At 35.9% G+C, this 144,179-nt stretch overlaps 6 protein-coding genes across 8 annotated transcripts; 2 read left to right on the plus strand and 4 right to left on the minus strand.

Moving 5' to 3' along the window:
• Positions 1-2,699: 2,699 nt before the first annotated feature.
• LOC128219468 (neuronal acetylcholine receptor subunit alpha-6-like) lies at positions 2,700-4,532 on the minus strand. The gene is made up of 3 exons (XM_052927279.1): positions 4,510-4,532; positions 2,950-3,580; positions 2,700-2,753 (listed from the first exon to the last, which is right to left on the minus strand). The coding sequence occupies exons 1-3, from the start codon at positions 4,530-4,532 to the stop codon at positions 2,700-2,702; spliced, it is 708 nt and encodes a 235-aa protein (XP_052783239.1).
• A 13,565-nt stretch (positions 4,533-18,097) lies between these two features.
• On the plus strand, positions 18,098-62,785 carry LOC128219836 (tyrosine-protein kinase HTK16-like). Of its 3 annotated transcripts, XM_052927929.1 has the most exons (19): positions 18,098-18,390; positions 20,429-20,596; positions 21,161-21,304; positions 22,166-22,237; positions 26,356-26,471; positions 32,937-33,077; positions 36,869-36,974; positions 37,689-37,756; positions 38,868-39,005; positions 42,299-42,428; positions 46,343-46,417; positions 46,887-47,053; positions 48,554-48,632; positions 50,150-50,250; positions 50,793-50,924; positions 52,274-52,459; positions 54,038-54,129; positions 57,742-57,868; positions 58,833-62,785. In XM_052927929.1, the coding sequence occupies exons 1-19, from the start codon at positions 18,177-18,179 to the stop codon at positions 59,022-59,024; spliced, it is 2,448 nt and encodes an 815-aa protein (XP_052783889.1). In that variant the 5' UTR covers positions 18,098-18,176; the 3' UTR covers positions 59,025-62,785. The 3 variants fall into 3 exon arrangements, with proteins under 3 accessions (XP_052783889.1, XP_052783890.1, XP_052783891.1); XM_052927930.1 differs by lacking the exons at positions 54,038-54,129; positions 57,742-57,868; positions 58,833-62,785 and adding an exon at positions 53,470-54,005; XM_052927931.1 differs by lacking the exons at positions 54,038-54,129; positions 57,742-57,868; positions 58,833-62,785 and adding an exon at positions 53,387-53,506.
• An 8,853-nt stretch (positions 62,786-71,638) lies between these two features.
• On the minus strand, positions 71,639-82,179 carry LOC128220606 (uncharacterized). Its single transcript, XM_052929073.1, has 5 exons — positions 82,044-82,179; positions 77,064-77,990; positions 75,668-75,861; positions 72,720-74,373; positions 71,639-72,103 (listed from the first exon to the last, which is right to left on the minus strand). Exons 1-5 carry the CDS (start codon positions 82,164-82,166, stop codon positions 72,020-72,022), a joined length of 2,982 nt encoding a protein of 993 aa, XP_052785033.1. The 5' UTR covers positions 82,167-82,179; the 3' UTR covers positions 71,639-72,019.
• A 5,643-nt stretch (positions 82,180-87,822) lies between these two features.
• On the plus strand, positions 87,823-93,772 carry LOC128219469 (uncharacterized protein DDB_G0290301-like). The gene is made up of 4 exons (XM_052927280.1): positions 87,823-87,933; positions 90,668-90,856; positions 92,124-92,620; positions 93,742-93,772. Exons 1-4 carry the CDS (start codon positions 87,823-87,825, stop codon positions 93,770-93,772), a joined length of 828 nt encoding a protein of 275 aa, XP_052783240.1.
• A 15,782-nt stretch (positions 93,773-109,554) lies between these two features.
• On the minus strand, positions 109,555-111,139 carry LOC128219470 (tenascin-X-like). Its single transcript, XM_052927281.1, has 2 exons — positions 110,765-111,139; positions 109,555-110,010 (listed from the first exon to the last, which is right to left on the minus strand). The coding sequence occupies exons 1-2, from the start codon at positions 111,137-111,139 to the stop codon at positions 109,555-109,557; spliced, it is 831 nt and encodes a 276-aa protein (XP_052783241.1).
• A 9,501-nt stretch (positions 111,140-120,640) lies between these two features.
• On the minus strand, positions 120,641-132,991 carry LOC128220023 (uncharacterized). Its single transcript, XM_052928254.1, has 18 exons — positions 132,923-132,991; positions 132,274-132,343; positions 131,109-131,257; positions 130,079-130,209; positions 129,070-129,199; positions 128,786-128,854; positions 127,976-128,094; positions 127,339-127,420; positions 126,923-127,090; positions 126,174-126,260; positions 125,816-125,910; positions 125,377-125,478; positions 124,862-124,922; positions 124,260-124,364; positions 123,263-123,327; positions 122,967-123,038; positions 122,503-122,672; positions 120,641-122,351 (listed from the first exon to the last, which is right to left on the minus strand). Exons 2-18 carry the CDS (start codon positions 132,326-132,328, stop codon positions 122,158-122,160), a joined length of 1,854 nt encoding a protein of 617 aa, XP_052784214.1. The 5' UTR covers positions 132,329-132,343; positions 132,923-132,991; the 3' UTR covers positions 120,641-122,157.
• Between the last annotated feature and the right edge of the window lie 11,188 nt (positions 132,992-144,179).

The following is a 144,179-nucleotide window of genomic DNA, read 5'->3' on the forward strand; positions in this document are numbered from 1 at the left end:
CTTTAAAATGACACTGTCTTATTTTTATCAATATCACTTCTTTGGTGGAGCTGTGTCGAGACGTTGAAATACTTTACTTTTAACCAGGGGACGTAGTATCGTGGAGTCGTAATATTCTGAAACCCCACGACGAATTACGACAATACCATTAAAAAGGTGAAAAGATTTACTGTGGGACTATAAACAGTCCCCAAAACAGACATAGTTACCCTCTCTGTGTCACGTATTACATTTACAAATATAGGTAGCCAAGAAACGTCGGGCGGTCGTTTTGCCTAATATATAAGTCAATATATGAAATGGATGCAGTTTGTATTGATTTATAAAGTCAAGACTTTAATATTATTTTTCATGATTATCGCTAAACCGTTAACTCTCGTCGGTCATCAGCGGGATGCAGAGCTTTACGTTGTCTAGTACAAGGCATGGTCCTCTACTTCTAAAACTTTCTTGTTCCCAACAGCTAGCTCGTGTGATTATAAGAAAACTCCCAAAGGTTGTAGTATTACAATACAGCTCATCAAATAAAGCACGACCTGGTTGTTGTATTGCAAACCGTCCACCGTCCGATTTCAAGCGCCACACAATGACACAATATCTGGTTGTGGTATCCGCATGCCATCTATTGTCACATTGCAAGCATCACACCATAACATGATACCTGTTTGTGATTCACTCCACCCAACTGTTAAGGATCGCATCATGACCGAATACCAAAATGTATTGACCGCTGTCTACTCTCCTTATTCAAGCATCACCATGGGCCAATATAAAAATGTGTCGCACACCATCAATTGTCCTATTTCGAGCATCATACCATAACCTCATACAAAAAGTATCGCACGCCGCCCACTGTCCTGTTTCAAGCATCGCATCATGACCCTATACCAAAATGTAACGCACGCCGCCCACTGTCCCATTTCAAGCATCGCATCATGACCCTATACCAAAATGTATCGCACGCCGCCCACTGTCCTATTTTAAGCATCGCATCATGACCCTATACCGAAATGTATCGCACGCCGCCCACTGTCCCATTTCAAGCATCGCATCATGACCCTATACCAAAATGTATCGCACGCCGCCCATTTGTCCTATCCATGCATCACACCATGGTGCATTACCAAGTGTGGGGTTTACCATCAAAATGTCCCATTTAAAGTATCACACAATGGAAAAATACTTAGTTGGGGTATTTTCACACCAGCCAACTGTCCATTTCAGATAGTCATGTTTACGGATATATCATCTTTAAGTTTGATATTCGATTTGTATATAACTCATTACAGGTCACTGATGATATTATTACAGTTGTATGTCGATTTGCCTCGCGACGTTCTAAATTACTTCATTTCACCGCCCGTCTCTGTCTGTCCTTGGGGCAGCGTTCTGTGGTGAATTCAGATGTGGCAACAAAGAAATTCTAATTTCATAAACTTTCAGATTGTTATGTGAAATGTGAATTGAAGAATAAATAAATATTGTTAAACCCCGCAAGTATCCGGATTTGTAATAAATTGAATAGAGTTGAAACGTTTGCTCGGATGCGTCACAAAAATGTAGAACTTGATACCTGTTCGACAAATTGCAACCATAATTGTAATCCAAATTGTATACTAGAGTATCACAAGAACATGCTCAAATGAACAGCTTTCCGCTGCTATATCGGAGTGCCATAGCTTTAGGTGGTTATTCCAAAATTGAAGACTAGCGATATTATGATATTTGTGAAATGTTCGTTTTGTGTTGTGACGTTGTATGTCTCGCATTTGGTGTGTGTTTGATACTGACTCGTTTGCGTGTAAGGTTTAAATGTAAGGGTACTGTGCCTATTATTGTTTATACATCGTTTTTTGATAAAAAGTTACAGTAACAGGTCCAGTAGCAAGACATTTATTTTTCTATAAATCTAATGTCAGTGTTACACCGTAACATGGTTAGATAAGACTATTGTTTCTTTTTAGCTGTAATGGAACATTAAATGAATGATTAAATCGAAAGTACAGGGCAAGCACAATAGCAAAAACAGAAATATAACGATTGTCATGTTAAGAGGAAACGAAGGAAACAGGATGTCACATTCAAACAAAAAAAGACTGAATAAACCTTAAAACATTTTCATCAGTACTAACACATTTTGGGGTAACGGCCTGACAACGGTCAGCAAAACGTAAGTTAACTTAGGGTAAAACCGATTAAAGCGAAGTCACCGTCACACACCGCCAATAGTAATATCTTTGGAGTATAATGAATGCAGAAATGAGCAAGTAATGTCAAATATCAACTTACTTGGAAAACATTTGATACCGTAAGCCTCCAATGGCCAAGGTCAACATTATAGTATTTTGGCAGTAAAAACCCCGAACAAAAACAACTTTTTTCATATTGCTCTTGATTGAGTGGCAATATAGATAGCAAATGACAACGAAAAACATTTAAAGTTGATTGTCACATAACTGTTAACAACTAAATGTTACATGTTTAGAAGGGTTCACTTAGCAATCCAAAATTAAAATACATCTGCATAAATGTCACAAATGAAAACCCTAAGAATGTACAAGACATTATCACCGAACAGAAAATGTCATATGTATCACCGACTGTCTTCCATGTTATTTCTTTTCTTTTGTATTCCTCTTTTGTATTCATTTCACCGTCTGGTATTGTTTCCCCGGCAATTACCTCGAGGTCAAACTCCACTAATGCGCTGCCATGTTTCGTTTCATCTGTTTGCTGGACGCGCCTTTTTCTCGCTAACGATTTGCAACGACATCTTAGTACAGATACAAGTATTTTCAACGCTTTCGGTACTTCATCAGTATGACTGTGTATGCGTAAAGATATGATACAAAGAAACAGCACGAGCACACTGTAGATCATCTGAAATAAGATGTAATAGAATATATACGGCACGGGAGCGGAGCTCTGTGGAACTTGGTTGTGAATTACTTGCATATAGACAATAAAAGATAAAAACACAGTTATTGCCACTGAAGTCCTTTCACCGCTACTTGCTGGCATGAGGAACACAAAGCCGTTTATACATCCAAGAAATACCAACGGGATTATGATGTAGACAAGAAGAAATCCGGTTTTCCGTTTAATATGCAGGTCAATGTTAAAGGTAAATGCATATTCACTATACACATGTCCTTTTGTGAATTCCCATTGACTGTTGATGCTGAAGAATGATTGATTGACTTTCTCAGACTTTGCATACAGTGTCATTTCCTTTGCGGAATACGACAGGCTTGAAAAACTCATCTGGCAGGTTTGGTTATCAAATGGATAATAGGTTGCATCAACTGAACAAATAAATCTAATAACGTCTCCGGCACTCCAAATAACATCGCCATTATGAACTACTTTCAGGTTGTTATTCATTTCTCCAACTTGCTCAACATTGAACGCAGACTGACGAAGATACAACTTAGGTTTCCATAAATCTTCACTTTCCATCACCAATGAGGACATATTGTCATAATCTGCGGGGTCCCAAGTCATTCGCTCTTCTTTCCATGTCATCGTCAGCAATAATGTTACCACCATTTCACCCGAAATTTCGTCCAAGCTGTGTATGCTTGATAGAAAGGGTTCAATTGTCACATGAACTGTGTCACTATGATTCAAAACAGGACGAACCTTTCTGTTGTATCCAGTTGTTAAATTATAGTGTAAATCACTCTCAATTGTACATAAAGAAGAAAAAACATTAACATTTAACCACAATACATAAACATTAAAAGAAAGTATCCTCGTCATATTGTCGAACTGAAATTTCAATGATCTATCATCATAGCAATCATAAATCCGTACTAACACTGCTTCTTTCAAGAATCGTTCTGAACTATTTTTTTATTGAATGTTTTTTCCGGTACTCACTGCTTAACAGGTTATTTAATACTCCATAATCACGACGTTTTTACATGAAAACACATTCAGAATTCCCATTTGACGCTTTACCTAATTGCAATTTATTGCAGACCAAAGCAGATTCAATGAAACAAATTAACAAAATATCTGATAGCACTGATTGACAAATGCTTTTTTCTAATCAGAACATCCATGTAATTGGGAGTTGGTCAATACTTGACTAAGTAGGCAGGTAACGTGAGTCTGCATATGTTTAAGCTGGAATTTTGAGTCTGCAACCAAATGTGGCGGCAAATCTGTAAAAAATACATTTCACCCAGTCAGTAGTATTAATAAAGTATTTCAGTAAATGATTGCGTCCTCTCTGCTATACTGTTTTATTCATATTCGTAGGTTGTTGAACAAAACAGATATTTTAATAACCACCTGAGAAAAAAATCGTATTTATCAAATTTGGTAGTAAGTGCCGTTTTTCCTCAAAGTAATAGTAATGATAAACGCTATCATTTCTAAAGGGGGGCTTTCATGGCCAAAACCTTTGGTTCATCAGCCTCTTTTGTAATAGTTTTTGCCGTGTATGTCGGAGCATGATTTAACGAAACATTAACATATTTTCCAGTGCCTTCTCTTTCTTACCATTTCTTAGAGCCAACATCCATTTTTCCATCTGTGTATTTGATTGCCAAAAAACCCAAAAGCAAACTTCAATTTATCATGTTTTACGTTTTTCGTTATCTCTACAATTCTTTCATTTCCTTCTCTCATTTCAGTTTCCATATCTATAAATATGTGGTTCTCTAATCTTCTTCTTTGAACCCATGCATGTATTCATTCTTTAAGTATATTTTTTTCAATGTATGGCCGTCTTTCATGAATTATTTTATCTACTTGTTTCAGATCTCTGTTATCTCAGCTCTGTTCTATGTTCCTAGACGTTTCCATAAGTAATGTGCTCAAGGAACTCGTCCAAAAGTTGCTTGATTTTTACGACGAGATGTTGGAGACGAGACGAGAAAAATTAATTTGTTCTGTAATTGTCTGGAATATCTGTGTCAAATACTTTTACTACATGCATTAACATCTTAAACACGTGTCATCAATGATGATTGAAAATGTTGGGGTACATGATGTGACTAGTTAACTGAACAGATCTGCTGGTTGACGTAAAGAGATCGAGTTGAATATCAAACCTACGGTGTATGTCTTCTATTTCCCTCTGTTCAAACCTTTGGCAACAAGCGAAGTGTCTGACTTTCATGAAATCTCTGTAATTTTGTGTCAATGTTGTTTTATCAGATCCAATATCTGTACTTTTATAGAGGTTTTTGGAACTTTAACACTGCATTTTAACCATCATCAGCCTTTCCAACCAGCAAGTTAAGGCTACGAATGGTGCTGTTAATGTGATCACGAAGCCGTTTCTGACCATCATATCTATGCTAATTGTAATTGTTAAACACATGTGGTAGGCACGTTTGTCTGTGAACATTTAACATTTTTTTTAAAAACTCGTGGTAGTACCATATGATATTGTGTGTTTACATACTTGTCTTCATATCATGTCCTTCTCGCAGTGATTGATTTCCTTGCAGTGAAAATTAATGTCTGATATTTTTTACCTTGTAGTATTTTACCCATTGACTTCTTTGTTTCATGTAACCGATGTTTCAGATCCCATTTACATGTTTTCGCTTCGTTTTTTCCCCAACCGATTTCTCAGTCGACAATGCCACCACAATGAAATGCTTTATCATTATATATATATATATATATATATATATATATATATATATATATATATATATATATATATATATATATATATATATATATATATATATATATATATATATATATATATTTACTAATAAATCTCAATTTTCCATATTTAAGAATCATTACTCTGGAGTGAGTTACAAATAATCATTAAAAGTTGCATATTGAGCGCTTCTTAACAAATGCGATGAAGGTTGCCTGCTCCGAAAAACAAGTATTGTTACAATATTGTAGCGACCTAGTCTTATCGCTTGTTGATTCACTAAATTCAAAGGTTTCTTGTATGTAATACAATATAGCCCCAACTAGTTTGCCACTGTCGACAGCTTTGACGTGCAATAAAATAGGTCTAACCATAACGTCAAACAAAAGTATTTTTTGGTAAACACATACAGCAAAAAGGTCCGTACATGCAATACAAATCACTATTTTACACTTGAAGCACTGACACTACATATCACGAACTAGGCGCTAACTGAGAAACATAAAAGATGTGAATTCCCAAGTGTGAATCACTCAGTACTCCGCTTGGATGCTTTCTAACCAAAACAAAAACAAAACTCGCTTCGTCGAAATCACCTGGATCTCGGATATACTCGGAGAAAATAACGAACACTCGATATTACCGAATTACAAAAATATGTATTACTTAAAGTGTCTAGACTCAAGAAGATACATTTGAAAGAAAAGAAGAAAATAGTACTTGAATAAAATTGATATCGTTGTGTACTGTAACGCATCTTACTAACTGATGCACTTATCACGTGTTTTACACGTGCTAAATAAACACCTTATAAGCTGGGAATAAGACAGTGACCTTTTTAAGAGTTTTCAGAGTTAAGAAATAAAATTAAAAAGCTTTCGCATTATTTGAATTTGGCATTTGCCCATTCAGATTTTAAGGTTAAATAATATCAACCCTGGTTCTGTAGGTTTGCGAGCACCGATTTGATGTCTTGAATGTTGCCGGACAACAGCATCACCAGTGTATTATTGTAAGCATCATAACAGGGAAAGTAAACAGAACAATTTACTCTGAAATCTATAGTGCAAACCCTGAAGTCGTGAATGTTTAAGCAATTATTTAATGAATTTGTCTGGCAATATTAATGGCAACTTTAAGCATTAGTTTTAATGAGTTTGCTTTGGTTCTGAAAATATATTTCAATTACCTTTGCGCCTCGCGGGAGTTCTGAATATGCTTGTTATATAACGTTAATAGTCGCTTAGATCTCGACACAATGTGATTTTAGAGTGCTTTAAATAAATCTTGGACTATTAAACTAAATGAATGAAAGCAAGTTCAACACATGGAAATCAGAGATCGATAAAAGGATGAAGGTATTGACTTTATACCTTTATTGCCTGATGTTCGATTGTAACATTTCAGCATCCGTTCCGTTAAAGTGACCTATACACAAAATTAAACCACGACATGCAATGAAAAGGTTCGTCCGGTTATGAATCATAGTGACACCGTACATGTGACGATGGAGCCCTTCCAATCAATTATAAACAGCTTGGACGACATTCCGTGGAAAACGGTTTTAACTCCCATGCTGAAGATTACATGGAAAGAAGAGTGTAGTGTGGGTGTACCAAGACAAAACCACTCAACTTCGGAGTTCGAATATATTTATTTATACGTTGTCGAATGAAACCTAAAACATATAATAAAACATAAAAGTAAATGCTAATCATATTATTAATCACACACAATACAAAGACAATGGACAGTGATCGGTAAATATATCAAGGGAGACTTCGCGGTTAAATATATAAAACATTCTAAGAACTACGAGTAATAAACTTACCAGGCACGTCTAAATAATAATTATATATGAAAGAATATTTCAGTGCAAAGATAAGAGCGAATATCAAATAAGTTAAATATTTCAGCTCAAAGATAAGAGCGAATATTAAATAAATAGTAACAACTGTTACAATTGCAATCTTAACTTGCGTCGATGATGATTCAGAACGGAATGATTTATGTGTATATATAAATAAGGGCGTGTGCAATGAAGCGGGGGAAAGGGGAAAAGGCATTATGAACCAATCAATCACTCTATAAATTTAGACAAACTCGCATAACCAGTAATCACGCTCTGACGCACTCGGACAAAGACGGACATAGACGGACATTGACGAACATAGACGGACAGTAACGCAAAGAGGACAATAACCACGTAGCACAACACTAAACACGACGATACACAAACAATACAAAACAATATACGATATAGAACCATACCAAACACACAAATTGATAAAATACTGAAATATGCACCTTGCTACAAGAGCGAATTACTTGGGACCTTGCTGAGTATGAAAATATGTTCTCATTAGTGATGGGTAGCGAAGATTTATGGAAACCCAAGTTGTATCTACGTCAGTCTGCGTTCAATGTTGAAAAATAGGGCAAATAAATAACAACCTCAATAGTTCTTCATAATGGCGATGTTATTTGGAGTACCGGAGACGATTTATCTGTCTAGTTGATGCAAACTATTTTCCTTTTGATAACCAAACCTGCCAGTTCAGTTTTCCAAGCCTGCCATATGCTGCAAAGGAAATGACACTGTAAGCAAAGGCTTATGACATCAATACATCATTCTTCAGCAGAAACAGTCAATGATAATAATAATACCATAAGAGGACCAGTGTATTCTGCAAATGTATTTACCTTTAATATCGACCTGCAAATTAAACGGTAACACGGGTTTCTTCTGGTCTACATTATAATCCCATTTGTATGTCTTGGATGTATAAACGGCTTTGTGTTTCTTATGCCAGCAAGCAGCGGAGAAAGAACTTCCATAGCAATAACTGTGTTCTTATCGTTTGTTATCTATATGCAAGTAATTCAGAACCAAGTACCACAGAGCTCTGCTCCCGTGCCGTATATATTATACTACATCCTATTTCAGATGGTCTATAGTGTATTTGTGCTGTTTCTTTGTATCCTTTCTTTTCGCATACATAGCCAAACTGACGCAGTACCGTTTGATAAGTGAACCTTTATGATTAGGTAATATTATGTTGTTTACAATTATGTAGCAATCCGTATCAACGCTTTCCTTGTTGTCAACGGTTATCTTCACTGTCAGTCAATCAAAGGAAGTATATGAGAATAACTGTGTGTTTGTTTTGTTGATGTTTTCGTGTTGTTACTGCTAAAGTACTCAAAAAATGCTGTCGTTGGCCATTTAAGGCTCGCTACTGCATTCAATGTATTACAATGGTATTTAGAGCTCGTTATTACATCCAATGTACTGAAATGGTGTTGATTGAAGCTATTTATGGGTTGTTCCTAGCAAACACATAATGTTAGTTTAACGTTATGTGGCGGTTATGTCATAATAAGGTTATTGTTTACCGTGTTCATATCGTTGTGACAACGTTAGTGCCTAAATTCATTTGTAACTATTTGCCACTAATAATTGATCAAAGTTTCAACAATGGTATAAGTAATTGAAGGCAAGCATTATAAGATGTTGTGGTTATTTTTGCGATTTCCTTAGACTAAATCAGCGTTGTCCTAACGTTGTGTGACAACGTTGTCCTGGTCATTTTGATAGACGCAGAATATTGTATAACATTGTTTGATTAATGCACGTTGTGCAAGCTTCTGTTACATTTAAGCTACCAGGATGATTTATGATTATTCTACTTAATGTCTCACACATGTCAAATCGACCAACATAAAGTGCATGATTCAGAACGAACATTAAAAAAAAACATTCTACGTTATTTAACACTCGGCAGTTACCTAGTTGCCTTTTACAGCGCTCTAACAACGTTGCCACAACGGTAGGTGTTTGTTTGGCAACTGCATCCAATGTGCTCCAATGATTTTGACCATTATATGTACTAAGGTGTGATGTTCAATACTTTTCAATCGGTTTTACTCGAAGTGAACTCCCTCATTACCGAGCGTATAATAAGGCGCATTTATATTCCAGATAGGCTAGTTTGGTGTTTGCTCGTTTATTAATCTGTTTTTGCTTCAGACATCGTGTGACTCGCGTTGAGTGTCTGTGTTGAACTTCGTGTGTCTAAACAAGATCTTTCTATTATTTTTGGCTACTATACTGGTCTTATAGTTTCCATTTGTAACAAGCATCTGAAGGCGTTACGGTGTATATCTGACATTTGAATTATAGAGAAACGCATGTGTGGCTACTAAGACTACTACTGTAACTTTAAATAAATAAAAATGGAAACTACATGATCACGCTCAGTACCATCCATCGTAACCATTTAAGTACAATGGGATAACTTAAAGAGAGACATACATACAACGTCACAAGACAAAGAAAAAAATACGCAAACACCATTATTATAATGTAAGTTATGAATGTTGGGGTAAGCGCCAATCCGAAATGACTGGGAGTAAAAGAATTCCAGCGTAATAGTTTATTTTAAATATTCATCTGCATCACAACATGACGGTTGGTTTAGCAATATGTGTGATTCCCTAGTGCACAATTTGCGTCAGGATGTAATTTGTCAGACAGGTATCAAGGGAACAACTATTTCTATGTGTTCTATGATTTGATTGAACGCTTCATTCACTTGATCTAAAATCCAGATATTTGCGGTTATTAATAGATAGTTGTTTATTATTCAAAACATATTTTATAGATTTCTAAAAGTTCATACAATATGTATATTAATTGCTTTCAATAACTGCTACAATTTTAATGAATTCACCATTTACAGAAGCCCAAAGTACTGAGTCAACAGTGTACCAGACGTATAATACAGCTAAGGGTGGAATTAAGAGCACCGTCAATTGGATCAATATACGCCCGTCGAAATACCATCAGTGTACAGGGATCAGTTTCGAACAACTCAAATAAACGGGAATTAAACTAAAAGACGCTATTTCCGTAAACCTATTCCTGATTCAAATGATCCCTTTTGCATCCACTGATAGTGACGTTGGTCAATTCAGTCTCGTTTCTGCATCCAATGTTCCCCAATAATGTTGATATTTGTCAATTAAGGCTCGTTTCAGCATCCAATGATGGTGACGTTGATCAATTAAGGCTTGTTTCTGCATCAGATGTTTCCCAATGATGTTGATATTGGTCAATTAAGGCTCGTTTCTGCATCCAATGATGGTGATGTTAGTCAGTTAAGTCTTGATTCTGCATCAAATGATCCCAAATGATGGTGATGTTGTTCAATTCAGGCTCGTTTCTGCATCCAATGATGGTGGCCTTGGTCAATTTATGCTTGTTTCTGTTTTGAAGGTGCTGGTCATTAAAGTCTCGTTTCTGCATCTTATGTTCACCAATGATGGTGACGTTTGTCAATTCATCCTTGTTTCTGCATCTTATGTTCACCAGTGATGGTGACGTTTGTCAATTCATCCTTGTTTCTGCATCTTAGGTTCACCAATGATGGTGATGTTGGTCAATTCATCCTTGTTTCTGCATCTTATGTTCACCAATGATGGTGTCGTTTGTCAATTAATCCTTGTTTCTGCAACTTATGTTCACCAATGATGGTGACGTTTGTCAATTCATCCTTGTTTCTGCATCTTATGTTCACCAATGATGGTGATGTTGGTCAATTCATCCTTGCTTCTGCATCTTATGTTCACCAATGATGGTGACGTTAGTCAGTTAAGTCTTGTTTCTGCATCAAATGATCCCAAATGATGGTGATGTTGGTCAATTAAGGCTCGTTTCTGCATCCAATGATTCACAATGATGGTGGTGTTGGTCAGTTAAGTCTCGTTTCTGCATCTAATGATCCCCAATGCTGGTGACGTTAGTCAATTTAGTTTCGTTTCTGCATCCTATGTTCCCCATTGATGTTGATGTATGTCAATTCAGACTCGTTTTTGCATCCAATGTTCCCCCAATGATGGCGACGTTAGTCCATTAAGTCTCGTTTCTGCAACTAATGGTCCCCAATGATGATGACGCTGGTCCATAAGTCTCGTTTCTACATCTAATGTTCCCAATGATATTGACGTTGGTCAATTATGTCTCATTTGTGCATCCAATATTCCCCAGTGATGATGACGTTGGTCCATTAAGGCTCGTTTCTGCATCAATTGTACCCCAATGATTGTGACGTTGGTCAATTAAGGCTTGTTTCTGCATCAGCTGTACCCCAATGATTATGACGTTGGTCAATAAAGTCTCGTTTCTGCATCAATTGTACCCAAATGTTGATGACGTTGGTCAATTAAGGCTCGTTTCTGCATCAATTGTACCCCCAATGATTGTGACGTTGGTCCATTAAGGTTTGTTTCTGCATCAAATGTTCCCCAATGTTGATGACGTTGGTCAATTTAGTCTTTTCTGCATCCAATATTCCCCAATGATGATGACGTTGGTCAATTAAGGCTTGTTTCTGCATCAAATGTTCCCCAATGATGATGACGTTGGTCAATTAAGTCTCGTTTTGCACCAGATGTTCTCCAATGGTGTTGACGTCTGCCATTTAAAAATGGCTGCTGTCTCCATTTTGCTCCAATATTGATGGTGTAGGCAATCATATGTACTTAGTGTGATGTTGGACCTTCTTAAACGGTTTAAACCCTGTGTCCCTGAAAAGGGGTTCGTTGCAGTTGCCTTTATATTCGATTAGGAGCTAAAGAATCTAACAGTTAATCTGACTGCGTTACGGTTTAAAAACTGACGTTTGAATTTTAGACAAACAAATATTGTGCTACTGCGCTTGCTATAAACTTCAAATCAATGCACATTGGAAACAACGAGGACATGCCCGTTTCCATATGATACCACGTAATTGATCATGGCCAAACACGCACTAAAGGAGAAACATAATATGTAACAATACAGCAAACACATTACATAAATATCATAGCATTCATAGCGTTAGTTCTATGAGTTAAGGTCACCGCTTTGGAAAACTGAAATGTCATTGGGAGTACAAAAATATCCAGCGTATACTAAATTACTGTTCAACATATTTCAAGATGCACTCTTACACCCATATAAGATTTACCACCATTAATAATATGTGTTAAATATTCCAAAAAGGATGATTCAAGGTCGAAAACAGTGGTTCTTATGAAGGATACCGAGTTTAATTTGAAAGAAATGAGCATAAAACACAGTATTTCTATCTTATGAGACTATAGTTGAACACAATTAATCTTATAGCACTCACCAATCGTTTAATATTTTTGCGCTTTCTGCTATTAAATACACGGTTACAATCATCTTATCAGTAATTAATATTTTCCAAAAATGCATTATTAAGTAAGTTACTTAAAGGTTTATCATTCGAAATTAATGTTTGTGTAACGTGCCGGGGCTAACTTTCAAATGGTTATATATAAGATTTTCCTCTTTGGCTACTTTGCCAAATAATTTGCACTAATGATTATTTAAAATGATTGGATAGTGAAAATAATTATCGTTCAATCGATGATAAATCAACAAAGATTGGACTATTTACAGTTTTCATAGACGCACATATTAAATTATCGTACTTTTCCTATATTCCTAGCTTTTCACTTAAAAACTGTACTAATAGTATTATTTCAATGTATGGTAATGTCTTTTCAGTTTACTTTCAAGACTTCTATGTTTAAGGAGGCGCTTTTCTATTTAATACTCTCTGGTTCACAGTTTATACCATACTTATATCTATATTAAATTTAGATACTAGTAGTTCGGTATAAACCCCTAGGGAATTAACATGTATATTTGCCGCTAGGACAAATAGTGTTTAACCCCTATTAGACATAATAATTATATAACACATTGTCTTATCAAGTTGTTGCTCTCGCAGAAGCCAGCACAAGAGTGAATAAAATCCGCTGGTTTGCTGTATTTATACCCACGATATCACGTGACCACATTGGACGGTCCTGACCAGTTGGAATAGTCCATTTCCAACGTTAAGTCTTTTTCCATAGGGGTTTCGCCTTATATTTTCATATTTTCAGAAAACAACATCATTGTTATAAATCGCTGTTCGCGTCATGATTATTATTATTCAACCATCTTATTTCAATTAACAATCATGTTGTATCATTAACTGTTATTTTTATTGCAAAATTCACTCTCTACACTAATTTCATACCCCATATTAAAAGTTAAGCATTAAGCGCATATGAAAGATATCCAAATAGTAATCCAAATACTATTTGTTTATGATTACTGTTTCCTTTAGCCTCCTATTCTTTCGAAACGTATTTACCATTGAAATAATAACTTCTAAGATAATTGAAAAATAGCGGGTTTCCAACTATTCAAAACGGAAGTGAAACTGTATAATAGCAAAATCATCATTCAGAGCTCCTCGGCCATTTAATCGAAAACAATCTCGGATGTATTTGGACAGTTTACATACTCAAAAAGTGGCACGTTTAAGTCCGCTGCAAGTCGATCGCGTAGTAATTTTATTAAGCGGTTAAACTTTATGACTTTACTCGTGGGAATCTTAATTTTGTTTACAATAATTCACTTCACTGGCAATCATTTTAAACTTAGACCAATAAATACAACTCTAAAACAATACATTTAATTAATGATATAATTCAAAAATTTACGAACTACTTCAACTGATGTACCGGCATACATCCGAGGTTGTTTTCGATAAAATGGCCGAGGAGTTCCGAATGCAAAATCATTTGCCGTACTGTAAAGGCAGCAGACAACAGTTTAACAACGAATCGCTCGGCCCAAATTCGTTACATTTGTTATACATGTGTATGTATTGATTTTGAATAAAATTAATTGCTTCTATGATAAATATCCACCCAGATATGATTATATTTTCGGAAAACTTCAAAAATACCCTTTTTATACATAAGAACAGTTACGGCGTTTTAAATAAATGCCCGTTTTTCATTCAACCTGTGTCTGTTTTCCTTAACTCCAAATAAGTTAGACTATGCCTGTACAAATGTTACCTTGACCTTGGACAATATATAAATAAAAGTATCAGAAACACATTATTTACTCGTTGAAACTTTCAAAGAGGGATCCACGTTTATTTTGTACTACTATATCAACAATATTTGAAAAAAGAACATATCTTATATCATTATATAACCGTATGAAATGAAATCCAGATGATTGAGATGTAATCACGCCTTGCATAAAAATTTATGACATGTATGCCAATGCACATCAATACAATTCATTTCTAAAATTGATTGACTATCTGTCGGCGAGTGCACTGTAGTAAATTGAACAGAACAGAACAGAACAGTACAGAATTCCTTTGTCGCTGTAGAATTTGGCCAGTATCCCTTTTCGTCCTTGTTCTGTTTTCTGACACCAGACATCAACGGACATTTTGTGGTGCTCGTATGGCTGAGTTAGTTTATAGTTACCCATACTGACGATTGATTTTTCTACGTCTATGTACATTGACTGTACAATACGATAGATTATATCAATAAGATCTGTCATATCTTCGATTTTATGGTTTGTTCCTATCTTCAGAAGGTTGTTCATTGACTCCGCATTGTTGTTTGTCCAATTTGAATCTATATTCCGGACACGCTTTGGAATATAAACGTGGTTTTTGATAAGCGGGGCGATCCTGCCGTTTAGATATGGAAGAAAACCAGCTGCTTGTCCACTAACAAGGTTATGGACTGTTTCAAGTCGGTGATCGAATATAACAGCTGAATATCTGAGTCAGCCAATCCATCTTCCCCGAATAGAGATTGTTTGATTTTTTTTTCGTTTTAATCCTTTACATTGTTCTTCAGATGGCGTGTACATAGTATATGTGTTGCTCCGGGAAATGACCTCTGGATACTTTTCCTAAGGGCTTGTTCATCATCGCTTCCAACCACAAGCCTTTTTAATTCTGAATCGCTTAAATGGCTGGCTATGTGAGAAAAGAACGCATCAAAGGTTGTAAAATCCGACTTCCCGTGCAAAAATGATGGGCCAAGAAAGATTGGGGGTTCTGCCGTATCTGTACGGACCACTGACAGGTTCTTAAAGACAGTTGTTGTCAGGTGCAGTTGGCCGAAGTTGTATGTTTTATCAACTCCTAGTATGGTTCCTTCATTTTCCTGGCAGCAAAACAGTCCGATATCTTGTAGTTGTTCGTCCGTGTATAAAATGACTGATGGTCCTGAGTGCAAATGAACTACTGAGCGGATAAACGGATGACCTTGGTATACTTTACTTTCAATATTTATCAGGTGATCTGCCAGGTTCTTTAGATAAACGTCTTCTCCAGCTGTTTTATGTTTTCTGCTTTGGTTGTACTTCAAGTTTTGTATTTGTTTTAGGTTTCTTGGCATTTCATGAACATTTGTTCCTTGGTTCAACTCGTCGTGAACGTTTTTTGCAGATTGATGTTTGACCATTTCTCTAGCTCTTTCCTTTAATGCCGGTTTTGATCGGATGTATGGCTGCTTATTTGCAACTGTTTTCATCTTCCCATGGTATCCTCTTCCTGGAAATTTGCCCACATATTCTACAATTATTAAATCTTCTGATAAATATTTAAAGTCATCAGGCGTGTTTGTTAACCATGAAATCCGACGTTTATATAATTGGTCCGCCTTGAGGTTGCTGTAGCTTCTGTTAATTACTACCAAATCCTGCAATGCTGGCTGTGGTTCTAGAATCTCAAACTTGCGACCAGATTTCTCTATACAGAACAGGCCGTGTCTTTTTGTCAAGTTGATCAGCTTTCTATCAGCAGGAAGAAGGTATGTTGCCGGTGATGAACTTTTCTCCCAAGCTCCACAGTCGTCCCAGTATTCTCGCTTTAATCCTGCTTTCCCTTTTCGTTGATTTTCTTCATTTCCTTTACCCCTGTTGGGACCTCTGGCAAGGCACCATCACTTCCTTCTAAAATTCCAAGAAGGACGTGTGTAGGCATGAACTTCCCATGCATGAGAGAACCTCGATGAGGACCCCCTACAGACACTCTACCAGTTTCATTGTCATAGTATGAACTTGTACTCAGAGACGTAGACAATCGGTGGCTGTCTTCTTCTAATGAAGATCTTTCGACGCCAATGATGTGTCCATATTTGCTGAATTTCGTAATGGAGATACGTCTATACATATGGCGTTACTGTCTTCTCTTAGTATATCGTCATAGTCCATTCCGCTTTGAACTTCATCTTCGAGACAAGAAAATAAGTCTGACTTCACTTGATCTACGTTGTCGTTTTGGATTTTGCCGCTCTTCATCATTCATTTCGTTTGGCGTTGAGGTTAAAACTTCTGGTATTGGTTCCAATTGCCGCTTATGTACTGAGGTAGTCGATGTGTTATTTTCAGGCGTGGGTTGAATACCGGTACTTGTGTCAGTTTCATTCACATCTCCATTCGGTAAAACCTTTCAAAACAACGGCAGCAAAATGATTTGGTATCCACATTTGCTTATGGTTGATCATAGCAAGCGTTGGTTTTGACATACTCGTCCACATGATGGTAATGTGATTTTCATCTGCCTCTTCGTTAAATGTTGTATTCATTGTTCGATAAACCAATGATTTCTCACCGTTAACTGTGGGGTATATTGAACGTATTGGCCGCTTGATGACCTTCGCTAACGCCATTACCGCCCAGGCCGATGAAAAAGCATGCAGTCGAGTACATTCTGCTACTATTCAAACAATTAATAGTCACTGATGCTACTAAAACCTTGAAATAATACAAAATGCACTGCTAAATCCAGATATTTTGATATGCAAATATTTAATATTGCGCAAGAAAATAATCACAAATCGAGAGATCTCAGCGATAAACCGTGTTTTTCGATTGTATTCAGACGAGAATGAAAAAAAAAACAATTAAAATAACTGAAATATATACTCTGTCACTCCCTCCCCATCCCCTTATTGTTGACAATTCGGGAATATATCGGTATTCATTTGACAGATTCCAGACTAAGAATTTGTATATTATGCCCCATTTCCTCGTTTACGATAAACACATAAAATGATGTGACACTTGGATTATTACAATTAATTACCCGTAGTGCGACAAGTGTTTCTACGTTAGTAGAGATTAGGTTGATAGATCAACAGCTTATTGACATGTTGATTGAATCGGCCATATGTTATAGAGAATTTGTTCGTCCAATATGTCGTTGCAGTGTTTTGTTTGTAGTGTTTATTATTTCTTTTTTAAACTCTCATTAAACATATTATGATTTTTTTTTAATTATGTAAACCCTTAAAACATGTCGCGGGTGGCAAACATACATGACCAAATGAAAGCTTGGGAAAAATCGTCGAATTTATTTCACCTTTTGTTTATACACTTAGTTAACACTATATATGCATTATTGACATACTTCAAGTGTTTATATATTTTATTTAAGTTAAATTTATTTCCCTTTACGTCACTTTGAGCATCTTTACGCCTCTTTACGTATCTTTACGCGTCTTTACACGTCTTTACGCATCTTTACGTATTTAAAGTATACCGGTGCAAATTCTACAACCACAAATTATGTCAAAACAATGATGGCGACATGAGAACCAGGAAGTAAATGCATTTCACAATTTCACTTCCTAAATTTTATTGTTTAGCCAAATCATGATGGAAAATGATACAGATGACGACCAGTTCGACTCAATTTATGCAAACGAAGAAACAACAGAGTTGATCAATGTAAAGGAAAGGTTGCAGAGCTATAGTTTGGAAGAATTACTGAAAGAAGATCGTGAAAAAGTTAAAGAGAAGGAAAAGGAAAAACAGTACTATCATGGGCGGATCACCAGGGATGTTGCGGAAGATATTCTGAAGAAAGGTTTATATTTCATTTCTTTATCAATTAATAACTATCTTCAATTGTTGACACCTTGATTTAAATTTAGTGATGAGTTGGTGTTAGTCCAAATGCTAGTCCAAATAATTGTACGTTGACAGATTTTTTTTAGATTTTTGATATGGCAAATCCTTCACGTACAAATTGTTTAGTATCAAAAGTGGGTAGTTGTTCCTATCAGGATTCCGGGTTAAAGCATATAGCGTGTATAAAATATCATAAAAACAAGAAATATTACCAGATAATGTTATTTTATATTAGTTCCGTACACAAAAAAATAAATATCCAACTTATAATTATGAGTTTGACAGCTTTTTTTCATTTCATTCTGTCAAAACATAACGATATACATGAAGGGCACCTGCAAGGCTTTAGGGCACAGTTTTAAATCGCTCGGAACATTTCGGCCATGGCCAAGTTGTTACGATTGTATAACAAGGTCTATCTCGAAGCTTTGTTGGAGGATGCCGAGCTATAACAATTGTATCGAGTTGTTCCCCTTCGCATAATTGTTGTCTGTGTCAGTCAACTTTCGTTTTATAGGAAAGGTAAACAACTTGTTTTAATGCACTAAATGCTTGTTTAGTGCAAAATAACATTTCACTTACATGGTAAAATATGAATATAACTCTTTATGATCAATTTCAACCATAAAATTCTTCACTTAAAATAATTTCAATATTTTTAAAACACCCCCGTTTTTTGCACATTCCCGTTTAGACGTTAGGGATTGGAAGAATCCCGTATAACACGTCTATTATTTTAGACTAGTCCAAATGCGTGTAAATGTGCATCTGAATTTAACAACCTTTCTTTACTGATATGATATGGCAACTCCTTTCAAGAAACAGATAAGTTGAATTGTGTTCAATTGTTTAATGGCTGTCTTCCATCTGATTTTTTCAAATTTGTGATCCCATTTCCTATTCAAAAAAGAAATCCCCAATTTTGTGCCAAGTTTCCTCCAGATGGCTACGTTAAAGAAGATCAAGACAGGGTAAGATCCCCGTCCTGCGTGGACAAACTGCTGGTAATATCCCTGCCAAATGCCCCCGAACCCCAGGGACTCTATGTAAGGCCCATTTTTGGCGCACAGACAAAACCACAGCATTAACCCGGCACTGCGGGGCCACTAGAAAGGTAAAAACAAGGCCCATTTCCCCCGACTATCCACGGTATACCCCTGGACCTTGGGGGGGGGGGGGGGGCGTGGTTACAATTGACTGGTGCATAAAGATATCTAAGACATAAAGATTTTTCTTTCTGAATATGCTGTCACTAGAATCCTGATAACAGATAAATAGGATTTGCTCTATCAATTATGACAACTGCAACAATACATATTTTTTTATAATAATTGATAAAATCTTACATTATGTATTATTCATGTTAGTTTTCTGGCCAAAATCCATTTGGCATGTCTCTAATCCTATTTACACATAGCTGAGAGACAGCCCCGTCTTTTGGCTAGACCTAAAGTCTGACTCCTAAATTTTGTGGGTCTGATTGACTCTTGAACTGCAAGGGATTTTGTGCTTGAATATTTATAAAATATAGTGTCTCATTGGTCGCATTTGGCACAAGCCCAGTACCCTGGACTGGTAAAATGCTTTCTGAGCTTGATACTGTATTTTATGTTGTGTTTACAACAAGAAATAACAACAGTTTTACGGTTTATTACTAGTACTTGAGAACAGTCATTGAGAACTGAACTACTGTGATAGCATGCAGCATGTAGTAGTATAGAGGCGTGGCTTATCAGCAAGAGGTGTCGCTATTGGCTGAAGTTAAATACACAACAGTTTATATAACAAGGCTTGTTAAAAAATGCAATGCCAAGCATAAGTATAGTATATAAGTAGAGTCCAGGCTTGTTCATACAAAAGACTAATTTCAATGGGCCAACACCCATTTTCAATTTTTCTTTATTTTTAGACAAAAAACACCAAGTATGTCATTGTCACCAAATGGATTTTATAATCAATTCTAATTAACTCAGTTTAACTGTATTTGATTTCAGAATTGGGGAAAGTTGGTAACAAGGATGGCCTGTTCCTTGTGCGAGAGAGCTCTTTCTCTTGTTCCAGTTTTGTACTGTCCCTCTACAGCAAAGGAGTGTTCTACCACTTCCAGATTAACATGGTGAAACCCTGCCACTTCAGTATAGATGAAGGGCCAACGATACATGGTATACATATGGGGCTATTTAGGTTCAATTAGGCCAAATAAATGTAATACTGTGGTTACAGTAACCCAACCGACTCAAGGGTTTTAGCTAATGAGTTATAGAAGGGTGCTGCACCATAAACCTTTTTAGTAGCACCCCTCTGCCCTCATGGTGACAAGCATGTGTACGCTAAATTTGCTGCCTTATAATTGAATGCTTTTGCTGACAAGTATTTGATAAGGTTTTTTTTATAAGCTTATAACATGATAACAAATACGAAAAGACTTAATATTTCTGGCAGTTAAAACCTTAAGCAACTGAATTTTGTTTTTTACAATGTGTCCTTTCAAACCTTAGTACCCAGTCCCTTTTTTGCAGCACCCTGTCCTTTTTATAACCTGGCTATAACCCTAAAATAATAATTTGGGCTCAGACATAAATCTATGTATTTTTACAAATCTTTTTATGGAGTTCTTTCAAATAAAGAGACAATGGAATTTTCTTCTTTAAATGTCACTTGAATATTAATTTAGATTATTTTATTTGTTATTTTAAATGAACTATTATAAAAAAATATGATTTAAGGCCTGGATCGCTTGATACAAAACTATCATGAGCATGCTCAAGGTCTGCCTACACATCTGACAGTATTTTCAAAGTGTAAAACTCCACCAGACGACCAGCGACACAGCGGTGCTACAAACCTTCTTCATAGGGCTGTCTTGGAAAGTAAGTCTCAATCTACATTATGAATCGTCCATCTTCTTAATGCAAGAACTCAATATCTGCTTCTTTTTCTATATGCAGTTATTTTTTAGCTAATGCACTAGGGCGATGTTTTGTAATATCAACAACTTACCGGTAAATTTGGAAGTGATAAAATTCAGGGTTTATCCTGAAATCTGGATTGAGAGCTTTCAATTTCAGACTAACATCGGAGTCTTTTTTGTTAACTTTTGCACAAGAAATAGGCAGAAATACTTGAAATATTTTTTTTATAAATGTCAGATACTTATAACCATTGCTATATTCTTGGCTATCCTGTGCAAGATATACAAGTCTTAATCTTAAATTGGTTTCCATTTTAACTTTTGTTTGCAATTTGTGAAAATGTATGTTTTAATGATTAACAGTCAAAAATGATATTTAAATCCTTTTCATGTTCAACTTTAAATTTGTCAAATATTAATTCTGGTACCATGCTTGGGAGTGTTTCCTTTGCTTTTTCTATGCATAAAATGGTATCAGAATATTTACAAGTGGGCTGAGCTTAACCATTCAATAACTCGTCTACAGATAAATTCCATTGCTACTCACTTATGCTGCATGCTAGTTATTGAATTTTCTCCATGACAACATGGTACAAAACAGTCACACCATCTTCTTCCCTTTTTAAAGTTATGTAACAGTTATGCTTCTGTGTATACTTTTAACCAACAGATTGTGGGTGCAGTTGATATTGCATACAGCGTTTATATTTACTAATTTTGATTTCAGTATGAATTGCAATTAGTTGATGACCTGATGAACATGTAGAATCCTAAGTGCCTCTATTTATTTTAATAACTATCTCCATGTATTCTGTTCCAGATATTCCAGACATAGTGGAAAAAATTGTAAAAAGCAAGTTCTGCCCACCAGTGAATGCAAAATCAGACTGGGGTATGTTTTCCTACAAATTAAGCTTTTAAATTATTTGCTTGCTTTTTATTCATGTATTTCGAATTGGCTTATCATGCTTGTGTTAGTTTTTGCCATGGCAATATTACAAAGAGAAATAAATCCTAAATTGATAATATGTGGTAAAATCTTTATATTAAAGCTGCACTCTCACAGATTAACTGTTTTGACAACTTTTTTATTCTTTGTCTTCAATGAATCCAATTTTGGTGTAAATACTTTGAAACGAGTGATGTAAGATTGGTGACAAAAAATCAGATTGCAGTTTTTAATATATGCGTTTGAATATTGAAGTTTTGTATTTAAAAGTGTTATTAACGCTGTAAGAAAAGTGTGTTTTTCAGCATTAAGCATCAATTTTTGAATGTTAATATGAAAAACTGTGATCTGATCCTTTGTAAGCATTCTGTATATCACTTGTTCTCAGACAATTACGCAAACATTGGCTCATTCTAAGACAAAAATAAAAAATGGTCCATCTGTTAGAGTGCAGGTTTAAAGTTTTTGTACATTTATAGGTTTACAAGACTTTATACATCATTACATGTATGGGTTTGACATTGCGGATACTGGTACATAGTATTTTTCTGGTGACTGGTGGTACTTAACAGTTTGATTAAACAATCATTGGGAAGATAAAAAAACTTGAACATCCTGTTGAATTTATTGCCATAATTGAGCTGTTCATTTCATTTCAACAGCAGAATGAAAACATTCCTTGTGGTAGCCATTGTTAACTTCCATTCAGCTACTGTGTTGAGGTTTAACATCACTTAGGCCACACCAAATTAATGTTTAGTTCCTCGGATTTTTGACCAAAAAAATTGGAGCAAGCAAGCGAAAAAAATTATAAAATTTTTTGTCGGTTTTCATAAAAACCGAAGCGAGCGAAGAGCAAATAATATACTTTTCCTTATATTCAATATAAATAAACAAGATTGTTCAAAATAATTGCCCTTAAGCCCATTTTAATGCCATCTTGAACTGAACCGCTAATGGACATTGGGAAAATGTCGGAATACATACTATTTATTTATCTGTGTTTAGTACAAACATTATATGGATAAATCTAATTTCTTATATAACTAAAACATACTTTAATATGACGATCATTCATAATAATAAATAACCCTGCTTTAAGTAAAAAGTTTGAAACGACTTATATAAATCTACCTGAATCAGTTTAACATCATATGCAACTGTATTTAGACATAACTTAGGATTGATTTTGGATTTGTAAAAAATGATCACTTACACAGGCATCATCAAACATCGGACTCCATATATCATAGACTAAATTTTGTTTTTATTATCACAGGAAATGCAATGACATGTGCTTATTAAAACAAAAAGAACAAGGTTTTTTTTCAGAGTACTTTTTTTGGTTATTTAGATGTTTTTATGCACCAGCCAATTGTATATGCCCCCGCCCCCCCTAAGTCCGGAATAGCGGGGACTTTGACTTCCGGTTTCTCAATACCCGGGTAAAATACCCGACCTGCACGGACACACTGCTGGTAAAATCCCTGCCAAATGGCTACACAACCCCGAATACCTATGTGAGGCCCATTCCCGACTATTTTCAATATGAAGACAAAACCACATTCACTAGGCACTGTGGGGCCACCTGAAAGGTAAAAACACAGCCCATTGCCTCTGCTGTCCCCGGTATACCCCTGGAACAAGGGCGAGGGGTGGGCGGGGCAGTGGTTACAATTGACAAGTGCATTACAATCCTGGATTATGCTGCAAATAAAAACAAAATATAAGGTGATAAACTTGGGCTTACTTATGTTGAGGTATATCCAGATCAGTGTTTATATCGCTATTTGTGAAAAGATATTTGTTCAAAACTGTTGTTTTGTCAGAATTTGATCAAAAATGAGCTTGATACATCAATTTGGACCAAACAATGACTCATGTCAGGGCTTTTTCTATAGTACCCACGGGTCTGACTATCGGACCCATTCCCAAAGCAAAATATAAGATATTTTTCCCAATCTTCAGAAAAAAATCCCAATCAAAAGTAAAAAAAATATTTATTTATTTTTTTTTTTTTTTGAAAATCATTTTTCATGTACTGGTTCATTAACAACATCCTAATAAATTGTGTGATGTAGTTTTTTTGATAATTGAACTCGGAAATCATTGATTTTCATCACATTCAGATATCTGTATGAAATATTATCTGATTTCAGCCATTTTGGTTCTATTAAAGGGAAATATAAAATCTTTTCCTAATTCGCAGGAGACGAGACAGTTTTTTCTTTTAACTGTAAAATTTCCCAATTTCGGCATTTTCACGACGCAAAATTTCCCAAAATGTCTAGGGTCTTTTTCCCAAATTGGGCAGAAAAAGCCCTGCATGTTCCAGTTAAGTTGACCTGTCCGATTTCCATTCAAAACGAGTCACTAATTACGCAATATAATCGCTACTAGTCTCAGATACACATGCTTTATTGCATAATGATTGCTTTAAATAATGATCCTTTAGTGCATGAGACGATCAACAATGACTTCAAGCATGCTCAAAACATATTTATTGTCAAAAATAAGATTTAATTTCCAATCTTCGAGTCACATTGTTTATACCGGAAGCCGCTATTTTGATTGAATTTATTGAAACCCATGCTAAACCAATCGTTATACAATATAAAAACACTACGCATCGGTAACTTCCCTTTACAAAAACACGAAAACGATCGTAGAAAAATTATACTTGATTATTTTTAGCCTTTTAATAAATTATTACCTAAAAAAAATCTGCTTGGTGATCAAAATGGAGGTGCGGGCGCACAAAAAAAATAAAAATATTTTTTTTACATTTTCAAAAAAATAGGCGCGGTAAATCCGCGGAACGAAATATCAATTTGTTGTGGCCTTATTGTCTTCAGGTTAGAAATTATATCCAATGTTGGGAGTGAATAAGTTCAAATGTTAAAAAAAAATGATTAAAATAACAGCTGATCAAAATATAGACTGTCCCAGTGTTCAAAACTGAATGTCTTTTTGGGGGGCAATATTGCATCCACAGGGCTGCCCTCAAAAAAAACAGTATCATTACTGTATTAAGTTTTTAATAAACAGCCCTGGCACAAGATGGCTTTGATGAGATCTGGGCCCGTATTCATAAACATCATTTTTAAGTCACTTAAGTCAATTTCCTTATATTTTCATAATCAAACTAAAAGGAAAGTGTTTTTGACATTAAAGAATGTATTTTAGTTTAAACATATTTTATTCAGTTCATATATACAAAAAAAACAGTACAGCAATAGTATGATGAAATGGATTGGAAAACAAGCAATGTAATTGCTTATACTAATTCCTTTCCATAATGTATTTTGAATCAAATCAATGATAATAAAATATTTCAGATATTATGAAGTTATTATTTCATATGATTAGTGTGATACATAACATAAGAAAATGACTTAAGATAGGAAATGACTTGAGATGTTTTATGAATATTGCCCAAGTTTTGCTTTTTCAGTGCAGGGTTTACACAGTGGCTTGATAGGCCCTTTTGAGATTCCCTCTATCTGAGAATGTTATGAGAAAAACAAATATTAGTGGAGCCTAACTTAAGACCATCACGCAGGAGTATTCTTAACAACTTAACAAGGCCTTGTAAAATATTTATGGGGTGTAACTAGGAAGTGATATTGAAATTTCCACCGGTATCAAACATATTACCGAAACTATCTTAAAAGATGCACTCTAACTCCCAAATACGATGTAACACAATCAAAACAATTGTTTAAATTAACAGAAAAGGATGAATAAATATCGAAAACAATGGTTCTTATGAAGGATACCCAGTTTATTTTGAAAGAAATGTACAGAAAACACAGTTACAATTTCCACCTTGGATGATAATTGATCACTGTAAATCTTTTAGGACTCACCAGTCATTTAATATTTGTGATTTTTCAGCTATTAAATACACAGTTACAATCTTGTTATCTGTAATTAATATTTCCTTTAAATGCATTATTTTGTATGTATATTTATGTTGTTAAACATGTGTATGTATGGTATTGATTTTAAATATGAGTGTCACTTTAAATTAATCCAGGCAATATATACATATATTATAGGAACGACTGCTCTTCATGATGCTTGTTACTATGGTTTTGAGGACTGCGCAGATATTGTTGTGAGGAACGGTGCGGACGTCAATGCCCTGGACAAAGATGGACAGACGGCCTTGCATGTACGTTGAACATTAATAGTTGAAAATTCTTGTTAAAGCTGCACTCTCACAGATTGACAGTTTTTAAAACTTTTGTCTCAGAATCAGCTGATTTTTGTATCAATGCCTTCAATTAAATCATATAATATTACTCACAATACAAAAGTTCTCTACTTTTTGAAACAAGGCTTAAATTTCAGTTTTCGTAAAGCGTTAGTAATGCTTTTAGACATAATAAATCATTATACGCCCGAAGGGTCGTATTATGTTATGGCCTCCATCGTCTGTCCGTCTGTCTGTCCGTCTGTCCTTCCGTTAGCAATTCCGTGTCCGGGCCATAACTTGGTAACTAATAAAGCGATTTTCAAATAACTTTATACAAATCATCGCTACATTAAAAGGATGTGTCGCGCGCAATTTCCAGGTCCATACCTCAAAGACTAGAATCACCATTGGGGGGCATTAGCAATTCTGTGTCCGGGCCACATCTTTGTTACTCGTCCGTTAGCAATTCCGTGTCCGGGCCATAACTTGGTTACTAATAAAGCGATTTTCAAATAACTTTATACAAATCATCACTACATTAAAAGGACTGTGATCTAATCATTAGTCAGCCTATTTGCATCCCTGGTTTCTGGAGTTTTATACAAAAAAAATGGCTTACCCGGTATTCCAAGACAAAAAAAGTTGTCAAAATGGTCAATCTGTGAAAGTGCAGTTTTAAAGGCACATTAGCTGGACCATGTCCATTACACCAGACTACACAGTTGCTCTATAAGATATTAACATAAAATAAAAATTGTCAACAATTAAACGGAAGTCGTCAGTTTTTGAACTTTTATTGTTTTGAAAACTGTTGTGGGTTGTTGGAAGTCCTTAAATGACGTTATAATTTTTGTCGGCACTGTTTGCTTTTAGGTTGTTCAAAAGGCCTAATTCAAGTGGTTATTTATTTTTTATCCCTAAAAATGATCGAATGAACTCTCCAAAGCCAAGACAAGCCCTTTTATGAGTCAACAGTAAAGAAAAGTAGGAACTTTGCCAGGAATAATATATAGTTCCCACGGGTCCAGCTTTCAGACCCATTCCCCTAGCAATATAAATGCTACTTTTGCCAGTCTGTAGAAAAAATAACAATAAAAAGTAAAACAAAAAATGAAAGTCTTTTAGTCTGTAAAGTTTATGGGATTATTGTTTTTCATCACATTCACAGATCAGTATGCATATTAAATGTCAATGATTTATTGCATTGCAGCAATAGTTATTTTCACTTACACGTATTGATATTTCAGCCATTTCAAATCTTTTGAACAGGAAAATAAACACTACTCATAAATAATAATAAAATGGTTAAATTTCCGAGTTTTATGGTAAGCATTTTTTTCTCACAATGGAATATTTCGTAAAGCAAATTTTCCCAAGCTGTCTAGAGTCTTTTTTCCAAATTGGGCAGAAAAGGCATGTTTGTATTTTGGGAATTGAAATTGGGAATACATTGTGTGTTTTTGTTTCCTCAACTTTGTGTTCCGATTTCAACGTTGGCTTAAGTTTGATTCACACAAATATGTACATGTTTTAGCAAAATAACAAAACTATGGCACTTAAGTATTTTCTATTTACGACTAAAATATTTTTAGAAACAGCCCCCATGGGTCTCTTCTCACTGTTTAAGTGTAGTAGACATTAGAGTGGAAATTGTGACTTTCCTGACATAAGTAAATATTTCAAAGTACAAGTACCTTAAAAAAGTTATATTGTTCTTATATGAGAACCTTTTATGATTTGAACAGATTTGGCTATATGCCACAGGCCATTAAATAGTGTTTACATTGGGTAAAATGAATATAAAAGATGAATGTATGATAACAGTGGTGTTGTACAGGCACCATTAGAGGTTGAATGTTATGATAACAGTGGTGTTGTACAGGCAACATTAGAGGTTGAATGTTATGATAACGGTGGTGTTGTACAGGCACCATTAGAGGTTGAATGTTATGATAACAGTGGTGTTGTACAGGCAACATTAGAGGTTGAATGTTATGATAACAGTGGTGTTGTACAGGCAACATTAGAGGTTGAATGTATGATAACGGTGGTGTTGTACAGGCACCATTAGAGGTTGAATGTTATGATAACAGTGGTGTTGTACAGGCAACATTAGAGGTTGAATGTTATGATAACAGTGGTGTTGTACAGGCAACATTAGAGGTTGAATGTATGATAACAGTGGTGTTGTACAGGCAACATTAGAGGTTGAATGTTATGATAACAGTGGTGTTGTACAGGCAACATTAGAGGTTGAATGTTATGATAACAGTGGTGTTGTACAGGCAACATTAGAGGTTGAATGTATGATAACAGTGGTGTTGTACAGGCAACATTAGAGGTTGAATGTTATGATAACAGTGGTGTTGTACAGGCAACATTAGAGGTTGAATGTTATGATAACAGTGGTGTTGTACAGGCAACATTAGAGGTTGAATGTTATGATAACAGTGGTGTTGTACAGGCAACATTAGAGGTTGAATGTATGATAACAGTGGTGTTGTACAGGCAACATTAGAGGTTGAATGTTATGATAACAGTGGTGTTGTACAGGCAACATTAGAGGTTGAATGTATGATTTCAGGGGTGTTGTATAGGCACCTTTAGAGGTTGAATGTATGATTTCAGGGGTATTGTACAGGCACCATTAGAGGTTGAATGTATGATTGCAGCAGTGTTGTACAGGCACCATTAGAGGTTGAATGTATGATTTCAGGGGTGTTGTACAGGCAACATTAGAGGTTGAATGTATGATTGCAGCAGTGTTGTACAGGCAACACTACAGTTTGAATGTATGATTTCAGGGGTGTTGTACAGGCAACATTAGAGGTTGAATGTATGATTGCAGCGGTGTTGTACAGGCAACATAAGAGGTTGAATGTATAATTACAGCCAAGTTGTACTGGCAACATTAGAGGTTGAATGTATAATTACAGCGGTGTTATACAGGCACCATTACAGGTTGAATGTATGATTACAGCAGTGTTGTACAGGCAACATTGGAGGTTTAATGTTTGATTGCAGCAGTGTTGTACAGGCAACATTAGAGGATGATTGAATGTATGATTGCAGCGGTGTTGTACAGGCAACATTAAAGGTTGAATGTATGATTACAGCGGTGTTGTATAGGCACCTTTAGAGGTTGAATGTATGATTGTAGCGGTGTTGTACAGGCAACATAAGAGGTTGAATGTATGATTACAGCGGTGTTGTATAGGCACCTTTAGAGGTTGAATGTATGATTGTAGCGGTGTTGTACAGGCAACATTAGAGGTTGAATGTATGATTTCAGGGGTGTTGTACAGGCAACATTAGAGGTTGAATGTATGATTTCAGGGGTGTTGTACAGGCAACATTAGAGGTTGAATGTATGATTTCAGGGGTGTTGTACAGGCAACATTAGAGGTTGAATGTATGATTTCAGGGGTGTTGTACAGGCAACATTAGAGGTTGAATGTATGATTTCAGGGGTGTTGTACAGGCAACATTAGAGGTTGAATGTATGATTGCAGCAGTGTTGTACAGGCAACATAAGAGGTTGAATGTATGATTTCAGGGGTGTTGTACAGGCAACATTAGAGGTTGAATGTATGATTGCAGCGGTGTTGTACAGGCAACATAAGAGGTTGAATGTATGATTTCAGGGGTGTTGTACAGGCAACATTAGAGGTTGAATGTATGATTGCAGCAGTGTTGTACAGGCAACATAAGAGGTTGAATGTATAATTGCAGCGGTGTTGTACAGGCAACATTAGAGGTTGAATGTATGATTGCAGCGGTGTTGTACAGGCAACATAAGAGGTTGAATGTATGATTACAGCGGTGTTGTACAGTCAACATTAAAGGTTGAATGTATGATTACAGTGGTGTTGTACAGGCACCATTAAAGGTTGAATGTATGATAACAGGGGTATTGTACAGGCACCATTAGAGGTTGAATGTATGATAACAGTGGTGTTGTACAGGCAACATTAGAGGTTGAATGTATGATTTCAGGGGTGTTGTATAGGCACCTTTAGAGGTTGAATGTATGATTTCAGGGGTGTTGTATAGGCACCTTTAGAGGTTGAATGTATGATTTCAGGGGTGTTGTATAGGCACCTTTAGAGGTTGAATGTATGATTTCAGGGGTATTGTACAGGCACAATTAGAGGTTGAATGTATGATAACAGGGGTGTTGTACAGGCAACATTAGAGGTTGAATGTATGATAACAGTGGTGTTGTACAGGCAACATTAGAGGTTGAATGTATGATTTCAGGGGTGTTGTACAGGCAACATTAGAGGTTGAATGTATGATTTCAGGGGTGTTGTATAGGCAACATTAGATGTTGAATGTATGATTGCAGCGGTGTTGTACAGGCAACATAAGAGGTTGAATGTATAATTACAGCCAAGTTGTACCGGCAACATAAGAGGTTGAATGTATAATTACAGCGGTGTTGTACAGGCACCATTAAAGGTTGAATGTATGATTACAGCAGTGTTGTACAGGCAACATTGGAGGTTTAATGTTTGATTGCAGCAGTGTTGTACAGGCAACATTAGCGGATGATTGAATGTATGATTGCAGCGGTGTTGTATGTAGGCAACATTAAAGGTTGAATGTATGATTGCAGCGGTGTTGTACAGGCAACATTAGAGGTTGAATGTATGATTGCAGCGGTGTTGTACAAGCAACATTAGAGGTTGAATGTATGATTACAGCGGTGTTGTACAGTCAACATTAAAGGTTGAATGTATGATTACAGCGGTGTTGTACAGGCAACATTAGAGGTTGAATGTATGATTACAGTGGTGTTGTACAGGCAACATAAGAGGTTGAATGTATGATTTCAGGGGTGTTGTACAGGCAACATAAGAGGTTGAATGTATGATTTCAGCGGTGTTGTACAGGCAACATTAGAGGTTGAATGTTATGATAACAGTGGTGTTGTACAGGCAACATAAGAGGTTGAATGTATGATTACAGCGGTGTTGTACAGTCAACATTAAAGGTTGAATGTATGATTACAGTGGTGTTGTACAGGCAACATAAGAGGTTGAATGTATGATTTCAGGGGTGTTGTACAGGCAACATTAGAGGTTGAATGTATGATTACAGCAGTGTTGTACAGGCAACATAAGAGGTTGAATGTATGATTACAGTGGTGTTGTACAGGCAACATTAAAGGTTGAATGTTATGATTACAGTGGTGTTGTACAGGCAACATTAAAGATAGCTGTGTTGTGTAGGCAACACTACAGTTTGAATGTATGATTACAGCGGTGTTGTTTAGGCAACATGAAAGATGGAGTGTATGATTACAGCGGTGGTTAACAGGCACCATTAAAGGTTGAGTGTATGATTACAGCAGTTGTGAACAGGCATCATTAAAGGTTAGGTGTATGAGTGCAGTGGTGTTGTAAAGGCAACATTAAAGATTGAATGTATGATTGCAGCATTGTTTTACAGGCATCATTGAAGGTTGAATGTATGATTGCAGCATGTATGATTGCAGCATGTATGATTGCAGCAGTGTTGTACAGGCAACATTAGAAGTTGAATGTATAATGACAGCATGTTTGATTGCAGCAGTGTTGTACAGGCATCATTAAAGGTTGAATGTATGATTGCAGCATGTATGATTGCAGCAGTGTTGTACAGGCAACATTAGAAGTTGAATGTATAATGACAGCATGTATGATTGCAGCAGTGTTGTACAGGCAACATTAGAGGTTGAATGTATGATTCAGCGATGTTGTAAATGCAACATTAAAGATTGAATGTATGATTGCAGCATTGTTTTACAGGCATCATTAAAGGTTGAATGCATGATTGCAGTGGTGTTGTGTAGGCAACATTAAAGATTGAATGTATGATTGCAGCATTTTTTTACAGGCACCATTAAAGGTTGAATTATGATTGCAGTGGTGTTGTGTAGGCAACATTAAAGGTTGAGTGTATGATTACAGCGTTGTTGTACAGGCATCATTAAAGGTTGAATGTATGATTGCAGTGGTGTTGTATAGGCATTATTAAATTTTGAACGTATGATTACAGTGGTGTTGTGTAGGCAACATTAAAGGTTGAATGTATGATTGCAGCGCTGTTGTGTAGGCAACATTAAAGATTGAGTGTATGATTACAGCTGTGTTGTGTAGGCAACATGAAATATTGAATGTATGACTGCAGCATTGTTTTACAGGCACCATTAAAGATAATTGAGTGTATGATTACAGCTGTGATGTGTAGGCAACATTAAAGATTGAGTGTATGATTACAGCGGTGGTGTGAAGGCAACATCAAAGATTGAGTGTATGATTACAGCTGTGTTGTGTAGGCAATGTTAAAAATTGAATGTATGATTGCAGCGGTGTTGTACAGGCAACATTTAAGGTTGAATGTATAATTACACTGGTGTTGTGCAGGCAACATCATAGGTGGAATGTATGTTTACAGAAATGTTGTAAAGGCAACAAGGCTGGTATCATATCCATACTGATCAATGAGGGGCAGGCAGATGTAAACATGAGGAACCCAAAGAGCGGATGGACCCCCATGCATCAAGCAGCTTACAAGGGTCATCTCGAGTGTATAAAGGTAAGTTGACTCTCACAAATGGGAACAAGTGGTTTTGTACTTGATTTTCTTGGGTGTTTTGTGAAAATATTGAAGATGTGTAATGTCTTAAGCCCAGTATTATGACTATCAGTGTCGTCAACAGTGTGCAAAAGTTTCGATGTTGGCTATATAGGAATATAAGTATCTATCATGTGTTTCCGGTACGGATAGAAAAATCCGACCGAGGGCACACGTGTAAGCCGGTAACGAGGCTTGCGGAGTTACCGGTCACGCAGCGTGCCCGAGGGTCTTTTTTTTTTATCCGGACCGGAAAAACATGATTGATATTTTTTCTTGCATACCTATAATTATGAATTTGTGGAAATTTTGAAGTAGAAAACGCACTTTTGTACATTTCGCCAAAAAGCGCGTGCGACGTTGTGTACTGACGTCATCAAGCGCAGTAATTTTAAATCACTATCGACGTCAAATAGTTCCTTAAAATATCGCGCTTTTACGATAATTTATATTCAATTTTAACTAAAAGTAATGTATACTTATATCTTTGATTGCGCTTTATTGAAATTGCATAATATACTTTTCACAAACCATACAATAAAAGAAATAAGAAGTGGCGCGTTGTTGCGCGTGACTCATCTTACATGGGGGGTGTAATATTTTCCAGCACCAGCACAGACCGGAAACACACGTCCAGTATGCAAGAACATAAAATAATATTTATTGTCAATTTAAAGGGGATATCCACCAGATGGTTTAAAAAATGGCAAATAGAGTCACTATATTTCTGAAAAAGCCTTTAATTGCAATGCTAGCTAGTAGAAGGCCAAAAATAAATCACTTAATATGGTTAAAATTATAAACCCAATAATCAAGCTGCTGTCTCATCTGTGTTTACCCATTTAAAGAAGTGAATAATGGTTTCCATGGTTAAATCATATCTGTTTATGAATACAGATAAATATACTGACACTATTTTCAAACTTACTGGGATTTTCATGGAAGACAACGCTAGTAAATTTTGAATTGGTAATATGTGCAAAAACTGTGAAAGATGCATGTGTCGTAAATGATGGGATACATGAGTAAGTAAGATTCAATGCATTGTGCACAACAATGTCAATTTAATGTAATTTTTTGACAATTTTCTTTTTTCTTGCAATTAATTCATCTGGTATCTAGCACTTGATGTACATAATGTATCGGTACATATATTTTGAAGCCCCCCCTGCAAAGAAGAGGGGTATTATTAGTTACACTGTTAGTAGCTGTGGGGGTATGTGATATTCACCCCCAGTGGTTTCATACCACGCGAGAGCATAGCATGGTATGAATGAAACCACTGGGGGTGTATATCACATACCCCCCCAGCTACTAACTGTGTAAAGAATATATCTCACCGAGAACTTTTAATAATAAGATTATATTAAAATATAATGTATTTGTTATGAAAATATTCAGTGAAGCTTAAATATTGCCTCAAAATTATATTATAAGAAATACAAAAAAGTTATGTAATAAAGTTTATTTGGAACAAATACAATAACAATGTATATATCAGGGATGTGAGTTGTCCGCGGATTCGCAGAATTCCGCGGATCTAATGGCCCCAGGGACCCCCCCCCCCCAAAAAAAAATTTTTTTTAGCTGATTAAAAAAGATACTAGTGTGCTTTTGGTTATTAGAGTTGATATCTCAGTTTGCTTCCAATTTAAAGTCAGAGGAACCCTCAAAAGAGCTTCTAAAAAGGCAGTTTTTCTTCTACGGCAGACACTGTGCTTTTGACCCTAAAATTGCTCCAAGAATCCATGGCCGAAATGATTTCAGCCCTCCAGCTGCCAGGTCAATCACATCCCTGAAATATAGTAATAAAATTGTTTAACAGCAGATATATTTTCTCAGTATGGTTACATTAAATTAAAACTGTACAAGAAGCTGTATCACAGTCAATAAATGTATTTATAAGAAAAACAACAACAGTTTAACAATTTACTGTTCATAACACTTAATTTTTAACAATTTCTTGAAGGTAACTCCTCAGCACATTTGCAGATTTCTTGTTGCATCGAATCGTCTCTTCTGAATTTAGTTTAACCTTTTTTCGACAGATTTGTCACTTGTTGTGCTTGTAAACCGTTTTTTAGTCGCCATTTTGTAACCAATGACTCATGTAAACAGTCGGTTACACTCAACAGATTGATTGAATAAAATGGATATTCAGTAACGTACATGAGTTATCTCCCCTACAGTGAAAAGATAAGCCGAGAGAGAAGTTAAAAAAAAATTGGCCGCCATTTTGTTACGTCTTCTGCAGAGTATGAAAGTTAAAGGGTTGGTATGAAACATACTTGAAATTACAGGGAGGGTATGGATTATACACGTTGTGCACGTGACTGCTCCAGGCCATTCGGATAGTGTCATTCATGAAGGAGGGGAGATATATTGCTTTGCACATGTAGGCCGGAAGGTCAGTTGGTCGGTCTGTCGGTAGACCAAAGCTTGTCCGAGTGATAACTTAACAATCCCTGGACGTATGGTCACCAAATTTGACATGAAGGTCGGGCATGACCAGTAGATGACCCCTAAAGATTATAGAGGTCATCGGGTCAAAGGTCAAGGTCACAGTGACCTTTAATGGTAAAAGGATTTTAAAGCTTGTCCGAGTGATAACTCAACAATGCCTAGACCAAGGATCATCAAACTTAACATGGAAGCTGGGCCTGACCAGTAGATGACCCATTTTAGGGTCAAAGGTCAAGGTCATAGTGACCTTGAATGATAAAGGGTTGTCCGAGTGATAACTCATCAATGCCTGCACCAAAGTCTTCAAACTTGACATGGAGGTTGGGCCTGACAAGTAGATGACCCCTATTAATTTTGGGGGTGAGTGGGCCAAGGGTTAAGGTCCAACGTTGACCTTAAATGCAAAGAGTTAAGAAAACTTCTCCCAGTGATAAGAAATCTCCTCCCACTTAATGATATTTCAATAATGCCTGAACCTATGAAACCTCATCAAACTTGACTTGGAGGCTGGGCCTGGGCAGTAAATGACCCCTATTGATTTTAGGGGTCATTAGGTCAAAGGTCAAGGTCACAGAGACCTTGAATGCGGAAATATATTTTGAGTGATAACTCAACAATGCCTACACCCATAGGCCTCAAACTTAACTTGGGGGTTGGGCCTGACCGGTAGATGACCCCTTTTGATTTTAGGGCTCATTGAGTCAAAGGTCACAGTGACCTTGAACACAAAAAGCAAATCTGTGTGATAACTTGAAAATACCTGCACCCATGACCCTCAAACTTGATATTTAGGTTTTGGGTTACTAGTTGATGACTCCCATGGATTTTGAGGTCAAAGGTCATGGCCATAACTCATATTCATCATAAATTTTTTGTCATAATTACTTATTCCCTGCTGTGAACAGGATGCATTTTTATCTGCAAATATCAGTCATCATCCGAACATGATTAAAAACTGTACATAATATCCTACACTTTGAATGGTCATAATTTTAAAACTGCCTCAAAGGCATCCAATGTCAATGACATATCAGCTGTCATTTCAGTCCATGCATATTTCATTTAATTGTCCAAATAATCCTGACAACATGGCCATCAGGGGGGCATAATGTTTGACAAACATCTCTTGTTACTTTTGATTCTAAAATTGAAAATGTTTCTACATACATGAAAATATTTTATTATCAATCTATCATTGATCTGTTTAATTGCTGGCGTCTGATTCTTAATACTAGTCATACTTTGAAAGAAAAACTTTTAAGGATTTTTAAAAAATGTTTATGTTGCAGATATTACTGGACTTTCATTCACCATACTTCGCAAGGGCTGACGATGGGGTCACACCTCTCGATTTGACGGAAAACTACGAACACAAACATTGTTTCGACGAATTAGGTACTTTTATAAGTACCTTTATATATTTATTTAAAAAGATTGATAAAAATGTCTCTTGTTTTTTCAAGTTTGGTGTTGTTAACAATATATTACATTAAAGCTTTTTTAGGTGTCATGAATACAATGAAACCAGGTCCGAATATTTGTCAACATGATATTTAAGACCAATGTGAATATGAGTTATTAGCTCAAATATTAGGACAGTTAAATACTGCCATCTAAATCTGTGTTAAAGCTCCACTCTCACAGATTGAAAGTTTAGATAACTTTTTGTCTTGGAATGTGCCAATTTTTGCGAAAAAGCATGAACACCAGTTAAATAAGACTGCTGACAGAAATTAGATCGCAGATTTTTACATTAAAAAATTGTTCGTTTTTAAGTTCAAAAATTGATGTTTAATGCATCTTTCTTAAACCGTTAGTAACGTTTTATTAGCAATGAAACATAATTTTTCGAACAGAAATATGAAAATCTGCAATCTGATCTTTTGTCAGTAATTTTTTATCGTTGGTTTGCTGGTATTTACACAATAATTTGCTCTCTCTTAGATAAAATAAAAGAAGTTGTCAAAAGGGTATATCTGTAAGAGTGCAGCTTTAACCTTGATAAAGCTTACAAGTGCCTTTTAGAGAATTCACCATTGTTGTATGCAAACTGTAATCTTATACCTCAAATATTACGAGTAAGTAAAGAGCCAAATGTTTAACTTTCAGACAAATTTGAACCCTCAAATATAGTCACACACAAGAAAGATTGGTTCCATCCAGAGATTGACAGAGTGGTAAGCCTTGTATTTTGTCAATATGGACCCTGAGCATATCCTTTTATACTCTGTTTTAGAAAAAGGGGACATTTTATGGTTTTACTTGCGGGGTATGGGCGGGGAGCAGCGTCCAGTATTTTCTCTGCTCATTAACTTCAGAATCCTTTTTCCAATCATCACAATATTTGGTCAGAATTTGCATAATATCTTTGCAATTCTTTAACTATCCATATTGCTTAAGTCTCATGAGAGATATCACAATTTAATTATAGAAATTACTAAAATTGGTCTTGTGTACTCAATAAGTTAAGAAGTCATTTCGCAATCACCCAGTGGGTTTGGTGGCAGTGTCCCCATACAAAAATTCAACGTCGTCCATCACTTGGCTGCAGATAAAGATAATTACATGAGATATGGTAATGACAACACAAAAGTGAGCCACAAGTTCTCTAACTCTGGCCTAATAAAGGTCAGGTATGCAGCTCCTTTTACTGTAGACAATATATGGTTATTCACCACAGAGCATGATCAAAACCATTTCCTGTACCATTAAATATAGATTGTAGTAGCTTTTTTTTTATATCTTTCCGCTCGTCTATTTTAGGTTGATTGGTCTTGAAATTTATGGTTTAAAAATGAAATCAGATTTGACCTGATTAGTTTCTTAAAACACTTCGACATCCCTTTTCACAAATCCACTGCCTGATGGAGCAATGTAAAAACATTATTTTGGAAACAAGTTTGTTGAAGTCTTCGAGGAAACTAATCACCAAATCAAACGAAGGCGGGGGTCTTTGAGTGGCATGGACTGCCATTTGTTTCATTTAAAATGGTGAAGAAAAAGAAAAGTTATCTTTGTTTTAAGTTATCATGTGAAGCAAAATATTGCCTTCCACGTAGCATTTATCACATATCACTTCGTATACACACACACTTTTATTATTCAATCCGTTATAAATGTGGGTGTGTTTTCATCCACTAAGTGGTGCTGTTGCTAGATTTTCATGAAAATAAACCACCACTCACATTGGACATTTACTGTAATGGTGGAATTGCAGTTACATGTGTATGTTTAGAAAGGAGATTGAGATTGAAAGTGAGTCTAATGTTGCTGTATATTTCAACCCAGGGTGCACAGAAGATTTTGGAACTGAAGGGTTTGCGAGAGGGCCTGTTTCTCGTGCGGAGCAGCAAAAAGAACCCAGACTGGCAGGTGCTAACACTTTGTCATGAGCAGAAAGTCTTCAACTACCAAATCAAAACAAAGGTATAATCATGCTTGTTTAATATCATTGTAGTTATATCCATTACGCAGAAATAGAAATCACCAAAAAAGGGTTTTGTTGCTCTTTTTCACAATATTGTCATTCATAACAAGAAAAAAGTAACAATATTGTACTATTTTATCAGACCTGATCAATGGGAATTAAACAGAATAGCTACAGAATTAGATCGGGAGTATACATAATAGATAAAACATGTTGTAACTCAGCAAAGTTAATTTTAAAGGGACTTGTTGTCTGAAGGCTTTTTTTAGTGTTGAAACATCTTCAAAAGTTCAAATTAGAGGTTCTTGTTAATTATTATTTAAACATTTGACAGACAATTCTTTTTTGTTGCTGAAATGCCTTAGTAAAGCTATTTAAATTGTGTCAGTTTAGGCCTGATTTAACCAAATTTTGTTTAAACTAAAAGATGGCAGTTGCTGTTTACTGAATTTTTTTTTTAAATAAGTTATTTTCAACAAAGTTTAAAAAAAGTCATTGCCAATAAATAATATGCAAGTGAGTTCCTTTAAGACTTGTGCGATAAATTGAGGGAGTTCCTTAAAGACTTGTGCAATAAAGTGAGTGAGTCACTTTAAGACTTGTGCAAGAATGTGAGAGAGTTCCTTTAAGACTTATGCAAAAGTGCAAATAAGTTCATTTAAGACTTGTGCACTAAAGCGAGTGAGTCACTTTAAAGACTTGTACACTAAAGCGAGTGAGTCACTTTAAAGACTTGTGCACTAAAGCTAGTGAGTCACTTTAAGACTTGTGCACTAAAGCGAGTGAGTCACTTTAAAGACTTGTGCACTAAAGCTAGTGAGTCACTTTAAGACTTGTGCACTTAAGCGAGTGAGTCACTTTAAGACTTGTGCACTAAAGCGAGTGAGTCACTTTAAAGACTTGTGCACTAAGGCAAGTGAGTCACTTTAAGACTTGTGCACTTAAGCGAGTGAGTCACTTTAAGACTTGTGCACTTAAGCGAGTGAGTCACTTTAAAGACTTGTGCACTAAAGCGAGTGAGTCACTTTAAGATTTGTGCACTAAAACAAGTGAGTCACTTTAAGACTTGTGCACTTAAGCGAGTGAGTCACTTTAAGACTTGTGCACTAAAGTGAGTGAGTCACTTTAAGATTTGTGCACTAAAGCGAGTGAGTCACTTTAAGATTTGTGCACTAAAGCAAGTGAGTCACTTTAAAGACTTGTGCACTAAAGCGAGTGAGTCACTTTAAGATTTGTGCACTAGAGCGAGTGAGTCACTTTAAGATTTGTGCACTAAAGCGAGTGAGTCACTTTAAGATTTGTGCACTAAAGCGAGTGAGTCACTTTGAGACTTGTGCACTAAAGGGAGGGAGTCCCTTTAAGACTTGTGCACTAAAGGGAGGAAGTCCCTTTACGAATTGTGCACTTAAGTGAGGGAGTCCCTTAAAGACTTGTGCACTAAAGGGAGGTGGTCCCTCTAAGTTTTGTGCAAAAATGTGAGTAAGTCCCTTAAAGACTTGTGCACTAAAGGGAGGTGGTCTCTCTAAGCTTTGTGCAAAAATGCGAGTAAGTTCCTTTAAGACTTGTGCACTAAAGGGAGGTGGTCCCTCTAAGCTTTGTGCAAAAATGCGATTAAGTTCCTTTAAGACTTGTGCACTAAAGGGAGGTGGTCCCTCTAAGCTTTGTGCAAAATGCGAGTAAGTTCCTTTAAGACTTGTGCACTAAAGGGAGGTGGTCCCTCTAAGCTTTGTGCAAAATGCGAGTAAGTTCCTTTAAGACTTGTGCACTAAAGGGAGTTGGACCCTCTAAGCTTTGCGCAAAAATGCGAGTAAGCCCCTTTAAGACTTGTGCACTAAAGGGAGGTGGTCCCTCTAAGCTTTGTGTAAAAATGCGAGTAAGCCCCTTTAAGACTTGTGCACTAAAGGGAGGTGGTCCCTCTAAGCTTTGTGCAAAAATGCGAGTAAGTCACTTTAAGACTTGTGCACTAAAGGGAGGTGGTCCCTCTAAGCTTTGTGCAAAAATGCGAGTAAGTCACTTTAAGATTTGTGCACTAAAGGGAGGGAGTCCCTCTAAGCTTTGTGCAAAAATGCGAGTAAGTTCCTTTAAGACTTGTGCACTAAAGGGAGATGGTCCCTCTAAGCTTTGTGCAAAAATGCGAGTAAGTCACTTTAAGACTTGTGCACTAAAGGGAGGGAGTCCCTCTAAGCTTTGTGCAAAAATGCGAGTAAGTCACTTTAAGATTTGTGCACTTAAGTGAGGGAGTCACTTTAAGACTTGTGCACTGAAGTGAGGGAGTCACTCTAAGCTTTGTGCAAAGGGTGTGTAAGTCACTTTAAGACTTGTACACTAAAGCCAGGGAGTCCATTTAAGACTTTTGCACTAAAGCCAGGGAGTCCATTTAAGACTTTTGCACTAAAGCCAGGGAGTCACTCTAAGCTTTGTGCAAAAATGTGTGTAAGTCACTTTAAGACTTGTACACTAAAGCCAGGGAGTCCATTTAAGACTTTTGCACTAAAGCCAGGGAGTCCATTAAAGACTTTTGCACTAAAGCCAGGGAGTCCATTTAAGACTTTTGCACTAAAGCCAGGGAGTCCATTTAAGACTTTTGCACTAAAGCCAGGGAGTCCATTTAAGACTTTTGCACTAAAGCCAGGGAGTCCATTTAAGACTTTTGCACTAAAGCCAGGGAGTCCATTTAAGACTTGTGCAAGAACCCAAGAGGAAGCAGCTACAGAAGTGCATGTGTTATAAATAACTGGTGATCAAGCTAGATTTCAAAAAGCAGGAAACGTTTAATGCAATCAACAAGGAAGTGTCTTACAATTCATGTTTTCTTACTTGGTTTATACCAAAAGAATAATTCAATGCTCAAGAGACTGAGACTTTTCATAGATAAGTAAAGTGTAGCATATAAAGTGGTTATCCGGTTTCAGAACCTACCTTACTTTTTTGAACCCGACCCAATTAACTTTTTATGCCAATTTTTTTTCACCCACTATATTTTTTTCTTATTGAGAGATAAAATTTTCAATAATTCCAAATGTTTTGAGAAGAATATTAAGATGCAATTTTATTGTGTTTTTTGTTTGTTTTAATATCCCAACCTCTTTACCCTATTTGTGAAATCTGCAGTATGTGTTAATCTACAGTGAAATCAGAATCAATCAATTACTGTTTATTAGCTTTACTGAAATTTCTCACCTATCTGACCCTTACTGTTTCACTATTCTATCATGATTGTTTGAAATATGTATGCTATTGTGTTTGTGTATGGGCCAGAGGCCTTATGTACAATAAACTTTTAACTTTACAGCACTACAGGGACAGGTTGGTGTACTACATCGACGACGGACCATACTATAAGCAATTAGATCATGTGATCCAGTATTACAGTTACCATGCCAACGGCCTGCCATGTGTCTTGCGTCTCTCAGTAAATCCTGGTAGGTTCTCCGTTCACAGTAGTCTAAAATAATAGACGTGTTATATGGGATTCTTCCAATCCCTAACATCTAAACGGGTTTGTGCAAAAACCGGGGGTGTTTGAAAAATAATGAAATTGTATCAAGTGAAATATTTTTATGCTGGAATGGATAATAAAGGTTTGCATTCATATTTTACCATGGAAGTGCAAAGCTTTTTTGCACAAAACAAGCATTTAATGCATTAAAACACACTATTTACCTTTCAAAAACAACGAAAGTAGACTGACACAGACAACAATTATACCAGGCGGAACAACTCGACCCAATCGTAATTAAAACTCGGCCACCTCTGACAAGCTTCGAGATAGACCTTGTAAATACAACGTAACAACTTGGCCATGGCCAAAATGTTCCGATTGTTGTAAAATTGTAAACTGCAGCCTTGCAGGTGCCCTTCATGTATATATCGTTATGTATTGACAGAATGCAATGAAGAAAACCCCGTCAAACTCATAATTATTGGTTGGATATTTATTTTATGTGTACGGAACTAATATAAAATAACATTATCTGGTAATATTTCTTGTTTTTATGATATTCTATAGACGCAATATGCTTTAACCCGGAATCCTGATTGGAACAACTATCCACTTTTCGTACAAAACAATTTGTACATGAAGGATTTGCCATATCAAAAATCATAAAAAAAATCCAACAACATACAATTATTTGGACGACGTTCGCAGTTAACAGAAGATTCTTAAGTACCTACTTCACTAAGTACATTATTAAAGTCCTCAATGACATGTTAAAAATGAATAGGAAATTAATTCTGGTTATCTCAGTTTCTGATGACTTCATATCTTTGAAAGAAAAGTCATCTGTAATAATAAGGTCGTAGAATATGTTTAAAACACTTCAGAAAAGCTCTCAAAGCAGCGCTCTTACAGATTGATAGTATTGACAGGTTTTTTTTTAGTTTTTGTCTCAGAATCAGCTAATTTTGGCACCAATGTCTTCATTTCAATTATACAAGATAACTCACAATATAACATATATAAATTGTTTGGGAACATACCGAAAATGGTTAGCCATACCAATGAAATTTGGAACGTAAATATGAAAAACTGCTGTCTGATTTTTTTATCAGTAGTCTTGTGTCACTGGTTTCTTCACATTTACGCAAAAATTGGCCCATTCCAAGACAAAAAATATATAAAATTGTTAAAACGGTAAATCTGTGACAGTGCAGTTTTAAGAAAAGTATTACTGAAGTTCATTTCTTGCTATAAAACATTTTTCAATTTGAATATTAAACAAAATCTTATTAAAACACAAAAGTGAGAATAAGATTCTTACAAAGTAAGAATATATATTTTCCACCTTGCTTAAGGCTGTAAAGGGGTAAAAAAAGTACCGGTAATGATTTAGTTTCTGAATTATTACTAGTATTTTGTGAATCTCGGGCCAAGTACATGGATGAGAAAACCGTTAGTCATAAAACATTAATTTTTGAATGGAAATATGAACTTCTGCAATCTGATCATTTATCAGCAGTCTTATATCACTGGTTTGCAGATATTTACCCTGAAATTGCTCCTTCCAAGACAAAAAGTAAACAAAGTTGTCAAAACGGTAAATCTGTGAGAGTGCAGCTTTAAAAATCAGTATTGACCAATCAGTAAGCATTATGACTAATTTTGATCAAACCAAAGAATTTACCAGTTTAAAAATCTTAGGTTTTTTAACTCGGCAACTATTTGTATAAAACATCATAAATTGTCCACATGTTTTCATTAGGTTTGTTTGCACATCTAAAACATTTGGTCAATGGTTATTCACAGCTGTATCAGTATTGACCAATCAGTAAACATTTGGGCTAACTTTGAACAAACCAAAGAATTAATCAGTTTAAAATCTTCGGCATTTTTAACTCAGCAGCCATTTGTATAAAACATCAGAAATTGTCCACATGTTATCCTTAGGATTGTTTGCACATCTAAAAAATTATCAGAATCCTGATTTTTAACTTCATTGAAAAAGTCTAAAATTTAGTAATTTTAAAACAATCTGCAGTTTTAATGTAAGAAACCTTTTAAAGGGACTTAAGACACAAGATCATGATTTCATTTCAAAATAAGAAAAATAATCTTAAACTTGATATTGTTGTGAACAACACATATTGAAACTTACTTATGTATCACATCGCTTACAACACAATTGTATCTTTGCAATTTTTACCTATTTTTCAAATTTGAAATTTACTGTGTCTGTCTACCATATAAATCCCAGTAAAATTTGAAGTTGCGTCAGTATATTTATCTGATCTATTATTCTTGCATTTCACATGCTTAATAAACACACTATAAACTGGGAAATCATTATGGGTTATTTTAAAACGGGTAAACTCAGCTGCAACAGCCACAAAATGTTCTTAATCAGTGACATCAACTGTTGTATTATCGCCCTCATACCAGATCATATTGACAGTTCTAAATCACATCAACTGTTGTATTATCGCCCTCATACCAGATCATATTGACAGTTCTAAATCACATCAACTGTTGTATTATCGCCCTCATACCAGATCATATTGACAGTTCTAAATCACATCAACTGTTGTTTTATCGCCCTCATGCTAGATCATATTGACAGTTCTAAATCACATCAACTGTTGTATTATCGCCCTCATACCAGATCATATTGACAGTTCTAAATCACATCAACTGTTGTATTATCGCCCTCATGCTAGATCATATTGACAGTTCTAAATCACATCAACTGTTGTATTATCGCCCTCATACCAGATCATATTGACAGTTCTAAATCACATCAAATGTTGTATTATCGCCCTCATACCAGATCATATTGACAGTTCTAGGCTTGCTTTGGATACTGTATTTTGGTGTCTAGTCCCTTTAAATATCATGTTCTAACCGTGGATTACATATTGCTGGCTATCCTGTGAGAAATATTGAAATCATAATATTATTTTTGTTTCCATTTTATCTTAACTTGGCTTGACTTCTTCTGTGAGTTTTTACACATTTTCTGATATCCTTAATGAACATTAATTTTGCATATAATTGTTTCATATGTTTTTGTTTCAATTCATAAAGTCTTAATCAATATTGGTGATATAAAACTATGTGACTGGGCCAGTGATTATAAAACATCTTAAAGGGGCGGTACTCCTTATGATAAAATAGCGGAAAAAAAAGAAAATTGTCGAAAACTGACATAAACTTGGCATCGATGTGTACAACGCATTGAAACTTACTAACTGAAGTACCACATAGTTTACAATTTTTAAGTTTAGCAGTTATTTCGTATTTTTCCATTAAAAAAGAATACTGGGTATGTCTACCAGGTAGAATTCATTCCTTATACAAGATTGGCTAGTCAGTGTTATCACATGATATTACCGAGGTAGGTGTATAGCTTAATTATATCACCCAATTAGAGTAAGCCATCGTAGCTCAGTGGATACGACGCTGGACTGCAATTTTGGTGACACGGGTTCGAACCTGGTCTCCGACACAATTTTTTTTTTTTACATTTTGGTCCTTTTTTTACAATTATGATATCAAAGCGTAACACATTCTATTAGATCATTGTCCTGAGATTCGTTACAGAAAAAAATCTTTTTTGGTGCCAATCTGGTGTACAATCCCTTTAAGTCATTTCTTAACTTTAGTCAATTTTCTCAAATTATCATGATCAAATTAAAAGAAAAGTATATGTGAATTTAATATAAAGTAACAATCATCAAATGTATGAAAATAAAATATTTCAGATATTATTAAGTTATTATGTAGTAAGTGATACTTACCAAAGGAAACTGACTGAAGTTAGTAAATGACGTATACCAGCCCTGATATATTGCATGAATAAATGGAATTGAAATTACCATTCTTTATTTCTTATTCCAGCCATGGAGTTAATACAGATATCCAAAGATGACGAGTACTTCAACCTTCAGGAATCAAACCACCAACAGTTTCCTAGTAAAGTCTTGACCATTTTATTTTGTACCCTGTATAGATTCGAGCATTTCTTAAATTGTAACTGAAATATAAATACTATCAAATCTAACTTGGAAACATTCCTTGTTCATATTGAGACGAAACAATTTTAAATGCGTCTTCGTGTCAAGCCTTTTTGTATGATTCTGTTTCTCTTTATCCTTTTACCAAATCAAAATGACACTGGCAATTGTTGAATATAATTATTGAAAGGTTACTAGAGTGGTGAAGTAAATGTGTCTGCCTCTCACCAAAAGTTGGTTCAAGCCCAACCAGGGTCACTCTAACTTCGCCTCTTTAAAGGGATGCGTATTTGCCCATCAAAAGCTCAAGAGATTCATGTAAATTTAAAACTGTCTGCAAAATTAACTTAATTCTAAGACTAATAGATTAAGGTGCCATGTATAAGCACATAGGACTGAAATACCATTTTAAAGGATCTATCTTTCAGTGCTCAGTACCCCAGCCTTGCCACCGCGCCCTGATGACATGACGCCTCGCCCACCCAGTGCTGGTGATGCCGAGTACAGCCAATCAGTGAAGAGGACCTCACAGCAGCAGGCCAGAACCCCGCCAACTTCTCCAAAGTTGAAGACTCCTCCCCCACCACCTAACCATGTAGGTTGATTATGCATGTGTTTTACCTGTAAGGCTGCCTTTAAATATTATATATTTTGGTGCAGTTGTTGGATCTAACTAAGACTTTTAAAGATGTCAGTAATTATGCAACTAAGGGAGGTTCATATCGAAATCGCACGGTGTATCCATCTTTCCTTTTTTTTGTGTCAGGACTGTAGGGCAATACCCATTTCCCTACCCAAAGTTCAAGGTCACACTTAGAGGTTAGGGTCAATGTCATACAAAGAGGTTAGGGTCAAAGTCACACTTAGAGGTTATGGTCAAGGTCACACTTAAGAGGCACACTCAATGCATATTTGCATTGACGTGTGCAAGTCCCAGGTCCCTACCTCTTAGTTCATCGCTCCCCCACATGTCAACAATCAATGGGTTCTGTATGTGTGCTCTTCCAGAATGAAGACATATTTCATTAATCTGTCTGCCACCTCTGGGGCATCTGTCACTTCATGACAGTAATCTTCTTATCTTTTAAGACTGAATGATAACATAACAGTAAGACATAAGAGTAAAGGAGAACAGCATAATTATAATGAAATATTTTCTGTGCCTTCTCATGTGGTAAAGAGACTTAGCTAACAGCCATAACTAGATATCCGAACGAGATTGTTGGGAGAGACAATATTCAAACATGTATGTACAACAGGGCAATTTACTCTGTTTTTAATAACTGTTGAGTTATGCCCTTTTTTACTGAAAAAAAGCTTGAGTGTTTGTATTCTTGCATTGGTGTTTGTGTGATTATATGAAAGCAGAGTTGAGTTACATGCATGCATAAACATCCCGGTATTGGTTCTTTAATAACACCAGAAAACAACAGCTTTTTTAATGATTTGATTTTGTTTATGGCAAGGTTCCTCTCAGAACTACATTGATATTTAATACTTGAGATGTACCATTTGTTTTCAGCATTGAAGTAACTTATGATCGTTTTTGGATAAATATCTTTTTATGTACAGATACTTTTTTCCACTACTAGATTTCAGGTTACATAAATCTAGTGATAAAACAATTATCGAGGATAATAAAAAAAATTGACCGTTTATGGTTGAGGCCATCAATAATAAATTGCATAATTGTTATGTGGTGTGGTTGTGTTTTTGAAATAAAAAAAATATGGAAGAATAATATGATCTTATGATTTTAGCATGAATTATTTTTATATTTTGCAAAAAAAACAAGGCTATCATTGAAGTGTATTTTCAATTACTAGTAACAAAAATACAGCATAAAAATTTGCTTTTATGTTTATTGTTGACTACATTAAATTCATTTTGTTATTCTTTCACACTTTTGTTTAAACATTTGTATAAACTTATGATTTCAATAACATAATGAAAAAATGATCAAAATGGCTTAATTAATTATTTTCAATGATCGATTATGATTAAGAGTGATTTTCAATATCTTCATAAATCTTTATAATGTGATGGTTCCTGTATCTTGCCACTATACCCTGCCTTGTTCTGTCTTGTTTTGCAGCCCCCTCCCCAGCCTCCTGCTGCCAGTAGACTCTCAGTGGTAGAATTGAAACGCATTGATTTTAAAAGCCTAAAAAGAGGTACTGAATTAAAGTTTTAAAAACATGCCCCAGTTTCTCAAATATTCTTTAGTCCCAGATATTTAGTAACAGAATCAAGCTGTAGGAATACTATAATTTTGATTTAAGTATTTTCTTTTTGTTATATTCTCATTTTAAAGAGTTTATAGACACTTAAAAGAAGTTATATAAGAAAGATAAATCATGATTAACAATTTTTTATGTTGTCAGTGACAAATTTTACAAGTATCAGTAGTTTAAATTTGAGTATATATGAAATAAGATACTTAAAGGGGCTAGACACCAGATGATACAAATGTAAGAACCAAAGAAAATTGTCAAAAACTTGCATTAAATTGATATTGTTGTGTAAAACACATCAAACCTTACTTACCGATGCATCACATCACTTACAATGCATATGTATCTTTTACAGTTTTTGCATATCTTTTAAATTTGAAATTTACAGGGCTTATCTACTGCGTAAATCCCAGTTAATTTAGAAATAGCCATGTAAATTGATGTATTTATAATTGGCCTCATACTAGCTCGTATTGGCAATTCTTGGCTTATCCTGTGGAAATAATGTATTTGCCTATTTTGGGACCATCTGGTGTCTAGCCCCTTTAAGCCTGTTATGCTTACCCGGTAAGAATTTTCAAGGAATTGGGGCCATATGAACTGCAACAAGCTGAAAGGGATGTTACATGAATTGTTTGAATTGACTGATTTTAGCATTGTGTCAGATATATTAATATAAAAATTAAAAATTATAATGTTTTTTGACCTCGATTCATGTCACTCCATGGGTACCATCGTTAGGCTTGCAGGCACAGCTAACTATGACCTCATTTTCCCCCATTAACAAGTACTTATTATGAGTCCCTTTTCTGCTTGCCCCCGTTCATATTTATTAAACCGAGCCCCAATTTCTTGTCTAACAGAATCATGCTGAGCACACTTTTTTGTTTGGTATGATATATGTTAATATGCATTATTCTTATTTTAATGACCAAATAAATCAGGTTTTAAGGAAATTATGTCTCAGACAATTACTATAAATTTTCAAATATTTTTCTAGTATTATTATCATTATAATAATGATTTCTAATGTGATAATTAAACAATGTAAACACTCATTCATAACAAGATAGATACTGGTTTAGGGATATGTCTTTGAAATTCACTAAGGTGTTCATAACACATCTTAAGTAATTTCTTAACTTAACTTGAATTCCTAAAATGTCCATTGCCCAATAAAAAGAAAAGACATACAGACATGCATTTTCAATTATTTACAGTATTGCAGTAGTAATCAAGCAGATATATCATATGACAAGTAAGATAATGACTTAAGTTAGGAAATAACTTAAAGATGTCTTATAAATACAGCCCGACCTAGTGCCTGACTTTAAGAAATTGACCTCATCTATCCAATACCTAGATATGGCTTAAATATTTCCTGAATTATTTTCCATTACCTTATAAAGCCATTGTTTTGTCTTCAATGTCGCATTCACTTATGTTTTCGCCTTCAGGCAAAGAGATTGGTCAGGGAGAGTTTGGTTCTGTTGAGAAAGGTGTCTACACTTACAAGAATGACAAGGGGAAGAAGGAGAAAACTGAAGTAGCAATAAAGGTAATAATACCGGGATGTGATTCTTCCGCAAAGTTGAGGATTTCCGTATATCTAATTGCTCTAGGGACCAAAAAAAATTCTATTTTTTTGTTAACTAATTTAACAAAGTTAAAAGTTAACATATGATTTACGGAGGAATTTAGCCTCTCATTTTGAATAAATAACAACTGACAAATGATTAATGATTAAATTAATATGACTAAAATCAATCTCTCAATTTGAAATTTTGTACTTGTGCAAGGATCAGATGCAAACTACAGTCCAACCCCGTTGGCTTGAACTCCAAGGGACCGGCAAAAAACCTCGAAAACTTGGAGCCAAGCGGGAATACCTACGTTCAGTTGAAATCAGTCATTTACATTCAGTTCGAGCCAACAGTTGTCAGTCCTTTACATTCAGTTTGAGCCAACAAAGAAATCGAGCCAAGTGAGTTTGAGCCAATGGGGTTCGACTATATATGACATCACATGAGCACAGCTGACATGTGCATTGAACCTATTTTGCTCAAATGTGTCAATCTTGTCCTGTTTTTTTTTTTTCAGGTGTTTCACAAGACATCTATAAACAACCAGGAAGATTTCTTGAAGGAGGCTCGCACCATGCAGCAGTTGAAGCATGAATGTATCGTTAATTTTATCGGCATCTCTGAGACTGACAACCATGAACTTCTACTGGTATGTTTTTAACCAAAGCGTTTACATGGGGCAATGTGTGGGCGTTTACTTAGCCATACCATAAATAATGCATCCGTTTTAAATCATTACTAAACCTTTTGAAATAAATATTAGGAAATTGTTACCAAAATGAGCAAAACTTGGCATAATGGCACGGATAAAGGGAGTTCGACCCTTTTTTAATGGAAATGATACAGAGTGTCACACCCTTGAGATTGTACCTGGTGGACAAGATTATTAGTATCTTTCATGGCAGAGGGTGTAAGATTCATCCCAACCTGAGTAAGGGGTGTTTTGGGAAAATGACATTTACCCAGTTTTGGCAGAACACCCTGTGTGAGGGTTTGGATGAACCTATCTTACACGATCGTCATGGCTTTTTCTCAAACCTCAATTAAACAAAATATATTTTAATTTATTTTTTACATATGGGTACTTGTTTATTTTGCCCGTGGGCAAGATAAGGATTTCCAGCATGGCAAAATATTTGGAATTATTTATCTTGGATGGGAGAATATATTTGCCTATCTATAGGGTGCCAAACCACTACAAATTGATACCGCTTGTTACATCATGGTAGTAACCCTAAGCTCTTATAAACCAATGTGCATTTTGTAGTTATTATATTTTAATTCTGTAGGCTTACTCCTCGGCCAAATATTGTAGAATAAAAACGTTAGAATTGAGGGTATACAAACACATGTATAGGTGAACATGATGAATCTGTGTCTGCATTCAAAAAGCAAATTAGATTTAACTTTAATTTAAGATAGAATCTGAGTGTTTTGATTAGACTATTTAAATAAAAATTAGCTGATAGACCAAATGGAATCACTGAGGCATGTCTAAGGATAAGGATAAGAAATCTTTTTGATTATATTCAGGGCTTTTTCTATAGTACCCACGGGTCCGACCCATTCCCAAAGCAAAATATAAGATATTATTTTTTTTAGGAAGTCTTTTTACCTGTTCTGGTTCATTTTCAACATCCTAATAAAATATGTGATGTAAAGTTTCTTTGCTAATTGAACTCGGAAATCATTAATTTTCATCACATTCAGAGATCAGTATGAAATATTATCTGTTATGATTTATTGCAATAGATATTTGTGTTTTTTTAAAATGAACTAATATTAAATCATTCCCAAATTCGCAGGAGACTATACAGCTTTTACTTTTAACTGTAAACTTTCCCAATTTCGGCATTTTCACGACGCAAAATTTCCCAAAATGTCTTGGGTCTTTTTCCCAAAATGGGCAGAAAAAGCCCTGATATTTGATTATTATTGAATACTGAAAAATTTTGGTTTTAATACTAAGAGCTTGTTTGATTGTTTTTCATCTTAAAGGTTGAGGAGTTTATTGAGAAGGGTTCCATGTTGGACTATCTGCTGGACCACCATGACAAGATCAACAAGGACAACTTGTACCTATGGGCGGCCCAGATCGCACTTGGCATGACATACCTGGAACAACAGAAAATGGTGCACCGCGACCTGGCCGCCAGGAATATTCTACTGCAGAATGAGAAAAGGGTATACGAAGGATTACCACCAAATGATTTTGTTTGAATAATGATTGTAATAAGGTAGTTGATAGGGGTATGTATATAAAAAATAATATAATGTTATTCGAACAAAAGGTATTTTCAAGTTTACTTTTATTATCTTGAAAAAATACCAGCTATAGTAATAATATTAGATCTAATATTGAGATATAATTAGATTTGGTCAGTCCTGGTGTAATTCTGGCGATTTTTCCTTCTGGCTATTTTTAGCATTGTTCATATTTGTCGATACCTTGAATACCCTGTTTCAATTCATTAAACAATGAAAACTACAGGGTTAAGACTAGTAGCCTAACATTCAAAAATAAATTCTGTTTAAAGCATCTAGAGACACAAATGTATAAATACCACAAACACAAATACAAACACAACAAACAGACCAACTTAGATCGAAATAAAGTTAGGTTTTCCGGTTAGTGCAGTGGTTAGCGCACAGCTTCTCACTTAGGCACTATTGGTTCAAGTCCCGGCTTGGGCGCATGTGAGATTGCTTTGTGGTCACAAGGCAAGACAAGTCAACAAGAGTGAAAAATATAATGTGAACTTGTTTCACAATCATAAAACAAATAAGTTTAAACTATGGGTAAATAGAAATTAAAAGTAGAATCTGAGTGTTTTGAGTGGATCGTAAAAATATTTACTGGTGGAATGAATGAGGTAATGATAAGACTGATATTGAATACTTTTAAAGGTCTTTAGCTTTAGATTAAGTGACCACTAATGAAACCTTAAAATTGACTTGAGGTCTTTACAGTACATTGTCATATGCACATATCTAGCAATTGATTTAATTTCAGACGAAGATAAGTGACTTTGGGTTGTCGCGGACTGTTGGTTCAAACAGTGACTTTTACATTACCAGACACAAATGTCTAGCAATTTTATTTTATTTCAGGCAAAGATAAGTGACTTTGGGGTGTCGCGGGCTGTTGGTTCAAACATTGACTATTACAAGGCCATACACGTATGTAATTTCAGGCAAAGATAAGTGACTTTGGGCTGTCGCGGGCTGTTGGTTCAAACAGTGACTATTACAAGGCCATACATGTATGTCTAGCAGTTTATTTAATTTCAGGCAAAGATAAGTGACTTTGGGCTGTTGCGGGCTGTTGGTTCAAACATTGATTATTACAAGGCCATACATGTATGTCTAGAAGTTTATTTAATTTCAGGCAAAGATAAGTGACTTCGGGCTGTTGCGGGCTGTTGGTTCAAACATTGACTATTACAAGGCCATACATGTATGTAATTTCAGGCAAAGATTAGTGACTTTGGGCTGTCGCGGGCTGTTGGTTCAAACAGTGACTATTACAAGGCCATACATGTATGTCTAGCAGTTTATTTAATTTCAGGCAAAGATAAGTGACTTTGGGCTGTTGCGGGCTGTTGGTTCAAACATTGATTATTACAAGGTCATACATGTATGTCTAGAAGTTTATTTAATTTCAGGCAAAGATAAGTGACTTCGGGCTGTTGCGGGCTGTTGGTTCAAATATTGACTATTACAAGGCCATACATGTATGTCTAGAAGTTTATTTAATTTCAGGCAAAGATAAGTGACTTTGGGCTGTCACGGGCTGTTGGTTCAAACAGTGACTATTACAAGGCCACCACTGGGGGTCGCTGGCCAATCAAGTGGTGCGTTGAGTTCTGTGTTTATTATATCATTATCAGATTTGCCGGGTACACTTTACAGTCCGCTTCATGGAGTACAGTGTGACCTTTCTCTAGGATAATATCTTAATCATGAATAATTGAGGCAGTTTCATTGGTTTAGAATGATGACCATTTAGAATCAAAGCCCAATGAATTTACGCCTTTGTTATCTTCTTCATTTAGTAACCAATCCCCTCTATGACTGCATATTGAATCGAAAGAGAATTCAATTCATACAATTTCATTGGAAGAGTTTCTTACCCTACCACATTAACATTCATAAGAATACAACCTGCATTTGCGTAAACTAAGTGCTAGACTTAATCATTAAGAATTACAACTTTTGCGAGTGTTTAAAAGTCACTCATTTGTTTAACTGTCACTCTGACATCCGATACACTCTACCTCCATCATATTTATGCCCCCCTTCGAAGAAGAGAGGTATATTGCTTTGCACAGGCATGTCGGTATGTCGGTCGGTCGGTCGGTCCGTCGGTAGACCAAAGCTTGTCCGAGTGATAACTCAACAATTCCTGGACGTATGGTCATCAAACTTGACATGAAGGTTGGGCCTGACCAGTAGATGACCCCTATTGATTTTAGGGCTCATCGGGTCAAAGGTCAAGGTCACAGTGACCTTTAATGATAAAATAATTTTAAGCTTATCCGAGTGATAACTCAACCATGCCTAGACCTATGGTCATCAAACTTGATATGGAAGTTGGGCCTGACCATTAGATGACCCCTATTGTTTTGGGGGGTCATCGGGCCAAAGGTCAAGGTCACAGTGACCTTGAATGGTAAAAAAAATGTCCATGTGATAACTCGACAATGCCTGCACCCTTGGCCCTCATTCTTGACTTGGAGGTTGGGTCTGACCAGTAGCTGACCCCTATTGTTTTTGGGGCTCATCGGGTCAAAGATCAAGGTCATAGTGACATTGAATGGTAAAAGGTTGTCCGAGTGATAACTCAACAATGCCTGCACCCATGGCCCTCACAATTGACTTGGAGGTTGGGCCTGACCAGTAGATGAACCCTATTGTTTTTGGGGGTCATCGGGCCAAAGGTCAAGGTCACAGTGACCTTGAATGGTAAAAGGTTGTCCATGTGATAACTGGACAATGCCTACACCCATGGCCCACAAACTTGACTTGGAGGTTGGGCCTGACCAGTAGATGACCCCTATTGTTTTTGGGGGTCATCGGGCTAAAGGTCAAGGTCACAGTGACCTTGAATGGTTAAAGGTTGTCCGTGTCATTACTCGACAATGCCTGCAACTATGGCCCTCAAACTTGACTTGGAGGTTGGGCCTGACCAGTAGATGACCCCTATTGTTTTTGGGTAATCGGGTCAAAGGTCAAGGTCACAAAGACCTTGAATGGTAAAAGGTTGTCTGAGTGATAACTCGACAATGCCTGCACCCATGGCCATCAAACTTGAATTTGAGGTTGGGCCTGACCAGTAAATGGCCCATATTGATTTTAGGGGTCATTGGGCCAAAGGTCAAGGTAACAGTGACTTTGAACGATAAAAGGTTGTCCGAGTGATAACTCAACAATTCCTGGACGTATGGTCATCAAACTTGACATGAAGGTTGGGCCTGACCAGTAGATGACCCCTATTGATTTTAGGGCTCATCGGGTCAAAGGTCAAGGTCACAGTGACCTTTAATGATAAAATAATTTTAAGCTTGTCCGAGTGATAACTCAACCATGCCTAGACCTATGGTCATCAAACTTGATATGGAAGTTGGGCCTGACCATTAGATGACCCCTATGGTTTTGGGGGGTCATCGGGCCAAAGGTCAAGGTCACAGTGACCTTGAATGGTAAAAGGATGTCCATGTGATAACTCGACAATGCCTGCACCCTTGGCCCTCATTCTTGACTTGGAGGTTGGGCCTGACCAGTAGCTGACCCCTATTGTTTTGGGGCTCATCGGGTCAAAGATCAAGGTCATAGTGACCTTGAATGGTAAAAGGTTGTCCGAGTGATAACTCGACAATGCCTACACCCATGGCCCTCAAACTTGACTTGGAGGTTGGGCCTGACCAGTAGATGACCCCTATTGTTTGGGGGGGTCATCGGGCCAAAGGTTAAGGTCACAGTGACCTTGAATGGTTAAAGGTTGTCCGTGTCATTACTCGACAATGCCTGCACCTATGGCCCTCAAACTTGACTTGGAGGTTGGGCCTGACCAGTAGATGAACCCTATTGTTTTTGGGTAATCGGGTCAAAGGTCAAGGTCACAAAGACCTTGAATGGTAAAAGGTTGTCTTAGTGATAACTCGACAATGCCTGCACCCATGGCCATCAAACTTGAATTGGAGGTTGGGCCTGACCAGTAAATGGCCCATATTGATTTTAGGGGTCATTGGGCCAAAGGTCAAGGTAACAGTGACTTTGAACGATAAAAGGTTGCCCGAGTGATAACTCAACAATGCCTGCGCCCATGGCCCTCAATCTTGACTTGGAGGTTGGGCCTGACCAGTAGATGACCCCTATTGATTTAAGGGGTCGGAGGTCAAGGTCACAGTGACCTTGAAAGCAAACTCGACAATTCCTGGACCTATGGTCATCAAACTTGACATGAAGGTTGGGCCTGACAAGTAGATGACTCCTCTTGACTTTGGGGGTCATCAGGCCAAGGTCAAGGTCACAGTAACCTTTAACGCAAATCTTTTCCCAGTGATCTCTCAACAATGCCTGAATCTATTATCATCAAACTTGACATGTAAGTTAGGCCTGACCAGGAGATGACCCTTATTGATTTTAGGAGTCATTGGGTCAAAGGTCAGGTTCACAGTGACCTTGAATGCGATAATTGGACAATGCCTGCACCCATGGCCCTCAAACTTGACTTGGAGTTGTGTCTGACCTGTAGATGACCCCTTATGATTTAAGGGGTCATTGGATCAAAGGTCAAAGTTACAGTGACCTTGAACGAAAAATGCTTCTCTGTGTGATAACTAAGTGTCAATGCCTGCACCCATGGCCCTCAAACTTAACATTTAGAATTTTGGTGACCAGCTGATGACTACTATGGATTTTGAGATCATAAAGTCAAAGGTCATGGTCATAACACACTCTATCCTCAAACTTTGAATGGTCATAATCTTAAAACTGCCTCAACGGCATACAATGTTAGCGACAAATCAGCTGTCATTTCGGTCCATGCATATTTCATTCAATTGTCCATATAATCCTGACAACATGGCGCTCAGGGGGGCATAATATTGACAAACATCTCTTGTTTGCATTGAGAATGTACCAGACCATGAGGTTTTATTCTAAGTTGGTTAGATGACCTGAAGTATTAATATTAATGATTAAGAATGTGCTCGTTTGCAACAGGTGAATAACACTTTTAGAATAAATTAGTTTTTCAGCATTTTTCCAAATAATTGAGATTTGTTCTTTACTTTAAAGAAAGTTATTTTAAAAGATTGAATTGAAGGCATTGGTGCCCAAATCAGGTAGTTCTAAGACAAGAAATAAAATAAGAGTTAAATCTGTCAATCTGTGAGAGTGCAGCTTTAAACATGATATAAATAAGAAATAGCATCATGTATAATTATACCAATCATGTCTAGGTATGCGCCAGAGTGTGTTAACTACGGGCACTTCTCCCATGCAAGCGATGTCTGGAGTTTTGGAATCACGCTCTGGGAAATGTTTTCATTTGGAGAGTCACCGTATGGGGATATGAAAGGCATAGAGGTAAGTGCTTTGGCCTTAAAGAAAATATTCATGTCTGAAAAAATAGGTTAAAGGAGTCCGAAAATTATTTCTGATAGAGAGGGGGGGTTGGGGGGGGGGGTCAATTGATTGTTTTTTAACGTCATGGCCATTTAAAGAGTTTCCTTTAAAAAAGGTGTTCAGATTGTATGTTAAATCTTTAGATAGCATGTTAAATGTTAAGATTGTATGTTAAATGTTTACACAAATCAGTTCACAGAGTAACGCCCTGTAAACACTCATATACTTTTTAATACAAACTGACCCACTGACTCTACGAGACCGTTCTTAAACTACAGTGTTCTTTGATCTGTCAATGGTGTCTGTATATGTATATGACTTATGGTTGCATAATTTTTTCTTTTGAACTGTAATAAGTAATATTAGTTTTTAGCTTTTTTCTGTTTTTGAAAGAAAAGTATTGAGTTATTGTCATAGCCTTGATGTCCTTGTCGTCAATCATCATCGTAGTGCAAAACTTTACCCTTTGCTATAACTCAAAACTGGTTGTCTGGTTAGCGCTGTGGTCAGTGCACTCGCTTCTCACCTAGGTGACCTGGGTTCGATTCCTGGCCTGGGCACATGTGAGTTAGTTTAGTGGTCACCAAGTGGGACAAGTTGGTTTTCTCCAGCCAGGTACTCGGTCTTCCCCCACAACACAAGACCATACTCTCGCGCAACATCATGCCAACGAGAGTGATTAATATAAGTTACAATATAACTTGTTTCATAATCGTCGTAAAAATAAAAAAGCTTAAATTATCGCAAAACTTGTTTAAGCCCTAGAAAATTTGCAATGTATAGAAACGCCCATTTCTTTGACTTAATGATGCATGAGTTGTGTCCCTCTTTTACTAAAGAGTAGTAACTTTAGGCCCTGCTTTTATTGTAGAAAACAATTACAATATTTTATCAAAATCCAAATTATTATTATTCATTTTTGCAGGTGATTCAGTTCATTGAAGAGGGAAAAAGGTTAGACAAGCCCGAAAAGTGTCCAGTTGTGGCATACCAGCAGATGTTACAATGTTGGGAAAAGGAACCTAAGAAGAGACCGTCGTTTAAGATGCTGAACTCTCATTTTACAGAAGAAAGTGAATATGCATGTGTTCGAGACATAATGAAGTCATATAGATGAACATAACATTGGCAGATTTATTCTGTGGAGTGGCAGATAAACCATTTTAAACATGGAAGATAAACCATTTTAAGCCAAACACTATGGAATGCAAATTTTAACCTGTTTATCAGGGGAGTTAATTGCAATAAGTATATACGCATTTACATTAAAAACATTAGTTGTAGAGTGAATTGCCAAAAATGTGAAGTTCAGAGGGCAAAATGGGGACCCCATAGCCGATGTGTAGCATTAAAATTGACCAAGCTGGTTGAACCATGTATGATTATCTAATGCTGCCATTATAGACGGTAGTTTTTTATTTTTATACTCCAGTACGCATGTCCTGAATGTATGACTTACTTTTTGCAAAATGTACATATATAATATTACGTTTTTTACAGCTTTATGAACTTATGAATAGTTGAATTATTGTTATTAATCAGAGAAAACTATGGTTTAATGGTATTTGCCGCCAGAAGCCATCATTGTGATGCTTATATTGCAAAAATTTATAATGAGAGCTGATTAAGTTGAGGATTTATCTGAAATAAGGGTTTGGAGCAGTCAATTTCAGACTGGTGTGCAGTTGTTATGTTAGTGTTTTACTGGGCATTTGCATGAAAAATGGTAATAAGTACCTTGAAATGGATCTAAAAGCTTTGGAACATTTGTACAGGTTTCAGGGTGCCTTGACTCTGCTTCAGGCCTGAATTCTTCATACTCAAACTCAATTTTAAGAATTGCAATACAATCGACCCCCGTTGACTAACTCCCAGGGACCAACGAAAATACCTCGAGCCTCAGAAAATTCAAGATAAGCTTACTTCAAGTTTATCAAAATCAGTACTTGACATTGAGATCGAGCCAAAGAGAAATTCGAGCCAAGCAAGTTTGTGCCAACCGGGTTCCACTGTATTTATAGTCTTTTATCATCCTTGATGCATTTATATAATTCTATATATATATATTATAGTGCTATGAAATGGCCATGTCTCTGATTCAGTGTGAACTGTTAAATGAATGGCCTCGAAGACATTTACTTGTCACTTGATAACCCTGGACACAAAGCAATACAATTGGACTAGGTATTTTATTTATTTATGGTGGTTGTCACCCGATTGAAAGGGATATTTTGATGCTGTTTCGAGGAAAGAGAACATGGTGAAGCTGTATCTCATGCAACATTGAATCATGTCCAAATATTTGAAGCCCTCGTTGTTGTTGATTTAAATAGTTCAGATATATTTATAGTTACACCATATTGCCAATGACTTTTAAACCACTTAGTATACAAGAGCTTGATAAAATTTCTCTTCATATCCGCTGGTGCTATACTGTCTATGAAGAAAGAGAAATGAAGGCATTGTATATGCATGATGTAGTAAATAGGTTAACCTGTAAATTTGTTATCGTTCATATTTTGAATGTTAAGGAACAAAGCCCCGTGCTTGCCACGCTCGCTTGTGTTATATTCCATAGAATTCTTATGGTAAATGTGAGATACATCAAGATATACAACGATGCCATCAGTTTGTTAGTGTTTTAATATAGTTTATATTATAGCTTTAAGTAATAATTTCCATAAAAAAAATCTTTTTACAAAATTCATGATAATTATGTCCAAAGATGTTATGTTCACGAAATAAGTTATATAACGATAATTGCATTTCCAGTCGCTAAGATATATATATATATCATAGAACGCAACTGGAAGAACGTCACTTTCAGTTACGCTTGTGGGTTTGTACATAAAAAAACAGCACTTTCTTCTAGTGTATGTCACTTTTTATAGATTGTCACGTGACGTCATCTCGACCAATAAAAAGGACTGAAATATACCAATCATATATTTATATCATAACATAATGTTTACTGTAAAACACTATTGTGCTTATTAAAACTGTTTATATCTATGAAGTACTTTTGAGTTATATGATATTGTGCAATTTCTAACCACCAATGATTCTACAGTCAGTTTGTAAGATACAAAACTAAGTAAATATTTTGGTATTGTGAAACAATTTATGGAATGAGTTTTGGTGCATCAAGTTTATTTGATCTTAAATATTTTGTTTTTGTTCTTTCAACTCTACTGGCCAAATGCCAGAAGAGCTTATGCCATGGTGTAGTGTCCGTCGTCCCGTCGTCCATCCGTGCGTGCATAAATCTGTAAGCAATTGCTTGTGAACGTGATTAAGTATCCAGTTTTGATATTTTGACAGCATTCAGGGTTCGAATTTAGACTCGCATACTCGCAAAATGCGAGCGATATCTGCAAATTGTGAGTGACTTTTATTCAAGCTCGCAAAATTCTGCGAGTGGCTTTTGTTAGACAACAAATTGTTAAAACGAAAGTAGAATAAACATGAACCTGTAGTGAAGTGTGATCAGATCTGTCAGTACACTACCAGTATAGAGTGGGTTTTATGGAGTCACGCTCTAAGTTTTCAAAAATAGAACTAGTACGGAAAAAGCCGAGTGTAATCTCAAATCTATCCGGGATGCTCCGAGGCGTGCCAAATACAAAGTGAATACTAATGATTTAATCACCTAGCTCAATCATTGGCTGAATTTAACGCTTTCGCGCATTATATGTAAATCCAATCAACCTTTAAATATATCTGCCCAACTGTCAAAGTGAACAATGTCAATGGACAGCTTAATTGTTATCAAAAAGCGGCCAGCATCCGATGAGTCATCCATACCCCTAAAAAAGAATAAGCCATCAACAAGTTCTAGTAGTCGAGTCACTCAAGATTGATACTTTTTAATATTCATAATATGTCTTAGGTGTAAATATCTACTTTAATTAGACAATATTATAGGGGAATATAGCAAGTAATAAAATTGCGAGTTGATTTTCATTATGCGAGTTGCCTAAAAAAACTCGCAAAATTTTGCGAGTGGTCTTCAAAGTTAAATTCGAACCCTGAGCATCTTTTTCAAACTTATACAATAGCAAGATATCCATAACCCATACATGAATGCTCTGGATTGAAAATGACAGAAGAGTCATGTCAGTAGAGCATTGGCTCTCATGGACCTCTTGTTTATCTTTTATTTACACGGTAAAGCTAGTATAAGTATACGGTTTATGTATGTGTTAATCAAAATTGAGATATTTGCTTTTAATTGTAGCACGGACCTATAAAGTCCGTGGTTGATATTTTTTATCAAATCTGTGGTGCTCTTATTATGGCGAAGGAAACTGGAGTCATCTCATTAACGATCGAAGTACAAAACATCTGAGTTCAATGATTATAGAGTGACACAATTTTAAATTGAAAATATTAAGATGAAGAATAAAGTTGTTATTTTTTGTTGTTGTTTTTTAAAAAGCTAGTATACCTAATCAGATATATTACTTCAAAAAAAAAAACGATCACATAATATTTGCATTGATAAGATTGCCTTAACCCGAAATTTTGTTGAAAAAAAGAAAAATAAAACAACAAAAGAATATTTTAGTATTTTTCTACTGATTTATTATTTAACTCTTATGAATTTTCATCATTTACCTTTCTATATTTAAAGATATTAATTTGGAAATAAAAATATAATCATAGTCATAATATTTCAAATGATGAAAAATTTATGAGCATTAAAGCGATCACTTCTCCTTAATTGTACTTAATGTAAATTGTTCTTCTGAAAGTCATGAAAGTTGGACATGAATGGAAACCAATTACCATATTAACCAATACAGTTTTTTCATAATTGATTTCAGTGATCTTAACTTTTCTATTAACTATTACAAATAATAAAAACATAAAAAGTGATGACTTATTGTTCTTGGTTGTCTTTTTCATCTGTATGTCAGCTTCTTTTTGGAAAGAAATGTGCTTACTAATCGTTTAAACTGATTATCCACCGCGGAATCGAAGATTTCGAGAGGGGGATATTGTTTTGGCGTCCGTCCTTCTGTCAGTCCGTCCGTCTGTCAGGTACCATGTCTTGGTAGGCATTTATCAGAAAATGTTCAAACTTGGTCAGAATGCTCCCCTTGATCAAATCTCGACCACTTTTAAAAGTGGGTCAATTGGGGTCAAAAACTAGGTCACTAGATCAAATCTTAGAACAATCTTTGGAACATACCAAAGGCATTATACATGGTCAAATATTCATTAAACTTAATCAGAATGTTCTCCTTGATGAACTCTTGGTCGTAAATAAAACTGGGTCACATATTATCGAAAATTAGGTCACTAGGTCAAATCTTAGAAAAATCTTGTCCAGAACCATATCATGGTAATGATTGGTCAAGTCATGTACAAAATTGGCCATGATGTACCCCTTGAAGAAATATGGATCACTTAAAAATGTGGGTCACATGGGGTCAAAATCTAGGTCACTTGGTAAAATCTTAAAAAAATCTTTGGAACATACTAGTGGCATTATACATGGTCAAATATTCATGAAACTTAATCAGAATGTTTTCCTTGGTGAAATCTTGGACTTATTTGAAACTGGGTCACCAATAATCGAAAATAAGGTCACAAGGTCAAATCTTTCAAAAATCTTTTCCGAAACTATTTTATGGTGGTGATTGGTCTGATTAAGTTCAAACATAGTCAAAATGTTCTTTTGGGTTTAATTTTGACTGCGTTTTAAAAGTGTGTCATATGGTTCAAAACTAGGTCACTAGGTCATATCTTACAGAAATCTTGGGAACACTCCAGAGGCAATACATCTGCTCTAATTTCCATGAAGCTTAATCTGAATGCCTCAATGAAATCTTAAAAAACCTTGTTCACCCTCTAGAGGCTATATTTTTTGCAATATATCTGTACCAATCTTCATGAAACTTGATCAGAATGTTTGCCTTAATGAAAGCTTAGATTAGTTTGGAACTGGGTAACATGGAGTCATAAACAAGGTTTCTTGGTTAATTCTAAAGGTTACATTATATACATTATTTTTGTTATTTCAAACAGTTGCAATCAAACTCATATATACATATATTTCATCAACAATTGATTTCCATTCCTTGTTTCAAGCTTGTTTGGACCTTATTAAAGTGACACTCATATTCAAAAACAATATTAAAATTTTGACTGATAAACCTTAACCTACTTACTAAATAATGTATTTATGGAAAAATAATTACTGATAACAAGATTGTTACCGTGTATTTAATAGCTGAAAACGCCAAAAATAAATGATTGGTGAGTGATAAAAGATTAACTGTGATCTACTGTCGTTTCATAAGGTAGAAATACCGTGTTTTCTGCAGCTGTCTTTCAAAATAAACTCGGTAGCCTTCATAAGAACCATTCTTTTCGACATTTGTTCATCCTTTTTGATGTATTCAAAACATTTCATTAATTGATGTAAATCTGAATTGGGAGTAAGAGTGCATCTTTAACTGTTTGCCATTATTTTGGTTTTAACAAATACTTTCCAAGTATCATTACAGCCCATCATTTTATAATTTCTCATATCATAAAGTTTGGCGGCCATCTTGGACGCCATTTTGGATGGAACAAACTCGCACCAGCCACCAAGTGGCCAAAGCAACTTTTCATAAATAGTAGACATTTTCCATGCAAGCACAATATTAAAATAATTTGTATAGCAGTCCGGGCATTTTTTAACCAATGAGGTCTTAGGAACCCAGATTATAATGAATTTGACCGAAATAGAAAAAAAATATTTGGCGTTAAGATCGACGAACATGACGTCATTTAGGAAATGACTCGTTGAAAGCGTGTCCTTGCCCTGTGCGCTCTGACGTTATTTGGATGAGAGAGCAAACTATAAGTTGGAAAAACATGATTCTTCCTAATTTATCATCTCACAGTGCAATATCATTTTATTTTATTGATAAATATCCATAAACCACTGCAAAGCATAATTGGTATTGCTGTGTATGCATACATATTATAACAAATAACACAATAATTATGAATAGAATAAATTGGTTTGGGTACACGTTATGGCATCACTAGTTTCAGCCGCAATTCCTAGGGGTCATTGTAATGTTGATGTCATATGCATTAAACATTGAACGTTAACAGAAGAAGAAAGAACTATAGTTTTGTAATACACATTATACATATTTTTGAGATTATGATTCGCCAACAAAAGAAAATAAAACACACACACGCATTGTACTAATTTCCCAGACAAATTACAGTGTGGTTGCGGACAGTAATCAAAAGAAACGGTTGCTTAATTGTATGTAACTTTTGACTTTTGCAAAAGCTGTTGCTAAGGCTGTCAGATAACGCGAGTCGTCTGTTACTTGAATACGGCTGTCAGATAACGCGTGTCGCTTGCTGCTTGAATACGGCTACCAGATAACGCGTGTTGCCTGTTGCTTAGATACGGCTGTCAGATAACGCGTGTCGCTTGCTGCTTAAATACGGCTATCAGATAATTCGTGTTTCATGTTGCTTGAATACGGCTGTCAGATAACGCGTGTCGCTTGCTGCTTTAATACGGCTGTCAGATAACGCGTGTCGCTTTTTGCTTGAATACGGCTATTAGATAACGCGTGTTGCCTGTTGCTTGAATACGGCTGTCAGATTACGCGTGTCGCCTATTGCTTGAATACGGCTGTCAGATAACGCGTGTCGCTTGCTGCTAAAATACGGCTGTCAGATAATGAGTGTCGCCTGTTGCTTGAATACGGCTGTCAGATAAAGCGTGTCGCTTGTTGCTTGAATAAAGCAATCAGATAAGGCTTGCAACTTGTTGTTTGAATGATGCAATAACATATCGCCTGAAGCCTTTTGCTTGACTTTGGCAATAAGAAAACGCTTGTAATCTTTTGCTTGACTACGGCAGTCAGATAACGCGTGTCTTCTGTTGCTTGAATACGGAAATCAGATAACGCGTGTCGCTTGCTGCTTGAACACGGCAATCAAATAACGCTTGTTGCTTGAATATGGCAATCTGATAACTCGTGTCGCTTGTTTTTGAATACGACAATCAGGTTACGTGTGTCGATTGTTGCTTGAATACGGCCAACCGATAACGCTTGTAACCTGTTGCTTGAATACGGCAATCCGATAACGCTTGTAACCTGTTGCTTGAATACGGCGTTCAGATAAAACGTGTCGCCTGTTGCTTGACTACGGCATTAAGATAACGCGTGTCGCATGTTGCTTGACTAAGGCATTCAGATAACGCTTGTTGCCTGTTGCTTGACTAAAGCAATCAGATAAATCTTGTAGCCTATTGCATGAGTACGTCAAACAGATGACGCCTGTAACCTGATGCTTGACTACAGCGATCAGATAACGCGTGTAACCTGTTGCTTGACTACGGCTATCAGATAACGCTTGTAACTCATTGCTTGACTACGTCAATCAGATTACGCTTGTAACTCATTGCTTGACTACGGCTATCAGATAACGCTTGTAACTCATTGCTTGACTACGGCTATCAGATAACGCTTGTAACTCATTGCTTGACTACGGCTATCAGATTACGCTTGTAACTCATTGCTTGACTACGGCTATCAGATAACGCTTGTAACTCATTGCTTGACTACGTCAATCAGATAACGCTTGTAACCTTTTGCTTGACTACGTCAATCAGATAACGCTTGTAACCTCTTGCTTGACTACGGCATTCAGATAACGCTTGTAACTCATTGCTTGACTACGTCAATCAGATAACGCTTGTAACTCATTGCTTGACTACGGCTATCAGATAACGCTTGTAACTCATTGCTTGACTACGGCTATCAGATAACGCTTGTAACTCATTGCTTGACTACGTCAATCAGATAACGCTTGTAACCTTTTGCTTGACTACGTCAATCAGATAACGCTTGTAACCTCTTGCTTGACTACGTCAATCAAATAACGTTTGTAACCTCTTGCTTGACTACGTCAATCAGATAACGCTTGTAACCTCTTGCTTGACTACGTCAAACAGATAACGCTTGTAACCTCTTGCTTGACTACGTCAATCTGATAATGCTTGTAACCTGTTTCTTGACAACGCCATAAGATAACGCATGCCATTTTTCGACTGCTCTCTATGAACAGTTATTACAAAACACGTATTTGTCTGAATCACTGTAACTTATTCGTATGCTTTTAGACGGCAAAGTCCCCTTAGCTCTTTATTTTATAAAAAGGTGTGTCTATGAATATATGTTGGCCCGACTGTGAGATACGGTACTTGTGATTCTCCGATTTCGTTTTATATTTCCAGAATGAGTTCTTCGTTTCGAAGGCGTTGTGTTCCCATGAGCAGAAGCTATTTGTTTATTAGACGTCGCAGGTAATGGCATAGTTCTCGAACGTTTTATTCTGGCTTTATTTTTCACTCCAGTATCCGATCTATTCTCCTCGATAGACTGAACTTCTTCAGCGTCCACACTGCCAGTGCTTGAGTTTTCCAGCTTGTTAAACGTTTCGACATCATTTAAGAATCTTTCTATTGTGAAACTGGAGTATCTTTTTGCATACGAGTCTCGGTCAGTCAATGAATGTACCTTACAAGGATTTCTTCGAGACAGAAAATTCCTTCGTAATCGATTTGATAAGGTTAGCTTTGGAGAGGTATATGTGCTTGGAGACCTTTGCTTTAGACAAAAGGACCTTGGTCTCGTATAGTCCGCTAACTTTAGACTGTACTGTTTTTTTATATCACATTTGGCTGATTGGCTTCTTCGGCAACGTTTTGTTCGAAGTTGTTCATTTCCTTGAGGATTTCGGCTATTACAAGATTTGCCTTTAAACGTTTCACTTTTATTTGCTTCCATTACTTTTCCAATGGAAAAATTAGTTAAATTGTCATCAAAATCTAGAGAAAGACTGTTATCAATTTCTATCGGGATATCAATACTCTGCGCAATAGAGTCATCTGATCGGGCTGATGAAATACTTCCATAATTATGTCCTGCATTTTCGTCCGTAATTGTTGTATTATGATTTTCGAGTTCCTGAATTTCACATTCACCGCCGATTTCAATCAAATTATTTCTAATCGACCTCGTCTTACTCTTCCACCTTTCATCCATCACTTCCTCTAACGCATTAAACTCTTTCACCTCTATTGTCTCAGTATTCACCATTTCGGGCTGTTCGTACAGTGACTCAATTTTATCCGGACACTTCAACCTCCGTAATATACCACTCTGTTCAGAAGTCACCGAAAACATTACATCTAAATTGATTGACAGAGATTGTTCGCGGTCTCTTTCATTTATATTCTCTCTAATTGTGTTTTTTGGAAAGATAGCTTTTTCCTTATCATGACGATTTTCCATATCGACAGCATTCTTCCCGTCATCACTTGCCTTCGTGTTTTCAATAATCAGTTCTAGATATTTCCTCTGTTTGTTTTTAAGCTTTCTCTTATAGTAACAGCACGTAATACAGACACATACAAACAAGAGGGCGAATATGACCGCTAGTATCCCGACAGATATTGCTACCACCTTGTAATCGTTCAAACCTGAAACATGGACATACAGTCAAACTGCGGTAGCTCGAACATGCGATAACTCGAGAATTGTGAATTGGTCGAGGTCGTGGCTAAGTTCCGACCCTTAATTCCTTCTTTTTTTTATTTTGAATATACCTGACTCTAAACTTCGAACGTAAGGCATTTAATTCAGGACTCAAATGAAACTTGGGATAACTCGAAACATCGTTAAACTCAAGGTTTAAGGTCGGGCGCCGTCGTTCTCAATATATATCGCTGTTTAGTTATTAACACTATCGTAATCCCTTTTAAACCTGATGAATTTTCGTTAATACGACTATTTCCATTTTGTAGAAAAGAAGTTTACTTTTATTACAACGTTTTATCTTAATATGATTCTTAATGTGATACATACATCCATTTCATCCTAAAACACACACTATTTTAACCTTATATTAACAAAGTTAAAAGATAGGTTTGTCACTCAACGTGATATAAAATCTATTTTGCTATACGTATTATTAATATACATTTTTAGAATGCCTACCTTCGCAATGTACTATCGGCAGAGTTGAAAACAAAAATATCCCAGTTGTTTGTAAAACGTGTTTTACCATAATTTCAATATTAAAATGTTCAATGCATTATCAAATACATCTGGAGAACTTTAAGCCGTAGAATGAATGTGGTTCCAGAAAAAGTGATCTGAGTTTTTCAATATCGGTTAGGTAAATTATTGACATAGCTTATAATTGTTACCGGTATGTCCTTTAAATGCATAATTAATATTTGTACAATAAACTGCGAGGGTTTACAACGGGACGCAAATATTTATTCATTTGAAGGTATCCGACCAACAAGTATATCAATTTCTGGATATGTTGTGAACCATATTATTTTGGTATCATATGAATTGAGTTCGCGTGAAGAAACGAAAATGCATATTTTTACCAAAGATAATACCACAAACAAGTTTTTTTTGGCAGTTAAAGATTTTTAAATAGATTTTTTTTCTTTCCGATTTCAGTTGAAATCAATAACATTTAATAAAGAATTTTAATAATACTGAAACATTGGCATCTGCAAATGCATTGTTAGCTTATTATACCAATTATATTGCGTTTAACTTGAACCCATGGTACTGTGTACGAGTATATATTATTCTCATGCTACTTCATTCATTAAATAACTATTTTTTCTTAGTTATTTTGTCTTCTTAGTTATTTTGTCATGCTCATGTATTATTATATTATATTATATTATATTATATTATATTATATTATATTATATTATATTATATTGTGTTCAAATCTCCCTTGCAGGGCATATATTGAAATACATGAATTGAAGAACAAATATACGGAATGTAATAACCACATGTATTGTGTTTAAATATAAACACAACATAATAATATATAAAATAATTAATACATAATAATTATAAATCAGCCATCACATACCTGCACTCTCACAGATTGATCGTTTTGACAACTTTTTTTTATATTTTATCTTGGAACGACCTGATTTATGCGAAAAGACAAGACTGCTGACAAAAATCAGATCACAGATTTTCATATTTAAGTTCAAAAATTGATGTTTTATGCACTTTTCTTAAACCGTTAGTAACGCTTTTAGCAATAAAGCATTACTTTTCGAACGGAAATATGAAACTCTGCGATCTGATCGTTTGACAGCAGTCTTAAATCACTGGTTTGCAGATATTTACGCAAAAATAGCTCATTCCCAGACAAAAAGGAAAAAAAAAGTTGTCAAAACGATAAAATCTGTGAGAGTGCAGCTTTAAATGATACCGCCATTATATGGGGCCACCATGCATCTAATATTATAAGTATCTATCATGTGTTTCCGGTACGGATCGAAAAATCCGACCCGAGGGCACGTGCGTAGGCCGGTAACGAGGCTTGCCGAGTTACCGGCCACGCAGCGTGCCCGAGGGTCGGATTTTTCGATCCGGACCGGAAAAACATGATTGATATTTTTTCTTGCATATCTAAATTTATCAATTTGTGGAAAAAATGACGTTGAAAACGAACTTTTGTACAATTACACCAAAAAGCGCGTGCGACGTTGTTTACTGACGTCATAGAGCGCAGAGATTTTAAATAACTAAAAATAGCGTTTTTTACGATTATTTATTTTTAATTTTAATTGAAAGTCTTGCAAACATATATATTTGATTGCGCTTTATTGAAATGGCATAATATATTGTTCATAAACCATACAATAAATGAAAAAAGAAGTGGCGCGTTGTTGCGCGTGACTCATCTTACATGGGGTATGTAAGATGTTTTTTCCAGCACTGGTCACATGACCGGAAACACACGTCCGGTATGCAAGAAATACAATTATTATATCAGTGTGTGTATACCACGTGATAAATTACGTCATATATGTTACGTCGGAAGGCAAAAATTTGCTTAAAATGAAGACTTAAATCAAAGATATTATTTACAACACCATTTTAAATGAAACGAAGAGCAGTCTATGCCGCTTAAAGAGCCCCGCATTTGTTTTATTTCCGAAATTTGATGAGTGTATTTGATCGTATATTTTCACATTGTTATTTTTAAACTGTTTGGCTAATTTGGCTAACCAGAAAATAACCAGTTTTATACGATTGGCTACAGACTCTGAGCTGGCTCATTTGTAGATCGTATACTTTCACATTGTTATGTTTAAACTATTTGGCTAACCAGAAAATAACCAGTTTTATACGATTGGCTACATACTCTATGCTGGCTTATTTGTAGATCGTATACTTTCACATTGTTATGTTTAAACTATTTGGCTAACCAGAAAATAGCCAGTTTCATACAATTGGCTACATACTCTGAGCTGACTTATTTATGGATCGTATGCTTTCAAATGTTTATGGAAAACGATTTCCCAATATATTTGCTACATCAAGAGCTTGTCAATGTTTATAGGTCAGTAGGCGAGGAAATGCTTAAGGGGGAAATTCATTTGAAGTCAATGTTAAGCGATAAAGAGTATTCGTTTCATTTTATGAATTTGTAATAATTCTCTTACAATCCAATTTTCTCTGCGATCTAGGTACCATCGATATTGTTTTGAAGTGCACCGTGTGTATGATACTAGCAACTGCAATCAGCTCATCACTTTATATCCCAAATGAGAGTATTATAATTATTTGTTTTCAAATTTAGTTTTTTTTCCTTATTTTCGGATAAATTTCAACACAAGCATCACAGTATTAACTTTTATTGGACAAAATAGAGAGTTGCGAAACACCACTTGTAGGGGTATGTGTACATTTGGACTACTTTTTGTGCACTACGTCATTAAAGTTTGTGTCCATTGAACAGGTTAAGAATGGCATATACAATAGCATGGGCAATGTGATGATGCAAGCATCAGCTATCCGTCCAGTACAACTTCGAAGTGAAATTTCTCAAACGATTTAAAACCCCAAATGTAACTTTGACACGTACGTGTAACTACACGTATAAGGACACGTATACATGGTTCGTAACCTGTCATTATCCAGTCAGAATAAGGCTATACATACAAGAATAAAATGAAGTAAAGAACTTTCTGTCAATTTTAGCTTCAATTATTCTCATCATTTTCTTCTCTCAGTAAAGCTATCCGGTCTTTGCACTCTTGGCGACGTCGACCGCGCGTTTTTGACGTTCCTCAAGCTTTTCATAATCGTCCTCTGATATGACCTGCAAATGAATAGAACATTGCAAATATGGTGTTCTTTAACTTCGTTAAGATATGTTTTTAAACAATATGGTTTGTTCTTATGTTGATTGATGTAGCGATACCTTCAGGTGATACAAAGGGCCGTATTCAATACGCAACTGTGATTTAATTTTAAGATATAGCAATCGTAACAACTCGGCCATTTCCGGCAAGCTTCGAGATGTTCCGATTGTAAGATATAAGTGAACTTAGGCTGCTCTGATAGGATGATAAAACTAATAGTCCAATAAAACAAATCCGATGTTGCTCCATAGAGTAAGATAAATCTAGGGTTCTTATTGAATACGGCTCCAGGCGCTAGGTTTCACAAAAACGTAGTTGAACACACCAAGCGAAAACTATTGAACTATTTGATTGGATTGTTAGTTTTACTGACTAATCGAAGAAAAGAATTTCAGGCGGAATCATTTTTTCTCGTCTTAGATTGTTCGTAAAACCAGTCTCTGCTCTTGTTTTGTGAATTATACACCTTATATATTATAAATAGATTTCCAAAATATATCCGAAATACAGCACAGAGTTAAACGAGCGCATAAATCTAATTTGTAACATCATTAAATCATTAAATAAACTTACTTTGAACCAAAGGAGATCCGACCATTTGGAGTTTCCTACTTCGAATCGCGCTAGCAATTGACATTTAGTTGACTTGGGGCCTGTCCACACTTTACCCTGCCAGGCCCATGATTTATCAACCCTATCTAGATGGTACCAGCCACTTGCACTCAACACAGCGACGTCGTGGGCATTCTGGACGTTCGCTGTAAACGTCAAGTCTTCCTTCTCCTCTAGGTGATGAGACAGCGGAGCTTCAATTTTATACCACGAATTCCAAAATGTGCCTTCCTTTGGAAACGGTGACCATTTATTTGACGGTATGTCGGCAATAATCGTTTCATCCTTCAAAGTCTCGAGTTTTCCTTTGTTCATTGCCCGGCCGTAGACCTTTAAAGAATACTTGCCGCTCCTTGGAAAATTCAGCTCAATATACCCTATGTCCTCTTCCAGCCAATGTCTTGAATGTTCGCTGAAATTCAGCTCTTGTTTGTCATGTAGTTTAAACTCGACCGATAGCTGAATGATCCCGGATGTATCCACCTTTATTTGTAACACGCCCGTGTCTGGTGCTTTGAGCACCTTTTCCACTCCTTTGTCTTTGCTTTCAAAGCTTAATGTTGGAATAAGTGATGGTCTTTCTTTTCGGATCATGTAGTTGCAAACGTTTTGAAAATCAGCTTGATGATTTTCCCTAGCCAGAAGTTGTAATGTAAATAGTCCCTGTACCATTAACTCAATCTCCACAATAAACACAACTTCGTTATTCTTGTCTCGAAGAAAACTTACTTTGAAGCTTTTAGGGTTAATTTTAGCGTCTTCCCTAAATAGAACAGCATCAAACTGAAGCTTGTTTGAGTTTTCGAACACGATCTGTACAACTCCCTTTTGCATTAGTATTTCACCACGAAGGTGGGTTTTCGGCTTCAATCCAAGTTTGTGTGAGTCTAAACCGGGTCCCCATTCTTCTCTTGGATTGGCTGGAAACGGATCTATGGTTGCTGAGTTTTCATAAACAATACGTGTTGTCATTAAACCTTCCCAGACACAATCGTCCTTGGCAACAAATAAATCACATATGTATGAACATTTCTTCGGAAAGCGAATTCTTATGTTCACCTTTGTCTCATTGAGCAACGTTTCTACAAACACATATGTTTTCATTCGGGCAGCACTTATTGAATTGTCGTGGGGAAGAAGTCTGCATTTAAATTGCAGACGCTCGTCAACCGGAAACGACAATGAAATAGTAATTTCTGGTTGTTTTAGCACTAGGACTGATTTACTGTAGTTTAGCAATTCCATGTCAAGATCAAAGAATAGTCTCCTAAGTAAACAAAGCTCGGTCAACTCGCTGCGACTAACTGGTCTTGCTAACAACTGCCAGTAGTCTTCATCTGGAAAATGCGTAAATATGAACCTTTCTGGGTCTTGGAACACTTTCTGAACAACTTCAAACGGGTCAGTGTCTGCGTGGTCTCTTTTCATCTTACTGTTAGCCTTAGTATGTTCATTTGCATTAGCTGTAGCATCTAAGACGGGATCCACCAGCAACCAAGTGTAGTTCACCAGAACCGCCACCCATGAACCCCGAGTCTTGTTCAAATCTTCTCCCGGGACGTATCTGTTGTCACGGATAAACCCTTCGACTAGTTTTGCTTTGATTCTTGCGTATCTAGAGAAAACCAAAATTGTAATTTAAATTGTAATAATAATAGTATTTAATATAACTTAAACCTACACAGTTTTCACAGAATAAAATATGAACGGGGGAATTGACAATTTAAAGCTGCACTCTCTCAGATATACCGTTTTTTACAACAATTTTATTTTTTGTCTTGGAAAGAGCAAATTTTTGCATAAATATCTGCAAACAAATGATAAAAGATTGCTGATAAAAAAAATCAGATCGTAGATTATAATATTTCCGTTCGAAAATTAATGTTTTATTGCTTAAAACGTTACTAGCGGAGAAAAAAATCTGAGATCCAATTTTTGTCAGCAGTCTTATATAACTGGTTGCCATGGGTTTTCGAAAAAATTGGCTCGTTCCAAGACAAAAAATAAACAAGTTGTCAAAACGTTCAACCTGTGAGAGTGGAGCTTTAATGCCGAGTGTGTTATATTTTTTGCGATCCACCCAGTGCTAGCTGTGTTGATTTAATAGCGTATTGATATGAATATATTGTTAATTCAATAATACCATATGTGCTTATATATGTGTATATACGTTTTGTTTGGTTCTTGAGACGATGCTTTGCAAAGCTGTTTGCAGCTTGTTTGATTTCCTGTATTGATAAGGTAGAGGCCATTTCGAATTTGTGCTGTTTCATCTAAGTCATAATCATTCTAAGAATTATTCTTTAGCGTTCAACATATTTTGATATTCGTTATGTTCCCAGAAGGTATAAATAACTACTTTAAAGTACATCCATCTTATGAAATCATTAGACCCACTTTGATCGAAACAAAATACCGTTAATTGACAGTAATGTAACACGGTCAACATCAACTAAATGGGTATTCTATCTTCAATGATACATTGCAAACTGTTGCGCATGTGAGTTTGGTTAGTAGTCACCAAGCCGGACAAGTGGGTTTTCTCCGGGTACTCCGGTTTCCCCCACAACACAAGACAGCACTCTCGCTCAACATCGTACCCATGAGAGTGATTAATATAAGTTGTAATAGCTTGCTTCACAATCGTTATAAAATTATATAAAGTTTTGGGACAAGACCAGTGGCCAACTGTTCAACAAGGCTCAAAGCTTAAGCCTAATAGAAACTAACCGAAATACGTATGATGATATGAATTTAAGACAATTGTACTCGGGTATCATTAAGCCATAATGCCCTAATCATGGAAAAGGCAGAATATAAACAACTACAGTGTTGATAAGAATAATATATTATTTGTTAAAAATGATTCTTAAATGTTATTACAACGTTGCGGACTTATAAAATATTACCTGCACATAGTGCGAAAGAGGATGCAACATTCTTTCCTTTCACCAATGCTAGCCGTGTCTCTTTCTTTATCTTGCAACTGCTCCTTTACAATCCAGGAAATAATGATTATCAGTCTATCTTTATCATTTTCTAGACCCTCACAGATGAAGTTTACAATGTCGATCAAATGCCCATCTTTAACTTTGTCTGGAATCTGAAATTCAAACATTCACGTTATTGTAAATTTTGATGCACAAGTTTTCGTTCTAGTATAGGGTAAGAAGTGAAAAGTAAGAAGCGTATAGAAAAGAGTGTAGGGTAAGATATGTAGAGTAAGTAGTTTATAGAAGTCAGTGTTGAGTAAGCAATGTTGAGTAAGCAGTGTAAAGTAAGCAGTGTAAAGTAAGAAGTGTTGAGTAAACAGTGTAAAGGAAGCAGTGTTGAGTAAACAGTGTAGCGCAAGCAGTGTAAAGTAAGCTGTGTAAAGTAAACAGTGTTGAGTAAGCAGTGTTGAGTAAGCAGTGTAAAGTAAGCAGTGTAAAGTAAGCAGTGTTGAGTAAGTAGTATAAAGTAATCAGTGTAAAGTAATCAGTGTTGAGTAAACAGTGTTGAGTAAGCAGTGTAAAGTAAGCAGTGTAAAGTAAGAAGTGTTGAGTAAACAGTGTAAAGTAAGCAGTGTTGAGTAAACAGTGTAGCGCAAGCAGTGTAAAGTAAGCTGTGTAAAGTAAACAGTGTTGAGTAAGAAGTATAGAGCTTAAAGTGTAGAGTTAAAAGTGAAGAGTAAGCAGTTAAGAGTAAGCATTGTAGAGAAAGCAGTATAGATTTAGAAGAGTAGAGTTAGAAGTGTTGTGTTAGTAGTCTAGAGAATAAAGTGTAGAGATAGCAGTGCAGAGTAAGCATTTTATAGTAACAAGTGTATATTTAAATGAGTAGTGTATAATAAAGTAAGCAGTGTACAGTAAACAGTGTACAGTTAACAGTGTTGAGAAAGCAGTATATAGTTAGCAGTGTATAGTAAGCTGTGTAGTGTAAGTAGAGACGAGTAGGCGGTGAAGAGTCAGCTAAGTAGAGTAAGGCAATCAGTGTAGAGTTAGCAGTGTACGTTGTTGTATTACTTGAGTGGCAAATTGTTGTTATGTTGTTGGCAGCATCGTAAAACACAGTACATGTAATGACAGTGAAAAATCTATTCCTTTTCAGTTCTGTTTTTTGAACGCCTATCTATAATGACCATAGAACTGTATTATAGGGACATGCTAACATTTGGTTGGGCTTATCGCATGATATATGTATGCAGTTCAATAAGAGTGTAGACGGCATCCCAATGATTGAGTACATATCTAAAAATATCCGTATTGAAGGTAATAAAATTTAATTTTCATCTACAATCAGTATATTTGCTCTAGTTTTACATACCTGTTCAAGACGTTGTTTAAAGTCATCGAATGACTCACGTTCCGATTCCATGTACTCCTTTTTCTTGAATTTTGGTGGGTGGGGCAGAACGTTACCGTCCTCGTCCACGGGTGGTGGTATATCAAGATTTCTGTAAACAGTCTGCGCTTCACGGACGACCTCTGGAGATGGAAACGTTTCAAAGAATCCATAACTACGAATACGATTCTTGACCTCGGCTTGATACTGCTGATACAGACTGTCAGATATCTCTTTCACCGAATATATGGACTCAGAGCCGAACGAACAAACCCTTTCTCGTGGTATATCTAGACCTTCTAGTGGGTCGAAATCACTATCGTCTTCTTTTGATTCATTTGATGGGACCGGTGATTGGAATCCTCGTAGATTTTCGGGAACAACCAGCGAATGAACAGCAGAAAGCCCAGCGGATTTCCTCGCCTGTGGTTTGCATTTTTCGTTGTCGCCCTTTAGAAGAAATGGAGAGGTTTTATCATCCTCTTTTAAACTTATTTCAGGCACGTTGTGTTTATTTTTAGTAGTATGATCTCCTGGTTGAAAAAGAACATTACTATCATCGAGAGTAATTTTGTGGTCATGTTTAAAATCTGCCGGCGGGTTGACTAGCGACTTCTCTCGTTCCATCACAACAGTGTGTGGGTGGAAGTTAGCCGAATCTATCCTAGCAGGCAATTTTGCAAAAGTGTTGTTCAATATTGCACCAACTGGCTCGTCGTTTCTTTTTTGGGATTTGCTTTTGCGTTCATTAGCATTGAACCTTGTATTTAATATATGAAGGTCAGCACTCTTGTCTGTCTTTAGTCGCTGATACGTGGCATGGTTTTCTGGATCAGCTGTCTCCTCTGTTTCAGCGACAAGAAGTTCCTCTCTTTGCCCACCACCGCCTTGCCAAGATGCATCTGCTGGCTGAAGAAGATCAATAAGAAATAGCTAAATACTGTGATTGATTATAGACACTACAATTGGTTTAGATGATTCTCATGTAATAAAAATTGTATGCATGTTAGACAGTTACTTGTTTAAACATGGTTTAAGTGGCATTTCATCTATACAATAAGATATTTGATAGGCAAAAAGATGATTGTTCTGATTTTAGTTAAAGTTATCATCATGATGAACGACATCCTTGTTAACTTTAAACCTAATGTATATGATGGTGTGCTAACATATTAAGAAATAAGCAATTACAACTGAAACAGTTGTATGAAATCTATTAAGAAAAGAACAGCAGATCACAAGCCTATCCATTACATTTCAACAGCAGTAACGATATGAAAGTTAACAGTTAACAATGATGACGTTAACAATGTTAATAACTTTAATTGAGCTTTAGTTCTGAACAATAAGCAAAATTTTAATAATGACATGCTGTTATTCCGAAACGAAATATTTCAGCGAAGTCTTATAATAATACAAAAGATTGTCCATCCCAAAGCGGTGTATGTCAGCTAAATGAACTCTAAAGAACTGTCCATCCCAAAACGAAATATTTCAGCAAATTCTAATAATAACATAAATTATTGATCATCCCTTAACGAAATAGTTCAGCCAATTCTAATAATAACATAAAGTACTGTCCATCCCTTAACGAAATAGTTCAGCCAATTCTAATAATAACATAAAGTACTGTCCATCCCAAAACGAAATATTTCAGCCAATTCTAGCATCAACATAAAGAACTGTTCATCATTAAACGAAATTTTTCAGCCGATTCTAATAATAACATAAAGTACAGTCCATCCCAAAACGAAATTTGTTCAGCCGATTCTAATAATAACATAAAGTACAGTCCATCCCAAAACGAAATTTGTTCAGGCAATTCTAATAATAACATAAAGTACTGTCCATCCCAAAACGAAATTTGTTCAGCCGATTCTAATAATAACATAAAGTACAGTCCATCCCAAAACGAAATTTGTTCAGCCGATTCTAATAATAACATAAAGTACAGTCCATCCCAAAACGAAATTTGTTCAGCCGATTCTAATAATAACATAAAGTACAGTCCATCCCAAAACGAAATTTGTTCAGCCGATTCTAATAATAACATAAAGTACAGTCCATCCCAAAACGAAATTTGTTCAGCCGATTCTAATAATAACATAAAGTACAGTCCATCCCAAAACGAAATTTGTTCAGCCGATTCTAATAATAACATAAAGTACAGTCCATCCCAAAACGAAATTTGTTCAGCCGATTCTAATAATAACATAAAGTACAGTCCATCCCAAAACGAAATTTGTTCAGCCGATTCTAATAATAACATAAAGTACAGTCCATCCCAAAACGAAATTTGTTCAGCCGATTCTAATAATAACATAAAGTACAGTCCATCCCAAAACGAAATTTGTTCAGGCAATTCTAATAATAACATAAAGTACAGTCCATCCCAAAACGAAATTTGTTCAGCCGATTCTAATAATAACATAAAGTACAGTCCATCCCAAAACGAAATTTGTTCAGGCAATTCTAATAATAACATAAAGTACAGTCCATCCCAAAACGAAATTTGTTCAGCCGATTCTAATAATAACATAAAGTACAGTCCATCCCTTAACGAAATTTGTTCAGGCAATTCTAATAATAACATAAAGTACAGTCCATCCCTTAACGAAATTTGTTCAGCCGATTCTAATAATAACATAAAGTACAGTCCATCCCAAAACGAAATTTGTTCAGCCGATTCTAATAATAACATAAAGTACAGTCCATCCCAAAACGAAATTTGTTCAGCCGATTCTAATAATAACATAAAGTACAGTCCATCCCAAAACGAAATTTGTTCAGCCGATTCTAATAATAACATAAAGTACAGTCCATCCCAAAACGAAATTTGTTCAGCCGATTCTAATAATAACATAAAGTACAGTCCATCCCAAAACGAAATTTGTTCAGCCGATTCTAATAATAACATAAAGTACAGTCCATCCCAAAACGAAATTTGTTCAGCCGATTCTAATAATAACATAAAGTACAGTCCATCCCAAAACGAAATTTGTTCAGGCAATTCTAATAATAACATAAAGTACAGTCCATCCCAAAACGAAATTTGTTCAGCCGATTCTAATAATAACATAAAGTACAGTCCATCCCTTAACGAAATTTGTTCAGGCAATTCTAATAATAACATAAAGTACAGTCCATCCCAAAACGAAATTTGTTCAGCCGATTCTAATAATAACATAAAGTACAGTCCATCCCAAAACGAAATTTGTTCAGGCAATTCTAATAATAACATAAAGTACAGTCCATCCCAAAACGAAATTTGTTCAGCCGATTCTAATAATAACATAAAGTACAGTCCATCCCAAAACGAAATTTGTTCAGCCGATTCTAATAATAACATAAAGTACAGTCCATCCCAAAACGAAATTTGTTCAGGCAATTCTAATAATAACATAAAGTACAGTCCATCCCAAAACGAAATTTGTTCAGCCGATTCTAATAATAACATAAAGTACAGTCCATCCCTTAACGAAATTTGTTCAGGCAATTCTAATAATAACATAAAGTACAGTCCATCCCAAAACGAAATTTGTTCAGCCGATTCTAATAATAACATAAAGTACAGTCCATCCCAAAACGAAATTTGTTCAGGCAATTCTAATAATAACATAAAGTACAGTCCATCCCAAAACGAAATTTGTTCAGCCGATTCTAATAATAACATAAAGTACAGTCCATCCCTTAACGAAATTTGTTCAGGCAATTCTAATAATAACATAAAGTACAGTCCATCCCAAAACGAAATTTGTTCAGGCAATTCTAATAATAACATAAAGTACAGCCCATCCCTTAACGAAATTTGTTCAGCCGATTCTAATAATAACATGGAGAAATGCCCATTCCTTAACGAAAAAAAATTGCCAATTCTGATAATAACATGAATTACTCTCTTTCCCAAAACTAATTATTTCAGCCGATTCTAATAAAAGGCTAAAGTTCAGTCCATCCCAAAACGAAATAGTTCAGCCAATTCTAATAATAACATAAAATACTGTCCATCCCAAAATGCTGACGGCCAAAATGTTGATACGTTTAGTATGATTAATGTCACATTTTAATTACACATGGAAATAGTATCGAAACGATTCACAAATTGTATATTTGACAGATTTCTATACACAAGTTAATTGATAAAACTAATACACCACGTAATTTTAATATAACAGTAACTTATGTTTCATAATTCTTCTCAAAACTCATAATAACATTGCTTTTCATTTCGGGTACTTTAGATTTTTGAATACAAGCATATTAATCATATTCGACATTTGACAATCTGCTTACGCTTTTCCCATGAAATGACCTGGCCTAATTTCATTTTTTTTTAAAAGTGTTTTAGCCATAAACATCACTTTTCAAACGTAAATATGAAACTGCGATCTGCTCTTTTGTCAGCAGTCTTAAAGCACTGATTTCCAGACATAAACCCAAATATTGGCTCATTCCTAGACAAAATAATTATCAAAACAGTCAATCTGTGAGAGTGCAGCTTTGAAATGCTGATTGCATGGTGACTCAATAACAGCATGGTCTATTCGGAATGCCTGTTGATGATTGCTAATATATAAAATAATTATTAAATAGATGGATAGATCTTTTAGTTCCTCAATATATGGATATATTTTTAGATGTATTTATCTCATATAAATTCCACTTTAAATCGGACGTGAACTAATGTTGTAACAATTTGTTTGCAATATTTCCCAGGCTGACAAGTTTTGTTTTGTAATATATCTATTTTTACTATCATTTATTTTTCAATTTTGTATATTCTCTCTCTACACATGAAAAGTAATATGGGGTCGCAACGCAACCTAAAATCGAATAACCCGAGGGCCTAGCGCAAGACGTACGTTACCTAGTTTATATTTATATAAATTTACATCAACTGAGAGCCCTCGAATTGCGAAGAATACCTTAATTAAATAATATGGAATAAAAAGAACTACTTACAGCGCTCATGGAGATCGCCTCCCCGGAATGATCTGGCTTCGTTGATTTCGTTTCAATCTCTTGCTCAGTCACTTTGTTTCCATTATCTTCGCTATCATTTGTCCCAGATGCAGCTGAACCCATTTCTTAAATGCCTCGGGCTCCAGTTTTCCTCGTGTAGACACACAAAGTAGTTCCTTCCTCTCAAAAACAGATTTAAATCAAAATCAAATTTTATTATCGCGTAGAAATTGTTGTTCACTTGAATTTCCAATTAAAATGGTATAAACACGTCTTAAGATTTTAACAAAGGCATGAATAAGCGGAATACTATCAAGAAAAACGTACTAGTACAATTAAAACCTAATCAATACACGATGCTAGATTGAGTGATAGCAGGACAAAAGACAATAAACGTTCAATGTGTTGCGTGAACCATGGTAGTTAATCAAGATTTGTTCTTTATTGAAAGAGCTGCTTAATTACAATGGTATAGACACTAACACTTCAGTCTACCCTTGCAGAGATAAGTGTATCAATTATTTAACATCTTATCTGACAGAGGCGAAACAAACATTACATTCAACTTAACTTAACGATCCGTGGTTTAGTTATAAGACAATAGACTGTCAATCCAAGCCCCAATATCACGAAAATACTTAATTCAAATCTTAATATCAATCTCAACTCGCTTTTTCGACATTACACAGTACGTCATTATTAAAAAATACTACTGTTTTACTATTTTTAAAAGCACATTCTTAAATAATGTTGATAAACATAATTGATCAATATTCTAAAAAACAACAACATTTCTTCAGCACAAAATGTACTTGAGTAAAACTCAAAAATAATAAATTGGACTCAAGTACAGTTTTTGCTCTCAATTTTTTTTTATAAAAACTATTGATCAATATTTTTATCAACATAATGAATGGGAGAATGTGATTTTAAAAAGGGTAAAACAGTTACAATTTTGAATTATATTGTGCTGTAATTTGATAAAAAAGAATATGAGACTGAGATAGAGATTTGACTTGATATAGGTGTCGCAGGTTCGATCCCTCATCACAGCCCTAATAAAAGGTATCCGTTCTTCCGGGCTAGACGTTTAACAGGGGTCCCGTGTGATAGCTCTATATACAGGTGCACGTTAATGAATGCAAAAAGCTCGTGCTGCCTGTGTGAACTACGACCCACTACCTAATCAGACTAAACTCTCATTAGTCCAGCGTCGATGTATGAATATCCCGATTTGCAAGTCTACACTTGTGTCTTAAATGTAGAGTAACCAGCTGGACGGTACCAGGATTTGACGTTAGAGTGGGCGTAATTTAGGGGCATTCGCACCACCCTCAGAACCGAAATTTAAATAGTTACAAATGTTGGCAAAGGGCAAGTACTTTAAGTACGGTATAAACATATGGGACCTTTACCCTAAAACAGTATGTTGGTGTTATATAAGCCGTGTAATTGAAGACGACGTTGTAATGACGTTATTCTGGATACATTTGCTTATACTATATAACATGGTTTCGTGACGTTTAATTACAGTTTATAAAAAATGACGAATTAACCAAGCATCAATAGTTTTTACTTGTGTAAAGCTGTATTTTCATTGCACGAAGATACATTTACACAATCTATGATGAAGAAAGCAACAGAAAAACAGAAATTGTACAATGTTACATTGTTTACATTGATATAAAAAAAAACATGTGCAGGGATTGGGTCACAAGTTTTTTCAACACTAGCTGGAACTTTCTTAAAAAATTCACATGATAAGTAAAATGATAATGTTGTCACATAAGCTGTGAAACCAAATGTCATATTTTATTTGAGCACATGCATAGGAATAACAATGATATTTTCTTTTGACTAAGAGAAAAGCGGTTCCTTATAAATAGATCTTGTAATCCAATAGATAATAATAGATGTAATGGAAAATAATGTGTCATAGGTGTAAGAAATAACATTTAATATTTACATTCCATTTAGCTTCCATTCCTTAAATGAACTGCCTTTCGGCAATTGCGTTTTTCAATCGATGAACCCAACATCTGCGGATATGTTCGGATCGCAATTCATTGCATAACAATATACATGGAAACTAGTGATCTTATTATTGTTTGTATTGTGTCAGCAGGTTTCGTAAAATTTAAATCAACATTTAAGAAAGTGTTAAGGTACTATATTTTAAACGTGTTTTTGCCCAAAGTGTTTCAATTTTACGTTTCAAAGTGATTTCAAGTGGTTGATTTTTCCCGCGTTATTGTGACGTCTTTGAAAAAAATCTTTTCGGTTACATTCGGGTCGTTCTATTTACAGAATGGGTAAGAAAGGATAACTGAAAGGTTATACTAAATTAAATGAAGTATTTTTTAACGTTTCTTGAATGAAATAATGAACTATTGGTGTAAATAAAAGGAATGAATTGCGGGGTTGATGTCATTATCAGGGATATGAACGCAATTGGTCTGGTCAAAGTTCGCGTGGAGTCGGACTCCACACACTTAGACCAGCCCAATTGCGTTCATACTCCGATGATGACATCAACCCCGCAATTCATTCCTTAAAGAGACTGTGCGAGTGAAAGGAAAGTAGAGAAGGGGGAGAAGTGGTGTGCTCTGTAACGCTCATAAACGTGCTTTTATTCGTTTATGCGGTGATTTTCAACGCACAAACAGGACGACCACGTTTATGCGGCGACGCTCAACGCATAAAGAAGAAATTGCCTATATGGGGCGCAACCTGTGTCTTTTTGCCACATACAGAGGATTAACTGGACCATTTATTATAAAGCTAAAAAATAGAGTTAATATTTCAACACAAACGATGGTGATGACGTTGTTGTTGATGATGATGATGATGATGATGATGATGATGATGATGATGATGATGATGATGATGATGATGATGATGCTAATTATGATGATGATGGTTGTGGGGATGATGATTGTGGTGGTGGTTGTGATTGTGGTGATGATAATGGTGGTTGTGATTATGTTGTTCATTATGATGATGATTAAGATAAGGGCGTAGCATACTACTTCCAGTTTGAATAAAAAAACGGGAAAAGTAGGCAGGCAAATTGGTGATATTTAAGGTAATATTTTAAAGTTGAGCCAAAATTGAAAGTTAAAAATAAATTATTACTCCCCTTGGAGTGTTCACATATACATTTTCTTGGTTACATATGATTTGTGCATAAAACCACAATCAACGAAAGAAAGACGTCCATGAAGACCCTATATCAGTCATCTGAGTCCTCTTGTTCAAAAACTAATGTTTTGGGAAACAATATAATCTTCAAAAGTTTTCCTTTCGTCGCCCAGGTAAACAGAGATATACGCTGATGACCTAGACGTGAATAAATTTCACAATCGCACAATTACCATTGGTTCTTGACAAGGAAATAATTCTTAGCTCATCTGAGCACAAAGAGCACATGCGGAACTGTGAGGAATGTTGGATTTCTGTTGTTTGTCCGTCGTAAACAATTGTCTTTTCTAGAAACGTTTGAATGGACGTTGAAAGTGCGCTTTGTCAAGGGTACATGCCCGTCAGTCTGACAAAAAGGCGAGAATATATGATACGTCATACGACGATTAAATTTTCTGATTGTCCCAAATGACGGTGTTGTGTGTTGTCGTAGAATATATTCTCCCCATTAGTCGGGCCAAACGTCATTTCAAACGTTTTCGCAGAAAGATCAATTGGTTTGGTTCACATTTAAACCGATCTTTCTAAATCTTTGTCAGAATTTACGTCTCTAAAAGTCTAGTTCAAAGTTTGGTTAAGTGGACACAAAAAACTAAGTCCGATCTCGATGAAACTTTATAAACCACTATACTACACTGTACTAGTATGCGTTTTAATTTTTTTCATGCGTCGAAAGTGTTGTTTTTTTTTTGCCACACAAGAAAGTCCTGTTCGTGCGTTGAAAATCACCGCATAAACGTGGTCGATTTCGTTTTTGCGGCGATGCTGTTATTTGTCGTTACAGTGCTCCATGTGCTTACAATTGAGTGTTATGGAAACGATTACTGTACTGTATATAGTGATACACATCCGTAAATATCATAACAACATCATCATAAGAGAAATTACTTTAGATACTTAATAGACTATTGTTCTGAATAAGTATCTGTCTTTCGCCTGTATATAGTGAGCAGTTCAAGAGACAGTGTTCGGCATACATGATACAGTACAAAATGCATTGTTTTGAATAAGTATCTGTCTTTCGCCTGTATATAGTGAGCAGTTCAAGAGACAGTGTTCGGCATACATGATACAGTACAAAATGCATATTTATAAAAAAATAGTTTTCATTTTTCTTTCTCACATTTTTGGTATAATAAATTTGAGTTGGGAATTATGAGATTTTATTATTTAATAAAAATGATTGAGTTTGAAAATCCGGAATTTCTGACCAGGAAAGGGACCCAAGAGTGATTGTAAAAGCTATAAAATTTCGTCTCAATCGAGCTAAAATAAATTAGTTTAAACTAACTTAATTAATGGAGTTATTCCAGTAAACATGAACAATTAAAACTATATTTAGAAATGTAAACGGTGAATTGGGACAAAGTCGACGATATATATAAAGTTGATTCTGTGTTACATTAAACAAAGTTCTTTGTGTGTTCTTTATAGGGCGAACCAGTACGTCTACTTACAGTTAAATATAAGCGGTTGTGATTAAAAAAGGACACCACGGACAAACTCAACATGAAACCTCAGTTGATTAAATGCGTATTTATAATATTAAGCAAGTTATTAGTGAGTTGTTTATAAGGCAAACCAATACGCTCTCTTACAGTTAAACTGACACTCTTATTAAAATCAATAAATACACATGTATAACAAACATAAATTTTGACTGATAAACCTTAAACTACTTACTAATTTTAAGGAAAATATTATTGACCGAACACGAGATTGTACGCGTGTATTTAATAGCTAAGAACGCAAAAAAATGAAATGATTTATTGTGATCAACTTTCGTCTCATGAGGAAGAAATACCGTATTTTCTGCACTTATTTCAAATTAAACTCGGCATCCGTCATGAGAAACATTGTTTTCGCCATTTATTCATTCGAGTTGGTATATTAAACTATTTGTTTTAAAGGGACTGTGTCACAGTTTTTTTCTGTAACGAATCTCAGGACAATTATCTAATAGAATGTGTTACGCTTTGATATCATAATTGTAAAAAAGTACCAAAAATTTTGGCAAAATGTAAAAAATAAATTGTGTCGGAGACCGGGTTCGAACCCGTGTCGCCAAAATTGAAGACCAGCGTCTTACTCACTGAGCTACAAAGGCATATACTAAATGGGTAACATAATTAAGCTATACACCTATCTCGGTAATATCACGCGATAACACCGACTAGCCAATCACGCATAAGGAATGAATTCTACTGGGTAGACATACCCAGTAATCTTTTTTAATGGAAAAATACGAAATAACTGTTTACTTAAATAAATCGTAAAAACTATGTGGTACTTCAGTTTGTAAGTTTCAATGCATTGTACAGATCGATGCCAAGTTTATGTCAGTTTTCGACAATTTTCTTTTTTTCCGCTATTTTATCATACGTGAGACAGCCCCTTTAAAAGTGGTAAATCTAAGTCTAAGATGTTTTGACTATATAAGGACAGTACGGATAAATGCAAAAGCAAAAAATACAACAACTAAGACTACACCAACTGCTGGGGGAAAATGCAGCGTTTATTCCTTACAAAATTCAATCAATTCTAATCAAATGATCAAGTGGGCGGAACTCCCGGTGACATGACCTCCATTCCCGACATGGGAGTGTGGACAGAAACGGATGAAGCGTCAGGAATAGAACCGGCAAAGCCTGCTGCTAAAGTGATGGCTCCTAACAGCCAGAAGAATCCTGTAAGATAAGGTAAAAGTATAGTTGAACTCGTGTACATTTTATCAGGGATGGCTCCAGAATTTGTCGTTCGTAGATGGGCAAGTTAGAGGATAAGACGTTCAACAAACGACACCCTCCCCGTCCCCCGCCCCCAAGCCCCGAAGACCGAGCATTTATGATTAAATGTGGTGAGGAGGATTTGAGAAACCTCAACATATGTAAAATATGGGGTCACCGCAACGCCATTTGTCCAGGACTGGTCACGTGGTGACCCCATATTTTCCATTTTGGTCACTAAATTTATATTGTACCAAAATGGCGTCTATTTTCCGATTCCGATGAATATTCCGATGAATAAATGAATTATTTAAACATGTAAACAGGCTGTCGACGTGATGTATACGTTACGGGTCACCTTTCGATCCTATGACTTATAAGTTTCAGGCCTCCATCATAAATGACATAACGCCGGATACCGGATTGGCAGCGATGACACCATAGTTTTCCATATTGTGCCACTCACTATGCCTTAACTCGTACCAAAATGGCGTATTAATTGTTTCTGAATTCGATGAATTATAAAACATTTATCTATTTAAACAGGCTGTCGACGAGATATTAGTAGGGGGGTTAGTAGGTGACCCGTTATGGGATATGCGGGGCGCAGGAAACAATATTCGCTCTCACCGGATATGGTTTCCATTGGCCCGTATATCCCATATAGGGTCACCTACTAGCCGCCGTAACTTATAATTTTCGGCATGAAGTCTTTATGAACTGGATGATGTGACTGACTACAACACATGGTTTTCGAGCGCAGTGCGGACACCTCATGCTATTTTTAAGCTTAAATAATTTTGTTTTTCCCTGTACAAAATGATCTTGGCCAGTATTCAATATAAATCTCATCCTTATCCTTAGACATGTTACAATGATTCCATTCAGCTGATTGATCAGCGAAATATACAGGCATTTTAAAACACTAAGTTTCTAATCTTAACTTTAAGTTCAATCTAAGTTTCTTATTGAATACAGCCCAAGTTGACGTTTTATGAAAAACAAAACTTACCATTTGAACTATGACAAATTAACATTAGTATCACTTTTTGAAACTACAGCATACTAACTATTAAAAGAAATCGATACTCACTTTGAACGTTTTTCCTATCTTCCGAATTGGGTACCCGGATGTACAGCGGTTGAACTATTTCCGGTATCTGGCTCGAGACAGGAAGTTGGGAGATTAAAGTGCACAAGACCCATACGAACAATAGAATGACACATACCTTCATGTTTTCTGCAAAATACAATAATTCGTAATAAACAGTTATGGTGTACCAAAATTAATGCAATTATTTAAATGTACCGAAAATGATGAATACGTATAAAAAACAATGGCTCTTATGAAGGATACAGTGTTTGATTTGAAAGAAAGGTGCAGAAAACACGGTATTTCTACCTCATGAGACGATAGTTGATCACTCTAAATTTTTAAGCACTCACCAGTCAATTAATATGTGTGCGTTTTCAGCTTTTAGATAAACGGCTAAAGTCTTGTTACCAGTAGTTAATATTTACCTTAAATGCTTAGTAAAGTAATTAGTTAAAGGTTTATCACTAAAAAAAATATGTTTGTTATGAATGAGTATGTATTGATTTTAAATACGAGTTTCACTTTAAACCTTATATTACATATTGCATTGTGTTCTCAAAATAACGCCATTAGATGATATATAACTAGTGTTAAAACCTTTGACGTAATAAATATCAACGTCTCATGTCTTTAGCGCTGTAAATCATTAACACAGTATTCGCTTGGCTCAAATTCTTCGTTGGCTCGAACTACATGTAAAGGACCGTTGTCGTTATGTTAAAGGTAAACATTAACTCTAGCCTCGATTTTTCCGAGGCTCAAGGTAATTTTGCTGGCCCATTGGAGTTCGACCCAACGGTTTCCGACTGTGTTCATTATATAAATAGAATACAACATTTGTGTACAGTCACCACACACACCAAATAAAAGGACACGCAACAAATCGTCAGATTGATCACACAGTGAACGAGACACAAAATGAGACATTCAACATCACAGGACACGTAACGAACCTCACTCAATACATCAGCAACTTAACAGGATTTGATACGAGATACTCAACATCACATGACACTTAACAACGCTACAATACAGCAGACACTTAAAAAGACACACGAGCTACTCAACAACACACGAAATGGACGAGACGCACAATACCACAATACACCAAACACTTCGAGTCTAAATATAGATACCCAACATCACATGACACTAAACAAAACACATAGCGCCTCAATACATCAGACACTCAACGAGACATACAGCGCTCAAAGACAACAGTCACTCAACGAGACACACAGCGACCAAAGACAACAGTCACTCAACGAGACACACAGCGACCAAAGACAACAGTCACTCAACGAGACACACAGCGCCCATAAACATCATCAGCCCAACGAGACACACAGCGAACAAAGACAACGGACACTCAACGAGACACACGGCGACCAAAGACAACAGTCACTCAACGAGACACACAGCGGCCAAAGCCAACAGATACTCAACGAGACACACAGCGCCCAAAAACAACAGACACTCAACGAGACACACAGCGACCAAAGGCAACAGACACTCAACGAGACACACAGCGCCCATAAACATCAGCAACTCAACGAGACACACAGGGACCAAAGACAACAGTCACTCAATAAGACCCACAGCGACCAAAGACAACAGTCACTCAACGAGACACACAGCGACCAAAGGCAACAGTCACTCAACGAGACCCACAGCGCCCATCAAGATCAGCAACTCAACGAGACACACAGCGACCAAAGACAATAGACACTCAACGAGACACACAGCGACCAAAGACAACAGTCACTCAACGAGACACACAGCCACCAAAGGTAATAGACACTCAACGAGACACACAGCCACCAAAGACAACAGGCACTCAACGAGACACACAGCGCCCAAAGACAACAGACACTCAACGAGACATACAGCGCCCAAAGACAACAGTCACTCAACGAGACACAGAGCGCCCAAAGACAATAGACACTCAACGAGACATACAGCGCCCAAAGACAACAGTCACTCAACGAGACACAGAGCGACCAAAGACAACAGTCACTCAACGAGACATACAGCGCTCAAAAACAACAGACACTCAACGAGACACACAGCGACCAAAGACAACAGTCACTCAACGAGACACACAGCGACCAAAGACAACAGTCACTCAACGATACATACAGCGCTCAAAGACAACAGACACTCAACGAAACACAGAGCGACCAAAGACAACAGACACTCAACGAGACACACAGCGACCAAAGACAACAGACACTCAACGAGACACACAGCGCTCAAAGACGACAGACACTCAACGAGACACACATCGACCAAAGACAACAGACACTCAACGAGACATACAGCGCCCAAAGACAACAGTCACTCAACGAGACACACAGCTACCAAAGACAACAGACACTCAAAGAGACATACAGCGCCCAAAGACAACAGTCACTCAACGAGACACACTGCGCACAAAGACAACAGACACTCAACGAGACATACAGCGCCCAAAGACAATAGACACTCAACGAGACACACAGCGCCCAAAGACAACAGACACTCAACGAGACATACAGCGCCCAAAGACAACAGTCACTCAACGAGACACACAGCGCACAAAGACAATAGACACTCAACGAGACACACAGCGCACAAAGACAACAGTCACTCAACGAGACACACAGCGCCCAAAGACAACAGACACTCAACGAGACACACAGCGCACAAAGACAATAGACACTCAACGAGACATACAGCGCCCAAAGACAACAGTCACTCAACGAGACACACAGCGACCAAAGACAACAGACACTCAACGAGACATACAGCGCTCAAAGACAACAGACACTCAACGAGACACACAGCGACCAAAGACAACAGTCACTCAACGAGACACACAGCGACCAAAGACAACAGTCACTCAACGATACATACAGCGCTCAAAGACAACAGACACTCAACGAGACACACAGCGACCAAAGACAACAGACACTCAACGAGACACACAGCGACCAAAGACAACAGTCACTCAACGAGACATACAGCGCCCATAAACATCATCAGCTCAACGAGACACACAGCGAACAAAGACAACAGACACTCAACGAGACACACGGCGACCAAAGACAACAGTCACTCAACGAGACACACAGCGGCCAAAGCCAACAGATACTCAACGAGACACACAGTGCCCCAAAACAACAGACACTCAACGAGAGACACAGCGACCAAAGGCAACAGACACTCAAGGAGACACTCAGCGCCCATAAACATCAGCAACTCAACGAGACACACAGCGACCAAAGACAACAGTCACTCAATGAGACCCACAGCGACCAAAGACAACAGTCACTCAACGAGACCCACAGCGCCCATCAAGATCAGCAACTCAACGAGACACACAGCGACCAAAGACAACAGTCACTCAACGAGACCTACAGTGACCAAAGACAACAGTCACTTAACGAGACACACAGCGACCAAATGCAACAGACACTCAACGAGACACACAGCGACCAAAGGCAACAGACACTCAACGAGACCCACAGCGACCAAAAGCAACAGACACTCAACGAGACATACAACACCCAAAGGCAACAGTCACTCAGCGAGACACACAGCGCTCAAAGACAACAGACACTCAACGAGACACACAGCGCTCAAAGACAACAGACACTCAACGAGACACACAACGCCCAAAGACAACAGTCACTCAACGAGACACACAGCGACCAAAGGCAACAGTCACTCAACGAGACACACAGCGACCAAAGACAATAGACACTCAACGAGACACACAGCGACCAAAGACAACAGTCTCTCAACGAGACACACAGCGACCAAAGACAATAGACACTCAACTAGACACACAGCGACCAAAGGCAACAATCACTCAACGAGACACACAGCGACCAAAGACAACAGACACTCAACGAGACACACAACGACCAAAGACAACAGACACTCAACGAGACACACAGCGACCAAAGACCACAGACACTCAACGAGACACACAGCGACCAAAGACAATAGACACTCAACGAGACACACAGCGACCAAAGACAATAGACACTCAACGAGACACACAGCGACCAAAGACAATAGACACTCAACGAGACACACGGCGACCAAAGACAACAGACACTCAACGAGACACACGGCGACCAAAGACAACAGACACTCAACGAGACACACAGCGACCAAAGACAACAGACACTCAACGAGACACACAGCGACCAAAGACAACAGACACTCAACGAGACACACAGCGACCAAAGACAACAGACACTCAACGAGACACACAGCGACCAAAGACAACAGACACTCAACGAGACACACAGTAACCAAAGCCAACAGACACTCAACGAGACACACAGTGACCAAAGGCAACAGTCACTCAACGAGACACACAGCGACCAAAGACAATAGACACTCAACGAGACATACAGCGCTCAAAGACAACAGACACTCAACGAGACACACAGCGCCCATAAACATCAGCAACTCAACGATACACACAGCCACAAAAACAACAGTTACTTAACAAGACACACAGCGCCCAAAGACAACAGACACTCAACGAGACACGCTGCGACCAAAGACAACAAACTCTCAACGAAACATACAACGCTACAAGACTACAGACACAGTAATCAATACATGTTATATAAGGTAAATTATTTATATTTGATGAATTATTTAATGTGCCCTACAGAAAGAACTTCAAATTAAAAAGCGTGTTCTAGATACATACTGGAGATTTTTCACAATATCGTTTTTTCAGGACTTATCTCGAAACAATTAACAACTGATATATCGCGTCAATCAAATCATGCCCACCTGCGATAATTGCCGAACATGGTTCAAACATCCTGTGATGCTAGAAAATATTTCTAGAAATATTTGCAATCAATCATGCTTATTAAAACATCCGGTTCGAACTGTGGTAAGCGCAGTCGCGTTCCAGGTCATTCGGAGCTCCTCGGCCATCTTTATCAAAAACAACCTCGGATGTATGCCGGTACATCAGTAGAAGTAGTCCGTAATCTTTTTAATTATATCATGAATTAAATGTTGTGTTTTAGCTTGTATTTATTGATCTAAGTTTAAATTGATTGCCAGTGGAGTGTATTATTGCAGGTATAATCAAGATTCCCAAGAGTTGAATCGTTAAGTTTAACTGCTACGCGATCTACTTGCAGCTTAGTTAAAGTGTACCAATTTCTGACATAGTAAACCGTCCATATACACCCGAGGTCGTTTTCGATGAAAATGGCATAGGAGTTCCGAATGGGTCCACGTTCGATTCCCGATTTTGGTGGTCGCTAAGCCGGATAAGTGTGAAGTGTTTTCCGGTCACGTCGGTTTCCACAATCAAACAAGACTACGATCTCGCGTAAAATCGTGCAAAAGAATGCACTTGCATTTAAGTTAATATAACGTTCACAACCGATGTAAAATAGATAAAGTTGAAACTAAATAAATTATCCATACCAGATCCACCATTTATCCGCAAATGTGAAAATAAATAAATTTACGTTAATTTTAAATGGTTAACAGGTGAAAAAGAAGTCATGGCCTACTGAAAAATCGCGAAAAGGTTTTTGACCGGGCAGTAACCATGGCAGTCGGGGTCCATTGCAGTTAACGTCGAAACAGATGACTGTTGTCCATGTCTATAATGCCTGGATATATTGTGCGGTTGGGGTTAGGTTCGGAGCTCTAGGCTGAGCTGGCGGCGACCGCACCCAACCCGTCAACTTGGAGCTTAGCTCATCTCTGGCTTGTATCTCCGAATTTAGGTGGAAGTAGATGTCGCTTACAAGGTTCTTAAAGCTGCACTCTCACAGATTTACCATTTTTTCAACTTTTTTTATTTTTTGTCATGGAACGAGCCAATTATTTTGCGAAAATCCATGGAAACAAGTTAAATAAGACTGCTGACAAAAAATTAGATCGCAGATATTTGTATTTAAGTTCAAAAAATGATGTTTTTATGCATTCTTCTTAAACCGTTAGTAACGGCTTAGGCCATAAAACATTAATTTTCGAACGGAAATATGAAAATCTACGATCTGAATTTTTTGTCAGCAATCTTATATTATTGGTTTGAAGATATTTTCACAAAAATTTGCTCTTTCCAAGACAAAAAATAGAAAAGTTGTAAAAATGGTTAATCTGTGAGAGTGCCGCTTTCAAGCTTTGCGATTGTTGTATTAAATAGCAATTTGGGTTATTTAATCCTTTGCCACGTAGAAAATTTGTATCCGCCATGTTGGATTACCCTGTGTGCAAAAATAGAACGGCCTGCATCAGTTTCTACAAATCATCGATAGAATTTTACAAGGTCGTTTCAAATCTTAATAGCCGTTAGGTGAAAGAAGCCGACAGATAGAGGCGGGGCGAATTATAAATCGGTTATAGTCGAAAACTAAATTAACAATTGTCAGAAGCAAAGTTAAATGCCTATTATTTAATGTATCCAATGTACATGGAAAGATACATGAATGTAGGATACATGGAGGTAAGACACATGAAGATAAGACACATTGAGGTAAGACACATGAAGATAAGACACATTGAGGTAAGACACATGAAAATAAGACACATTGAGGTAAGACACATGAAGATAATACACATTGAGGTAAGACACATGAAGATAATACACATTGAGGTAAGACACATGAAGATAAGACACAATGAGGTAAGACACATGAAGATAAGACACATTGAGGTAAGACACATGAAGATAATACACATTGAGGTAAGACACATGAAGATAAGACACATTGAGGTAAGACACATGAAGGTAAGACACATGGAGCTAAGACACAAGAAGGTAATATACATGAAGGTAAGACACAAGAAGGTAAGATACATGAAGGTAAGACACAAGAAGGTAAGACACATGAAGATAAGACACAATGAGGTAAGACACATGAAGATAAGACACAATGAGGTAAGACACATGAAGATAAGACACATTGAGGTAAGACACATGAAGATAAGACACATTGAGGTAAGACACATGAAGATAAGACATATTGAGGTAAGACACATGAAGATAAGACACATGGAGGTAAGACACATGAAGATAAGACACATTGAGGTAAGACACATGAAGATAATACACATTGAGGTAAGACACATGAAGATAATACACATTGAGGTAAGACACATGAAGATAACACACATTGAGGTAAGACACATGAAGATAAGACACATTGAGGTAAGACACATGAAGATAAGACACATTGAGGTAAGACACATGAAGATAAGACACAATGAGGTAAGACACATGAAGATAAGACACATTGAGGTAAGACACATGAAGATAAGACACATGGAGCTTAGACACAAGAAGGTAATATACATGAAGGTAAGACACAAGAAGGTAAGATACATGAAGGTAATGCACATGGAGGTAAGATACATGAAGATAATATACACGAAGGTAAGACACAAGAAGGTAAGATACATGAAGGTAATGCACATGGAGGTAAGATACATGAAGGTAATATACATGAAGGTAAGATTCATGAAGGTAAGGCACATGAAGGTAGGATACATGAGGGTAAGATACATGAAGGTAAGACATATGGAGGTAAGATACATGAAGGTAAGATACTTGAAGGTAAGACACATGAAGTTAAGATACACGAAGGTAAGTTAGATGGAGGTAAGATACATGAAGGCAAGATACATGGATGTAAGATACATGAAGGTAATATACATGAAGGTAAGATTCATGAAGATAAGACACATTGAGGTAAGACACATGAAGATAAGACACATGGAGCTTAGACACAAGAAGGTAATATACATGAAGGTAAGACACAAGAAGGTAAGATACATGAAGGTAATGCACATGGAGGTAAGATACATGAAGATAATATACATGAAGGTAAGACACAAGAAGATAAGATACATGAAGGTAATGCACATGGAGGTAAGATACATGAAGGTAAGATACATGAAGGTAAGGCACATGAAGGTAAGATACATGAAGGTAATATACATGAAGGTAAGATTCATGAAGGTAAGACACAAGAAGGTAAGACACATGAAGGTAATGCACATGGAGGTAAGATACATGAAGGTAATATACATGAAGGTAAGATTCATGAAGGTAAGGCACATGAAGGTAGGATACATGAGGGTAAGATACATGAAGGTAAGACATATGGAGGTAAGATACATGAAGGTAAGATACTTGAAGGTAAGACACATGAAGTTAAGATACACGAAGGTAAGTTAGATGGAGGTAAGATACATGAAGGCAAGATACATGGATGTAAGATACATGAAGGTAAGATACATGAAAGTAAGATACATGGAGGTAAGATACATGGTGGTAAGATACATGAAGGTAAGATACATAAAGGTAAGATACATAAAGGTAAGACACATGAAGGTAAGATACATGAAGGTAAGACACATGAAGGTAAGACACATGAAGGTAAGATACATAAAGGTAAGACACATAAAGGTAAGACACATGAAGGTAATATACATGAAGGTAAGACACAAGAAGGTAAGATACACAAATTTAAGATACATGAAGGTAAGATACATGATGGTAAGATACATGAAGGTAAAATACATAAAGGTGAGATACATGAAGATAAGATACATGAAGGTATGATACATTACAAAACTCATTGCAATACCTTTTGTTTACAACATGTTACGTTGTGCTTTAGAATGTAAAAGATACATAATAACAGACACATATCTTTTTCAAATAACAGTCAGTTAATTCTGCTTATTATGTTGTATACATGCTGGCTCCAGGTTGTCAATATATACTGTAGGGAGAATAAATCACACCTCAAGTGTCACTTCTACATAAAATTGACATTTGACATTTATTTGAATTTAACTGAATCCCAAGGCAAGTGGTCAGTTGCCGGTCAGCGACTGGAGTAAAGGATGTACATTGACAATATCGTGTGTCCGGATTGGAAAACGGTGGTAAGAATTTTCTGTATTTCATATTATTATATTTTGTGTTTTTTTTTTAATGTTTTCGTGTTTATTTGAATAAGTACCCTCTTAATATTCACTTATTGTATTGTATATTATCAAATGCACTTACCTTACTAGACCTTTCAAGAGCCCGATTGCTGAAGTTAACATCGTTGATAAAGCCATCGACGTAAACTTTCAAATCATTAATGCCATGAACGTTTTATTGATACACTTATGATTTGTATTTTTTTTACTTTTATTTGACACGAATTTGTCATTTATATTTTTATATTTAATATATTCGCACATCAGCCCTATAGTTCACCTTTAAAAGTTAACAACGATGCTGTAAACAACATTTGTTTCCCTTAAACAAAGTGCTGAACAACCGGGTACTAATTACATGAAGTGAAATCAACTATTGCGTATTGCGTGTTGTATTTTTTCTCCTGTATTAATCAATATTTTTTTAACATAATTTAGAAAAACAAATCATAACAGTTTTAAAATTCATATTGTTAAAATAAACTGTCGGTTTCATGGGTGTTTTTCCCATCAATTAAAACCATTTTTTGTCAAAACCCCCTATTACGCAGGCATGCTTAAGGTTTTAACATATTTTATCAGGATTTTCTTATTTACTGTTCAAAATGGAGGCTTGATTTACGATCCCAATTTTCAACTTAAGGCCACAACAGAGTGATCATTTGTTCGTCGGATTTGCCGCACCTAAATTCAAAAAACGAAAAAAAAAATTGCGCCCGCACATTTTATTTGACCGCGCGAATTATTTGTTTTGTTTAATTCTCAACTTCTCCTATTTCTGAATTTCTTTTACTTAGAATTTAAACCTGCAACGTCGACTTCGCCTTTTTTGAAGGTATTTCCATGCGTTACATTCTTCGCGATCAAACTTTCCTCGTGTCAGGACAAAATCAGATCCGGGTTTTAAACTGCACAACACCCGATATTTGTTGACAGTCTTTTTTGTCGGGAATATTTTGCAGAACGCACCGTTGTTATTCATTTCCGGTATTAATTTTCAGTTTTCGTAATGTAAAATTATAATGTTAGAATTTTCTAAATTCTTTGTTCTTATCCCACTTATTTTCTTTGATCGATTAGTGATAAAATGGCCTGTTATTTAAGTGGCCTGTTTCTAACGGGCATTGCAACTATGGAGGCTGTCATGTTATTCTCTTTCAAGGCACGGACCTATAAGCCATAGGTTCGTGGTCAAGGCGAGGTCTTTAATTCACCACCAGCACTTAATATAATGCCCAGTGCCACATTTTCAGATTTCTTTGAAACTGCTTTCAATTATATTGTCCCACACTTCAATCCACAGTATATTTTTTTTCAGAAATGTTCTCTGTGTTATTTTCACTTTTCGATCTTCTGCCATGTCAATGTCACTACAATTTTATCATGTGCTACAAGAGGTTCGAATTCTAACCTACCCCAATATTTAGAAATGCTCAAATGATGATTTACTCTAACTTGTCTAAAATGATTTTTTTGTAATAGTATTTTAAAGTTAGATTAGTACGGAATGAATACAATAGTTGTTCTTTTTTGTCTTCGAATAATTGCATGTGTCAGTGAGGAATGCTGTCTTTACAATAATATCCATGTATAAATTGCTGATGCAATGGATCTTATTGCCATTTGTTAAATATTGAGACAGAATTTCATGTGATACAATCAAAACCTTTTCATTTATAACTGAGAAACTTTTTTGCAATTAAAAAGCATTTCTTGACATAATTGTATGATAAATTTGGTAAGAAATAAACACTTTTTTATAAATTTTCGCTTCGCGCACGCCTCTGATTTGCCTTAATTTTTAAAAAAAGATTATTTTTTTCGCTCGCTCGCTCCTACTTTTTTGGCAAAATCCGTAGAACAAATGATAAATTTGTTGTGGACTAAGCTAGTATCTTAAAAAGGTTATAAACAGTCTTAAAATTATGAGAAATTGTCCCCCTTTATAATGTGAAATATATTCAACAGCTGAGATCCAATATTAACGACGAAGCATAGGAGTTTGGCGCGTCTTTCTATTACAAGGCATTTTTTTATCTTAATACTTTATGATTAATATCTTAAAATGAAATTAAGAATAACCCTTTATAAGGGGTTGCAACTGGGCATGTCGTTACGGCTTATTGTATTATAATACTGTTAAATGTGAGGTTGAGTGTGGTCTAGTGGTACAAGTGTCCGCTTAGCAACAACGATGTTCTGGGTTCTATACCCACCAGTATAAGAGTGGCCTAGTGGTATAGGTGTCTGCTTCTCAACCAAGAGGTAGTGAGTTTCATTTTCAGCGGGCTGGAAAACGTCATTGCTGGTGGAACTCGAACTCAAGACCTTTTGTGGCTCACGATTGGCGTCTTGACCTATTCTATATGTTACTGTGATATTATTGGTGAAATGTCTCTATGAGAGAATTTAATTGCATTTTGATTGCTTTAATGTGATAGGTTTATTGTAATTTAGTAATTGTTTGTCTTATAACGTTATTTCGTAAACATCCGGTCAAAGATGTTTAGTTGTATAGGTGTCTGCTTCAAGTGGTCTGGAAACAATCCCTATCAGGGTGAGACTTGTCTAGTTGTGTAGTTGTCCACCTTTCACACAAGACGTCATGGGTCGAATCCATATTAGCATGAAAATGGTCCAGTGGTAAAGACGTCCGCCCGAAGCCAAAGAGGTTGTGAGATCAAACCCTATAAGGTTGAACATCGTATAGTTGAATCAGTGTCTGCCTCTGGTTCAATATCCGTTATGGTGAGATGGTTTAGTGGTATATGTGTCCGATTCCTACTCAAGAGATTGTGGGTGCAACCCCTTTGATCTTCAACCCCTTTGATCGTCAACCCCTTTGATCGTCAACCCCTTTGATCGTCAACCCCTTTGATCGTCAACCCCTTTGATCGTCAACCCCTTTGATCGTCAACCCCTTTGATCGTCAACCCCTTTGATCGTCAACCCCTTTGATCGTCAACCCCTTTGATCGTCAACCCCTTTGATCGTCAACCCCTTTGATCGTGATACATGTCTAGTGGTATAGGTGTCCGATTCCTACTCAAGAGATTGTGGGTGCAACCCCTTTGATCGTCATCCCCTTTGATCGTCAACCCCTTTGATCGTCAACCCCTTTGATCGTCAACCCCTTTGATCGTCAACCCCTTTGATCGTCAACCCCTTTGATCGTCAACCCCTTTGATCGTGATACATGTCTAGTGGTATAGGTGTCCGATTCCTACTCAACAGATTGTGAGTTCAACCCCTTTGATCGCGATACTTGTCTAGTGGTATATGTGTCCGATTCCTACTCAAGAGACTGTATGTTCAACCACTTTGATCGTGAGACTGGTCTCGTGGTATAAGTGTCCGATTCCTATACACGAGATTAAGGGTTCACTCCTCGTCAAAGTGAGAATGGTCTAGTGTCTGCCTTTCGCCTGAAAGGTAGCACCCTACACTCTGCAACACCCATTGCAAACCAAGGAGACTTTATAATGGCCTTTTAAGAAGGACATAAGTACGGGACACCCAGCGAACGGACTCGAACGTGGTTCTATTAAAGCTTTAGTCAAAATCGAGCTGAAGTTAATGTTTTGTATAAGCTAAAGAGATTCAGCTGCAGGTAACAGTTGCTCAGAGGCCATGATTACGAACAGTCTCCAGTCTAAGTTCAGACGCAAATGGCAAGATTACAATTCTTCATTTCATTGTAACTATCCTTTTAGTTGAACATTCGTAATGGCATTTGCTGAAATAGTTACTATTGGAAACTGTACAATTCCTGTATCTGTGCAAAACGCATTGAATAAATATGGGTCTTTGTTATTACATAAAAATGGCTTCTGGAGTGGGAGTCTAGACCCGGACTTGAGACTATTCGTAAGCATGGACCCAGATGCGATATTTTCTATGAAATGCTAGAACAGAAGTGTTAGCATTTCTTTTTCTTTTGCCATATTTCAGATAAATCTACAGTCAGATATATACTTGTTTAGGTAAAATAAAATAAAATGTATGGTTCCTGTTACATGTCGGTAAAGAATAGGGTAGTCTGCACTGAGATCGGTTTTTGCAGGATATCCAACTTATTTGCTAATAAAAGTGCACCGTTTCAGCTGAAAACCGCTTTCAAAGGTCTGACACTGTTTTTACAAACAAAAGAAAAACGTTGCAGTAGATCGCGTGGTAATTTCAATTTATCCTCATGCACGAACGTTGACACCGATGTTATGACAGTTGAAGTGGTGCGTAAAGATGGATGAAAGTTGTGAAACACCTCAACTAATATCCATTTTTTTAGGGTATGATCTCATTTTCTGTGGAGTTTCCGGATGGAACTTCCGCTTTTAGCATAAATAATTCAGATTAAACAGAGTATAGTAACTAAGCTGAACTGCTAAATTGAAATTACTACGCGATCTACTTGCAGCGTAGTTAAATATAAGACTTCTGACATTGTAAACCGTTCATATACATCCGAAGTTGTGTTCGATGGAAAATGGCCGAAGTGTTCCAAATGATAACGACCGACCTGAATAGATGTTGAAAATATACCGGACACGTCCGACTGCCGGACTGTCCGACGCTCATTCACATTAACTACTTAAGAATTTTACTCGCGGTTTCCGTACAATTCAAACTCGCATCTCTGAGTTGTTCCTATTACGAATTACGAAAACAGAGGAGCGTCGGCGTGGAAAATTAAGGGTCAGTCTGGGCGAAATACAACTAAATTACTCAAATAAAATCTCTTTCTCACACTCAACTCATTCAACCACATAAAAGCATGGTATGATTAAAAATATTGCATGTTTTTATACTTTTTGAAAACATACTTTTGTATAGGAAAGTGTTGATAATTCAACTTCAATTTTCAAAGAAAAAAATCTAGAGCAAAATATAACTTGAATAAATGTTTAAAAACATTGAATTGTACTCAGATATTTTTCCATAGGAATCTTGACTTAAGGTTTAAACAGAACAGAACAGAACAAAATATTTATTAGACTTAAGCATAACAAGCTTATCGTCATAATAGCATATACAAACAAAAAATAGATAGAACATAAAATTAGTTGAGATTGAGAATAAGATTTGACGTAAGTATTTTTGTGATATTGGCTCCGGATTCAAACATAATATTTTGTTTGGCCTGCGTTTATCTTAACCAACTATTTGCTTCTATATGATAGATAGTTTATTCACTATAAGCTTAAAGCCCATGAGTAATACATATTTCAAACGATAATATAGAGAATAAAACATTTCCGGTATGCACAATGATAATACTTTTCTTACAATTTTCATCAATTTCTATATCAGACACATATATATTTTCAAAACGATTAAAAACTGAATGTGAGATGATTCAATCCAATACAATTTTCAACTGAATATATATATATTATTTTCAGCAATAAATTTACAAGTGAAAATGTTAATTTGGTTGAATAATGATTTATAAAAGCATTGCCTTATTCGAGGAATTTTTAAGATATCCATATCATATCCGATATATCTTTACATGTTACATTTGGAGAAAAGTGTTAATTAAAGTATGTATTTTGTCATATTTTAAAACTTTTAAATAGATAGCACGATAATTTGCGTATAGTATTTATGTTATGCTTTGAAAGCAGTTCAGTGAATTTCATAATATTTGGGCGACGCCAGTAATATCGACGTATGTATGATTTTCGTAATTCATGATATAAAGGACATTCTAAGAGAAAATGAAATTCGTCCTCCAGAGTGTTACAAAGTTGACATTTTCTTTCATTTCTTGGGGTTATGTGTGGTTTATGCCATCGTCCCATTTCTATTTCGAGTCTATGGGAAGATAACCTAAGCCTTGATAGAGCGTTCCTGTGATGTTTGTTCTGGATATTATCTAGGTATAGTTGGAAGTTAAAGTTTGAGAATCATACATAGGAGGAAGCTCTCGAAGAGTCTCTCAACTCCGGTAGAGAATGTGATTCCTAAATACGTGAATTTGTTAACAATCTCAATTTCACAATCTCCGTAAAAGAATTTGATATTATTTCGTAATCTTCCGCCTTTTTGGAATACCATGACCATAGCTTTATTGACATTTACAACCAGTTTCCAGGTTTGACAGTAATTTCTGAGAATATTTAGTCCGTTTTGCAGTTCTACTTCTAAATTTGCAAATACCACTATATCGTCTGCGTAAAGCAGTAACAAGAGTTTTAATGTATTTAAATTGATCCCCTGAAAACCTTTGAGTATAAATTCTTCCTCTAAATCGTTAATGTACATGGAAAATATAAAGGGGATAAACAGTCCCCTTGTCTTGTATCAAGTGAGGAGACAAATGCCTCACTTACTTCATTTTTTAACTTTATGCTTGATTTAACATTACTATAAAGCGAGTATATTGTTTTCATCATATTTCCACGTATTCCGTATCAAATAAGTTTGTAGAAGATGTTACCTCTCACCAAAAGGTCAAAGGCCTTTGTAAAATCTACTTAGCAGACATACAGTTACTTATTTTGGTTAAGAATATGTTCAATGACACCATTAAGGACATAGATATTGTCAACTGCTCCCATATTTTTCCTAAATCCTGCTTGCGCTTCAGTATAAATGGAATAATTTTCGGCCTATGTATTTAAACGATTACTTATTATTCTTGTAAAAAGTTTCCCTAAAGTACTTAGTAAGGTAATTCCCCTGTAATTTTCTGGGAGGTTTTGGTCACCCTTCTTAAATAATGTTATAATATAGCCTTCCGTCCATTGATTAGGGAAGTAGCCTTGTTTCAATATATTATTAAATATATATATTTGGGATACACTTTAAAATATATTCGCCGCTTTGAAACTCAAGTGAATGTTTAACTTTGTCGATTTGAACACAAACATAAATCATCCATCTTTGTCCATTAAGGCTGAATCTTACCGAACTGAAAATGTCGAAAAAATGACCAAAGGCGAAAACGCGTATAATCAAATATTAATATTTCCCAGAGGGAACCATCTTCATGTATGTCCGACTTAAAGAAAATTGACATGGATTTATATTTTTAAAAAATATTTCAGCAAACAGTCGTCAATGGTTGGAGTGTTGTTTTATATCATTATGTTGTTATTATGTTGTCATGTTTGTATTTAAGCTGCAATCTCACAGATTGAATTGTTGACCTTTCTTTTTTTCGGAAAGAGCCAATTTATGCGAAAATGCTTGAAAACAGTGATATAAGACTGCTGACAAAAGATCAGATCGCAGATTTGTATATTTAAGTTCAAACATCGATGTTTAATGGAGTTTTTCTTAAACCGTTAGTTAGAAAATCTGCGATCTGATTTGTCAGCAGTCTTTTATCATTAGTTTGCAGATATTTACGCAAAAATTGGCTCATTCTAACACAAAAAAAACACTGCCACTTTATACAGAGTTGTAAACACCGAAATAGAATACATAAAATATACAAATAGTTTGTTTAAAATAAAGATAAGAAATGTTTTCCATCAGGGAGTATCTTTTACCTGTCAGTTCACATTGTTAATAATACATGTTTCGTGGCTGATCCGTGGTCTAAGTAGTAAAACACTTGACTGTCAATCCAGGGGTCGCAGGTTCGATTCACCGCCGCATCACTACAAAAAATACTATTCGTCTTTCGGGAGGGACGTTAAACGGAGGTCACCTTGTGACAGTGCTATACACTGGTGCACGTTAAAGAACCAAAGTAGCTCTTACTAGGGTAACATTCTGTATATGCACTATGCTCCAAAATGACTAACAATATTACCGGAGCACTATCCGAATGGGCAAGGCCCGAGTGTGAGTATGAATAAGCTTACACACCACCGTTAACAATACAATGGAAACAACAGGGACAAATCAAGAAATATTAAATATACATTCGAACATCATCGGCCATTTTTACCGAAAACAACCTCGGTTGCATATAAACGGTTTATATACTCAGAAATAAGTATGTGTAAGTCCGCTGCAAGAAGATCGCGTAGTAATTTATTTTAGCAGTTCAACTTAATGACTTTACTGTTGTGACTCTTAAATATGTTTGCAATAATATTCATCACTGGCAATCAATTTAAACTTAGATCAATAAATACAAGCTAAACCACTATATTTAATTTATGGTATGATTAAAAATATTACGGACTACCTCTACTGATGTAAAGGCATACATCCGAGGTTACATTCGATAACAATGGCCGAGGAGCTTCGAATGAACAAAGCCCCAGTTTGAGGCTAACACACACCGAACGGGAACATAAAACGTACACATTTATTCTTATTATTTTAACCAGCCGTAACCAAATAAAACGAATGCAAACTTTCATTCATTCAATTCAGGGAAGGAAAGGGGATACATCAGGTGACCATGAGGTTTTCCATCGTTCTGTTTGTAACCTTGACGGTGTCACTATGGCTACTGGTATCGACCGGCTACGTCCCCGACCCTCATGATCCCACACGAATGCTTCCCGTGAGGATTGATGAGACCAGACCTAGGATCAGATATAGACCCCAATATGTCGAGGACCCACCTTCAAGTATCTGTAAGTACTTCCGTTTCATCAATGATCAAACGACCAAAGTTGGGCCATAATTTGAACGCTCGTACGACCACATTTTGGGCCATATCATCATCGGTTGCACGAGCATATTTTGGGCAATATTATTTCCGATCGTACGACTAGATTTTGGGCCATATTATAAACGATCGTACACCCACATTTATGGCCATGTTATCAACGGTCGCGCGACCAGATTTATAGCCATATTATCAACAATCGTACGGCTAGATTTAGGGCCATATTATTCCCGATCGTACGACTAAATTCCAGGCAAAATTATCAACAGTCGCACGACTACATGTTGGGGCATATTATGAACGATAGTACGACCACATTTTGGGCCATATTATCAACGTTCGCATGACCACATTTTGGACAATATTACCGCCGATGGAACGAATAGATTTCGGGCCATATTATCAACGATCGTACGCCTACATTTGGGGGGCATATTATCAACGGCCTAACGGCAACATTTTGGGCAATATAATCAACGATCGTACGACTAAAGGTTTGGTAATATTGTCAACGATCGTACGACTAAATTTCTAGTCATATTATGAACGATCGTAAGACTGAATTTCTGGTAATTATCAGCGATTCTACGGCCAGATTTTGGGCCATATTATCAACGATCGTACGACCAAATTTCGGGCCATATTATCAAGGTCGTACGACTAGATTTCGGGCCATTTAATTAACAGGCGAACGATAGAAGGTCGTAAGATCAAGAACTTTTAAATACTTTTATTATCACGTAAGTGTCACAATTTCATTTGAAGGTCCTACTGAAAAAAGATATACACCAAGGCTAAACCGACAAATTAAGGTTTTTATTTTCGAAATAGATAGTAACTTCTCAGATATAACCATAGGGTATTATTTAAAGCCAAATTATTTCTTATAAAATATATCTCACTTCAATTATGAATAAAAGATCGAACGATATCATATTTGATAAAATGGCAACAAGATTTTGTTAACAGTAAGTAAATTTCTTTGAAGACAACTATGACTTTTAATCATATATTGAACAAAATAACTTAAACCAGGTTGATCTGAATCATGTCCGAGCAGACCCGGAAATACTGTGAACAGGGTTAGAATGCCAATAAGCCAGAGGACATTTAAGGAATGAATTGCGGGGTTGACATCATTATCGGGGTATGAACGCAATTGGCCTCGTTGAGTCCGAGGATACCACGCGTACTTTGACCAATTGCCGAAAGACAGTTAATTTAAGGAATGGTCTCATGTTTGTTTCCTCGCTGCTCCACTAAAAAAACTAATCGTCGTCCGGGAGGGAAGCTAAATGGGGTCCTGTGTGACAGTGCTATACGGTGGTGCACGTTAAAGAACCAGGGTACACTGTGCTCCAAAAACCTAAAATGATTAACACACTTATCCGATCACTCCCCAATGGACAAGGCCCGAGTGCGAGTATGAATAAGCTTACACACCACCACCTTTCCGTGCATTCACAATAATTACGGGGTACATGGTATGACCAATGGCTTTGTTGTTGACACTTAATGTTGAAGAAATACCGTGCAAAATTTATCGTTTATTTCATTTATTATGAATTTTTGTTTGTGGAGTTTTGTGATGTTTTTCCATGTTTCTGGTTTGTGATTGTTTGTTTTTGTGTTCTATGTCTTTGGCGTTTACCCTGTGCCTTTAAACGAGGGTTATGTTCAAACTTTTGACTACTGAGCTTGTTTCTGTAGTTTTTCATATAAATATTGTTGTTAAAGTTGTTTTATGAACACTCATCTTTTTAGTCCGTCTCAGTCGGACGAACAAACCATTTCATTAAAGGATTGCTCGCATTTTTATTGCGTTTATGCTGTTTGAACGCAGTAGGGCAAGCGAGCAAATTCCATGAAGCGCTATATTAACAGATGATCTATGTAACATCGTACATATATTGGTTAAATGACGTCGCGCAAATCCAATCGATGCGCAATATTGAAGTAAACAATGACGTCATTACTCCTTCCGTGTTAAACAATATGAAAGTAAAGTTTTATCTATACAAAGGACTAGGTGAATGTAAATATTTTCATTTATTTTCCTCGTCTTAATATCATTGTAGTGCCCCTACTTGCGTTATTTCTGGCAACGCCTATCCTGCTGTTCAGCAGTAGCGGAAGCGGCGGAAGAACAGGCAATGGCCGAGGAGATGGTGGAGGATTTACAGTTATCCGGGAACCAACATGTTGTTAACATTGTTTCGCGAACTGTTGTTTACATGCACTTTGAAACAAAAACATTTGAAGGAAATACTGTGTTTCCTTACCCGTATATTTGTTTTAAGAATACGATAAAAAAAAACATTTATTAACCATTAATAAAATGTGTTGTTGATTTTGTCTTTGTGTTAAAGTTGATTTAGATATGTAACCTATCTTTCACAAAAAATGGTTGCGGGTTCGATCACACCCTAATATCACGATTTGAGAGATTGGGGAAAGCAGTGCAATATGAGTATGTTTAATCTTCAAATGTAATTCGGCTCAGTCTCCACGCTTTGGTACAAGATTCATGACTTTTGGCTCCAGCTCTACCCAGAAAAGGAGAATAAACATGCTTATATCCTTATTTAAACAAGCGGTCTTATTCATTTCCGACAGAATAAAAGCACTAGATAATACTGGTGTAATAATAAATGTAAGTTTCTTCACTGAAATTTAGCTGAAAATTGATGGAAGTTTTCTGCTTTCGTTTGTAAACATGCATGTGTTCGATGGGAGAATTGTTCTTATTACTCCATACACAATATTCTTACAAAATAACAAAACTATGTGTGACATTTAATGTTACTGCATTCCCCGATTTCTTAAATAAGCTCTAATAATCGAGATGTAAGGTAAAATAACGAGCCATACTGACTTTTTATAAGTAAATCCACTCTTCGTCTCTCGCCCGGAAGTGTCATTTGCTCTTTTGTTTTATGAACAGCTCCTAAAGATCTGGATCCACTGTTTCCCAACACACCTCTCCCTCTCACCCTCCACGTCCAACACATCTCTCCCTCTCATCCTCCATGCCAAACACATCTCTCCCTTCCCCCCTCCACGCCCAACACATCTCTCCCTCTCCCCCTCCACGCCCAACACACCACTCCTTCTCACCCTCCACGCCCAACACATCTCTTCCTCTCCACATCCATGCCCAACACACCTCTCCCTTTCCCTCTCCATGCCCAGCACACCACTCCCTCTCCCCATCAATGCCCAACACATCTCTTCCTTTCCCCCTCCATGCCCAGCACACCACTCCCTCTCCCCTCCATGCCCAACACATCTCTCCCTCTCCCTATCCACGCCCAACACATCTCTCCCTCTCCCCCTCCATGCCCAACACATCTCTCCCTCTCCCCTTCCACGCCCAGCACACTGTTTGGACTGAAGTGAGTGTAAGCGTTCGGATATTGTATTATTTTGTGCTTATCTTAAAATCCGGGGACAGTTCTCGATTTCAACGTAAGAAGTGGCGTAACTTAGGGGCGTAACCGCTTGACTTGTGCCCGGCATCAGAATCGAAACCTATTTGGTTAAGGTGTTGGCAGGGCGGAAGGAGATACTCCCCCAACAAAATTTTAATACTATTTTTTCCGAAATGGTGCATTTTTGGAGTATTTTATTACTTTTTTCTCGTATATTGAAATAAAAAGTAAACTTGGACGATTTAAGGGGGGGGGACTCGCGCCGGGTGCCCCTCCCCTCGATCCGCTGGTGAAACCCTCTATTCAGTGCAACAACCGACAGAATAAAAGCACTAGATAATACTGGTGTAATAATAAATGTAAGTTTCTTCACTGAAATTTAGCTGAAAATTGATGGAAGTTTTCTGCTTTCGTTTGTAAACATGCATGTGTTCGATGGGAGAATTGTTCTTATTACTCCATACACAATATTCTTACAAAATAACAAAACTATGTGTGATATTTAATGTTACTGCATTCCCCGATTTCTTAAATAAGCTCTAATAATCGAGATGTAAGGTAAAATAACGAGCCATACTGACTTTTTATTAGTAAATCCACTCTTCGTCTCTCGCCCGGAAGTGTCATTTGCTCTTTTGTTTTATGAACAGCTCCTAAAGATCTGGATCCACTGTTTCCCAACACACCTCTCCCTCTCACCCTCCACGCCCAACACATCTCTCCCTCTCATTCTCCATGCCCAACACATCTCTCCCTTTCCCCCTCCACGCCCAACACATCTCTCCCTCTCCCCCTCCACGCCCAACACACCACTCCCTCTCACCCTCCACGCCCAACACATCTCTTCCTCTCCACATCCATGCCCAACACACCTCTCCCTCTCCCCCTCCATGCCCAACACATCTCTCCCTCTCACCATCCATGCCCAACACATCTCTCCCTTTTCCTCTCCATGCCCAGCACACCACTCCCTCTCCCCATCCATGCCCAACACATCTCTTCCTTCCCCCCTCCATGCCCAGCACACCACTCCCTCTCCCCTCCATGCCCAACACATCTCTCCCTCTCCCTATCCACGCCCAACACATCTCTCCCTCTCCCCCTCCATGCCCAACACATCTCTCCCTCTCCCCTTCCACGCCCAGCACACTGTTGCTAAGCGTTCGGATATTGTATTATTTTGTGCTTATCTTAAAATCCGGGGGCAGTTCTCGATTTCAACGTAAGAAGTGGCGTAACTTAGGGGCGTAACCGCTTGACTTGTGCCCGGCATCAGAATCGAAACCTATTTGGTTAAGGTGTTGGCAGGGCGGAAGGAGATACTCCCCCAACAAAATTTTAATACTATCTTTTCCGAAATGGTGCATTTTAGGAGTATTTTATTACTTTTTTCTCGTATATTGAAATAAAAAGTAAACTTGGACGATTTAAGGGGGGGGGACTCGCGCCGGGTGCCCCTCCCCTCGATCCGCTAGTGAAACCCTCTATTCAGTGCAACAACCATGCTTGCTATTTAAGGAATTATACACAAAGTATATATAATACGAAAAAAAAATTGAAAAAATGTCTTAGCCTATAAAAACAACGCCTTTTTTTGCTTCTATACGTGAGAAATATTTTGAGTTCCTTGTATTTTAATGATGCAATCCATAGCCAAAATGTCAACTTGACGAAATAATGTAGAACGATGCAACGCTGAAATTTTAACCAATAATTGCATCCTTAAAATACAAACAAATCTTAAATCTTTCACTCGTAGAGAAGCTGAAAATTCCATAGTCTTATATATTTTATGTCAAAACAGTTATTTTGAAATTATCGTCACTTTACTGTTTGTCTACATCGGTTGTGACCCTTGGTGACCCATGTGAGAACCCTTAAATGTCACGTGATTCCTCACCCTGTTAAATGAATTCCCATAGTAAAATATGGTCTATTTATGTTCAAATTTAGTGTTTTTCGACTATCGGTATCGGGGATGACATTCTGAACTGTTGCCCTCGGCTTTTCGGCCAAGGGACAACAGTTCAGAAGCCATCCCTCCACCTCGGGACCACAGTTTTGACTGTTACACAAAAGCCCATGCAAGAACTGTTTACTGTAAATGTGCCATCTAATTGCGACTACTGAAATCAAATGTCTTTCAACTCAACATAAAATAAAAAAGCTGTATATATATAAACGAGGTTCATGTCAAATTTACGGAAGCCGACTTCGGAAACGGGTCATGCTCGCTTAAATGAAAAGGCGACCCATCGAAATATCGCTAGCAATGGGAGTACACTTACCACATAAAAACGCCTAATTTTAAAGGACAAACTTCGCTGAAATTAAAATCCGAATTTACATCGTTTTTCGGTTTTAAATGAACGTGCTTTGAAGATGTGATTTACAAACACACTTCGCTGACAGTGTGTATATACCACGTGATAAAATTACGTCATAAATGCTACGCCGGAAGGCAATGTTTTGCTTCGAATGATGACTTTAAAGAAAGATAACTTTTTTGTTTCTTGACCATTTTATAACGTGGTATACACACACTGGCAGAGTATATCAGAGAACAGCATGTAAAACGCTCTTTTTCAATGGTAATTAATTTCCATCATTTTACTATGCATTGTATGTTGATATCAAGACAAGCAGGCAGTTTAAGATTCGTCATGATCCTGGTCCTCGTCTTTGTGACAACATTTCTTGCAGGGGCCGCTCTTAGTGTAACCTTTTCGACATCCTCCAATAGCAGAACAGTAGCAATAGCTGGAGTCGTCTGGAATGCATAATAAGTATTCTGAGTATTAAAAACATCTTGGGCTGTAATTTCGAACAGTCTTAAGTCTGAGTTCAGAATTAAGTGGCAAAACTGCAAATCTTCATTTTCATTGTATTTTCCTTCTAAATGAATATGGACGATAACATTTTGATGATTTTTTTAACTTTTTGAATTTGTACGATGAGTTCATTTCTGCAAAACGAATGGAACGAAGATTTTTTTTAATTTGATAAAAGAGTAATTCTGAGTCTGACTCAGACTTGAATATATTCTTAATCATCGTCCCTGGGCTCGTACTAACTATCGTCCTGAGCCAAAGTCTGGACTTGCAATTGTTCGTAACTATGGTCCCAGGGCCGTACTCACTATCGCCTTCAGCTTGAGTCTGTACTCAGACATGAAACTGTTCGTAACCATGGTCCCTGGGCCAGTAATCACTATCGTCCTGAGCCAAAGTCTGGACTCAGACTTGCAACTGTTCGTAACTATGGTCCCAGGGCCCGTACTCACTATTGCCTTCAGCCTGAGTCTGTACTCAGACATGAAACTATTCGATACCATGGACCCTGGGCCCGTACTCACTATCGTCTTGAACCTGAGTCTGGACTCAGACAAGCAACTGTTCGTAACCATGGTCACTGGGCCCTATTCGCTATCGGCTTGAGTTTGAGACTTACACTCAGAAATGCTTAATTTAATTTTGCTGTGAAAATGCTATCATATGTGGAAATATGATACATGTGTTACCAGTAATCCTTTTTACATACAGGCTTACATATTTCTGTCAAAATTAGTTATATTGTTCATTTATTAAACACTTAATAATTCAGTTTTCTGATACTTAGTCTTAAACTCAGACTCAATACGATAGTGAAAATAGACCCAGTCCATTGGACTTCATTAATGTTTGTATAATACGCAAATACATTTGTCGTCACATAAACATTCATTTATAACTTTACTAGTTATTTAACATTTTAAGTGAAACATAACACATCCTACGCCGCTTACAGAGCCCCGCATTCGTTGTTTTACCAGAGTTTAGTTGAGAGTTCAGTTTTTTTTTACCATTCGACAAACCTTTTTACAAAGCGGCCGTCTGACGGAGCACTGTCAAAACATTATTTTGGAAACAGGTTTGTCGAAGTGGTTGTGAAACTAAACACCTAATCAACTCCGGTTATAAAACAAAGGCGGGACTCTTTAAGCGGCATGAACTGCCCTTTGTTTCTTTGTTTTTGTTAAGTCTTCATTCTAAGAGAAATGTTGCTTTTCGACGATCATATATGACGCAATTTGTCACGTGGTATACACACACTATCTGCTCTGACACAATTCTTACCATCACGAAACTGAGCGGATTGGCTGCAGGTGCCGCTCTCCACAGAGTAATACGTGTTGTCATCACAATCTGTATCACACTTACAACCTAGCAAAATATAAGAGAATAGAGATAGAATTATGATGTTACAAAAGTATTTGTGCAAAAGTTTTTGTTTCTTTCAAATATATGTGGTGGTTGTCGAGTTTTATGAAAATATTATGCCGTTAAACAGAATAGGTGTATTTTAATTCACTGAAAGGACTTGTGCTCTTATATGGCTAGCAAAGGTTTGTCAAGAATGCGTTATTTAAATTAATACGCTAAATCCATTGATCAAATCACGGTGTATCATAGATCCGTGGCCACTATGAACGTCTAAAAGACCGACAGCTATCACACGTAAGAGCGTGATTTTAAGCCCCCAATATCTCGACAAAAACGGGAATGTTCTATAATCCGAGGATTGTACCTCTCAAAGTCATTTGAACATGTACACATTTACATCTCAAAATCTGATTGAATATTGACGGCACAACTCAAGGTTGACGGTATACCCAGCAACTCAAACTACCTGGTGCACAACTCAATCTGGTTTGTATAACAACTTTTTTGAAATAAACAACAGTTGTTTGGACAGAGAGCAATGGTCAATGACGTGATTAAAGAACAGCAACTCACGGTTATCACATGTTTGACACACGCCGGTCACCTCCACCTTTGTCCACCATGACGAACAACTGGCCGGTTCATCAACACACCAACACACCCGTGGCCATCAACCTAAAAAACACGGCCAGTACTTGTACAATCATCTATGTCAATTCCCGTTTTGCACATTTTTGAATAAAGTTTTATTCAAACAGGAAAGAGAAAAAGAGCCCCAAGAATTTTCTAAAATTCTTATCAAATTATAAATTATTGTATATATTTTTATCAAACTTAAATGGACATACTTCGATAATATATATAATGTGTGATTCAGGCTCATAAACTTGTTTTCTTTGAATGCCAAGACTATGCTAGGATGCGAAGTATTTAATGAGACAAAACTACAAGTAAAAACTTAAACAATTCTATAAAGAATTGTCATGTAGAACTAAGATAAACTGTTAAACAATACAATAATACACAAAAAGCTACAGGGACCAGCCTCATAGTCAAACATTGCTTATATAGGACCAATGTTTACATGTAATAAGTAATAGGTCTCCTAACATTTCTAACATTAAAGGGGCTGTCTCACGTATGATAAAATAGCGAGAGAGAAAAGAAAATTGTCGAAAACTGACATAAACTTGGCATTGATGTGTACAATGCATAGAAACTTACTAACTGAAGTACCACATGGTTTACAATTTATTTAAGTTTAGCAGTTATTTCGTATTTTTCCATTAAAAAGAATACTGGGTATATCTACCATGTAGAATTCATTCCTTATGTGTGACTGGCTAGTCGGTGTTGTCACGTGATATAACCGAGGTAGGAGTATAGCTTAATTATGTCACTCGATTAGAATAAGCCTTTGTAGCTCAGTCAGTAAGACGCTTAAGAAGTTTAATTTTGGCGACGCGGGTTCGAACCCGGTCGCCGACACAATTTTGTTTACATTTTGGTACTTTTTTACAATTATGATATCAAAGCGTTACACATTCTATTAGATAATTGTCCTGAGATTCGTTACAGAAAAAAAACTTTTTTGGTGCCAATCTGTGAAACAGTCCCTTTAATATCACGAACATACTACTGGCGTATGACATTGGTGTATGTACGATGTGTAAAATGGGTCAGTGGCCATAAATTATTTAAGTACCCTTCATTTTAATAAAAAGTAGACGTTATTATATTTCCAAAAGTTGCATTTGGCATTATCAATTCGTGTATTAGTGCAGTCATCGTATGACATATTAGCTATGTCCGAGGCTAGCCAGACCGACTGGTAGTGTTCTGAATCAGTCACATGACTAGACTTTAGCTGTATCATGAAATCACATATTTGTTCGTGTGCTTCCTCGTAAAATGGCAATGTGAGTTGTGATGACATCAAATATCATTACCAAACAAAGGCTGCAGCTTCACTGTAAGTATGCATCCATAAAAAATGAATACCTAAGTGTTTTTTTTTTGTCCCCAGTCGTACCAAATGGTCACTCGGTTTTACATCATTGCTTTTGTATACACCTGGGGCTCTATTCAATAAGCATTTTAGTAAAGATTTCAAAAACAAACAAACAATAATTGGACACCAAGAATATAAAAATAAGAAAGAAAATGGTCTAAACAATGTATGCATATGAATAAATCTGATGAAAAGTAGTGGGTATTTCAAACTGATGTCAAAAATTATGTAATTCTCACTAAGTTGAAAATATTCACTAAGATGGTTATTGAATGGGTTTATCAAACGTTCTAGAGGCCTAATCCACCACTGACCGGTGTACTCGTGTGAATAACCATCCTTAAATTAACCTTCGAAATCTGATATATGCGTGGGAAAACTCAATACGAGCATGATGTGGAGACTGGAGAGCTGCAATCAGCTATTAGCAAAGCGGAACCATTACATCATGACTATAACAGTGCACTCGCATACATTACCAGTGCGTGCCTAGCTTATACAATGTATCCGGTAAATAAAAAGCCTAGTCAAACAATTAAGTGTTCAATTTTCGACCTGCGAATAAAAATATCCACTCGAAGAGAATTTGGCGAGCTTAGTAAAAAGTCACTCGCACAATTTAAATTTTGCTCGCATTTTTCGTGTATGCTAGTCCAAATTGACCCTTGAGTGTTCAAATTATGGCCCCACGGTAGAAATGTGGCCCAATTCTAGCGGTCCCTGTTTTTTATATACAGTGAATACTTTGTAAATAGTCCTCTCTAAAACAGCAAGGTTAAAACCTTTGTTCTTTGGTATAATGCTCATTACTTACTGTAGCAGCAGCGTGGGGGATTGTTTGTGCAGTTCCCTGACTCGGCCGCAAACTTGGCACAGTAGGGAAACATAGCCACCTTGGATAGACAAATGGAAATATAAAGCTGTTGATACAGGGTTACTCTGTAAAAGTTAAAACATATGTGAAATCCTAAATAGTTAAGACAGGTGGGACAATATAACCGTTACAATTATAGATTCATTGCAAGTAAACAAAATAAGCAATAATAAATAGTAATATTTAAATGTGAGTTATTTGCACTATATTTATATCAGTGACTGACACATTGCGCCTCTTAAATCAGAAGTTTGTTTGACCAATAGTTTCAAAAATAATTATAATAAACCGTTATAAAGACAACAAAAGTATTACAAAATATTGATTTCATTTGCTTAGTAATACACGGTTCTTAAAAAAAAAGAAAAAAAGATTATACTAATTCATATGCATAGCATTTTTCAGTAAAGATTGTCATTGTTTATTATATTTTACAACATGAACGCTGAGTCTATTAATATAAAGTAACTTAAACATTCATACTTATATCAACGACGTCATGCCATGCGTTTGTTCCACAAACAACAACAAAAAACACAGCAAGAACCTTCCACATTATGAATGCTCTCAAAATAACAAATATGTTAACTGCAACTACTCGGTTTTTTAATAATTATCATTATTACAATACTCTTTGTAAGAGAAGACACAAACCCCTCCTTAGGTCATGTTTTTAATTTTTAACAAAAGTTTATGAGGTTAAATTCCAAAGTCATTGGCTATGACCAGGGTCTGCTGGTCATTTTAAAAACAATTAAAATGGGATGATATTGTGATTACAAAATTCTTAGTTTTCTCAATATTATATTCGTATGAAGAAGTTATTTGTCTTAATTGAAATCAACAATTAACATTGCTGGCATAACCCACAAAGTTTAACATGAGGTTTAAGTAGTCAACGAACGGTTAAGTGTTCGGTCAATTGATAAGTCCAACAAGAATTTCAACAATTAAACGATGAAACCTCAGGGACATGCCCAGTAGTCGAAAATTTAAACCTAAACCCTTTTAAGAGGCACAAGGCAAGGGTCCAAAACGACAATTAATTCAACACTCAAACACATACATAAACAAACACAAAAACAAACCACACACGCATTAAATTGCACTACCGAAACTTAATAGGATTACCGCCTTGGAACGGTAAGTCAAACACGAGTTCACTGGAACAGGAGTTTGCTGGGAATTTAACTTCTCTGTATGGCCGTAATCTCACAATTTTTCCCAAATTTATAAAAAAAAAATCAAAGTTAAAAACATGAGCCCCAATCAAAAGTCACATAGTAGCATTAAGCCTTGGAATTTAAATATGTCGTATTTGAATGTGTTTATTGCTGAGTGACCTTTAAACGCTTCTGATTTTTTATGTGGAATATTACATTTTAAAGCTGCACTCTCACAGATTGAACGTTTTCACAACTTTTTTTATTTTTTGTCTCGGAACGAGCCAATTTTTGCGAAATTCCATTGAAACCAGTTATAAAAGACTGCTGACAAAAATTAGATCGCAGATATTTATATTTAAGTTCAAATATTAATATTTTATGCATTTTTCTTAAACCGTTATTAATGGTTGAAGTCATAAAACATTGATTTTCGAACAGAAATCTGCAAATCTGCGGTCTGATCTTTGTCAGCAATCTTTTATCATTGGTTTGCAGATATTTACGCAAAATTTTTCTTTTTCCAAGACAAAAAATAAAAAAAGTTGTGAAAACGGTAAATCTGTGAGAGTGCAGCTTTAAAGTAATAGAAAAACAATTCAAAATGATTCTTTGAAAAGCGTCATGCTCAGAGGCATATTATTCTTGAGGCCACACCTAATTTTAATTAAGAAAATGCATAACATTCCATTTTCAACTTTGGTTCATTTTATACATCTGTTCTGAACGACCACTCCTAATTTTCACCGTCATGACACCTTGGGCAACTCAATTAACAAACACAAATCTGATGTCAATATTGGGTAGCCTTACTTAACGTCAATATTGGGTAGCCTTACTTAACTCTCTTCTGATATTTGGCACATTATCGGCTCTTCTTTCGTTTTAATTCGTTTCACTCAACAGTTGATTATATCAATAGTCAAAGTCTCATTAATGTCTTTCTGGACTAGTAAAAATAAGTTATGCTTTAGGAAAACTAATATAATTGTAAGAAGTACAAAGGAAATATGTTTGCAAGAATTTGTTCAAAAGTAACAATTTATGCGCTTGCAGAGCTACCATGGCATAGTGTCAGTAAACAGAATTTCTTCATGAATTTTCTTAAATAGCAACGACCGTCAATTTGTAAATTTGTATGGACGAATTGACAAATCGATATAGGTCTTCCAAACCAAAAGATTACAACGACCGTTTTTCTTTTCTCATATTTCATTGTTAAAAATGAACTATTTGGATAAGGTCAAATTATGCTATAGTCTATCTTTAAGCAGTACACGATAGTTTTGCTTACACATAATTTGTAACAAATATTGCATCAGATGGTTTGCAGGTAGCCATTTTTATTTTCCTGGCTTAAATAAGAATGAAGCGTTCCGTAGGCGGGATGCAAACCTGACAATCGTATCCAACCCGGGCTTCAAAACGCATAATCCTTAAGTTTTTATAATTATCGCCATAGAACTTTATTTTACTATACTGTAACAGTTGATTATCCTCTAGTAGCAAATCTCATGGCCCGCTTGATGACCATATTTAAACGAGAATCAACACTCACCCGTTCGTGCCGCAGATATATGCGGTAAAGAAATAGAGTGGGCACATTGATTCAAAAATAACAAATGCAAGCATATAAGCTCATGTGTTTCTTTCCTTACACGGACATCGACGGTTATCGCAAGTCTTTTGCATGCTATACGCTGGAATAATGTAAATTGTGCATTGTGTTAGTCGAGTATAAAAATTGATTTGCATCTAGGAGGATACACCGACAATTAAACTGGGTAATTGGAACACATTAACGGAGGGATGAAGGATAAAGGCCTCAAACACTAACGGAGGTAGATGAAGGCTCAGGGCCCTATACCTTTACCTGGGGAGATGAAGGTTCAGGGCTTACACATTAACGGGGAGGAAGAAGGTTCAGGGCCTAACGCATTACGGGGGAGATGAAGAGTTAGGGGCTAACACATTTACAGGGGAGAGGAAGGTTTATGACCAAACAGATTAACGATGGGAAGAGGAAGGTTAGGGGCATAACACATAACGGGGGAAGAAGGTAATGGGCCTTATACATTAATTGCGGGCAGAGCAAGGCTCAGGGCCTTACAAATTAACAGGGCAAGAGGAAGGTTCAGGGCGTAACACATTAACTGAGGGAAGAGGAAGGTTCAGGACATAATATATTAACTTGGAGATATAAAGGTTCAGGACCTAACACAATAACGGAGTGGGGAGGGGGAGCGGGGGAGAAGAAGGCACGGGGCCTGACACGAAACGTCGCAAAACAACAAAAGACAGAATACTTGATTAATGAAATGAAATGTGTTGTAAGCACTCTAAATAATCAACAACATACTTCTTTACACCTAGGCCTTGTTCTACATAATTTTGGATTGGGAACAACACATAATAGGTATATAGTATAATATAGGTTATAATATGTGTTTAATAGCTAATGAATTACAAATTAAATGATTATTTTTCAAAGTGCCGCTTTTAATTTTATCGGTGAAACTCTGCTGAGAAGATCATGAAGTATTGTAAATAGCCCAATCTATGAAGCTATTCAGTCACAAAGGCAAAGATAAATATGACAGAACGCGAAATAGTTTGCTCTGATCGGCTTATTTGAAGCGATGAACTACAATGAAGTGGCACCATTGTCTGACTTGCCGTCAAAGATGGCGAGGTGAATGTGATGCAATCTATTGCACCCCAACGCGAGTTTATCATTCCAGTAAAGGTTGAACATTGTTCGACAAATTCGTTCCAAAATTTGTTCATATTAATTCAAGTTCAAACTTTGGCATTAATTTCTTGACGGTATTCCTGATTGTCTTCGAATATGGGCCTAGCGTTTGTGTTAATCAGTTGTATGGAATACTAACACAATGTAAATACTCTGAAGACTGAAACCATTGAGTGATGCACAGAAGAAACGTATCGTGTATAATGCAGTTCTATGTTGTACTCATTTGACTTTAATGATAAAAAGAAAAAAAGAAAAACATGATTTGTGTACTGATAAAAATAATCTTTATAAATGTGATTTTCTATAAATAGCTACGTGGCCACAGATTCCACATTTAAAAGATGTGCCAAAATACCCGCGAAAAGGCTGTTAAATTTTACGGTCATGTGATACGCTGGAAATCGTCCAGCATGCAATGCGATATTTTGGCGCTTTTTAAGTTGGGAATCAATTCGCGGCCATTTAACAATCAGATATGACGGATCGTTAAGATAGTTCATCATGGCGGTGCTCTTATTGAAGACGTAGTGTATGTGTATTCAAAAGTCAAGGGAAATATTTCATGCTTTAGGAAGGATAAGTAATTGACAATTTACCGGTCCTGAAAGTTCAAGTGTAAGTTACTTCAAAGCGTAATTAAGACACGAATCAAAATCATTTATTTCAGTGCATTGTTAACGCTATCGAATGGGTCTACTTAGCGTTATGGTACTTGGCCTCATTACATTTTTGTAATTTTAAAGCCTACCCGAAACTTTCAATAAATGGCCGAGTTGTTGCTTGGGAATTATTGGCCACGTAGCTTTTAATAGAAAAAAAACATACATTAAAATTATAACGTTGCTTATATGTATTAATCTATGTTTTCCGCCTTCGAAAGAAACAATTTATACTCGATGGTCTGAATTATGTGAAGTACATACTTTCACATTCAAATCCTTTCAAATTAAGGCCCTCATATAAACATTGAATACACTATTCAGCATTATTTTCAAACGATTACTGTTCAAGTTATTCAAACTATATCTGTCAATGGATTTCATATAAAAGCTGTCCGCATACGTATGGAGAAAATTCCTTTAAACATATTCAGAGAGACGCTTATTTAAACAAAATGATATAAGATAAATAAAATGCCGACAAAGTCAACAAATTGCTGGTGTTTATTACGCCTGCGCTTGTTTCAGACTTGATGTCCTGTATCCAGCGTTTTATAAGAGATTCCAATACACTCATTGGCATGGCGCCGTTCTCCAGTACTTGTAGATGGAACTCTTGTATGTTAAATCTTGAGCCTGAAAATCAAAATAAAATAAAGCATATAAAGTGTTGCTTTAACTACAGAAATTGAACAATTCTACCAATACACTTTAAGTTTAAACAATTCATCACGCGTAATCAAATTAAATGTAATACTCTGATTTTAAAACGGAAAAAAACATTCACCTAATTCATCCTCTGCATGTTTCCGAAGTTCTCGGATCTTTATTTCCCCAACTTTGTAAGCGCATGCCTGGCCAGGCCACGTAATGTAACGGTCGATTTCATTGGCTGCGCTACCATATGCCATTGCAGTATAGTTTTGCAGGTATGTTATTGCTTCCTCACGTGACCACCTGTTGAAATGATTATGAAACATACTTGATAATGTAATTATTCATAAAGATAGTTTCTGGCTTAATACTAAATGCCTTGACTAGTAATGTCGGTTGTTTATGCTTTTAATATTCTCATATTCGCTACCAAGGACCAATATTTGTTATATACAATGCATTTCTTGATGTTGAGCAAAAATAGTAGGCAGACATATAACCGCTAGTTTAACTAACTTTTTATTTTTTATATTGTATTTTGTTTATATTTCATTTGGAGTACAACAATGACTCAGTAAGAATAAATTCAATGCTTACCGGTAGTAATGAAGGCCAGTATCCACTACAAGCCGACATGCTCGCAAAATGTCGTAACTGTACCTACCCATCCTGGTGGGGGAAGCAGAAAGAAAAAAACATTGAAAATTAAAAAAAGTAAAGACATTATAACAGATTTTGTAATATATTTGAGTAATTTACTTCGAAAATTGTTTGTATTGTTAATCACCGATGTTATATTCTTTTGTTGTTGTTTAAAGGACATTTTTAATTTGTTCATATTCGGCTGTTTTCTTTCTTCAAAATGAAATTACAAGTAAGGGGATTACTCTTACATCTCGTAGTCATCTTCATACAGTCCCAGTTCTTCTCCAAGATATTCCGAATACAAACCCCAGCCCTGAAGAAGAAGAACGTCAGCTAGTAATACGTGGGCAAAATCTTCTAGTCAATAGCAAGCGAAACGTGGAATCTTTGACTTGCATTAAAACATATGATGTTTAATTTACCCAAAATTGACGATGCTTAAGTTTGCATTAAATCATGTTCCAGGGACAATATTGAATTATATTTCAAACTGCCGTAAGCATCAGAACGCCTTGTATGAATGCGAAACCACTTTTGCTCAGTTAAATTAAACATTCATTGCCCGACTCCATACGGCTCAAATATGTTGTCGTTTTCGACGAACTGATATAGATTAAGTGAGTCTCCATCTGTTCTGAATGCACAAATGCAAATAAAGACGCGTTAGCGGACTGTGGATGCATGAAATAATACACCTTTTCTTGGTCATAAACATCTACGGATGCCTGCAAAATGTAGGGCGTTCGAATACGTTCATATCCGACTATAGGTGTTCAAGGCTCACATCAAACTTGGACCACATAATGTTTGCAAAATGGAAAATTCAGAGTAATATGCTTTGTCTATTCATACTATTGTAGTAGTAGTTCATAAGGTTATGTGATTTCCAAAGACTGTCAACAAGAGTGGAAAAATTGTATGTTAAAGTTAAAAAGTCATCTAATGTCAACAGTTTAATCGAATATTTGGTAGATTATTTGTCTAAATGATATATAAGTTCAGGGCTTTTGCAGCTCACTTTAACGTTATTGAAAATGTTCCCAAAATAGCTACATGCATATAACCCATAGCTTACAAATATTGCATGAATGAATACATATTTTTCAGAAACAAAGAGGCATGGTTCCTTAGACGGAACAGTTATTTTATTCATTATGTCTATTCGAAATACATTTTTAAACAACATAATTATATATTGAATGTAACAGGTAGCATGTATTGCTATCATGTTATAAATTAAATTACCTCTTGATATGAAGAATAATATGGAAACCAGTTTGGAATGTTGTAGAAAGACAACATCGGGTCTCGTCGAAAGTCCGGTAAATCTGCTTTCATTGAATAACTATGCTGTAGTGAAAAACAATCATATGTATATGTAAATGTGAGAACTGAGGATAACAACGCATCACAAGTGTTTCTATAATTGTTTACACACACATGATATAAAAATTGTTTGTCTTACTCGTACTAACATTAGTTGTAGTGTCTGCTTATGCGCTTTGGTTTAAACAATATTCATTTTTACAACGATTGTGAAACAAGTAATTGTATCTTATATTAATCACTCTCGTTGACAGAGGGTGGTCATGTGTTGTGATGGGAACCGGAGAACCCGGAAAAAACCCACTTGTCTTGCTTGGCGACCACCAACCAAACTCACGAACTCACCCGGGTCGACTTGGTTAGAAGCGATTGCGCGTACAACTGCGCGAACCGAACAACCCTCATAAATAGTTTTGTAAGTATTACAGGGTATTCGGTCATTATTTCGAATCTGCTTTTTTCATCGTATTGATAGAAAGATAATTTAGATAAACTGATTAATTGAATAAAAACAAACTTACTTGCATGTGGTGTCCCGGGTTTGCCTCATGTAGGGACAGTGCCATAGCCTCAAACAAAGGTCTGGTTATGTGGAGAGAATGATTTAGGAGTTAATAGTTAAAGAGTGAATTATTACATTTTCTTGAAAACAATAAAGCAAATAAGAGCGCACAACATATTTTTTTAAGTTTTGAGAAACTTTTAAAAATACTTTATTTATGCTTGAGACATTCTATGAGCAGACATAATCCAAGCTTATAAAACATGATGATACATAATTTATTATGTGGACTTTTTTGTGCAAATAATGTGAACGCTGTTGATAATTTATTATCATAACGTTTAAGAATTTTACGCTTTATCTACTAAAAATTGTATAAGAAGTTTGTGATTTTTACTGAGCAGACACCTCTTTTTTTTTGGGGGGGGGGAATAAAAACACATTTTATTTATAAAAAAACATATATAAATTCATTGTATAGATAAAATAAAATTATTTCAAGAGTAAATGAGAGTCGTTACGCTTGATACTCACACTTCCTTTGGTCGGAAGAGGTTAATGGTGAATCTACCAGGAGAGGTTTCGGACGCCGATGAGTAGCCACCACCAAGTCCGTCGGAGGAAGAGGCTTTTATTCTGTTACAATTTTGCATTTGATTTTGATTAAACAGTTTGCTATCAACCTAGTAAAATATTGTAGTTACCATGCTATCTGCAGCTTTCTTTCAGATAAAACACAGTATCCTTCATAAGAAACACTTTTTTCGATATGCTTTTCTCCTTTCGGCTAAGTTAAAACAATCGTATTAACTGTGGTACATCTTATTTGAGATTAAGGGTGCATCTTCAAATAAAAATGACTCAATTTTAACAAAGCGCAAAACAAATAATCACCGATGACATGAAATTGTTTATTGAGTCAATTTAAAACAATTTCATCAGTGATTTAAGATCGAATATTGTATTGCCTTACTCAAGAGGAACATCTGGGATGTCCTTAAACAGTTTGCCAAGTTTAGGATTTATCCTCTTGAAGACTGTGTCATTGTAAAACTGCAAAATGTAGGTCTGCAAAAGAAACATTTTGTGACAGTTACATGTTTCACTGCCCTTAAAAATGTCTCAATCACTCTAAGATATGGATAAAACATATCATTGATAATAAAATATTGCAGGACGATTTATTATGAAATACATACAAACAAGTTTTATGATATCTATCTTTATTGCTTCTTTAACATCGTTAATATTGATTTGGCTAAATATTCAAATTCACCGCTGGGCGTATAGCTACGAGTATAGTTATGTATGTTTTGATAGTCTTTTCATACCTGGTTGTCAGAAAAAGCTCTTGTGTCGTTTTCCAGACTCTTGAAAAAATCAGAAACTGTCCCTTTGAAGTCTTGCTTGTCTAAGATCTTAAAAAAAAACAAAGTAGTGTGTTATATTTTTGAATGCAATTTAACATCGAAGAGATATATTGAACTGATGTGTAGAGTCAGGCCCTCGAGAATACTTTGTTTTCGATGACCTTTCCGGTGACCTTTATGTGATTATTCCGTTGGTATTAAATGGTCGAACAGGTGTGCATTTTAGCGCTAGTAAACGGAGCTTTAACAAAGCTTTAATATTTTCACTGCTCCAATGCGGTGACTTATACAATATTGATGATCCGTTTGGATAGTGTTCAAGATTGTTAAATAGGCAGTAACTTGCTGATTTATTTTATCATTACAACCCTTGAATTAATTACGACCAAAATGCACTATTTCAGACTCAACTGTCAACATGCTTTGAGGAGAAACGCAAGCCACAAAGAACTCTTTTAAACCATATACTTTTTGCTTTTAGGTGATCAGACGTAGGTTATTCAAAATTCCAACCCCTCTTTTTTTAAATAATTGGCCGCCTGTGGTTGTATTCATGTATTGTTTTGTATACCTTTTACGCTTTGGGTCAAAGTTCCGAATGCTCAAGAAGAACTAACAACATCTTGGACGACGAGGCGGCAATAGCACCACAAACTAAAGATAAAGGCTTCTACACTTTTCGGAAATCTACTAAATATACTATTTCTTACCTTATGCATAGCAGTCGTAATTTTGTCGACTTCCTGAATGCCAAGATTATGAACATCTTCAGGGGACATCTCAAACGAGAGATGCCATTTGAGACATGCCCTGTAGTAGTTATTACTGGAGTCCCAAGCATACACTCCCCATTGCGAGCGAGCAGCGGGCATATACTCCTATTCGTAAAGGCAACACGTTAGGCAAAATCGATAATTGGCAAAATATAAGTAAACAAATGAGTTTGTTTTAGTTCTGAATAACGGATTTGAACAAATGTAATACTTAGCAATCCGTTATGTAGAAGAGCATTCATATTATCCGAGTGTGTTATATTTAATCGTGGATTGGCTTTTTAACAATGCACAGAAGTACATTCAGGTGTGTTATTATATGTATGACATGGGAATATGTAAAATAGCATTACATCTGTTATGAATGTTTTCAGGTCCGTCATTGCATCCATGTAAGCTACCACTGCTTTACTTCCTCGACTTTTTATTTCATCTCTGAAAAATGAACACATTTTGTATAATATGGTATAATTATATTCTTATTCTTGTTTTGAACGGAACTTTTTACCTCAGTAGTTTTAGAGTAGTTAGGTAAGTTGAAGTCAGGACAGTTTTTCAGATAGACAAGGCATACTTTAATCATGTTTTTTAATGTATGGCATGTGTTCAAGGCATGTTTTGGCAAGGCAACTTGTCAATGCATGTGTTGTCGAGGCGTATGTCAGCATATTTGATAATGCATTTACAACAAAGGCATGTGGTTGGCAAAGCATATATCAGCCAAGGTATGTGTCAACAGTGGCATGTTTGTTATGGCATTTTTCAGCGATAATACACCGTAACAATTTTGCTGTCGAGAATATCCAGTTATACTCTATATTGAAAAGAACTTTGTTGATGAAAATATATTTTTAGTTGTGGTGTATTGTATTGTGAAGACATTTATTATTATAACAAATATGACCACATGTCTGTCAACAAAAGAGAAGCCTTTTTCAATATGTTTGTTTTAAATACAGGATATATGTAGAAGAATTAATGTTTACTTACTTTTCAGTTTGATTTTGAATATTCGAGTTGTTATACAATTCGTCGCCAAAAATCAGGAAATATGAGGAATTCTCTGGATGATCAAAAATAAGTCGATCAATTTGACCTGGGACCTTTGCCTACAAAGTACGACACTTTGTCAATTTGATGAACTCATGGCACGTACATGATGTATAAATAGAAATAATATTGATAGGATTTGTTCACGAAAGGAATGCTATGATCATCTTTACGATAGATAAAAAGATTCTTGTTCAGTTGGTCGATCGGTAATTTTTTTTCTAAGTAAGATATGCACTAAACAATATAACGCAAACATATATGTTAAATTATTAAAGATTGCTTACACCTAAAAGAAAAAAAGGAACAAGGGAGGGTCATTCTCGGTGAATCGGTGGGGCAATTGCCAATGAATATTACAAACGGCCTACTAGATTTATTTGTATTTAAAGGGACTAGACACCAGATGCTTCCAAAATCGACAAATACAGTATTTCCTCACAACTAGCATAGACTTGTCAATACGAGCTAGTATGAATGTCATTCTACACGATTAAAAGGATAGTTTGACGCTGTTTTCTTAGCTGAGTTGACCCTTTAAAAAACAGCGCATAATGGTTTCTCAGTTAATAGTGTGTAGATTTAGCATGTGAAAGTCACTTGATAAGTACAGGTACGTATACCGACGCTTATTTTAAAGTAAATATAATTTACGTGGTAGATTGCAGTTGTATCATCTGGTGTCTAGTTCCTTTAAAGTCGATTATTAACTACCAGTTCCGGAGTTCAAAATGCTCAAAATAAACTTACCATTGAAACATTATGCAACGTCCTGTTCAAGGCAATAGCTCTTCGCCCGAGTTCCTTGATTTCATTTACCTTTGAAAGAAAAACATCAACAAATCATTTTACTCAAGACTGCGATTAATGGATTAAATAATCGCCAGTAAATAGTTTTGAAACACGTCTTGTTGGAGTTTTTTTAACAATTTGGTTGAATCTGCATTTGTGATGTCAAATTTAAAAATGCAAACATTCTAAATGCTGCTTGAATTGAAACCTACAATTCACATCCGTGGATCAAAAAATGTTACCTGTGTTTGTACGGCGCGCAATCTGGCAATGTAATTCTCGAAATCACCACGAGAGCTCCCATAGGAGAAATATGGTCCATAGTAAAGCTGAATTCCACCCAGAAAACTGATGGGACTTAATGCTCCATACCTGCGATGTATGTAATATATACTTTAATAATTACATTTATTTTGGAAAACAGTACAAAAACAACAACTTAAGGATAATACTGAAGCAACAGGTAATAGAAAATAGCCAATTATATTTGGATTTGCAAATCAGTGTGATTGTTCAGTCTAGTAACTTGCAGTTATACAGGATAATACATCGAACTTTATTTTTGTGATATCTCACATGAACGAATCACTTGAAACAATGGCAAACTTGAAGTTGAAATACTCGATCCGGTCAAGTATTAGAAATTATGACAGAAATATTTCTCTTTTTTTCGAAGTGCGTAGGAAAAGCAAGGTTATGTGAACGGTTCTAAGCTTGCAATTATAGAACTATGTTCCACAGTTGCTGTATGACATTTAACAATTATATTCCAACAAACAAATTTAAAAAAAAATGAACACGTTTTGAAAAACATAACATATCCAATAGGCTGTTATACGTATTTCTTTTATAAATACTTTAATAAATAATATTTCTAATAAATTTATAAATGCCTCAGCCGAACCCCGCAGCCCCTGCATCGGATGCGCATTTAGGGGCATTTAGAAAAAAATATATATCAAGAGTCGTACATAGTCTACAGTCTTATTGTCATTAAACTAATGTGTAACATAAGATTATTGTACAGTAACTATACATGCTCATTGCAACACCCATTCAAATATATTTAAGTTCTACCTCATAAAATATCAGGAAAAGAAATGTATCTACTCGAGCAACTCTAACCATGTACGACCAAATATTTATTGCAATATTAAACAATTGGGTGACCGTATATCTTCCGATAAGAAGTATGTCAATGTGATCATAAATGAACAGATAATATAAGGTTTACAATGGATCATAACTCACTCTGCCCACTTGTTTCCCTCCAGAAATGTTTCAAGGGTGTCATTTAAGATGTCATAGTTTACCTTGCCACTAGGGTCAAGATCGACTCGTGAGATAAGCAAAAGTCGATTTCGAAAAGCTTCGGTATCAATCTGAAAAGAAATCTTAAATTCTGATATGTTCTTTATTCAGATTCATGTTTAGTTAACAACCTTTTTATCTCTTAAAGCGTACCTATTTGTTTATATCAATATACATTATCCTTTTGTATTGTTTATTGAATATGTTATAGATACGTTCACTACCGAAATGTAATATTTGAATATATGGATAATAGTACAAGTAAGTTTAGTATACGGAAGAGTGCAATGCATTTTGTTTAAGTTGCTTTTATGTGTAAGCTTGAGTGATCAATTGATAATTCAAGGATGGTTCAATATGCAAATTACACGCCGTTTTATTCAAGGATTCAATAAATATTAAAATTGTGGCTCATCGGTATATAAAAACCATTTGGTCAGTTCATCGTCAGAGAAATACTTCGTGATTATTCGAGCACTGTCCAAATGTTTTAATAAACAGATAAACAATCAGTAAATGCGATTTTTCTCTATGATAGCGCCACTCTACGCTGACTATAACGTTTTAAAGTCAATCTAACGTAGTATAAATTCGCTTGTTTGAACAGCAGCAGTGCCAATGACGTCTCTTGTTTAATCGATGTCATATACATTCTACTGAGATAAAACGTCATTTACCAAGCACATGTCGTGTTGTACTATCAGAGGTCTTCTTACACAAGTTAACATGTAAATCGGAATATGATTGCAATTGACAATTTATTTTCATCTAAGGAAGCACTCCAAAAGTGTAAATGTTACTTACATGTTAACAAATGTGAATTGGTTGGTCGATATTAATCCAATAAAAATACTAACCTATCAGATCACTTAAATCTGCAAACTAACCAAACACATAACTGGTGGATAACTTGTTTTTCAATTGGCTGCATATAAGTTATACTTAAATCCTGACTGAAATATGAACGTACTCGTCTTGTTTCGAACGTTGTTATATTGTAGGATTCCATAAGATCATCGTATTTGCCAAGTCCCTGGAACGTAGACGTTGAAGGGTTGTTGCGCATGCGCCATGACCAGAAATCCTCCTCGAGTTTCTTGAGGTCTTGTTCAGCAGTTCCTGGTAAATGAGCATGCCTGATATGACATCGGATAGGTGTATTGTAACTTTGTTGTACCTATTTTGTCGTAACTCTTGATATATACTTATCAAAACTGTTTTTTTATCTGGTGAAAACATATACGTAAAGCTAAAGTTTATCTTTATGTTGCACATTTGACATCCGACATATGACGTTGCTTGATTTGAATTGTACAAATTCAATATCAAACTTGGATAAACAAAAATAATTGAAATTGCATACTGTTTGCTGCAGCTAAGTTTAACATGTATATGGAATGTTGTAAAAGCTAAGTGATAATTCTTTACTAGTTTAAAATTGACAATCGATGCGTTGTCAGGCATATCAATCACCTAATCAAAGGACCGAAACTACTTTTTGTATTTTACAATAATGCAATGAAAGATACAAAGACATATCCGGTATGAGAAAGATTTAAAATAAATCCTGTTTAGAGGCCAGGGCAAGGGCCCAAAAAAAGAAAAGATACTCACACGTATAAACATCACAAAGAAATTACGAAAACAAAAGACAGATCGCATGCGCATCAAAAACGGCTTTCAACCCTTTCAATTTAAATATTTTGTTTGCAGTGTTCATAACATATGAGACTTTAGAAGTTTAAAAATGATGCAGTGCACAGAGAATGACTAATTACAGTTAATGCCGAGTCAGCGTGATATGAGGCGTTTAATTCGCCAGCTTTGTTTTACATCAAGTTAACCTATATAAGCATAAACAGATTTAATTGTGTTAAAATACTTGTCACTTTTCACTTTTAATGCTGTATTTGTTATTTTTAAAATCTAAATTTTATGAGCTCTTAACATTCTATCCAATTCATGAAAATAAATATCGGCTAAGATTATAAAAGCTATCACTCTAACCGCGACTGCCTGTGATGTCCTTTTGACATACATGGTGTCGATCATGTCATTGCATGTTGATAAAGTGCAAAACATATATACTATTACATCAATTGAGGTTTAAAATATTTAAATGAAAATGTATTTACCATGAATTAACGTAGGAAGTCCGAAAACGATCAACGTCAAGTTAAGTATACGCATTTCGTCCCCTTGTACCTTCAATGGATATTAGTGAAATTTCTAAGGAATAGGGAACAAACTAATATTTTTCAACTTACAAGTAAGTTCGTTTCAATTTCAAACCCTATAAAATAGTACAGGAAGTAAATAAGTTCATAACATGAAGGCGAAGGATGTGATGAAAATTAATTATTTGACTTTCTTCTCTTTCTTTCATGGACATTTTTTTATTCAAACAGGAAGTACAAAAACATATACAAAACGTGCAAAGTAACATGTATACAGGCATAAAAATTTCATACTGCATCGCTTTAAACGGTGAACAAACAGTTTTCCATTAATTCAAAGAAAAGAAAAAGAAAGAAAGAAAATAGACATGCTAGTATATCACATTTTGTCAATGTAAGTTTAATATTGAATTATTATTCTAGTATATTTTTTTATTAAACAGAAACTTACTCACTTCATCATTATAATTAAGCGAAAACACATTATTAATATTTGTCAAATTGTCAAAAAATGAAGAAAAAGTGACGTTCTTAGCAAAAGTTCGACACTTTTTAAAACATGGAATTAATTGCATTTTCAAAAGATATAATTTAAGCTCGAACAAACCTTAAACTTTCGCCAAAATCAAATATAATCCCGACTTATCAGATGATAGTTTTAATATGAATCGCTTTTCTTAACCCGTAACGCTTAAGTGTGTCGTAAACATTGGGGTATAGCGTAACATGATCGCAGTTAAGCTATCACATTGTAGTGTAGACATAAGATCCATTCATAATTATTATGCATTTTATTCATTGGCAATAAAAGCATGCATTTATTGCATCTCATTTAAATAAATTGATAAGTTTAAAATAAATAGGACGTGCCTAGTGAAGAACACAGTAAATTGCATTATCAAATACATTTATTGAATATAACTGAATTTCTAGTCCATTATGATTTCCACTTCAACAATATAATATTCGATATTATACATATTATGTTTACTTAAAAAATACTGGGTATTTGATGTGATGTTTTTGGAAGAACTATGGTTGGTTTTACTCGTGGCCTAAACTTCTTAAATATTGTATTAAACTCTCCATTGATATTTACATTGTAATATTTGTAACATCCTATACACAAATCAAAGAACTGAAAGTGCTAAAGGAAAATGGTAGCATACAAATTTGATCGTTTAGAAATATAATCCGATTCATAATGGTATGTCTGTGATGCATTCGAGCCGCCATAGTGTCATTTTCTCTGACGAAGAAATGTTGTCTCAGAAGACCTGTTTCAGATATGTAAAACAATACGTTAACATTTTAATTTAAGTTTACATATTATGTACAGATCAAAGCCGCAAATATTCAGTTCATGATAAGTTTTACACATAACACGCTTATTTTTCCGACGTAAACAAGGCTTTATTCCGGAGTTTATTCTTGAATGGATAAATGTTTGAGTGTACGATCAAACATCCACCACTGACAATTTGTATAGTCGATTGAATGAACCTCTCGTATTCGGACCGGCAGACTTAGTTTTTCACGTAAGTACTGGCGTCATTTTGATTGAGAGCTAAAACACGTAAACCTGCTCGGCCTTGTGAATAATCTCTATTTGTCAGGGTTTTCAATGTGTTCCCGAGCTCAAACAAGTTAAATTTCCAAATCTTTACAAAATTGTAATCAGAAGCTTATTCTTCATATCAATTGTTAACGGTGGGGCTGTCGTCAACAACCAGCTTAGAGCTTCACTTTGTTTTACGATTATAATCCAAGTGTTTTGATTTGACTGTAAAAATAACTGGCCAATGGACTGAATGGGATTACAGAGGCTTATTAGAACGATATTGAACACGGTCCCTGGGCAGCTTAGTTTAAAGCATATAAAAATGAAAAATGAGACAAATCCCATTTCATAACCAATTCTGAAAGAAATTGTGTTTTGATTTCTTCAGTGTATGATGACATATGTTTAATTTCTCAGAATACGGTATATGCATTGATTGTATCTATTTTCACCTAACACCATGACAATGATCTCATTGAAAACATCTGCAAATAAATGCATTGGAACTGGAAAGGAAAGTGAATCTTTTGAGATGAACCTTGTTATTATTTTTATCATGCGAAATAAAACAACAAAAGCCTTAAATTTCTTGCTTTTATACTTATCTATAACAAGTGAGTTGTGGCTGGTATGGCCGCTAAGTGACGTAAACTCCCGTCGGAAGTCAACTAGTTGGCTAGATTATTGTTAATAAAACTCATAAAGTGTCTGGCATATTTACAGTAGCCCTATATACTGATATTCCAGGGCTAACATTACTAGCTCCCAATGTAGGCAAATTGTTCCGGGGCTAGAACCTCTAGCGTTAACCAAGACACGTGACGGTTAACTTCAACCACCAGTACTACCCAAACCTTGACACAAAAAGGCAAAATGTCGAAAACACAATCCCTGACGGTCCTGCAGGGCTAGAAGGAAATACTTAAACCCGACCCTGCCTTATTAATATTTCTGTTAACAAAATAACTTTAACAAAAATAAAATGATGAAATGTAAACTATATCCCTATGTATAGGACATAAAGCCGAAGCAAGCGAAACGCTGGGAAAGGCAACATATCTAGTGAACATTTATTTGTTCAATAATGCCTTTGGTATAAAATTAAATAATCTCGTAGCTATTCAGTACCAATAAGTTATCAACCGACATAATCTTACGCCGAAGTGAATTTACAGGGATATATTCATTTTCCTAATCCAATTCAATATGCCATTGACTTTAGTACAAACTATTTCAAAGAATGTGTAACAAAATGTGTGAGTGAGTCTAAATAAAATTCAAGCCCGACAATAGAGAGATAAACTCTGGCCGCATAGAGGCTTTTGTAGTTGGGTTTGTATCGATGTCAAGCACAGCTTTGTTTTGGTTGGTCCTTACCCGGAACCGTCCATATCTGCTTAGGCGCTTTCTTATAGAACTAATGTCGCTTCGGGGTATTGTGAAGTCCGCCATTTCATCAGTTTGTGTATACCACGTGATAAATTAAAGTCGGAATGCAATGTTTTGCTTCCAATGAAAACTTAAAACGAAAAAAACTTTCCTATTTCTTCACCATTTTAAATTAAACATAACGAAGTCTACGCCGCTAACCAAGCCCCACCTTCGGTCTTTACCAGAGTTTGATTGAGAGTTTAGTTTCTTAAAACACTTCGAAAAACCTTTTCTCAATACGGCCATCTGACGGAGCATTGTCAAACCATTATTTCAGAAACATGTTTGTCGAAGCGTTTGATGAAACTAATCACCTTATAAAACTCCGGTAATAAAACGAATCCGGGGCTCTTCAAGCGGCATAGACTGCCCATTGTTTCATTTGAAATGGTGTAGTTAAAGTAATCTTTGATTTAAGTCTTCATTTCAAGTAAAATGTTGCAATCCGACATAGCATATATGACGTAATTTATCACGTGGTATACACACACTGTTTTTGCGATCTATAATAATTACCTATGTTTTGACATCATTTCGGAAATCAACCATAATAGAGTAGCGTATTCCTTTTTGCGATTTCCTTTGCTATCGCCTCATAAAGGGCTCGAGAGAAATCATTCAGAAATATAAAAAAAACAGGTAACTTCCTTACTTATGTCTATTTCATATAATTTGCATATCGATATGAATAAGTGATATAAGCTGATTAGAAATGTATTTTTGACGTTATCAAGGTACTACGTGTATCATTTGACCAGACAGCTATTTAAAATAGAAAAAAAATGACTTATCCCAGGAATTTACTTAAAATTCACACAGATATCGAAACCGCATAAACGACAAGGGGTGGAATTACCTTATATTTTCTGATATGTATGCAAACGATGCTAAGGATGTATATTTTTAGTCTCTTATTAATAGCCCGGACATATTAACTAACTGCTACATATAATTTAAATGCAAAATTGTTGATAATGAATTAAACATCAAAGATCATAAACAGGAAACATTAAAGGAATTTTGGTATATTATTCACATTAAAGCGACCCGCAGTGTTTTCCAATCGCATAAAAAACTAATAAAATGCCGAAAAGAACCCATGTTGAAGGACACTGGAACAGCCTTCATCTATATGATATAATCAAATTATCACCCCAATGCAACAATTTATAATCATGAAAAAAATCGTTCTATTAACGTCTTGAACGTTATTTGAAAAGCCTTGGGCTTGAAGAAAAAGCCATTGAATTTGTCATTTTGGTTACAGCAGTAGATACGAAGATTGCAGCGGATGAATGTAGCACATTTTTTCACAACGATGTGATCCCGGACAATCTCGCAGTGCTTACGTTAGTTCAAAACGTTTATTTAAAAATAGAAGCAAGTTTCCAATCCATGGTTTATATGTCTGTGGTTTAATTAACAACTTTAAATGTTAGTTTGATAATAAGTTTAAAGCTCAACTTTTTGAGTAGATTAAAGAATGAAAGATGTAGTTTAAAAACGCTTTTAGAAATGTAAGACTGAAGAGTAAACAATCGGAACGGTGATCCACTCAAAGTGTTTCTTACGTAACATGATATGAATAAAAAAGAAATGTTCCTCAGTCTTACTCGTCAGTGTTTTAATAAACGTTCAGTGAGGTTGCGTCTAAAATACCTCGGGGAGCTTAATGTGAACATTTCAGTTCAAACCAGAAAAAAAGAAGATAACATTATCAGAAAATCCCGTCTTCGTTTAATCAATCGTGAAAATGTTGCTTTCTGTGAATACTTGGTGAAATTTATTGACATGCAATTTCAACTTTAACAAAAATGATATTCTTATATGTTTATTAATGAAACAATGAAAACTCATGGGACAAGCTTTGCGTTCTTTGTATTTTATTTATTGTATAAAACCAGTTTAGAAACGGTTAAAGTTAATAATTGATAAATATATGCATACTTATGTTAAATCATGAAAATAAATGGTATTGTGACACATCATGTATATACATGTGTTTCGTTATGATATGAATTTAACTAATAAATAAATGCATTTCATATGGAAGCATACACCTACAAAAATAAATATTTTCTTACTATGTTCATATGTGCTGTCATGTGTTTTGATAGTCGTGCTGGACTGCATTTATTTCTTTAAGTGAGAGATAGTTGTCAACACCCTTAGTCATGTTAAGTTTTTCGTAAGTAATAGCCTCCGGATTCTTTTCACTATTTCTGTGCCCTTCATTTTCTGCTGTGTTAACATATTCAACTCGTTGTTGATTATCTATAGCAGTGGACACTGTGGCTGGCTGTCGTGTAGTCTTTGCTGTCGCGGCGTTATAAAGCAAGTCCTGGACATGTGCCTTAAAGAAATATCAGTACTGTACTGTTTCATACGCATGTAACTTAAACTTAAGTTAAATGATAGTCTGTCTGTGCATTATTAATTCCTGCAAATCGAGCTCAAGCATGTGTCTCTTTTTAAGATTGTAAAGATTTTTTATGAGAATGTATGCAAGACTTTTACAACAGGCAGTAACTTGATGGATATGAAAAGGATAATAAGTATCTTCCCTGGCCAAGAGTTTAAGATAGGTTCATTCCGACCCGAGCGTAAAGTGTTTTGCAGAAACGAGGTTTACCGAGTTTCCGCATAACACCCTGCGCGGGGGTCGGGTTGAACCTATCTTACACGAGCGGCTATGGTAGATGCTTTTCTCCCACCTCAGTTAAACAAATTAAGTAAAAATGTATTTTTGCTGGAACTCTTTCGTGCTTAGTGAAAATAATTGCGTATGGATATGCCATACTCCGTGGTTGTCATGGATATGCGCGCAGTGATACACATTGTGTTTATAGTCAAAGCGGTCTTCAAATAGTTCTAAGGAGATTGAAGCATTATTTCTTGAAAGGTGCGTGCAAACTGTTTTATGGTGACAGTTGAAGCGGGAAATAATTAATTAGCGTTCTAAATATTGCCACAAGAAAAGGTGTCCATGATGCTACAGACGACAGTCGTCAACAAGGTATGTAATTACAATGTGGTGACCATTAAAAAGGAGTTCCATACGAGCATTTTATCTTCGCCCGTGGGCAAGATAAGAATTTCAAGCTTGGTTAAATTATTGGATCTAATTAGCTGAGGTGGGAGAAAATCTATATTTAAGCTTCAATCAAAATACCATTGCTTGAATATGCTAACGGTAAGTGGTTTAAACTTTTTGAATGATACATGTACTTAAGAAACGAACCAAAAAGTGTATTTCACCAGTTTCTTTTGAAACGTTAAGTCGTTGTCGCTGTGATGACAGTCAATAATGTTTCAAATGAACCTTTCACGTTGCTTGAGCAAAAAACGTAAAGGTAAACATAAGATACACTTTTGAATATAAAAAGTTTCCAAAGGGGTAAATGTTCATATTAGTGTTAACTAATAATTAATAACAGATATAAATAAGAGGAGTGTAACCCGGACATCATAATATAATAAGACATTACTATTACATGACTTACCTTCTCTTAATCAAAACTGCAAGTACTCCAACAATAAGCAATGTCACAGCAATAACCACACCGACCACGTTTCCAGTGGATAACCCTGTAATTATAATATAACTGTTATTTTATTTGCGAATTCAACTGATATTTTGAACCACACTAAGATTTACCAAACACATACTGGAAATAAACAAAGTCATTGTACCATAAACGGTTTAATGATTAACTTATAATCAACATTGGAAACGAAATATTGCTCGAAACTTGACAATGATTTATGTTTATAAAATCTCAGTCGCCATAGAAAGGATGACTATTTGACTATATATAACCAATGTTTAGATTCATTTCATGATTGTTTTATTGATTTTTTCAAAACGCATTTCTTTTGTTTCTGTTTTATTCCTTGTTCTTTTTTAGGCTTGAAGTCAGAATTTATATCATTCAAATTTTCGTGACAGAAATCTTGTATTTAGACACAACAGCTGCCAAAGTTCAATTACATAACCTATGAAGAACTACTTGTGATCTAACCGTCTAGAATAGTTATCATTAAATATACCCCCTTCGTCCTTGTCTAGAGATGCTGTTTTTCCTTCAGGTTACGGAAGCGATATTGGCGTTGTATTCAATGTTGGCTCTTCCGTTTGTTGTGTGTATGTTGTATTGCCATAAGTGGTTGACGGCAATGGCACTGTGAATATGCGGTATTGTCCTGATTTATGTGATATATATATATATATATATATATATATATATATATATATATATATATATATAATATTATGTTTTGGAAGTAAGCACATTTGAGCAACATATCTGTCTCAAATGCATCTCGACAGTGTAATTGCTAGTTTTACACCATTCTGCAACTATATCAACTACATCGAATAACAAAGACACATGATGATTTGATATTTTCACCATTCAAAACATTCATCATCAGTATAATTATAATAATAATTAAAATCTAGCATTTCTACATTGGTTATTTCAAATGCTTTGTAATTCATGTGCAAACTTTATTAAAACCTAAATCAACGCATTTCAATCAAACTACAAACAGAAACACTAACAATGGCAACAAAATTAATCAATGGCAGAACGATTCATCGTAAAATTATTACTTTAAAGTATTTTATGATATGTTATGCCTTGTTTTCTGTTTTATGCAGCCATTTCAATTTCGTTTTTCTTGTTCACATGTCTCTATATCTTCTGGTGAGGCAGTTAACATATTTGTGAACAGTTTAAACAGGATAAATACCTGCTTCAATGTTAACTATCCAGGCATTCATTAGTTTCCAATTCTTTAAATTAATATATGTTAAAGCACTTTAAGCACTTAAATAACAATTAAATAGACAATGCATTTTTGCAAACTTTTTATGTGAACCACTTTTGCAAAGTTATTTTGTCAAAAGGGATAAGCCGGGTCATTTGAATTTTAAAAAAGATTTATGTTCCCAAAATGGAGTTTCATGCAGATTTTATGCAAATTACGAATAAAAACTGAATTGAATGAACTATGCGTGTATGTATAGTGTTTTATGTAGACCACTCCTGCATAGTTATTTTATCAAAAAGAGTTTAAACGGGTAAGTTATTTTTTACGTTTCCATTTTTCTGTTTCTTATTCCTTATTCGATTAACTGTGAGTTATCAAGTTCTGGAAGCACTCCATCCCGCTAATTAAGACACTGCATTTATGAACAATATTTGTTAAGACCAATGTTACATCGATATTGTGTCAAAAATGAGAAAATTGAATGCTTTCAAATTGAGACGTTCCAGAATTCCGTTCCTAATTCGGTTTCATTTTTGGTGCGTTTTTAAAGCCTCTGAACACTAAAACCACTTGAATAGACAATGAAGTTATGCAAACTTTTGTTTAACCAATGTTGCATGGATATTTTGAAAAAATAATGAAGATTATTCCTTATTCGGGTTTTTGTACGATTTTAAATCACTTTAAGCACTAAAACCCTCTGGAATAGTTAATGCGTTTCTGCAAACCTTCAATGTAGATCACCTCTGCTAGGGTATTTGATCAAAGAATGCATTATTAAACGTTCCTTAGTTTGAATAAGGTATTAGGAACTAGTTCCCTATCCCTTATTTGACTTGTAGTGATAAAAGAAGTTAAGGCAATCCCGCCCAAACTCACACTTACCCAAACATTTAGAATTAACAAAATTGATATCCATGCTAACTGGTAATTACCTCCTGTGCACAAGCTCTTTCTCCTGCTTCTCGAGTCACCTTCAAATCTGACGTAAAATGTTTGGTTGATCTTCTCCACATATGCATACCTCAAAGGTGGATTGGTGCTATTACCTGTAAGGTAATGGTTCAGTTAATGTTATACGACGTATGGTCCAAGCTCAAGTTTGACTAAAATATCAGAAGATCACATTAAACGTTTCTATATTCTTTCAAAAAGTTGCATAATACAAATTCATTATATATTTTAACGCGAATTTTTCATGTTATATTTTGAAAATATCATAGACGTTTTCAATTTTACACACATCCTTCTTTCATACAATTATAACTTTGAAACATATTTAAGTATGTTGATCTGTTTAAAATATTCGCATCACATTACACATACGTTTCTACATAATATAAAGAAAAATCATCAATATATACCCTCAATAAAGTCTCCCCTTCAACGCATTTTAAACATATATTATAGACATATATAAATATAATACAACCCTTCCTTTCATCCCCTCATTCATTTTAAACAATATCTGCAGGCGAAAAGCAGGCAGAAAACTTTTTTCAATAATGAGTAACAAAAGAATAGATATCGCGAAAATATATTGAAATAATAGGGCTGTCTATCGTTGGAACACTGGTCTAAGCGTTCTATATGTTATGGTCTGAAGGTAATTTATAAATCAGCCTCTTAATCCGGTCTTCCTTGAAACTTAGGATTCCGGGCCGGTACAGGGCCTATCCCTGTAGATTCAATTTTATTAATTAACTAACACGATAAATCCTTTTTTATATTCAAAGTATACGATTTTACACCATTCTGCCTTTGAATTATGCATATACTTAATTTTTAGACAAATAATAAATAAGGAAAGCGTGGAGACTGAAATTTTGAACTTCTGATAACAAGTCGTGATATCGTGAAGTATGAAAACCTGAATCGAGAACGATAAATCTTTTAAAAAGGAGTCACCACTGGAAAGTAACCTGCATAGAACATGTATGGAGCGAAAATGTTGTTGTTCCAATATATTTAATCTATAAATTTGCCTTAGCGGATCTGTTGGCATGATATCCGCATTGTTGTCATGGTGCTCTGGCGACCAAAATATACAATCGATTTGTTCTTAGTTGTTAATTCACGTTAAAGGCACATAAAATATTTAATTATTTAAGGTCCTTATTTATTAAATGTTTCCATAGAATATTGTTAAGTGAAGGTTTCTTAGTAAGTGAAATTGGATAATTTTATATGTTTTATTTCATCTCATATTAAAATGTGTTACCTATTATACAGCGTTTTCTGTTTTCAATTTTCGATATGGTTAACAATCTCCGCACCGAATAAATTTACTTCAAGTAGTTACCGAGCGATATAATAACAACTACAGAGACAAGCCCAGTAGTCGAAAACTTAGAAATAAACCCTGTTTAGACGCATTAAGTAAGGACCCAAATGACCAATTATTATATAATAATGAACCTGTTCCAGAACCACCATTTAACATATTTATTCGAATATATACATACATACTTTTGAGATAAAGGGAAAGATCATTTGTCGGACATAATTGTTTGTTATGCACTAGTCACAGATAAGAAATATCTAAATGCATTTGAGTGATTAAATCAACATATATCATCTTCTTTAAATACACACAAGTGGTGCTTAGCACACTTTGATTAGTTTATAAGTTGCTCAACATGCATATATCATAAAATGAAAGACGTACTTAAATCAAACAATGCGTTTAGGCTTTAATTCCACGTGGCTACTGATACATGCACATACGAACCATACTTGAATGATATCAGCTTGTTTATGAGTCATGTTTAATGCAATGTTCAAACAAATCGTAATTTTCAATATATGTGATTAAACATTTACAAAAAGCTAACTTGTGTTGAATACAGAAAGAGCTATGCACAAACTTAAATGTAAATGCAATAAATAAATTTAAACACCCCAACATATGTGGGAATGCAGGTCAAATGCATATTGTAGCAGGAAAATAATACATAAAAAACATAAACAAAGTTTAAATAGATAAAAAGGTACACAGACGAGTGAAAAATATAATTACAGACATTCCAGCATTTGATAATAACGAGGCAGCAATTTGTTACGTAAGCACAAGGCATTGCTGTATGGGTAGTCTTAAACTTTTGGTGCAAAAACATTGAATTTTGTTTGAAGACACTTCCGAAAACGTGTAAGAGTTTTGGGTTGAAAATCTGGTAAACTCTTTATTTCATAAAAGGTGCTGAACTACTTTACATCCTTCACATGTTGCAACGGATCTATAAATATCATGCTTGCTAAATGTGTGACTTAACACAAAATTAAATCGAAATTTTGAAACTTTTATGCTTTAATTTCGAACTAACTTCTGCACTGTGGAAGGCCCTTAAACTGCTACCAAAATACAGTGGTATCATGAATAGAAAAGCAGTAAAGTATCCAGGTATGATGCAATAATACTTTGAGTGACACTAAACAGATAAACAGATAAAATGTTCGCTTTAAACCCTCGAGGTCTTATCAATGTTTATTGCGTGACTACTCTAGTATTTAAAGTGCTCAAAAAAAACGGAAGTTTACAACAACCGGTCAATGTATGCTAGGTTTTACCTGAGCTCGCGATACTCAGTTTTCATCTTCTGAATGAAGTTATAAGTGGCATGAAGTGACACAAAATGAATCCATTGAAATGTTTAATTGTGACCATTCTGTATTGTTTTGGAGAGATTTGCAAAGGTACTGTGTTAATTCAATATAACAATTATTCATCTGAAATAATAATTTGAATAGATCTATGTTTTTATATGTATAAAATGTTTAAAACATATACATACATATACGTACATTTAAGCATAAACGTCGTTTTATGATTTTGATTTTGTTTTCTATGTCTTTGGCGTTTGCCCAGTGCCACTAAACCGGGTAAATGTTTAAACGTTTTGCTACTTTTTGTTTCTGTAGCATTTTGAATCAATATTATTATTATGACTGCTCAGAAAAACTCATTTTTAATATATAAAGGTCATTCGATATTGGTCGACGGTCATGAATTTAATATGATTATTAAGATATGAAATCATTAAAAAAACATCATTAAAACACGACATATTGTAAAATGTTTACTAAAGGCAAGATTTAA

Source organism: Mya arenaria, chromosome 15, assembly GCF_026914265.1.
Source record: "Mya arenaria isolate MELC-2E11 chromosome 15, ASM2691426v1".
Lineage (NCBI taxonomy): Eukaryota > Metazoa > Mollusca > Bivalvia > Myida > Myidae > Mya > Mya arenaria.

Coding starts and splice junctions, on each gene's coding strand:
- LOC128219468 (XM_052927279.1), bottom strand. CDS start 4,532: ATGGATGTTGGCTCTAAGAAATG. Junction 3,581..4,509: donor GATGTTGGCTCTAAGAAATG/GTAAGAAAGAGA, acceptor CTTTCTATCAAG/CATACACAGCTTGGACGAAA. Junction 2,754..2,949: donor CTTTTATTGTCTATATGCAA/GTAATTCACAAC, acceptor GCAAATCGTTAG/CGAGAAAAAGGCGCGTCCAG.
- LOC128219836 (XM_052927929.1), top strand. CDS start 18,177: ATGATGGAAAATGATACAGATGACGACCAGTTCGACTCAATTTATGCA. Junction 22,238..26,355: donor GAATGCAAAATCAGACTGGG/GTATGTTTTCCT, acceptor CATATATTATAG/GAACGACTGCTCTTCATGAT. Junction 54,130..57,741: donor GGTCGCTGGCCAATCAAGTG/GTGCGTTGAGTT, acceptor AATCATGTCTAG/GTATGCGCCAGAGTGTGTTA.
- LOC128220606 (XM_052929073.1), bottom strand. CDS start 82,166: ATGGGTTCAGCTGCATCTGGGACAAATGATAGCGAAGATAATGGAAAC. Junction 77,991..82,043: donor AGGCGATCTCCATGAGCGCT/GTAAGTAGTTCT, acceptor GATCTTCTTCAG/CCAGCAGATGCATCTTGGCA. Junction 72,104..72,719: donor CGGATCTCCTTTGGTTCAAA/GTAAGTTTATTT, acceptor ATTCATTTGCAG/GTCATATCAGAGGACGATTA.
- LOC128219469 (XM_052927280.1), top strand. CDS start 87,823: ATGACCTCCATTCCCGACATGGGAGTGTGGACAGAAACGGATGAAGCG. Junction 87,934..90,667: donor CTAACAGCCAGAAGAATCCT/GTAAGATAAGGT, acceptor TAAGACCCACAG/CGACCAAAGACAACAGTCAC. Junction 92,621..93,741: donor GAGACATACAACACCCAAAG/GCAACAGTCACT, acceptor TGTGCCCTACAG/AAAGAACTTCAAATTAAAAA.
- LOC128219470 (XM_052927281.1), bottom strand. CDS start 111,139: ATGTGTTGGGCGTGGATAGGGAGAGGGAGAGATGTGTTGGGCATGGAG. Junction 110,011..110,764: donor AGAATGAGAGGGAGAGATGT/GTTGGGCGTGGA, acceptor CACTCACTTCAG/TCCAAACAGTGTGCTGGGCG.
- LOC128220023 (XM_052928254.1), bottom strand. CDS start 132,328: ATGCGTATACTTAACTTGACGTTGATCGTTTTCGGACTTCCTACGTTA. Junction 123,039..123,262: donor TATGAAGATGACTACGAGAT/GTAAGAGTAATC, acceptor TTCCCCCACCAG/GATGGGTAGGTACAGTTACG. Junction 122,352..122,502: donor ACATGCAGAGGATGAATTAG/GTGAATGTTTTT, acceptor TTTGATTTTCAG/GCTCAAGATTTAACATACAA.